The sequence below is a fragment of the Parambassis ranga genome, chromosome 13 (assembly GCF_900634625.1).
Source record: "Parambassis ranga chromosome 13, fParRan2.1, whole genome shotgun sequence".
Lineage (NCBI taxonomy): Eukaryota > Metazoa > Chordata > Actinopteri > Ambassidae > Parambassis > Parambassis ranga.
The window spans coordinates 13,954,855-14,099,033 of NC_041033.1; the positions used below are offsets into that span (position 1 = coordinate 13,954,855).

At 42.3% G+C, this 144,179-nt stretch overlaps 8 protein-coding genes and 1 long non-coding RNA gene across 13 annotated transcripts in view; 4 read left to right on the forward strand and 5 right to left on the reverse strand.

Annotated features, from left to right (window-relative positions):
* Positions 1-12,067: 12,067 nt before the first annotated feature.
* On the reverse strand, positions 12,068-67,235 carry arhgap35a (Rho GTPase activating protein 35a). Its single transcript, XM_028418728.1, has 7 exons — positions 66,555-67,235; positions 28,899-32,748; positions 24,719-24,860; positions 20,214-20,291; positions 18,394-18,525; positions 16,930-17,035; positions 12,068-16,009 (listed from the first exon to the last, which is right to left on the reverse strand). Exons 2-7 carry the CDS (start codon positions 32,634-32,636, stop codon positions 15,535-15,537), a joined length of 4,671 nt encoding a protein of 1,556 aa, XP_028274529.1. The 5' UTR covers positions 32,637-32,748; positions 66,555-67,235; the 3' UTR covers positions 12,068-15,534.
* A 2,759-nt stretch (positions 67,236-69,994) lies between these two features.
* Positions 69,995-74,918, forward strand: ap2s1 (adaptor related protein complex 2 subunit sigma 1). The gene is made up of 5 exons (XM_028420425.1): positions 69,995-70,144; positions 70,629-70,778; positions 71,195-71,308; positions 73,266-73,325; positions 74,252-74,918. The coding sequence occupies exons 1-5, from the start codon at positions 70,142-70,144 to the stop codon at positions 74,351-74,353; spliced, it is 429 nt and encodes a 142-aa protein (XP_028276226.1). The 5' UTR covers positions 69,995-70,141; the 3' UTR covers positions 74,354-74,918.
* Positions 74,919-76,347: 1,429 nt separating this feature from the next.
* rab4b (RAB4B, member RAS oncogene family) lies at positions 76,348-84,957 on the reverse strand. The gene is made up of 8 exons (XM_028420296.1): positions 84,780-84,957; positions 82,071-82,151; positions 80,905-81,019; positions 80,377-80,439; positions 79,229-79,383; positions 79,019-79,114; positions 78,731-78,906; positions 76,348-78,650 (listed from the first exon to the last, which is right to left on the reverse strand). The coding sequence occupies exons 1-7, from the start codon at positions 84,793-84,795 to the stop codon at positions 78,791-78,793; spliced, it is 642 nt and encodes a 213-aa protein (XP_028276097.1). The 5' UTR covers positions 84,796-84,957; the 3' UTR covers positions 76,348-78,650; positions 78,731-78,790.
* A 32,181-nt stretch (positions 84,958-117,138) lies between these two features.
* On the reverse strand, positions 117,139-121,352 carry rhoub (ras homolog family member Ub). The gene is made up of 3 exons (XM_028418819.1): positions 120,913-121,352; positions 119,115-119,173; positions 117,139-117,957 (listed from the first exon to the last, which is right to left on the reverse strand). Exons 1-3 carry the CDS (start codon positions 121,127-121,129, stop codon positions 117,502-117,504), a joined length of 732 nt encoding a protein of 243 aa, XP_028274620.1. The 5' UTR covers positions 121,130-121,352; the 3' UTR covers positions 117,139-117,501.
* On the forward strand, positions 119,930-121,608 carry LOC114444350 (uncharacterized). The gene is made up of 3 exons (XR_003671549.1): positions 119,930-120,237; positions 120,503-120,612; positions 121,573-121,608. It is a non-coding gene; the product is annotated as an uncharacterized LOC114444350 (long non-coding RNA).
* A 1,728-nt stretch (positions 121,609-123,336) lies between these two features.
* Positions 123,337-134,581, reverse strand: rtn2a (reticulon 2a). Of its 5 annotated transcripts, none has more exons than XM_028418815.1 (10): positions 134,456-134,581; positions 132,658-132,711; positions 131,807-132,355; positions 130,852-131,070; positions 126,608-126,815; positions 126,254-126,392; positions 124,950-125,019; positions 124,818-124,864; positions 124,657-124,715; positions 123,337-123,986 (listed from the first exon to the last, which is right to left on the reverse strand). In XM_028418815.1, the coding sequence occupies exons 1-10, from the start codon at positions 134,484-134,486 to the stop codon at positions 123,911-123,913; spliced, it is 1,452 nt and encodes a 483-aa protein (XP_028274616.1). In that variant the 5' UTR covers positions 134,487-134,581; the 3' UTR covers positions 123,337-123,910. The 5 variants fall into 5 exon arrangements, with proteins under 5 accessions (XP_028274616.1, XP_028274615.1, XP_028274618.1 ...); XM_028418814.1 differs by having other exon boundaries at positions 130,852-131,073; XM_028418817.1 differs by lacking the exons at positions 130,852-131,070; positions 131,807-132,355; positions 132,658-132,711; positions 134,456-134,581 and adding an exon at positions 128,931-129,032 and having other exon boundaries at positions 123,339-123,986.
* A 2,432-nt stretch (positions 134,582-137,013) lies between these two features.
* Positions 137,014-141,086, forward strand: ppm1na (protein phosphatase, Mg2+/Mn2+ dependent, 1Na (putative)). Its single transcript, XM_028420222.1, has 6 exons — positions 137,014-137,419; positions 138,115-138,686; positions 140,179-140,296; positions 140,376-140,490; positions 140,574-140,637; positions 141,054-141,086. The coding sequence occupies exons 1-6, from the start codon at positions 137,014-137,016 to the stop codon at positions 141,084-141,086; spliced, it is 1,308 nt and encodes a 435-aa protein (XP_028276023.1).
* Positions 141,087-141,386: 300 nt separating this feature from the next.
* The window catches only part of ptgir (prostaglandin I2 receptor), a 24,020-nt gene continuing 21,227 nt past the window's right edge, over positions 141,387-144,179 (reverse strand). Inside the window, exon 4 of the transcript XR_003671617.1 lies at positions 141,387-141,397. The gene's annotated coding sequence lies outside the window, so the exon portion shown is untranslated. The remainder of the gene's footprint in view (positions 141,398-144,179) is intronic.
* Positions 143,312-144,179, forward strand: part of LOC114445110 (4F2 cell-surface antigen heavy chain) — a 2,401-nt gene continuing 1,533 nt past the window's right edge. The window contains exons 1-3 of the mRNA XM_028420070.1: positions 143,312-143,344; positions 143,436-143,784; positions 143,971-144,135. Coding sequence (XP_028275871.1) covers positions 143,312-143,344; positions 143,436-143,784; positions 143,971-144,135 — 547 coding nt within the window. The remainder of the gene's footprint in view (positions 143,345-143,435; positions 143,785-143,970; positions 144,136-144,179) is intronic.

The window sequence follows — 144,179 nt, forward strand, 5'->3', positions numbered from 1 at the left end:
GATCTCTCCTGAATATTGGGATCACACTAATTGAAGAATTAACTTCTAGAGACTTGGACCTGTAAAAGGGAAGCAGGAGAGAGGCAAAGACAGACAAAATGCTTCAGCTTAAAGAAATACAATAATGTACACAGGGGTGCATCCAGGCGCATGCATGGGGGCTCAGTTACGAAGTGAGGTAAAAACAATGCAAGCAAAAGGAACTCCTTTAAAGATAAATAGCTGAAGACATTCTGTCACGTGGTAAAAATTTTACACTGATTGTTATTATCCGAGTTACTTTAATTAGTGAAGCTTCCTTAACCAAAACAGAAATTAGGGAAAATTCTACAACAAAGAGGAAGAGCCTTAACTACAGGCCAGTCCTTATAAGCCAACAAATACATACAGTCTCTTTTTTCACTCCTCTCTTATACACAATCCATACACACACATCCACTAAACATCAATCATGGATCCCAGACCATAACCCCAAAAGCAGAGTGCTGCTTTGAGTCATTCTAAAATCATGATGGATGACAACTTCCCAAAGCAATCCCTCTGTGTGCCAGCATCATTTAACTAAAGGCATCAACCTGCCCCAGCCAATACTACTCCTCTGTTTCCCCAGCCTGAGAGTGCCGGACTCCTCCTTTCTGACATCATCCTGAAAAAAATGGTCCTGAGGAGACATATGAAGGCTGCCACAGAAGAAGGAGCATCACCCAAGTTTCTGATCATGAATCTGTATTGTCCCCTCCCACCCTGCTTTCTTTCCTCCCCTTCATGAGTTGTAAAGACAACGAGAGACGAGACCACGAGGAGGTTAAGCTGACCTCAGGCTCATGCTTTGGTGCAGCTTACCCTAGAGTGTGAGATGACAAAACATTTAGCCCGATCTCACTTGCAGCTCACTGACAGGCTGAAACAAAAGAACAGCCTCAGAGGAATTTAAAATCATTGAATGAATGTCAATTAATTTCACAGGACGGAGTTGAATTGATTAGAATATAAAACAATCTTTCTTGAAAGCAAAAGGGAATTGATGTCCAAGGCCTTCAAACAGCGAGAGTGGGAAGACAGAGAAACGACAAAATGAAAGAAAGACGGATGATTTTTTGTGTGTAGAAGTGTGTGAGCGTGTGTGTGTTGAGGTGCATGTGTTTGTGTGTACATGTGAGCTCAGCAGTTGTGTTGCACGCTTGGCTGGCAGGGTGTGTGTAAAGTAATTAACATGATAGCCTCACTCTCAGCCTGATAGCCTGTTCCCTGCAGCGAGGTCGTTCAACAGACACCAACAGACACCTGAGCTGCGTCTCAGACACAACCCTGCAATGCATCTTTAATGCAAACACAGACACACACAAACATGTCCAACCCACATGTGCCTGATACCAACAAATACTGAGCACATACAACTATCAGCAGAGATGACAAGGTACATGTATACCTGTCAGCTGCATATTGCATGATAGCTGACAAACAGACATTTATTAATTCACACTGACAATCATATAGAGACAAAACAAAAGCTATATTAAGAGACAGAGAGGAAGCATAAATAGCTCGAAATGTGGGAAAATAAAAGCACATTTTGTTATGGAGAGTAGTGAATTTCTATATGTGTTTGCAATAATATTAAAGGTCTATAAGTTTGGCAAACTAGATGTGTGATCTCTGCATTATGGTGGATTAAAAGTTAGGTTTTTCTTTTGTGATAGCATTTAATTATTATTGATTGTTTTAAGTTAAGATGTTAACTTTATTCAAAGGTGGCTGGAACAGCATGTACAGTTTTGGGCAGATTTATTTAGCAATGCACTTTACTACAGATTAAAGAATACATGCTCTTAAATATCATTTGTCACCTATTCTAGCATATTACATAAAGAGAGTAATACATATTTTAAATTGCTTGAAGATGTCAATATTCACTTACTCTTGGCTCACACTGGGTTATGGATTAATATATAGTCATTGAGACTTCATTTTCTACAACATTTAGTAAAAGTGAAAGCTATAGACGTTATTATACTTTTAATTTATGTCACATATCTAAGTTTATATGTAACAATATTGTGTTGACATAAACATAATTATTATGCTGCATACATACAGTATCATGCCTGTATGTTTGTGTGCTACAGTGAAAAAACAATCTTCAGCCAATGTCACTAAAATCTATTGTGTACATTTTGATCCTGCTAACTAAAGAAAACAAACACAAGGTATCAGAAAACATTTCTGTTGAGGTAATGAGACCACAGGTGACCAACACAATACTGACAATATCCTCCCTTTTCCTCCACTACAATCTATTGTTTTCCTCTTCTTCATCCATCATAACCCCAGGACCTTCACTCTGGTCCTCTAATCCTAAAACTGTGGCTTGGCGCAGACCCCCAAACACCCCTTTCAGCCCCACACAGCCCTCATTTGCTAAAGGATTAGAGTGGGGGGCACCAAGGTCAAAGTTTGGCCACCACCAGAGACCCTGGAAAAGAAGAAATGCACACAACCCCAGCAACCACTGAGCCAGGGATAGACACAAACACACACCTATTAGCATTGTGTGAACTCTGCACACATGACACTGCTTTAAAAGCAGTCTGAGGAACAGAGCAGCATTATGCATTCACATACTGTAGGTGTGTAAGGAGGACCCTAACCTCCAGACACGTACTGAAACAGAGACACAAATTTGCATGAGCATGTGCAGAACTAAACAAATTGACCTTAACTCTCTGAATCAAAAAAATACAAATACATAATTTTACGACTTAATAACAACAGGGTCAACTTCAAGGAGGGAAGCTGTTGATACCAACACCAAGGTAGCATGAAACACACCTTGAAAAAAGTGGAAAAGAAAGATAGTGGAGAGTTAGCAAAAGACAAAAAGTGATTGTCAGGGAGAGAAGAAACATCACTCTGAAAACTTCTAAAGAAGGCCCTGCTCTGGGTTTTAAATGCTCTCCTCCCTCTATCACTCTCTCTCTCTTCCCACTTTCCTCTCATCCCTTTCATGAATTAAAAGCACGGCCGGTCTGTGGGGAGAAGCATAGTTAATTCCGATCAGATCTCCTCCTCCCCCCTCTCTGTCTCCCACCCCCCTCCTCCTCTCCTCCCTGGGCGACGGTTGCCGTGCAGTCTGACAGACGGAGATGGGATCTGACAGTAAACAGGCGTGTGGATGCCCGGCGCGTGATTGACACGTAGGCAGGTCGGCGGGGGCCCGCCCCCCTCCTAATCCTGCCCTGTCAGCTCTAATTGGGGAGGTGGAGCTCTATGTCACCAAGGTGACTGATTGACAGGACCTCAGCTTTGCATAGATATGAGGGAAAGGTGGTGAGGTTCACGCATGGCATAACACTGTTAACACTACTATACTGCTAATAGAGATGTGTATGTGTGTGTGTGTGTGTGTGTGTGTGTGTTTGCTGTGCGCTCAAGCACATTCACACACGCCCAGATGCAAGTGAATACACTCAAGAACATGGCTGAGCACACATATAAACTCACACCAATAACAGTGAACAAAATCGACATGCATACAAGACGTCTAAATGCAGACTTGCATCAACAAGCGCGTGCACACACACACACACAATCTTTTGACATGCTGTGATGAAGAGCAAGGGTTGCAAATGCTACAAGTGCTGAGATGTGGAATGCATGGAAGAGCAGTCCGAAGGTCTTCACTATGTCAATACCCTGAACGACAGGGCAGGGATTAGATGGTTTATTATAGGTCTAGCAAGTGCTAATTATAAGACTGTATGTGAGAATTACATATACACACAGAAGGGAGAGATTTGATTCTTTGGTTATTTTATTACTTTTAACAGACTTGTCTTTCATAACGTTCACCTGTGTAGGCAGCATGGAACTTCTGTAAGTTCACCATGCTTGCATCAGTTAGCATGCTAACATCTGCCTCAAAGACAAAGTACAGCTGTACAGATATACAGCAAAGACAAAAATATGTATATTTCTGCAGTACCAACAATATTGACAGAAAAATCAGAGTTTTCTTGTTTGTCATGATAGCAGACTAACGGCAAAGTTACGGAAATGTCTACATGTACATGAATGTTGGCATTTTGAAGCAGACATGCTGACCAGCGCCCTGAACAGCATGAACAACATGACCCAAATAGCACTAGCCCTACAGGTTCAGGTTGTCTTATCTGTAACACATGGCCCAGGACTGGCTAGTGAGAGTGTCCAGCAAAACGAAGCAGCAATGGTGAAATTCCTAGAATCAAAACAATTCCATTTGACATCAGAAAGCAATTTGTGCCGAGACACCTCTAAGCTGCTGTTTGTTCTGCAGTTTTAGGACGGTCCCCGCTGGGCTGTATCCTTTCTTATCTGCATTTCTTCAGCTGTGTACTCTAAGTCCAAGTCAGCTTCTTAAGAATCCTATTCACCGCTATTCCCAATTATTACTGTTAGCATGTAGAGCAACATTATGGCTAGTGTGAGAAAAACCCTTTGGATTCCTAAAGCAGTGACAACACATTAAATATGAAACATGTTCGTCTAAGAAGCAATGACATTATTGGTTCCTGAACAAGAGATTTTACAGCTGACACAGAGAACATAAACGAAACAGTAGATAAATTAAATGCAATCTTTTATCCAGTACTTAAATTGTTGACTGAGGGCCAAAAAAGACTCCTGACCTACAAAGAGGATATTGCCTCCTTTTATTGTGTAAACAAAAAAGGTTGGGAACCATGTTACATTCTATGGAAGTGTCAAACTATGTGCTCAAAGCATCTAAATTTGTAGGGGCTAATTACAGATAGTCAATTGTTGTACAACATAGGTGTTATTTTAAATTTTATTTGAGATAGCATGCATGAGTGCACGTGAATGTATGCGTGCACATGTGTTTTGATTGACAGCTGCCACTGACCTGTGCCAGTCAAAGTGCCATGCTGCAGGGCGGTGGGGTCGATCGCAACGGAGATGACCTTCGCCCTCATCTGCATCCTGCCTTCATTAGCAGTGCCAGGCAAGGAGAATAACAACCCAATAAATTAATAAAGAGAAAGAGGGTGAGCAGAGAGAGGAGGGGAGGGAGGGAGCGGACAAGAGGAGAGCAGGCAGAGCAAGGGTAAAATGGAAGGAAAGAGTGAGGCGAGGAAGGAAGCAGGCATGAGGAAAGGGCAAAGAAGGAAAGGAATGAGAGGAAAGAGCGAAGCACTGAAGTATAGAGGGCAGAGAGGGGGAAGATGGAGGAAAACACTGCAAAAAAAGTGGAAGGCTAAGGGTGTGTGGTCGGCCAAGGTAAAAAAACTAAAAAAACTAATGAACGATGAGTAAAGAGAGGCTGAAGAAGATGGGCGGAGAGGGTTGAGGAAGGTTTTAAATTTATTCCTATGACTAAAATGTGAATGCAGATAAAAAAGGTGCATCTGCTGCAGTAAACTGTAGTGTGATGTTTCACCAAGCCACAATTCAACTAAATGTATTTACCCAAGAATGACTGAAAACAGATATTGCCAAATTTATCTCCAGGGTTGATTTACAAATGTGGCACAGAGCCCTGTTTAAAGGAGTATTGATACATTACCATCTGTACTGGCTATTAAATGCCAGTAAAGCCAGAGATTCTCCAACTAGTCCATAGAGCTGCATGTTGAAGAGTCCAAATGCTCCAGATTTTCCCTCTCCCATTCATGTTCAGGGAAAAGTTAGCATGCCAACCACACAGAAAATGTGTTAATAAAGTATGAGGCTTAATCATCTACTATTTCACTGGGTGCATAGCCTTGTTGGTCTTGTTCACAAGCTAACAGAAACAGAAGAAAATACCTCTCGAAAAACCTTCACACTTGCAGTAAAAGACACACAGCAGGATCCAGGGGAAGCTTGCTGTGTAAATAAATTATGAACAAGTATGTTGCATGGGATAGACTGTTGGTTGGGAGCTTTCCCAGGAGGACTCTAGCAATGATGCCTTCACATCTTCCAGCAGAGTTGTATAGGATACACCAACTTCCATTACTCAGCATAATGGATGGAAAGGTAGCAGATCTTAATGTCAGAAAATCCAAGTTTGAGATTTATCAGAGCTGTTTTTAGAAGTGAGCATTTCAAACTTGGCAATGTACTAGCTAGCTGCTGTTTCATTTACTCGAAAACCTCTTCCATGGAAAAAAGCGGGCCGGTTTGGGCATGAAACTCCTGAGCCTAAAAAGTGGCCCACTCACCCCTGGTGCGAAGTACATTTTGTTAGCTGCAGCCAATGTTAAACTACTGAAAACATGTTTTTCTTTACCACTTGAGTGCTTGTACTGTGCACTATTGTTTTAGGGTGATAAAAATGTTATTTTTGGTTTGGTATGGTAGACATAAGTAGCTATTTGGCAATATTTTACAGTGAAACATCAAATGGTAAAAGAGTAGTGTGTACAGAGGGCAAGGCTGGACTTTAAAAAGGGTTGCCAATCATATCACTAGCAATTATATCAAAGCAATTGAAGATGCGATGAAAGAGGACATCAAGTTCACCGAGGCAAAGATGGGAGAAAAGAAAGAAGTGGAAAATTACAAAACACAAAATTACACAATGGAGTAAAATATATTATTGTTTTGGTATCTCAGTGGTACTCAGCATCTGCCAATACTCAAAGGTTCAATTAATGCAGTTGTATTATGAAGGAAACAATCACACTGCAACATCTCTAGAATTTATATTTAAATTATACTGAAGCTGAAATTAGCCACTATTTTCTACACTTTTCATGGCCTGTGTTCAGATTTGCCAAGTATGTATTTATACTAAAATAAGCTGCATTGGTACATTAATCTTCACTCTTTTCTTAAATGTATAGGCTTCCCCACTCTCTTTCATTTGTTTAAATTAGTCATTAGTTAATAAATACCTTCTGGCATATGGCTATCCCTGTTTAGAAATCACTGTTGTAGAGTGCAGTACAGTGAAAAGTGTTTTGTGACTGCAGCCTGTGTTGGAAAGAGACAGTATAGAAATCTCAGTTTGAAATATTGAGAGTTCATCGAGCCGATCACAGTGAAGTCCAACTGAATTTAGAGAGGCAGCAACAACAGCACTCTCAGGAGCAACGTGGAGCCTGCCATAACCATCTAATAACACACATCACATCAACAAGACCCTATCTGCTGAGAAGACACAGGTAATGTGCCTGGCACTATTTTCTATGTCTCTCTAACTGAGAAGTGCTGGCTGTTCAGGGTCGAGGAGTGTGAGTGTCGGGGAGCAGGGCCTGCTGTGCTGGGGAGAAAATTCTCAGGACGATCGATGCAGAGGATTAGGACCGGCTTTGGGGCTCAGAGGGCTGGATCTGAGCAGTATTCTCAGTGGGGCCCCTGGGAGAGCTGAAGAGGAAAGCTGGAGGGAACAGAAGAGGAGGGCCAGAAGAGAGAGGAAAGAGGGCTAACCTGGAACTGTCAGGAGGCTGAGAGCGGGTTGGCCAGCATGGGAATAGAAGAGCAGTCAGGATCCCAGTTGACAGATTATGAATGGCAGTGAAACCCAGCCACCCACTCAGATAAACACACACTGGCCAGTCTGATTGGATGAGCTAGAGGGGCACAGAGGAGCGAAGAGATTTAATTTAACAAGAGAGAGAGGAAAACAGATCGACAAACATGGATGAAGTTGGTTATTTTGTCTCCTTACACTCCATCTTTTAATTTTCTTCAGGCCAAATCGGTAGTTGTCTTCTAACTTGATGAGTGCTGTGCACAACAAAAGGCTCCCTCCGTCTGTGTGTCTGCCTCTGATGCTCATGATTGGTCAGCCCATTCGCCAGCTCGCCGCTCTCCCCCGGGTACAGACGGTTGGATCCATGATTCATTTTGCAATGAGGAAAAAAGGAGAGAGCGCATGTGAGAGAAGAAACAGCCAAGACCACTGGGAAATTATACGGTGGAGCGGCATGGTGGATCTGGAATTAAACGGCATAATTAATCAAGCAAAAAAACAAGCACGTTGCTCATACATTTATTATTTGCATTTTTTCCACTTCAGGAGATGTAATCAGCAGATATACATTGGGGCCCTTGATCCATGTCAAAAGGACCTGAAGGCCGAGCACCCATTTCAACCACTGACCCTAAAAGTGTAAAGAGCAGTTCAGTGCTTTATTTTTTTTTCCTCAGCGACTATCATCTCCACACAATGCCCTCTGCCTCCAAAGTAATCTCCACAACAAGCAGAACAAGTCCCACAGAATCATGTTGTTGTCTGCTTGTCCTTTAAATTAGGGTGTCTGTAAAATTGGGTTCACAACTCTGAGCTCTCTGCAGAGTTGCTCTGCATTATGCAGCATGTGCACTTGACCCAACGAAGAGAAAGTAGCCCCTTTTAGAAAGTTACCATCGGAAATATCATGAAAATATGATCATGCTATTAGCAAAGGCTGACAAATCCATGTAAACACGACACAAATAACAATTTGATATCAACCTCATCAATGCAAACGTGACCACCAAAGTCACATTAGACTGCAACGACAATTAGCTGCACTTACTGAACCCATGCAAACCACTTTATGCCTGTCATACTTTATCCTTGTGACCTGTTTGTGTTTTTTGTTCCCTCTAAAATTCTGCCATCTTAAAAGATGCACCTGCAAGCTGGGCAGAGATAATTTGGCTTATTTGAAGCTCCGTTAGCCATCTCATCTTGCTTTAAAAACTCATTTATCAAACTACTGATTGCTAGGTTTGTTTTGCACAGCCTTGTTTTGTAGCTGACAAATGATGCTGATTGACATTCAACCTAATATGACCTGATATTTGTAGGAGTTCAGAAATGTTATCAATTTGTTTAATTTCTTTAATGCCCCTTTTAATGTGGAATCCGTATAATTCTGCTTATTTTTATAAAGGTACATTATGGTAAACTAAGGTTTTTATCCCATTCTGTTTACAAGTGACAATTACGTGGTAAAGCAAACCCTTTCAGTTCTTTGTACCTTTATCATTTTGATTTAAAGGAAAATTTATATTCATTATATTCTACATAGAATTAATATTAATTCTATGTAGGCTTCCTTTCTAGTCTGTTGATTTGCCGCTATAATCTTTGATTAGTGATCAGTAAAGCTTTCACCTAACCTTATATTTAGCAATGTAACAATGCCATAAAAAATGTCATCTACTAAATCTGCTGCTCTAAAATACGGTTTAGGCAGTTTTAATAGTAATCATATCTACATTAATAGTGCAGGCACTAAGTGGATAACAGTTTGTTGTCATTGCTGGTATATAGCATTGATTAAACAACTGATGCATTGACTCATACAATAGGTTATATTTGCACACCATGGATGTCCCATTTCCACATACATGTTTATATAACCCTCATTATGCATAAATACATCCGCCAAACAGTTTGAAATGTATCACTTTCCAGCTGGTCAATATGGCTTGTTCCTGAAGCGCCGTCATCAATCGAGGCATCAATATGGAAATACCACTGTGACCCAGACATTAATCAATTGGGCTCCTTTGGGAGGAGAGGGAGGGCAGGGGCACCTAAAATCATCAATGAGACGGATCGGCCCGCAGTCAGGCTCGGACAGTCAGTATTGATAAGAGCATTTCCACCTGTAGCGGCCAGAGCAGAGAGACAGGGCGCATCTGAATTCAATACCCGCCGCCACAGCTGCGAGCTCGAAGCCCAGAAAGACATGGTTGAGCGGAGATACGTGCCTCGACTCATCATAAGAGCAGTCTCTTTTTCTCCATATATGTCCCCTTCCTTCTCCTCCCCCTCCTTTTTCCTGTCTACCTCAGAACTTTTAGGCCTTGCCTTGCACTGAAGCAGCATCATGCCTCAAATACTGAGCAACAATGACTTCAAATTAAGTTCTTTGTCTTTATTCCACGGCTTTACTTTGCTGAGCACCCCCCTTTACCCACAAAACCTCTGGAGATTAGTCAAACCCATTTCCTCCTCCAACTTCAAACTGTGAAGGGGGAAGTAAAGCTCGACATCAGTGAGAAAAAAATCTTCAGATGCTCATCTCTCGTATTCATTCTCACTGTGAGCACAGGATTAAAGCATCGTCTCACCGCTGACATCCAAATCTTGACCCAATCAATTAGTTTCATGCTCCATGTTTGCCTTCTTTACCCAGATACAGCAACAGTGAATAGGTAGCATGGGACAAGTCAGCCTCCTAGTGGTGTGTTTGCGTATGCACAAGAAAGAACAGGACAATGTCAGTAGAAAAACATAGAGAATGAGCCCACTGTGGCTATAATGGCTGTGTTTCACTTTTCTTCAACTTCTCATATTTGTGACTATAATCCTGGCATCCCTGACAACCATCATCCCCTCGCTGGCCTGTCAAGCAATGTTGACGATCCCGATATTTGACTTCCAATCAAATCACAGACCTCCTTCTCCCTCGTGATACTTCTTAAAGGTTAGAGTTCAAGGGTCGTGTGTCCTGTGTGCACACAGTCCTGCCCTTTTCATTCCCAATCAGCTGCTCTGTTTTTTTTTTCTTCCTGTGCCAGAATGGAGAGATGCACCACAAAGGTCATGGACATGGATTTCCTTTGGTTTGACTCAATGAAAAGGTCAGATGAGGGCACCATGAAATGGCAGTGAGGTCTTCACATCACCCTCACAGGGACCAGAGCTCTTACATCACCCTGAAATGGCACAGACTGAGCCCCTCTTGGGTCCTCTCACAGGATCCAGGAGGGTCCTGTGGGCTGCTGTGACCTCATTATGCCCCCCTGAGACATCAGTGTCCCTCATCAGTGAGCAGAAAGAGAAGGACTACAAACTGTCATACAAAGATCACCACATGTTGTGTGAAACAAAACTTTTTACACACAATGTGCAAAAAATTTCTGTTTACACTTGTTTCAATGCAGTATAGTTTACTGACAACTGTTAAGCTAACTTAGGTTATATGATGCTTTTTCTTTTTCAGCAGAAAATATACATTCTTATGTGTGTTTGTTATGATTGTAAATCACAATGCACCCAATGTGTCGACAACAGGGTTTGTATAGATAAATTCTTCAGCCTGATATCAAGCAAGCCAACTGAGAGTGTAAGTCATTTCATTTTTATGTCTAAAATATGTATTGTAAGTATGAAATCAAAGTATTATATATCAAGTGATGGCTTCTTTTGGGTATAAACAAGTAGGCAAAGCGAGCATTTAGGAGCAAACATATTTCTGTTAAAACGTTAACAGGTCAAAAACAAACCCAAGCTAGCGGGCCAATCTTAGCGGAGTGCTAACACCGAGTGCTGTAAGCTAGTTTATCAGGTAGTGTAATGTAACATATATTTTGTTGGGGCAAATAGTACAGGTACGATATGTTTATACTTTTATGTAGTATTTATAGTGACTATTTTTGGTTTTCCAACAACGAATATAAGCCACGAAATACACCATTGTTACTCACTGTTTGCAAGTTGTTGTTGCGTTCAACTGCTACGTGCAGGGATCACGTGACAATAACACGGCCATTATCACTGATTTCTGATTGGCTCAAATTTGGTGGCTTGATACGACCATGTGGCGCAAAGAGTCCTGGGAGGCTCTATTAAACTTACTACTAATAGACGCTTAATTCTCGTTAATTCATGTACATGTACTAATATAATATAATATAATATAATATAATATAATATAATATAATATAATATAATATAATATAATATAATATAATATAATATAATATAATATAATATAATATAATAGATAGCAAAATACGTATGTATGTTATGTTTTGTCTGGTCCAAAGGCTAATTCTTAATTGTCATGAATTCCTATTACATAACTGTCTCCACCAGTATGAAAGCTCTGCCTTTGCCTTCCCTATGTTTCCTGAGTAGTTATTAAATAAATACTCACTAAACAGCAACACCATACATACTGTACTTTAATTGAGGCATTGTCATGTGTGCCCCTTCTCAGCTTTTAGCTCTTTAATGCAACTGTTAAGCACCATGATCACCTTTGATGTTGCAAACATTTTCTTCTCCCATGTTACTCTTTGTTGTTCTAATTATCAGCAGCTAATAATCTATTACAAAGACACAAGAAACTCCAGGTTTTACAAGATTTGATTTATTAACTATGATACAGATCACATAAGGCCTTGCTGTATACACCATTCCCATTGAGACAAATTACCATACTCAGCAAATAATGACAGTTTTTTGTTTGATGTTATCTTTTCTGTTTACAGTACTTCATTTATTTCTTTTTTTAATTGTTTTCACCCCCTGCCCCACCCTATTATTTCTTAATATTTTTTTTATTTTTTTTTATCATCTTAAATAGTGAGAGTGGTGGAGCCCTCTTCCTTGGTTGGGAAGAAATCATGCACTATACTGGGCTGGTCTCTCAATCGTTCACAAAGAAATTGTTAAAAAAAAATGTTTTGTATTTTTTTTAATTATTAAAATAAAACATAAAAAGAAACTTTTTCTATCACCACTGACTAAAGGGCAAAGTGTTAGACCCCCTAACATACCAATAAACAACCATTTGAATATAGTTTTGCTTGTTTCTCAATTTAACTTAACAGACATCTGTCACCATTGTTGCAAAAAAGAAAGAAAAAAAAGAGAGAAAAGCAATGCAGCCACATATCTCTGAACCCAAGTCACATTTTTCATTCATCTGTTCTTCTAAATTGTCACTCTGCTTCCCGTCTCCCCCTCAACCCCTTTTTTTCCACACTCTTTGGCTGCCTCACAGTCAGTTCAGTATTAACACATTGATATACACAGGGAACGCCACTGGCCGGCGTTCACACACAAGTACCAGTGGTCACCCCTCCTTCCTCCCACCATCTCCCAAATAATGATCCCATTCACCCGTTTGCTGCCTGTCTTCCCTCCCTCTCGCCCCCCCGTTCCCCATCCCTCTCACATTTTCTCTGAGGATCAGTGTGTGTAATCTGGACCAGCTAACAGGGTAACACAGTGGGGTAATGACCGCAAGGAGAGCTGCATTCCACTGCTTCATGTTTGTTTGGATCACGCTGGTGTCTGGCCATCTGCCAACCACAGCTCGCTAGCATGGTAGCCCGAACACACACTCTTTAATTCCCCCCCTCCATCTCACACAGGCACACACACATACGGTACATAGGTAGTGTGAACTGATAAAAGCTAATGACAGAGTTCAGTGATTGGTTGAAAGGGTCTTCTTTTTGGGCAAGGGGGAGGAAATCTGGAGACACATGCAGAGATGCAATACAGTGTCCAACAGAGTTAAGTGACCTTGGTGAGCGCCTGCTTAACATTAACACGCATAAGTTCACATGCGCATGGTCTTACACAGGCTCACAAGACACAGAGACACACACACATGCGCACACAATTCAGAACCAGTTTCGATCAGAGCTCACCAATCCTACTCGAGCCCCATCTTGCTGCGTTTCTACGGTAACAGCAGGCTGGGCTCAGGAATTTTGTGATGCTCCCTTCCAGTCATGCAGACGGATGAATGGACTGTCTGTTCTGTCTGCTGTCTCTCCACAGACCCGACTGTCTCTCTTGGACAGGGCATGGAGATGTGGTGGCATGACAGGGACAGCAGGGGAGGGGTGTAGTGGTTACAAATTATACTTCCAAGTCCACCAAGATCGGGGTCTGAGTGTCCATTCTCGTGGCATGACTTCACATCCTAGAAGGACACCATGCCATGATCTGGAGCAGTATTTTCACAGATAAAAAGCCTCCCACCTGTCAAAGCCTGAGCCCTTTTTCTAGCACTTATTTCTGCCCTGTAATGCTACATTGTGACTCAGTTTTCATTTCCTGCTGCCACAAGTGTAATGAGTGCTGAGTCAGTGTCCACAGGGAGGTGGAAACTAACAGCAAAACACAGGGAGGCAATTTTACTCGCTGCATGTCAAACAAACAAATGTAATGTCTGGATCTATATAATCTCAGTTGATTTGTACCAGATTTAAAACTGCTATTATTTATGCTCCTACTGCTAACTGACATACAATGAAGATAAATCTGCACGATTGAACCTAATTCTATCAACAACAAAAAAAGGGAGAATGGTGCTACGCCCATGCATCAGGCGAAGTGAGGTTGCAATATCCATTTCTTCCTCTAGATGTCAGTGGTGTGCTCTCAGAGAGAGAGACAGACAGAGAGAGAGAGAGAGTGCAGGGTGAACTGACAATAAAGTGAATGGTGGTGGCTGTCATGTCATGGCAGCTCCAATTTAAAATGTGCCTTCAAAGTGCTCAGAGAAAGTGCTTTTTTCTTTTTTAAACAAGGTCCCTACTATGAAAACTGCAGCACCAGCTTGCTCATAAAACCACCATGGTGTGAAAGAAGCAACATGACAGGTGAAGGGCCAACACTGGAATTATTCCCACTATCTGTCTAATCCAGGGAGATTCAGGTAGAACAAAAAGGCATGGATACAGATGCACATGAGACTGACAGACTCTCAAATGAACACCATGATAAAAACACACACTGGGACAGAGGGAATGTAGAATCAAAATTTAAATCAATTTAACAAAAACACATTTTAGGCTGTTTTTATAAGTGTTTAGAAAGACAAAGAACAAACAGGAGCCTGGGAGGAGCCTTCCCAATGCCAAGGGTGTCACAGCACCTATAATCCTTTGCTCCAATTTACTGCCCAGCAGATCTAGTCGGTTTAGATTTTTTTTTTCTGTGCTTGGCATACTGCCTTGACTAAAACCGATTTTGTGCGTGTGTGTTTGTGAAAAGGCTTGACAGATAGGAATTTGTGAGGACAGAACATCCTGTTGGGTGAGTAGTAACACGTGTTTCTTGCTTAAGTCCTCTGTACAGTGGTGAAATAAACAAATATGTTCAGTACTCGCTGTCTGCTCCATTTTGTCCCAGCCACAGCCTCCAGGTAGCTACAGCAGGTGGGCGGCTTTGAAAAAAAAAAGAACGAGAGGAAAAAAAGAAAAAAAAGCTGAAAAAAAGAAAAACATGTGCGCTGGCCACCGCATTTCCCAGCACAACACATGGCTGTTGAGGCACACTGGCCGCTCACTGGGTGTCTGTGTTGTGTGTGTGGTTGTATGTACGCTGAAGCACTCCTAATTTAACAGAGTTCACATTCCTCCTTGCACTTTACATCATAATCCCTCCCTGAGTCCCTTTAACAATTACTGGCAACATCTTGCTCTTCATAACTGTGTGTGTGTGTATTCTCTATAAGGCAAGGAGGGCAGGTCTACAGGAAGTGAGACTGAGAGACAAAGGGATAAAGTGGTGGGGAAGATCATAGTGCCAGTTCAGAGGCTCTTCCTCTTTCCTGGCTTTTGTGTGTCCCAACTTTCTAAATGCAACGGAGGCTCAAATTCCCCCTTCTTCTCCCAAACATGTAGGTTTCTCCCTGTACATACTGCATCTCACTCAATCTCTCCAAACGTCACATCCTACCTCCTGTTCTTGTCTCAATTTATCGTCTTCAGTTCCTTTCCAAAATTCTAAATCTCTTATTCTGACCCTTAAATCACTCTGAATCTGGTTATCCTCTCATCTTTCCCTTGATCCCTGGTTCACAGCGTGTGTTGTTCCGTCGGGGGGTGGTGGGGATGCAGGGAGGGCGGCAGCAGGGCTGGCAACGGGGACTGAGGTGTAGGAGGTGGGGAATGGGGTGGGGACTGGTGTTGATGATGGTGGTGATGGTGGATAGGAGGGCCGTAGTGAGGAATGACTGGAGGGGTAGCGGGGAAGACATAGGGAGCCGGGGACGGAGTCGGAGAGGATGAATAGCCCCCAGCCATGCAGGAGTAGGCTGAGGTCCCTCCACTGGAGAGCATAGAGGTCGGAGAACCGGGAAGGCCGTCGGCCAGAGGCTGATTGTAGAAGAAGTATGCGCACTGGTCAATGAAGCTCTCGATGATTGTCTGGTAGGTGCGAGTGGCAGTCAGGGCGTCCATGGTGGTGAAATCTGGTCTCATGAGTGTGGGCCAGAAACAGATGGACAGGTTCTCGCTTGTCATCAGGTTCAGCTTGTTGTTCTGGCTCACCCTGTACAAGAGAGAAGCCAAACATTCAGAAAAAGACATCCCTCGCATGATCTGCTACAAATCAAAAACCTCTTTCACACTAGACAAAACACCCACAAACAAAAGTTGGCAGAATTCAAGGAGCAAAAGTGTTTAGACACACTTCTGTTAATAACTTTTGCAAGAGTTTAATCACAAATTCACTCCATCCATCTCCCATAAAGCAACATCAATCAGTGCTGAATTTGAAAGATATAACAAAATTAGCTGCTCTAACAGTCGTGACACAAGGCAATAAGCCGCTTGTTACATGGCAACTTCCACAAGAAAGGAACAATTTTACACAAAATTTTGATGCAAAATCACATTTCCTTGGGTAGATTGAACATGATTTTCCCCAGTGATCAGAAAAACATCCACAGCAACAGTCAGTTTTGTATGCCAGATCCAATTGACTGCAGCATTTAATTCATTTGAGTTGTTTCTTCAGGCACATTCATCATTCAGCTGGAATAGTTTTTCATGGTATATTTCCAAGATAATTATAGTTTTCCACATTTGTCATCACAGTAAGCATTTTTATAGCTTTATGTCACCCCTAACAAAAGTCATAGTGTGCACTGTTACAACAACTAAACTTAAAGTATCAGACAGACTCTCTCTCTAAAATTCCTTTAATCATACTCAGATTTATCTTGTCCCCGAGCTCCAGTAATTTCTAGGGCACGGCAGTCGATTTGTCAAACCTAAACGATAGAAAATACTGCCTCTGCCATGAATAGACAAGCAGCCGCCGCATTAACATTGATCATGACTCAACCTCTGTTCTATTCACTTATATGCTTGTTTGGGTGATGTCATCCCTGGGTCACTTGACTGTGTGACCGGTGGTGTAGTCAGCACAGCTGCCAGAGGCCATCTCTGACCCCGTCACTCACTCACTTGTTCAAGTGGCTGATGACATATTTGAAGACCTCGTAATTCTCCTTGGGGAAGCGGCGCAGAACATCCTTCATCGTCTGTAAGCGCTGCTCCCTATCGTTGATCTCTGAATGGTGGCAGACAGAGAGAGAGACGGGGAGGTTAGAGGAGACATGGCTGAAAGAAAAGATTAGAGGATTCTGAGGAAAATATGTCAGGGAAAAGATGAGGAGAGTGCAATCGAAAAAAGGAGAGTCTGAAGAGTACACAGAAAGTCATCTGTGCAGGATTGCACTGTGCTGTGATTTCATCCAATGACAGTACATGTTTCACATACCTCGCACACTCAAAACTTACAGTTCTCAGACAAAGACCACACACATTCCAGAAGAGAAACACAGCATGCATACACCCATTATAATGTCCTGCAGATTACAGCAGCTCGCACACACAGGGTGTGTTAAAGCCTGATGGCAGTGAGGAGTGAGTCAGAAAAAACTGACGTCACCAGCTAACACAGTCCATCCTGTGTGTATGTGAGCGAGGCAGTGAGGAGAGCAGATGTTCTCCTCCACATCACAAACATGATTTGCAGGCAGAGAATTGAAGTTTTTATTCCCACAATCAGGTCAGCGTGGATCAAAAACAGATTTTTTGGCAGAATGACTTTACACAGCATACTGCACATCCATCATCAGCAATCAAACCTTAACCAGCGTTCTACAGCTTTATTCAAAAGAATACCACCGTGACAGTATCCACTAAAATCCACCCTGAATCTTCATTTTTCTCCACCTCTCTGCATGGTAACACCAAAACAGCTCCAATTCTGAGAAATGCAAAGCTATTTTTTCTTGCCTCCAACTCAACCTCACTTCTTTTTTCCAGTCTTCCTCTATTGTGGCACAGTCTGCAGGAGCTTTATCAGGTCTCTGTCATGGCAGAAAGGTCTCGCTGGGGCCGTTAAAAACACACAGACGCACGCCTACAGAGCTCGGTGAGTGACAGCAGCCTCACAGCCCGCGGGTAAATCTCTCTGGTGCGATGCAAGACTAAGCTATGCCTTAAATCTCCATTCTGACAGATTACAGGACACAAAGAAAAAGAAGGGCCATGGAGAGGGGCAGGAGGGCCCTCGTTTATCTAACATATGACTGTTTTCTCATGACTTCATCCAGACCCCAGTGCTCCTGCATCCCTCCATCACCAAGTGCAATCATCCCCACATCCTTCGTTCCTGAAGCCTTAAATATTCTCTCCTTCTCCTTCCCACAGCTCCTCCCTACCAAGTGGCAAATCCAATTCTCCCCATGGATGGATTTGGATTGCAGGAGTTTTGCTTGTTAAGTTAAAGAAAAGTTACAATGAAGGGAAAAGGATTTCAGGCAAAATCCAATACAGCTCGGGTTTTAGCGAAGAATTCTCCACACATTGCTGTAACCTGCTTGCCTCCAGCCCATCCCACCAGAGCCCCACTTTACTTACTGAAGGCCTCCACCAGATCTCCCTGCATGCTGTAGGGAACCAGAGGATCGGGTAGCTCGGAGAAGAAGGCCTTCATCGCTCCTGCTACCGTGTTGATGGTGAAGTCTTTCTCCACCAGGTCCAGGTTATGGTCTGTTCAAAAAAAGTTAGGAAAGACATTTTAAGTACAAGACAGTGTGCCACAATTATACATGCACTCATCTTATTAGTGCATGTATCATCACTCAACTTATAAAAACTGACAACTGTAAAAGGATAGTCGTTATACTACTATTCACATTCAGTTCAGTCACACGAGGAGAGCGTGATGAAGAAGTGGGATGCTGAATTCTAACATGGCAGAGAGAGACTGGGAGGCCATCAGTAAATCAATGACATCAATCCGACAGACGGACCAACAGCATAATGGTACACAGCCACAGAGCTGGATATCTCCCAGAAATGTGTGTGTCCATACATTTATCCACAACTCCTGAAACTCCTCAGACCTGATGAGCAGTGGATTTGGCACATGTCAATGGACACTCAGCCATGTTTGATGGGAATCCAGAGACTGTTCTGAAGTTATTTACAATCACATTGGAGACTTGGTCCACCACTTCCAACTAGACCCAAATAAACAGAAGAAGTTGACAGACTTAAACTTTATTGATCCCTTTGGGGTGACTGCCTCAGGGAAATTAAGTTTCCAGCAGCTTATACAGACAGTAAAGAAAGCAATTTTTGAAGAGTTTCTGGCTTCAAAGGAATAAAACTTGGTGATAATATTTAGCATTAGCATCAGTCCACAACTTCACAGTAGTGAGAGCTGGCATCAAGGACTGTTACAGATCTGAACTCATCCAAAACTGCACTATTCACTGGATCTGACACCTTCAAAGGACCAAACATGAAGAAGATTACTCTAAATAAATGAAAAAAAATCCCTTATGATGTACCATTACAGAATCTTTTTGGTTGACAAACTTTCTTATATAAATGTAGAATGAAAGACGATTATAAAGTTAATTTGATTGAGAGAAAGCCCACACAGCCAAACCACTGGAGCACCACTTGAGCAGACAGAGCGTGTGTGTCTGTGTGTGGCAGCAAAAGACTTAATTAAAAAAGCCATTTTCTGATAACTTTTTACTTCACAAAGGTAGTATGTGTAGAAAGAAGAGAGACAAGAGCAAAGTACTACAGCTGTGGTCAGAAAGGTCTTCTGAGGAGAGCTCCCAGTTTGAGAGTCTCCAAGTGCAGCTCTTCTGATGCTGCTTTCTCCTGTAATGAGTTATCTGAATCTTCAAGGAGCCAATGAAGTGCCATCTTCCATACAGCTATGAGACACCTGCGCTGTCGTGTCACCTGTAATTGTCTTGTCCCTCTGGCCTGAGGCTCAGGAAGTTCCAACACAGGGTTTCAGCTCTGATTACCCGAGCTGGATTTAACCTCAGCTAGGTGTGGACACATGCATACGCCCACATGTACACAGGCCATCTTGCTCTTGCTATCCATCTCAGCAAAATGCTTCATTAACCAAACCAATCTAGTTGCAATTAACTGCCCACACCAGACGGACATACGCATGGAGACACACAATGAGAGCTTGTGTGAGGATGCACACAGGAGCAGGTAGACGATTGAGGAGGAGGCTCTTCAGTCTAAGAGGAAGTGAAGGCCAGTTCTCTCAGTAGACTTAATGCTCTATGGTTAATTAAAGGGACTCAGGATTGTTATAGATAGAAGCAGACATATCTTTATGGCCTTTTTTTCTTTACAGTCTGCAGTCAGCCTATAAAATGTACAGCTGTGAGTACTGTAAGTGCATAGTAACACACCTTGGTCGAACTGCCTCTGCATGCTCTCCATCTCTGCTTTGTTCCCGCTGACCCTGTAGATACCCTCGGTGCTCAAGCCTAGTGGGAAGAAAGAGGGAAAAAAATGTAATTAGTACCAGGTTCTTTTCATATGTTTAAATTACAACAAGTATTTATAGTAGCTGGTCAATCAGTTCCAAGAATCCTTCCATTGTGCGGCACACAAATGCACTCTGAAGGGCAGAAAAAGTACAGCTACTGCAGGCTGTGATTATAGCCTTTCCCTGTGTCCCCTTCTATCTAAACACACTATTAGCACAATTTATTAAACCCATAAAGCACTCCTGCAGGCACACTAAGAGCCCACCGGCTACCTTAGTGCCACAACACTATTAAATGACTCAAGGTGCACTAACTCTAATCGTGTACTTTTTCCTCTCACACTTAAATTCATTCTTAATGGGATATTTCAAGAGTTGCTGGAGTTTTTTTTTAAACAGTCAAATTACAGTAAGCCCATGTTAGCTAAAGGGCTGCTACTGTAATACATACTCAGGTACTTTACCACATTTAATTCAGAAGTGCACACATGTAAGCCACTGTATGAGAGATGCTGAAAAATGTACAGACATCCATGGTCTATCTATTATACCAGACACTGTAGACACTTTAATAAAGAACACGGCAGCATTTTTTGATTTAGGGGGACTTAGCAAGAGCTCTTCATTCATCACAAAAATAGACAAAACAAGAGAATGCCATTTATCATACAATTTTACATTTCTGTTTCCTCCTCCTGTCTTTTAATGACTCCCAGCAGGTGCAGCCTAGAACAATATGACTGAGGCCAGGCAATAAAGTACTTATTAAAAGGGAAGCTTGTTGGATTTTATTGTCTGTTTACACCAATAATCAAGCTTGGTATATATGATTGTAAAGTTTTACTAACATATTTTTCCAACATTTGTATTTTGTCTAGATCTTTTTTAATGATAATATTCTATTTAATTTTATAGGACAAAAACAAGCCTCTGAAGTGTGACAGTGACAGGAAGGATATTCACACGAGTTGGCGTGAAGTGAAGCACACTTCATTTTGGCTCATTGATATTTTTTTTTCAATTTGCAGAAAAGATAACGCTCCACCTTTCACCCTTGAAATTCTCTCTTCGTTCACACTTTGGTAGTGATCCAGGGAGACAAAAAGCAATCCAAAGGGACTGAGAGAGATAGGGAGTGGCAGAAAAAGAAAAAAAAGGCGAGATAGGGAGAGGCAGGGAGGAAATGAGAGAGCTCTCAGTCAAGGCATACAACATCGATCTGCTCCTTCTACCAATCAATTATCCACAAAAGCTTTTCCAGCCAGACACTAGGAAAACAGGGATGGGAGGAGAGATAGGGGAGAGGGAGTAGTGTTGCAGTGGTGGGGTGAGAGAGTGAGAGATAGGGGCAAAATAGGACAAGCACCAAAGGATGAGAGAGATAGCAAGAGAGAGTGTGAGGATGCATAGGAGTGAGAGTTACACCGATGAAAGAGAGAAAGGGGAAAAATAAAAAGGATTAAGATAAGGGAGGGATACAACAAAGATGGAGGTTACAGGAAAATTAAACAGGAGGAGGTACATACAATAATAACTGAATGACAACTGCATCCTCTTCCTCAATGGTCAAACAACTTCCTGAGGTCAATGTAAATAATAACACTTCCTGTGCAAACAAACAATGTCTTCTAATAACTTTCCATTCTATACAGTTCTATATTAGGACACACAAATCATTACTTTTATCAGCTCTAACTCTATACGCTACCTCACAATACACCCATCTATCAAGAGACCAAACAAAAAAACAAAAAACACGCCTGCATGGACGTGCAATCACGCAAACTCCCAGGGAGCGATAAATGCTCCCGCAGTTAGCAGCAGCATGTTACTGTCTGACACTGCTCCAGCTGATCCCACATCAGCCCAGACCTCTCCAGTCTCTCTCTCTCTCCCTGGGTTCAGCAGCCCAGAGGCTGATTTCATAGTTCACCATGGAGACAGGCAGTCGCTGGGTGCTGCCCTTTTCGTCACTATGGAGGCTCCTACGGCCGGCAGATATGCCTGTACACGCTAAAACACATTCATCACCTCGGTACCCATGAGCAGAGCACACTGCAACGACCACGCTGAGAGAAAAGCCGGGGCTGAGAGGAGATAACAGCAGTCACTACGGATTGATTTTATATAGCTGCTTTTCTACGGGCTCAGAATGCATGAAAATAACTGAAAATACCACATCTAGTCCTATTATTCTCAAGGACAAAGAGAGTGAGCTATGAAGTGAAGCAAAGTGAAGTAAAGGGGAGAGAAAGACTTTGGAAAAACAAGTATAAAAAGACATTTTATACACTCTGCAAGATATGATGTATATATACATTTAAAAATGTAGATTATCACAGACATTTACACTGGGTTTAAAGTTAGTTGTGCGTATTTTTGTTTAGGCTGAATGTAAAAGGGAAGGATGTAGGTCAGAGTAGCAGGACCAAGGTCAGTTTGACAACGTCACTCATTATCAGCTCTCTCTGTTCTGACATAGTGTCAGCGCTGCATAGTAATTTCCTGCAAGTGCCATTACACCCACAGATCATACACACAGATATGGGGTGACTAAAGACTGACCCACAATCACAATTAAATAGCACATTGTAACTCACTTCCCCTTCCAGTGGCAGAAATCCTGTGTGGGTGCACTATTCTGTCCCACGTGTGTTAGGATGTAAATAGTTCTTTATCAGTGTGCACTCCTTACAGAACATACACAGAAAAACAGCTGAGACCAAACATTCCTCCAATTTCCTTCTTATTTCCTTCCTATTGATCGCACAGAAGGAGCTATGGGCCAGAACATTACCTGGCAACACCCCCACCCTCTCTCTCCCCAGGTTAAACAGACCCATGCACAAGAAAAGGAGAGGATAGAAGAAAGAAAAATACACAGTAGAGAATTGAAAGAGGCGACAACAGGACAGGGGAAGAAACAGACACAGCAGGAAGATGAAAGAAATCAAATCTGACGAGTGTAGGTACTAGGAGAGATGGAGGGAGAAACGAAAAGTAGAAAAAAGGGCACAGAGAGAGGAGGGGAGAGGAAACAGAAGATTAGGAGACTCAGTAAAAGTAGCGAGTGAGGATAAGAGGTGGAAAATACCTCTGGAGGAGTCTCATGTGTGTACACAGTATGTATGTAAACGCACATTCAACCAGTTTTTCCTCCTTCATCCAGAACTAAATGCTGTGACTGCTCCAGTTAACATCTGAACAGGGTGAGGTGAAATCTAACGTGATGCCTTGTTATCTAGAGCTTTGCCCCCTACACAGAGGAAGGAGGTGGATGTTTTGTAAGGCCACAGTAATCCACAAATACAGAGTCCTTTAATCAGGACAGAGATTACAGTGGAATGCACTGGCATGTCTGTCTGCAGCAGTGAAGGTTCAACAAATTCTCCCAAAAGAAGCTCATGTAGTGGAGTAAAAAAATAGAGGGGGTATTTTTTAAAAGTTACCTAGAGGACAAACATGAAAACATATGTCATGTCTTAACTTGTTCTGGAAATTTTGACTTCAGTATTTAAAACCCTGGTTATGACCCAGCCAAGAACAGAGAGAGCTGTGCAAATATCTTTACACAAGCATCGACCCTGCACTAAGTCGCCTCTGGTCTTAGTGTAACAGCTGGTGACAGGGTGAGAGGCAAGCCGACAGTCCCGGGGCAGCGGGCCACCAGAATAGCCTGGCAGAGGCGTGGGTTGGCATCTGGGCAACGGGGTAGCAAGGTTAGAAGAGGCTATCAAACCACATCTGTGTTCCCGGAGAGGAAGAGGAGTAAGGGAAGAGGAAGATGGAGAGGAGAGAAGAGGAGGCTTTTGGCAAGAGACTAAAGACCTGTTCGCTAAACACAGTTGTGCACAGACACTGAAACACAACATTAATCTAAGTGGATGAGAGTGGTTCAGTTACAGTGCAGTGCTAACATTACACACAATCTTTACCTTGGCTTTTCTATGTGTCACATTGATCTGAATGTGGCTCTAAAGTTAGCACAAAACACTTTTAACTAGTGGAACAGAAGCTATCATAACCAATTATGCCACACAAATCTATGGTAACAATAGCATGTAATATGCAAACACAATGAATGACTCTGCTTTATCAATATATCTCACGGTGAAATTTGGCATCCTTTATTTACACTTTATTAGTTTTTTTGCATGTTCAGTATTTAATGTTGGACTCAAGACTTTTGGGCCTCTTGACATTTAAGCGCAGCCTGTGCAGAGGCATGTAGGAAGAAGAGCCACAGACGAGATGTGGTGCAGAGCTCTCTTGTACTGCACAAGCATTGGAAACAGTTTGTGCACATATGGACGAGGGAGTAAAAGATGATTCCCAAAAAGAAACGTGTCAAACTATCGCATGTAGAAACAACAGCTTCCGATACCATTAAGCACCCGCTTTTTGTCTAGTCAATCCGGTTCTTACCTGTCGTTTCAATGAAGCGGATACACTTCTCGATGAAGACTGGGATGGGTCTCTCAGGAGTGACCAGGGTAGCCAGTGGCATGCCAAAGTAGTTGCTTTCGATTGGTTTTGAGATGGAATGCCTGGGTTTGGATCGTGGTTTCTGGAGGGGGGGGGGGAGAAAAAACAGATTGGTGGAAGCAAGCATTTGAGACTGATTGACAGTGACACTGCTGACATAGGCAAATATTTCTAAAAATGAAACTGAGCCTATAAGGAGGCACTGTTGTTGAAATGGTGAAAAACCAGGACCTTATATATTTAAAATTGACTGTGTTTTTATGCTAGACACAGCAAAAGACAAGCACACATCCCGCACATTCCTTTAAACTGATAAGTAATCTCACATTCCTGTCTTGAGCTCTGTTCTGTGCATCTGTGTTATACATCAGTTCGTTCGTCATTCTGATCTTGTCTTTTTTTACCCTCCTTTCTTTGGCATTCTATCCATCTCTTTCTCTCTCCCTCTACTGGGGTGCAGCTCTCACATAATCAAACTCTCTTATTCATTGTTTAATTACTTTCCAGCTTCAGTTATTCTCCCGTTAAGAGACCTCCAATACACTCCCACAACATTCTCCTCCTGCCTCTCTCTGTAAGGCCGAGGCATCAGCAGTAATTGTACTGTGCCTTAATGGTGTTCAGTGGGACTGTTTTCAAGGCCCCTAAGGCCTGGATCTCTAGTAAGTCTGTCAGCCCCCTGAGGCCCTGCCCTGCCAGGCTGGGTGGTGAGGCAGAGATGCATGGTTGGCTGGACACATAGACTGTGGGTGCAGTGTAGTCCTGACAGACAGACACAGGAAGAGGAGCAGAGGAGTGCTCATTAGAGAGAAGAAGCCTGGCGTGCCCTCTGCTCCAGATACTGGCCTCACTGCACTCCAGCAAACATTTTCGCATATATACACACATTCACTCACAGTGGTACTCAATAAAACAAGCAGGGAAACATTCGTTAAGGCTGGGCAGATCAAGAGAGGCTCACCTGGACTTTTTCCTGCACTGCCTGTTGTTTAAATGCAGGGGTATGGGGATATTTACAGATTAATCATTGTGAATGATTATTAGTTTTATGGGCAACATTCCTGTGCATATTTCTTACTGTGTTGTTTTTTATAGATAGACAAATTTACTTATTTTACATTAAGAGTGATATTAAGAATGCAAAATATTAGATCTTAAAGACCTGGTCTTATTTCCATCTCAGATGCTTTTAGCTGTACAAAAAGAAATGCTCTCATCGAGCAACAATAACAGTAAATGTCAGAGATAAAAGTGTCACATTCACTGGCTTACTGGAAGAGTCTGCACTTCATTTAATGCAGCTGATGGGACCTGTGCTGAATCACACACAGTAGGTTGAGTAATTGCAGACTTTCCCAGCCAGCCACTCACTTACTGTCGCCCAGTTATCTTCCTATCATAACCCCACATGAGCAGATTCCAAACTGGAATTCCATCTCTAATCACTCCAATGGCGGCCAAGCCTGGTCCCTCCGTGACACATGGCTATACTTGAAGCCTATTGTTGCACGTGTATGTGTGAGAAGTGTGTATTCAAATCCCTATAAGGTCTTAAGATAATAGTAATAATAATAGATCTGTGTTGTAACACAATAACTCAATACCACTTTTTGGGTATAAGCTCCAAGTAGCCGCACATATTTTGTTGTATTGTGTTGTATATCTGCATCTCCGTGACTGTTTCTATACTGCCCCTCCTCCTCCTCTCCTGCATCTACTTTTTTCTCTCACTGTCTTCTTCCCCTGCAGTTTTGCCTTCTGGCCACTCCTTTCAGATGCTGACTGAGACAGGATATGTTGCCAGCACTGAGAAGACAAAACAGACTTCTACCACAGAAGAAAAACAAAACACATCCTTTATCATAACGTACATGCACCGTAGCAAGGGTTTACATGCACTGCACGACGTCATATGCTGAAACACATCTCATCTCATCTTTATTTTCACCTTTTCCTGTGACTGTTTCCCTCCCTCTTTACTTCTTGCATGAGGACACAGGACAGACTAGGTGAATGAGGAATTTGAAACATTCCTCTTGCTTGGCTGAGGAGGTTTAAAAAAAAAAAAAAAAAAAAAAAAAAAGCTACAGGAGGGAGAGAAAGGAAATGTTTCCGGCCTCTCGCTGAGGGAGGGTGACCAGGACAGACACAGTTGGTCACTGCCTGAGGTAAAACAGGGTCTCAAAATGAGCTCTGAGTCTAGTTTCAATTATTTGTTCCCTTCTCATTGTTGATACGAGTGGTAGACAATACCCTAAGGCTCTATTCGGGGAAATGTTTACACTGCATAAACCCAAACCTTCACCTTTCACACAACTGAAAAATCAGACTTTGGCTGATAAGTCACTAACAGAACTGAGTCCACTGCTTCGACATATCTCCCTGAGATGACCAAATAACTCAATAAAACATCAACCTGAGGGGATTTCAGACTGCAGCAGATTGAAAATGGACTCTTATCTGTGAGACAGCTGCTTAGAAAATAGGTGATGGAACTTGATCACTTTGTTACAACCGCAATTAAGCCATAATGGCCTGTAATGTGGATATCCAGATCCCAGAGCTGCTGTAGGGTACAAATCAGAAGCACTAATTAGACTAATGATGACGACACTGATCTATACTTTGCTGGCTTCAATTTTCTTGGGGATTTGTTTTGAACATTTATAATGTGTCATGTGATACTTTATTGATCCCCTTTTGACCTCCTACGGGGAATGGGTCAGACACAAAGTGAGAGCTGCTGGAACTTTAAACTGGTCTGCCCACTTCACTGTAAGATGGACAAACTATCCTCCCTCGAACAAGTGACATCACACATTAGAGAATGCAGTCTAGGCAGCTAAACAATGTGAGAAGACAGCCTCTATGCAGGTATTTGGACATCACAGCTGAGTGTGTGAAAACATTAATCATCCTCCTCCTGTTCCACCTTACTGACAGCCATGGTAATTATCACGGACGCACAAGCACAACATACACAGCTGTAAACTCCTGTTCAGCTGGCACTCCAGTACTACACCATGAGTGTGTAAATGAACAGCATACCAGGCTGATAAGACTCACGGTGTAAGGTCAAATGTATCACCAGAACATAGAGGACAGACAAGCACAGAAAGGAACAGGACACGGGTAAAATGAAAGAAGTTAACTGATGAGGCAGATACCTGTGTCCTCTAGCAGGGGGGGTATAAGAAGTACATAATGGGGAGACAGGAAAAAAAGAGTGTGACAGGAATGTCAGAAGCAGAGAGTATGAATCAGCAATAACAGACAAACACTGTGAATAAAAGGAAGGAAGCCAAGAAAGCCAACCTGGCAGGGAGAGCCAGGAGTCTAGGGAGGATGTGGATTAGCCTCAGTACATACTTCAAACAACACTGATGACACTGTCACTAGACCACTAATGGCACAAGTCACTTTACTGCACATAAGCCTCCACACAAGACAACTGCATAATCACATTTTTCAGTTAATTCATAATTAAATAAAAATTCTGATGTTGGACAAAAGACTATTTCTTCTTGCTTGTTAGTGTTATTGTTTCCTGAGCAGCAGGGACAGCTAATTTGCTGGGAAAAAGCATTTAATTTCTTTCATGTACCGCTTCTGAAAGAACAGTAAGACGGAGGCTGATGTTTTCAGAACACTATTACTGCTGCGCTCATGTAATGGGAAACCTGATGCAACTACGCATGTCCATGTACACAAACAGAACTGTGGCTCTGTCTCATACTCATTAAGGGAGTCTGCTTTCTCATATAGAAGTTTACTGACTGGAGTTTGTCTCTTTTTCATCTGATGATCTGGCTAGTTTAGAGGGCTCCCACAGAGCAGTGAAGGAAAAAAATATGGCAGAAAGGGTTTCTGAGGAAACCCTACAGTGTGTCATGTTTTCTCTGGGCTAGGCTTCAGAGAAGAGTGATAGCAGATAAACAGACTGAAGCCACTTGTTATTGCTTGACTATGACTAACCATTAAATTAATTTTACTGCGAATTATCCATTCATCTATACAAATAAATCGGTTTATGTATCCCACATCATCTGCTGCCGAGTTCGATAAATGCTGTAATTTTCAGATGTTTTAAAATCTGTATTCACTTTATACAAACACTAACCTTTGTGTTTCTGCGCAGGCTCTTGAGGATATTTCTCCTTTTAGGATCCTCACTCTCCTCAATAGAGTTGTCCTTTTGGGCTCCTCCTTCATCGTGGCTCGACTTAGGTGGACCCCCCATCTCATCGTCACTGCCAATAGAGAAGCTCGTCCTAAAACTGCTGAACTTTCCTAGTCGCTTGGATCTGTCTCTGTAAAGCTTAGGCTTTACCCCGATGGCAGACAACTTTCTCCTGCGCTCCAGTGAGCTGCTGTCAGCTTCGCTGTCTGACCCGTTCCCCCCAGTACTCCCGTTGGAGTGACCTTTGTTGGCATTGCGGATGGTGATGATCTTCCCCTGTGTACTGTCGTGAGGGACAGAGTAGATATTTTCCTCTTCTGTGGGTCGAGGTTTGCTCACAGCATCCATCGGCTCAGCATAATCTGAGGGATCGTAGCCCCCGTCACTACCGGGAGCCCAGGTGACAGCTTGGGGCAAGGAGCGTTTGTTGGTGCCCCCCTGTTGGTCCATGTAGGGGCCAAGGTTTACTTTACGGACAGGCTTGGGCTTCACTTGGGGAGGAACCTTGTTGTTCAACTTGCTTTCAAAAGTACTGATATCAGAAATGATAGAGAAGTTATCCCCTGAATCCAATTCTGGGAGCTTAAAGGTTCCCAGATGAGAACTGAGACTGCCCTCCTCTCTCAAGGGAGGGTAAGGTGGTGATGGGTCAATATCGTCCTCTGAGTCCAAAAGAATGTTGACTGGACTGGGAGAGCCACAGCGAGGGCTGATGCTCTCATTGGTACACGCCTCTGCCACATTGTCGTACATGTGTGTAGCCTCAACAATAGTACGCTTTTCAATTACCTCTTTTAAGAAGGGCTGGAAAAGGTCTATCTTATGAAGCCCCCCAACGACCCCACCATGTCCACATATTACTGTGTTGAACCTGGCCTCTATTTCATGGGCCAGTTCCTCACCCTGACTGACTTGCTCCTTGGCTGATTCTGAGTCTGACAGCTCCATCTGGTTCTCCCCTACTGCTAGCAACTGGACTGGTATGATGTCCTGGACCTCACACAGGAAAGCACATAATGTCTCCATGGAGGCCTTACGACGAGCGGAGTAAACGGCAATGTAGCCGTGGACCAACCCAGTCTTGCGTAGGGAGAATGAAGAATGAAAGGAGAGCAGTGACAGCTCCATGTTACATCTCTGACTTCCTATACTGAGATCCAGTAGAACAGAGGTGCCACTGCTGAGGCTGGAGGCAGGACGACAGTGCTGGGGCAAAAGGAACGGAGCAAGTAGTTGGTCTAGGTCATATGTGTCACCACACATTAAACACATCACTATTCTCACATCTGCCTCGAGCACTGGCTGGGACTGAGAGTCTCTGAAGGCGGAGGATGGAGGAGGCAATGGAGGAGAGCTGCTCCCTATGCTTCTCCGTGATTCTAAGAGGCCTTTTAGCATCTGGCTGAGCTGCTTGTCACTGACATTGCGGCCATAACCCATGCCTGGAGAGGCAGGGTCAAGGTAGGCACACTGCAATTTCCCAGCTACCTGCTGCCCTTGCTGTATAAGAGTTTGAGCTGTCTCCCCTCCAATATCCCCTATGGACCCCACCCCCCTCTTGGTGACCAGAAGGAGGGACAGCGGGAGTTGAGCTAAGCTGTTTTCCCTTTCTCTTCGACTAATAGTTGACTCTCTGAGCTTCTCTATACTCTCCACAACATAGGACAGGGATTCCTTTGAGTTGTACAAACATAGGCAACCATGGGGTGTAAAGGTTGGTGTGTGGAAGGAGTTGACTGGCAGACGTACATTGCCCTCTATGGGACGAAGGGTTAACTCATACATCCTGCCATCTAACACGTACCGGTCATCACTGGTGCACAAGGCCCTTATCTCATTTGCCATCTCTCTGGCTAGCCCATCTTTCCCTAAGATGACAAGGTTTATCCTCTCAGCCCTCCCCCCTTCTAGTCTTGCACTGTCTGATGATGGGTAGCGGGTGGGGAATGTGGAGGCCAGTATCTGCTCTATCTTACTGTCCACACAGTGGGGGCTGTTGGGACAGGTGTCTTTTGTGGGGTGGTAGACAAAATGGATATGTTTCAATACTAGAGCATCCCTTTCTGCCTGCAGCTTCTGCAGGGCTTTAAATCTCTGCTCCTCACCCAACACCTCCTGAATGGCTCCCATTTTCTCTTTACTCGGTTTTGCGTCTACTTCCAGCTCATAAAAGAGCTCAGAGTATTCAAGAAGCAGTTCCTGAAAGTCCTCTTTGGCCCGGTCAATGATCTCTTTCTGGTGTTTGTTGTAGATGTCTAGATATTCAGCTTCCTCCAGCCACTGGTAGAAATCTTCATTCATGATGAAACTTCGGGCCTCTTCCCATGGCTTCCCTGGTGTGATGAAAGGAGAGACACTGAGCTTCTCCTTAAACTCCCACCTCATCTCAGCCCGTTTACGGTCATTCCTTAGCTGTTCAAGGTGGGCCTCATAGATAGTTTCTGCTGCTGGCGTCTCCAGAAGGTCCTGGGGAATTCGATCATCCTCCATGTTGTCAATGTGTGGTGTTGTCTCCCAAGGGGTATCATCTAGCACTACAAACCACTGAGAGAAATCTCTCTTTGTCTCCAGGACCTTTTGAACACCAGACCAGCTCAGGTGGTCAATCTCATCCAACTCTGGTAACAGCACAGACAGAGCTTGTGGCAGAGTGCTGAGATAAGCCTTCCTACGTTTCTCTATATGCTCTTGTTTCAGTCTGTGCACATGCTGCTGGAAGAGCTTCTTGGCTTTAGCTGTCCCTTCAAGGAAAACATAGTCCTTGTACTCAGGGGCCGACAGCATGCGGCGGTTGACACTGGGCCATGTGTCATTGTGGTTCTTCACAATGCGGTTGACCAGCCACTCATAACGGTCTTTGGCAGAGGCAATCTGTTGACTCTGCTGTTTTAATGCCTCGAAATAGGGGATAATCTTGGGCTTTCCCCTACTTTTGTCTATTAGCTGAACCAGTGTAAGAAAAGCAAGGTCAACATTGACATTAGAGCGTGCTGATGTTTCTACCACCTGGAGGTTCTTCTTGGCTAGGGCAAAGGTGTGCGAGTCTTTAATGTAGCGCTCAACTCCTTCATCACATTTGGTGAGAACCAGTACCACGGGCTTCTTCGTTTTGGCTAGCTGGTTATACAGGTTGGTGACAAACTTCATCTGGTCCTCAAAGCTACGGTTCATACCCCTGCTAACGTCCACAGAGAGTAAGAAGCCATCTACCATAAGCTTGCCTTCAGGCATCTGTTTCTGCTCAAAGTCCTGCTCCAGCCCCAGCTGATCTGTGCAAAAGTACATCAGCTTCTCAGCGGAAGCCAGCTTGGTGGAAGCAGCTCTCTTGATGTAAGGCTGAAGTGCCGTGCTACGGTGTGGCTGGAATGTCTGATCATCGATGAACTCTGTCTGCTCCACCACATTGATTCGGCATTCTGGCCCCTCCTCCATCATCCTCCCAGCCTCTCCCCAGAACAGGAAGTGGTCATTGTTCACCACACGGCCTCCAAAGTCACTGGTGCTGAGAACAGATGTGTGGTCTAGGTAGAAGTCATCTGCACTTGGCCGAACAAAGCGGTTGCAAAGGCAGGACTTGCCTACACCACATTGGCCTTTCTCCTTCTCCGTGCCGGACAGCCCAACCACGACAAGGTTGTAGGTGGGTGCCCGGCCATCTTGCTTTTTGGCCATCATCATCGCTGGCAGAGGCTCATCCTGCCATGCTGGCCACTTGCTCTACGGAGAGGAGAAGGCTGCCAAGGAAGCAGGGTTTCCATGCAAAAGGAGCTCACTGGGCTGGGGTCTGGCCCTGCAGGAGAGAGAGAGAATAGGAAACTATAATTAATGGAGAGAAATACAGAAAAAACAGTTATTGTGATCCACATCTAAATTCCTACTATGTGCTTATGTTCTGTTAATAATGTTCAATCTGTGATCCTATTTCTCCACTGAATGTTTCCTGAAAAGATTGAGGTCAGTGCTAAAGCTGCTGGAATGCTGCGCATTTCTTAACCCAGCTGTAGCCCGGTTGAATGCAAATTTTCACAGTTTAACTCATTTTAATTTTAATGCTGCCAGGACAGCAGTGCTAACAGTGGTGCCTTCCACACTTGATTTTCATGATCATTGAGACTCGATGTGTGTTTTGGCTTATTATCCGACATCTAACAGTATGGTCTGCCATCTCACTGCCAGCAGCACTTGCAGTAACGTTATGTGGGGTTTTCACAGGCAACAGACGCACGAACGTGCGCGCAAGCACCACCACACACTAAGTTCCCTACACCCCAAATGAAAGACACACACAAGAAGATGAAAGCAGATAAGTGTTCCAGAGCTAAAGTTACTAATTGGCCAACTAGGGAAAGCCATCTGCATTTTAAAAGCCTACATTGCCTGTTGGCTGACTTGTCTCCATCAAAAACATGTTTTCTCACCAGACAGATCAGAGTTGGATGATGTACCATCATTAATGTCACACATATTTACCTAATGTACACACAACAAATGGGTGCAGTGCTGGCAAGAAAGAAAAATACCCACACACCTTGGAACTTATAGAGTGGCAAATCTAAGTATGATTTATTCCATTGGTGGATCGGGCCTAAACAAATGAGAGACGGAGGATGAGGGATGGGGGATGCTCTTTATGGAATGGCCCTCTTTGACAGCAAGATTTGTAAGAAACAAAATTTGTTCCTTCCAGCACACACAGGCACAAAGAATGAATCCACCCCCTCCATGTCATAACTGAGGCGTTAATGTAGTAAAACAGACATTAAAACCACCATTAATCATGAATGGTTCTTTTGACGGAGAGCACAAAAGAAAACAAAGCCTTCATTGCTGCTGAATTGAGTTTGTCAGACTGCAGAGAAGTGTGGATTCGCAAAGATGAACTTCAAAGTCCAACACGGCTCCACCAGAGGGGTAGACAATAAAAACGAAGGAAGAAACTCACTACAGGGGATAAAAAAAAAACCTGAGATATATTGGCCGTTGCATATTCTGTATTTGAAAAGCTGAGTGCCCCTAATCGAAACTCAAAGCTGTCGGTTAATGCTAAGCATTGAAAGGCTGGATTTCTCTAAAGCAAATTCCAATCAGGCTGTGAATTAACATTACAGAGGCAAAACCTCCACTGTGCTGTGGCAGGTGTGCAGCCCAGTGCCAGCAGAAAGGGGAATCAATATCAAAAAGAATGTCTCGTGTTTTGATATTTGCAGAGGAAACATGCATGAAAAATGCATCAAGGCACCCAGAGGTAAACCAAATCCCTGTAATAATGACTTGAGCAGCTTCACGATCGATAATAAACATATGACCTGGGAATCATGGTTATATCGTAGTCTTTTCTTTTCACCCTCTCTTCTAAGTATGAGCATACATGTTCCTATTTGCTTGTTTATAGATGAGTTACACTGTTAAAAACTACATTAAACACAGCTATGACTAGATGGGAAGCATGGTATCTACAGAGCTTAGAGTCTGCTGGTTAAAGGTGCACCTGTGTCCTGACCTAGTCATGTTCACATAACCGAGGAGACTGCTTCAACTGCAATCAGCAACAAAGAAAACATGACCTGCTGCCCCCCTCTGGATAAGGTCCACTGGCTTAACAGAACATGCATCCAGCCTGCTAATCATCTTTTTTTTAATATACTGTGTCTACATGAGCTCCTGCTGTGCTGCCCACTGGCCAGCTTCACAGATATGAAAACCAACAGAAATCTATTAAATGCTCTGAACCTCAAGCAATGTCTGGGCTTTTATTCACTCCTGTCACACAGTGTGGGCTCATCTTTTACCACAATATCGATACCATACGGGTAAAGAAACAGTGTAATCACACATCACTACATATATTCAACTAGTTGCATATCAACTCTTTTTAAAATCACTGGCTGTAATGAGAAGTGTCATTTTAGTTTTTGTCAGTTTTTCAGCAGGTTAATATGTTGCCAAGTTATCAGCGGTCCCTTAGCTACTAGTTTCATTTTAATCTATCACAGATATGTGCAGCAAATATCATTACTCATTAGGCTAAAGGGATTTTAAGTGTTGCATCTCTGTAAAGTAAACTGCTGTGACATGCTTGATGTAGCTACTGTATGTATGAGCTGACAGAGGGTATTACCATAACAGAACAGAGTAAGGAAGCCCTGGTGCAGAAACACAAATGCCCACACAGACTATCCAAATTCAATCCTACGTTGTCAACGTCCCAACCATGTCGTGTGTGAAATAGGTCATGTCTGTGACCAGCTGTGAGAGTGTCTGGATTAAATACAGTCAAGCACTTCGAAAGTCTATACAGACCTGGAGGCTGGCCAGGCTCAACAACACTCTCACAGCTCACATCTGCTTTGACCCCGCCTATGTTTGTGTGTGTGTGTGTGTGTGTGTTTTTTCTAATAATATGCCTGTGTCTGCAGTGTTCGGGTAAATCTTCAAATGCACACTTTTTTTGTGTGTGTGTGCGACAAAGCGCTGTGCCATTTTTCAATGACATCAAAAGGAACGGCAAACAAAAGAGACCTAATGCAGTTTTTCTTTCGCCAGCCGGAGAACTAAACTGACAGCTTTCAGGACAAAATCCAGTTTCAAGTGATGTGAGGGATGCAATGTTTTAGAACGCAGCAGCAGCAAATAATGGAAGAAAAATAAAAATGCCTTGCTGTCGTGACTGCTGCACCCAAACCGTACTGACAGAAACATTGAATATATATGACACCACAACTGCACAACTCAACTTGTTTCAACAGCATGTCTGCTGGCAGTCTAAAGTGCAGCATTTCATACACGATAGATCAAGTCATTTAGGGAATATATTTCCTCTTTCCTATAAAGACTGCCACTGCCTGTGCTCAACTACTGCAATCTCAGTGCAGCAGTCCAGTCCAGTTGCAGAGAGTAGTCAGGCAAACAGTCTCCCAAGTTCACCCTGAGGCCTGGTGTCTGGTGCGCATGTTCAGACACATACCACTGTCTCTAGGCTGCAGAGATAGGTTAGGGCCTGCGTTTGCATCTGCCTCTGACCCTGAAATGTGATGGTAAGCACAGGAGGAGGAGGAGATGCAGGAAGGAGTGGAAGGCATTTTGAGGAGGGAAGTTGACGGCACACAAAGAGGATGAGGGGGTATGGAGAAGAATGGATACGAGAGGAAGAGGATAGAGTCATAGGTCAGCAGCCTGGGTCATGTGAGCTGCACATCGGAATCCCCCGAGGGAAGAGGGCAGGGTGTGGTGAGGCCTGGACGAGTTAAGGGTCGAGGTCTGACCCATTACATCATTCACCCCCACTGTCTAATCACCCAAACCACCAATTCCATGTTGATTTTTACTCCCCTGGTCACTCAAAAGTATTTATTAATCTCTTGGTTTAAAACAGAGTAATCTCACTTTGATTGAACCAACCCTCTTCTAGGTCACTGACTATCTGGAGGACAAGGGAAGCCAAGTAGGATAGGATGCATCTGTAGGGTATTGGGAGTGCAGCCTGAAGCTAATGGTGGGGCGGCAGGGCGTGAAGTTCATCATAACACGTGCTTACAAAAGGGCAGCAAGGGGAGAAGCTGTGTTCACTGCCCATGAGGAAGGAGACCACGCAGCCTTCATGGGGTGGCTGCATTCCTTTCTATACAGATTTACAAGAGGAGCACAGGAGCATCAGCGAGGAGTAGTTGTCAGTAAAGTCTGTGTTGATACGCCGAGGCCTTACGTGTGATAAGGTTCAAGTGACAGCTCACCACAAAATCATATGCTCATATTCTCCAGTAGTTTAACAGAACATATGGATGCTTAGGTTGAAAATATTTCACACATGAAGTTGCTTACAACAAAGCCTGTGGATTCCCTAACAGGATCATCTGTTCTAGGACAAGACAATGATTTTTTTGAGACATCATGCGCCACAAGCCAAGAGGCAGACACGTTACAATCCAAAACTATCCCTTTAAATATGTTGCAGCTTATATAAATGTCATCTGCATGGATGGCAATTAGGAAATATACCTCAGATATAAGCAGGAGTGTTAACCTATTGCCACCAATATATGATACTTCTTACCGACTGAAACAAGTATAAGTGAGAAAGCACTGTTTCCCAGCAAGCCCTCTGGTTGTACAGTATAATACACTCAGGAAGACTGGGAGTTGACAGAAACAAAGGTCATGAAATAGTCATGAAGCAGTGTGTGATGATGACGAGAGAGAGAGAGAGAGAGAGAGAGAGAGAGAGAGAGCGAGAGACAGCAGGGAAAAGCTCTCGCTCTCTTTCTCCCTTATTTTCTTTAATACAACTGCGGCCGGCCCTCCCTTTGTTTCCATCCAAAAAATTTTTTTTCCTCACTCCGTCTGCATGATGTAAGTCTGCAGCTAAGTTGTATTTCCGCCCGCCTCTCCCTTATTACTCCTCTGCTGCCTCTCATCTCACCCGAAACATTACCATCAACATATAGATTTACCATCCCCATCTGTCAAGATGCTTTTTTCATTCCTCCTCTTCTCTATCACACCCCTCCTTTTTTCCTCTCCCTCTCTTGAGACTTGTTGTCCATTAGTAAGACACTACTAGGGTCATGGCCAAGAAACTGGGGCTGTGGATGCTGCTTCCTGCTCAGGCTGTGCTCCCTAACTAAGATAAGACAAGAGTTCCTTTTTAAAAAAACTGTTCTTTTCCCAACGTTTTTGTAGATTGTCAGAGCGTAAGTAGAGTCTAACTACAAACAGGCAGATGCTTCTTTGAGCAAATAAATGTAAAAATTAATTTTCACAGTGTTTTATTAGCTGTATCTATGGAAACAATGATGAACACTGCTATAAAAATAGTCTTCTTTTCTGATAATTTCATCATTATGGCTTTACTTCAGATTTTTAGTCACTTGTGACTCTATGCATGAATTCAATTCAAAGGCATTGTTGCATTTTCTTTCACACCAATTTAGTCGTGAATGTTAGGATTTGGTACAGTTATAAGGCACGTTAAGCTCTGGCTCACGCTCTCACACACATTTTGGCTATGCTAACTGCCTGCTCCAACAATGATGAAAAAGGAAATCCCATTCTTTAACATGCTGCATGCATACCCTGGATGAATGTACAGGAAGAAGGCAGAGGATGATAAATACGATGTAAATGCTGATGAGCAGACTATAAATCAGTAATGCACACACTGACGTGTGTTAAACAGTTACTCAAACAAATGTGTAAATGGCTCCACACACACACCGCACTCACTGCTCTTTACATGAAGTGCTCTGTGGTGCAAAGTCATTTTTCTTTTCAACAAATGCAGCACCGTCCATCTATCACTCACCAAAACAGGAAATGCAAATTTCCTCAGTCTTTCCATCTACTGCGAGCATGCATCCACACACAAACACCACCACCATACCACTGCTAAAGCATTTCACATGTGACCAGGCCGACAAAACACACATAGAAAACCACACATAAGCGACCATGATAAATTATTCCTATAGAAGAAAACACTTTACTAACCACAAACGCTCAACATGGTCTGAATCAATTACTCTAAAAGTCTCATCTCATCTTTACAACGCACACAAAACATATGTAGAGAGAGAAATACTAATGCAGTCATCGCATCCTGATCCAGGAGAGCCGGTCAGTCGTGACTGGGATTATGGACGCTCTGTGGATTAGCTATGGCTAGCTTCCATTTGCAGGATCACATTTGATGCTGTTTGTGCATTAGCATGATCCGATGGCACGGTGATATAACTGCATGAAAAAACAGACTGGAGATGCAAATGATAACTCCCTCTATGGATGCTGCATCACACCACACATTTGCATTCTGACACAGAAGGGCCCTTATGGGCATATAATGTGAAATAAATGATCAGGAGCAGAGCACATGTTCTCAGAAGACTCCCGTTGAGCTTTTAGTAATCTACTATTGTGGAGATTGCACCAACGATACCCTCTTCCACCTACTCCCTTGGTCTGGGCACTGCTGATCTAGAAGGCCAGTTACTGATGGACCCCCTGAGGAAAGAAGTAGACTAACAGGAGGAGGAAGGATGCTGGATGAGAGCAGAAAAACACGTACAAGGAGGACAAAACAAAAACTCTAAAGAGGATCTATAGTAAAGAGAAGGAAGACAGCAGAGAGGGCTCACAATCTAATCTGAAATTCAAGGTTGTACGTGGATGTTTGAAGAAGCCGTGATGGAGGAAACTAAGAGCAAAGTTCAAGTCTGATAAAATAAGGGTCTTGAAAGAATGGGCAGCCTATTTAGAGAGCAGAAGCAGAGAAGAGAGATAGGTGAAGATGGAGGAATGCAGTTTAACCTCTTCAACTGCTGCAGAAGGCCTCACTGATAGCACAGCTAAATATAATGTGCTGGAAACTGTGCTGGACAATGACCGAAATGAATTCAAACTTAATTCACTCTTACACACACACAAACACACGCTCGGGTAAATGCGCAGGTACTCACTGTATAGTACTTTCTGCTGATTAATTCTTGGTCAATTCTTTCCAAACTGACATAAGGCAAAGTGAAAAGAGTGTTTCTGTGGCTAAAGCTAAGCTAACTGTGACACCAGCTCCCTGACTCTGACAGCTGATTGGCCGGCTACATTTCTGAGGATTTGATGTTTTATTCCAATGTAATGTAAATATCTTTACTTGGACTGGTCTTTAGACAAAATACAAGATAAGAAGTAAAACTGTACATAAAATATACCAACAGTCTGTCCTTGTGTGTGCCCTTAATTGATTAAAGCAACTGAAATATCTTTGAAATTTACATCTCTCCTTGTAGATATTCACAGAAGTGCACACAAGGTGTATCACCTTAGCGACTGCAGAAATGGAGAAGCTTGTTTTATTTGATTTAGATGATGCATATGTGAATAACTAAGAAATAATAACCTTTAAAAAAACATAGAAAAGCTTGTTTGTGGAAGAAATTAATTCTATCTACCACATGTGTTTTAAAGCATTTGTTTATGAATCAAGTTCAGCTGCACTCTCAAGAAGACAGACGGTATCTGATCTCACCTCTATAGTGTAACATTTTGTTTATTTTATGGTTTTATGGTCAGTTATAAAGTGTGAATAGTTGTAGATGTTTTAAAAACTTTAAGGGAGCTTTTCAGGGCCAAACACTGAAAGCTGCACACTGTGCCACACGGAAACGTTTGCCCTAGAATCTCCCTCTTCAACAGGCGTTGCAACATAAACAACAACAACAACTGTTGCTTTGCATGCAAGGTCAGATACACAGACAGGCCTGTGTTTTCCTTTGGCACAAAAGCGTATCTGTGGAGCTCCTCTCTCTCTATCCCCCTGGCTTCTTAATTCCCCCTCTACCAAAATGAACTGCCTCACTCCTCATTTCTTTCAATGCCCCTGGCCTTTGTGTAATTCCACCGATATTCACTCTCCCTCCGTCATGGCATGCCTCTGCTGAGCTCCATCCTCCATCTCTCTCTCTCTCTCTCTCTCATTGCTCCGTCTTCTCCTGCAGTAACCTTGCAGCCCAGCCCCTGTCAGACTAGCAGACTGTCTGCTTGCTGATATTAGCATACATCTGATCCCTGCTCCCCCCATGCTAGAAGGCTCGTCAGCATCAGCACAACTGTATACACACATTCAGACATCCAATACAGCTGTCCCGTCCTCCCAGCCAAACTCGATGCAACAGCACAAACAAACAGCAACAGCACAGACGGATACAGGCCGTATGCAAATATGTCCAATACGCTCAACAGGACAGGGTATTAAAGGGTGTGTTACGCTTGCATACTGTACACACACACAGACACACAAAGCAGTTGTGTGTTTGGATGTGGCGGGGTTTTGCTGAGGGCGTGTTGGCAGGTGGGTTTTCAAACTCAGCTGGTAATCTTCCACCTGAATGAGCCTCCAGTTCTAATTGCTAGTGTAATTGGTTTGACAGCACTGGTGTGGGTGGGGTGTGTGCGTGTGTGTGTGTGTGTGTGTGTGTGTGTGTGTGTGTGTCTCATTTCAGCACTGGGGACGCCTCCCATCTTTTATTACAGAGCGATGGCTGTACTGTGGATATCATATGCCAGTTTTCAAACAAAAAATCTGTGTTAATATATGTTCTTGTCTTGGTGTATTAGTGTTAACAGAAATTGCTTCTAGCATATTGTCTGCTTACAAATAATATCAGAGTGTGCATAATAGATTTTCTCAATAAAAAGCCAATAAAGCAGGAAAGGAGGTTGTGTTCTCAACATTCTCCCCTGTATTTCCAGCTCATCAGCTCTCTGACCTCTGGGTGTCTTTATGCAGTGAGAAAATGTCTTCATAAAACAAATGTTTCAATTCTACATTTTGCAGATTTTCACTCAGCGGCTTCACTTATTTAAAACCACGACTGCACTCCTGCACACAAAAAGCCATCCACATAAAACCCTGATGATCTGTGTGCAGCAGATCAACTGCTGACACTACCTTCAATTTAATTGTCATTATTAACCCATTTTCAGTGAAGCACTCATCCTTAGCTAGAGTGAGTGCCTAATAGATGTGCGGGTGTGTTTTCCAGATGGCGAACATGACAGGAAAGCTGTGCACGCTCACAGAGTGATGCCGCTGCCACAAGAGTTTAATTTTTATCACTTTATCTGCTGCTGCTGCGAAGATTGTGACGGCCAGACTAAACTCAGGGCAGAGTCTTGATTGCGGCAGTTGGTTGATTGCAGCCACAGAGGCTCCATTGTTTCGTCTTTCTATGAAATGTGCAGCATTACAGAGTGTGCACACCTGTGGGTGCTTTGCAAAAGAGAGAGAGAGGGGGGCAGGGCAAAGTGACTGCTGGGAGATTTGACTTGGAAAAACCAGTCACCAAATTATACACAAACACATTTCATTTACATTCCCTGGTACTGTAGGAATGAGTTCTCTATATGACCCATGGCCTCAAGTAAATAATTTAAAGGACAATTCCAATAATTTTGTTAAATTCCAATTCCTATTAATCATTTTAACTCAAATGAAACAGGGATTATAATTTCAGCACCATTAGCCTCTATGCCAATATATGGATAATAGAGAGCCATTAATAAAAGTCTCTCATCAGCCTGGACACTGCATTAAATAGACAGTACTCTGAAGTATGTAACTGCCAAGACCTTTGCATTTGAATCTAGAATATAAGGATAATGCTGCTAAACTCTCCATCTGGATTTGTAACCTGCAGGCTTTGTATATAATTACGTGCTATGATCCCAGCTGGGAGATCTTACATCAACCAGAGATCACCCAAACAGTTACTAGGTGACAGATGGTCTTCACACACACACACACACACAAACAGCCACCTAACACCTACACCATATGCTCCAGCATAGACATGGCACGTTCACATCTTATAATATACACACGCCCTCTAAACTCATATGTTCTCTGGTTAAATAGAAAAAAGTTTAAATAAACTGTGTTTTTTCCCTCTCTAGTCCTCTCCACCCAGAGAAAATGTTCATGCACCACTGAATCTTGAGACCAATTAAAATGGAAAATGACAGAAATGAAGAACAAGGATGGGCTGGCAGAGGAAAACGGAAGACGGTAAAAACCAATTTTAACAGAATGCTAAGATTGTGGAAGCTCGGAGACAAAGTGTGAAACCGGCGAATGCCAGCAGCCACGGCACATCACCGTGAGACTGCGTGTGAATGCCACACAGTCTGCAGTCTGTTCTTGTCATGTTCTCATGTGCCGACTCTAGGTGCTAATGGGCTAGCCCAGGCAGCCGTAGCATCATCACACCCTGCCAGCAGCAAAAGTAGACAAATTACTCAATAGGTGTCACCTTCACTCGCATCTCCAGTCAATCCTCTGAACCCACCCCTCCTCTATGGTCGGCTAATAAAGCAGACAGCAGTAATAAAAAGGTACGCCCGGACAATGCGCCACCAACTGCTTCTGACAGGCTCTATAGCAATTAAAGGCACAATGCAGATTCAAACAATGGCTGCAGACAGAACATACCGTTGCTTACTTTTGTTTGTACAATTACTCTTTTCATTGAATTGGACTGTTTTTGTACATACAAACTGATTGACTGAGCCAACGATGGTGAGAAACAGCTCATTGTGAAAGAAATGGATGTGAAAACTAAAAACGGTGTTTGAGAGCTTGTTTTGTTCATTTCGAGGGATTCAAAGAAAAAAAAAACGATTTTCTTAAGCGTTCAGCACTCTAACAAAAAGAGAGACGAAATGAGCCAAAAAAAAAAAATAGAAAGTTTGTTTGAGGCGGATGGACTGTGAAGGGTAGGGAGTGTGAGACATCATAAATGAGGCAATGAAAAATATTATTGGGAGAAGAGTTTCCAACAAAATGAGGTAAGAAGAGGAGAAAGGGAGAGTTGGCATCGAGGAGAGGAGGGGTGGAAGTTAACACAAGGAGCTTCTGGTAAGTGCTTAGCACTTGTGGTTGGCTAATGGTACACAGACAGGGCTACTTTACGATCGCTCATCTGTACTTCTTGCTGCCCTAACAAGCCTCAACATGAAAGAAAGTAACCCCAGTTACAGACAACTGAGTTCTATGCTTCTGTGCAGCGCCGTCTCCACTGTATTTCACTTTTTTATGTTATTCATTCATCAATACTCTTCGGCATCTAAAAGCAGCATTACAACACTGTGTGTGCTGCATGTCCCAGTTCACAAAGAGAGACTGCAGATACTCACACACCCTAACACAAAGGTGCAGAGCACGCTGAAAGAATGGATGACACACACAGTGAGAGAAAAAAAAAAAAAAGAAGAGACCCAGAATGAAAGTGGAAGACTGCTGCCAAAGACGGGTGAGTCACTGAAGACAGAGGAAAAAAGCTAATGATACAATTGAAAACACCTGAACCTGCCACAGTGTCAATTAAAGATAATGACTTTTAACTGGTTGCCACAGTAACCAACAGTTGGCACAAAGGCAGATGGTTCAGAGTTTTTATTTTTTTACCCCTCTAACATTTTTGTCTTTCCTCTCTCTTCATCTATTGCCCCCCCCCTCCTCCTCCTCCTCCTCAAAGCGCTTCCCTCTTGTTTTTTTCACCCTCCTCCACCAAAGTGCAGCTCATGCAGGGGCAACAGGATAACAAACACATTTCCATGCCCTACAGCTAAAATAGCCTCTGCTTTGTGTTTTCTGGAAATAAACCAGATTAAGCTGCAGAAATGGAATGACCTAGATGAAAAACAAATTGGTGTATGTATCCACCTCTGTAGTTTTAACAGTGTATGCGTATGTAAATGCATCACCTTTTAGAACCCCTTCCAGCAGCGCTGGTGTGCACACATGTGGGTGTGCCACCTCTGAGCTTCTCCGGCAGTCTGAGGTGCAGGAAGCTGGCAGGCTCTGGGGCTGCTAGTCTAGAGGTTACGGGGGTTGTGCTCGGTCATCCATTTTAAATCGGTCCACGCAGACAGACACTAGTGCGCCATTACAGCTCAAGACTTCACTGCTCTGTACTGATCTGCCTGCAGCTGTAGCAGCATTAAGGCCCAAGGCCGAGCTCTGCCTGCAGACGCTTGCTTCAGTTGTGTCCGCAGCACAGTCAGTCCTGTCAGCACTTCTCAGGGTGAAGGCCCTTTTCTAACACTGAATACATAATGCTGGATGTTTGTGTGTCTAATCCCAATAATATTCTCATACATACAGGATGACAGTGATCTGGGCTCAGCTTGGATGGCAGATTAAAGCCAGAGAGGTTTGAAGCTCTACTCTTCAATGCTGTTGTAAAGCTTGATAACTATAATGGCAGACCAGAAACACAGATGTACCCATACATAATCAATCACGACCCCTGTTGACCTCTTCTGCTTCCTCCTCCTCCTCCGCACTTGTAAAAGTTACATGTGCACTATATTATTTATTCCTCTTTTCAAACTAGTTTCTGTGCAGTCTCTGCTGCTCCCTCTCCAGGCCTTGAGGAAGAAAAAGATCTCAGGAAAAGGCAGGGGGTGAAAATTAGACCGTTCTCTCCGCCGAAACAGGAAAAGAACCAGGTTGCATTTTACAGGAGTTCTCTTGGACTTTATCCAAGTGTTAACCCCGTACCTCCCACCTCATGAACACACACACCATCAAATTCCTGTACTTAGCCATGATGCCAAGACTCCTTTTACTATCCTCGCCTTTCTCCACCCATCCTGTCTCTTTCCTCTGATTGGCAGCGCAGCTTCACACTACCTCATATCCCAGGGTTCTCGTATGAACCCACGGGCCAATCACAGAAGCTGATACGCTTCCAAATTCTAGTTTGCCATCCTGCAGGCTGTATTTTCTTCAGATAACCCTTCTCTCCACACTTCATTTTAACAATAAATAAATATATCTTGGGACTTACAAGAAAGTATTTAGGTAATTGCTTAACTTTGATATGTAAATTACCAGGAAAGTAGTGCAGAATAATCAGAATTCTATCAGAGTTGTTTTTAGGTGAATGTGGGTCATTTAAATCCACGTACACAAAGTAAAAAATAATATGTAAATAAAAAGACTTACATTCATCTACTGATGAAAGAGGCAGCTGAAAGTTAAAGTTAATGTGTCACTAGCCGAAAGTTGTGTTGACCTGATATGAGGCCATTGTGACTTGCAAAAATGAAACCACAGATTATGTTCCTGGCTTTATAACTTCCCCTCATGGTGGTATTGTTGTAAACTCTGCACTTGACAAATGTTTCCAATGCGACACCACTCTCTTTTAGTGCTGACGTCGTCTTAGATAACACTCACCTCCCAAAGACACACACAAGTGCACACACCCGGCTCAGCATAGCGCCTTTAAGCCTTTCTGATCCTTGATGTTCGAGTGGCCCCCTCCTCTCAGACAAAGCAGGGGGTGTTCTTACACACACACACACACACAGACACTGCACCTGTCTTCCCCTGAAGTATGTGTATTGATGAGCACAAGCTTAGGTCATTAGTGTGATTGTCGTGTGAAGGTAAGGGGGGATTATTTTGCCTCTGTCCACTCAACACACATCAAGGGACTTGAGGTTGTGTCCTTTTTTGTCTTTATCTCCCTCTTTCTCTTACAATCTCTCCAGTTCACTTCTTTTTCTTGTCTCCATGGGGATTTGGGCAGAGAAAGCGAGAGAGAGAGAAGGCGAGGAAGGAGAATGAAGGAGGGCAGAAGTTGTGAGCTAGCCAACAAGTTTCATTTTTTTTTCTCCATATCAAGAGATAAAAGAAACATGTGTGAGCTGCGCATGCAAAGCCTCGACAGGCACAGTGACCAAATGACCTTCAGTGGGCTCATTCACAAAGCCAATCTACACAGCAAGGGGCCACAACCAAACTTCCAAAAGTGATAACAATCTACTGGGAGAGAGGGTGGAGAGAAAGAGTGCCGGAAAGAAAGGAATAAACGAATTAAGCCAGATAAAGCCTTGTTTCTATTGCACTCTGGGGACTTGGAGGCTGCCATGGTGGAAGAAAAGGGAAGTGAAAGAAAGGGAGAGTGCAGAGCTGAGTCACACACACTGAAACCCAGTCATTCATTGAAAAGGGTAATTTTAGATTAGACTTTACAGTAACCATATTTTCAATTTATAAACTACAGTGATTTAAAATTTAACTATGCCTGTTAGCTCCTGTGTCCAATAACCTTTAAAATCCTTCAGTGGCTGTGGCGGCGGCAGCAGCAGCAGCAGCTGACTGCTCCTGGCTCTGATCCCACCATCCACTCTGATGTTTAGGTTTTCAAGTGAGACTCTCGCCTCAGTAAAAACATCCTACGAGAGAAGCTAAATCAAACTCTTGGCACAATCAGGGGTGTATGATAACGAATGAGCAGAATTAAATAAGAAGAATTTAAAAGGCAAATGATGCGGCAAGGAGCAGCACGGCCAATTTAAACACAATCTGACATTGTCCAGATTAGTAAATATTGCCCCGTTTAAATAAATCTACCATTACTTCTACAGCGCTTATTAAAGCCTATCCCTTCATCTCCCCATTAACTGGTCTGTCAGGCTGCCTGTTTGCCTGGCTGCTCTACACAATGACATGTTTACCTCAAGTCAGATTCCCATTTAGATCCCTGAAGGAACAGAGGGAGGTGAGAGTGTTTGTCTAACAACAACATAAAGCCCTGGCAGTAATTTTGTTATTATCACCTGTAACGCTAAACGCTTTTTAGAATAAACAGGTGAGTGACAGAACATTTTAAATATAAAAAACGACAAGTATCCTATATTGTGCCGTGTATGTGTCTATATTCTTTGTCTAAGCTAACTACATGTGGAGCAGTTAGGGTGGAAGGTGTCTGTCACAGTCAGGCATCTCTGCATCTAAGTCCACACAACTCAGTAATGTCTCTATCACAGAAAGATGGGGGAAAAATGTCTGAAAACTCTATAAGCCAACCTCTGCTGGACATGAATCTACAGCGATAAGGAAGCGAACAGGATGAGACAGCTTGACTACACAGTAACGATATACCCACCATCACACACTCAAAGGCGATGCTGTCCAAATTGTAAACCCGACTATTTATGCACAGTCACATTACACACTCACCGACTTTCCCAGGGCACAGTTTCCTACGGAACTGGATCAGGAAGTGTTGTCAGCGGTGCTCTTGAGAACTGGTCATAAACAGAATGTAAGGAAACAGCAGCAAGACATCTACGATTTCTGATGTCAACGCTCCAACAGCTAGCACCAGCTCCTAGTGTCTAGAGGAAGCAGCAAGCCATTTTTCTTTTAATTCTAACATCTCTTGTTGATGGACAGATAGTCAGTGCATAAAATACTGCATGCAAAGATGGCTGAAGCAACAACATAGAGGGCAGGATTAATGTGCCCTTGTGCCCACAGCAACACAGGACTGATTAACTTAATCATGCAGGCTGGTTGATAGATAGCTTCCACAGCCCCAGTCACACTGCCTGTTTGTTGCAGCTCTGTTGGGCTCACAGTGCTTTGTGGAACCTCTAAGCCGTCATCACAGGTAGTAACAGAGGCAAATTGACTGTTGTTGTAAGTGACCCAGGATGACGAACTTTCAACAACCACAAACACACACTGCAGATTGCACAATGCTGGCATATCCTTTGAACTAGCTAAAGTGAGTGTGACTTTGTATCACAATCTGTGCGAAAGCTCTTTATGTTAGTGGTTAGCAGTGTCTGGTGATACGTCAGTGTCACAAAAATGACAGATATTCAGGCTAATAAACACCAGGCCCCATGTCCAGAATGTGGACAAATAAAGCAAGAATGTCTACTGACACACCCACATCTATTCTTTTGCAGTTTTCAAATATACTTTTGTTAATTTTAGACTCTCTTTAAAATTAGGGCATCACATTCTGGGGGAGGAAATGTAAAAACTAATCATAAATTGGACCACAAATCTTATACAAACTACTCAACATCGTCTTCTTATGTCCCAGAACTGCTTCTACTGAACACATTTAACCACAGTCTGATTCATCTGCATACAGCACAGAAAAAAGGAATAAATTATCTGCAACAACTCCACTTACAAGTGTGTCTGATACGGTGTGTGCAGAGTGTTCTACTCTTCTTGTCTTCTAAGAGGAATCCCAGTGGGACCAATATCGGTGTATAGACCAGCAGGGGGGGAAAGGAAAAAAAAAATCTCCGCAGTGAACTATGGGTTTTCTGATATCACACACACACTCTGTAAACCACACAGCCTGTCTACTGGAAGGCAAATTTATGCACGCACACACACATCACGGCATCATGAATATGTCTTCGTTTCTGCTTTGACAGCATTTTCTCAGAGACCACTACTCACACAGTAATGCCTACACGCTGGCACAGGAGACACCCCTCTTATGGCTGAAACACACATAATTATCCATGCAAATGAAGAGAGCTATTTCATCTGATGCTGAGGATGTGTGTGCAGGTGCATGTATTTTGCACGTAGCTGAAAAGCATCCCACAAATGTTGTAACACTGCATACACACACACACAATCTCATATAACAACTGTTTCATTTAAGCTACATTAACACAAACCCCGCCCACGGAGCAGACACACCAAACATGCGTGCGGTATAATAGGAGAACATGCAGTATAAAGACAGCACAAAGGCAGCTGGACCTGACTACTGACAACACTCCCATTCATCACCATGCCCCTGGAGACTCCACGTCCCTTCACAGTGACAGCAGTCAGCCGAGCACACTCACACGTGCGCAGTTGTGTTACAAAGAACGCAAACCCACACCATACAACGGCCCATGTCAGCATCACGACCAATCCAATAGGGCTACTTGTGCGGATGTGTGTATGCGCTTGTGTCCACATATATTATTCATCTGCATGCGAGCACATGAAAGTGTCTCTGGTAGGAGAGATAAGGGGCTTCTTTATTTCAGCTTGTGTGTGAATGAATGCATGGATGTTTGTGTGTGTGTGTGTGTGTGTTTTCCAGCCATCTATTAAACAGACCATTTGTAAAAAAGGGAGGAGTGGAAACATCCAGAGATACTGAGAAAGGAAGCAAAAGGGGTTTCCAGGACATAGAAAAACAAGAGAAGGCAATAAAGGAAGAATCACTTATCGGACGGAGGAATAAGAGAAAGTGAGAACAGAAAGAGGAAGTGAGGCTCGGTGGTGGCAAGAAGAAGCTCAACAGGGGCTTACGTTGTCATATTTTCATTTCATAGTACACAACCTTGAATTTATCCAGGAGAGATTTGCAGTATTCAGACACATCTAGTGCAAAAAAAAAACACAGTAGATCTGCCTTCCTGTTCAAGCTCACAGTACTCAGCATTCATCCACCCCATCAGCACTAACAAGCCAATACTGTCAACACTCACAGTGGGCTTTATTCCATCTACAACGCAGTCTGCTTCCACAACACGCTGGCACAGGAGCACAGTATTACACATTCGGGAAAGAAAGGCCCATGAAAGGATAAAAAAAACATGTCTTCATAATAAAATGGAAAAATAACCAAAATTTCCTGAGTTCTCTCATCATCCTCCATCTGTCTACATCCAGATAAACATGCGGTTGATGTTTAGGCGTGCAGCAGACGGAGAATGAGATGAGGCAGGTTATAAATGCAGGTGCAGATTTGTTTTTAAAGCAAGTCGCTGAGGAGCATCCTGGACTCATGATTACAAGTGTTTGTAGCTGTGGTGGCCCGTCATCAAGGGACCCATTCAGCTGAATAATTAATAGATTTTATATTGCAATTGTGAGCCAAAATTACTTCCTAACTTACAGAGTGTGTAAACAAGCTGTAGGAAGTAAGGTTTGTGCCAACAACTGTGATTTCACTGGTTGTATTTACAATGACAATGATAGTAGTGGTGTTATTTATTTCTATAGCTAATTAAAGTTAATGGTGTGAGCTGACCAACAACAGGGAGCTGTCTCCACACATTCCTACGCCTGGACTGCAGCATTTCCACTCATGTCCAGTGTGTTAGAACCGCGCACAATCACCATGGTTGTCCCTGAACAGCAAAATATCCACTGTTGATTACCGTCAAGCTTCATGTAAACACATTTAGACTGTGATGGAAATACAAATAAAAATGTGCATGGGAATAAAAACACTTATAAGGAAAGATTTAACATTCATTAGTCAAGTTGTGACAAGAAATGTAATTTGTTATCATCACAGTGAAAACAGATTTGTCCTTGGAAACAACCACTGTGTACCTATCTGCCACCTGCATGTCATTTGTGTTTTTAACAGTAGAACCATAGTAGCTTTAAACAGCGGCAGCAGAGGGGAACGTTTGACCCCCAACCTCCTTACGTGGTCTTCGGTGGCTATATTGGTCCTGTGAGCTGATAACCTCAGCCGACACGTCCATATGATTCATTCTGGTCATCCAGCATAAAAGAAACCACATGTCATTTCCAGGACATGTAATTATCAACCAAATGTGTCATTTATTCATGAGGATGTGTTGTCACCTATCTCCACCAAGTTCTGATCTGCTCAGGACTAACCTGATAACACACCTGCTAACATGCAGTCTGACATAATATCGTCTGTATATATCCAAATATGAATCATGAGAATTCAATGTTGATCCTTTCTTTGTTCCTCTTCAGTGACCACACCCATGACCAAACATTACTACGATCACATCATTCACTCAGGCTTCTAAAAGAACTCCTGCTGCCACAGGTTTAAAGAAACCCTATACGACGCACAAGGCACAACTACTGCACATTCCGTATTTTACAAGAGAATCTTTTCAAATCCACCATGCATGTATTAAAGTGGAGCAGTGGAGGGACTCGGGGATTTGTCGTGTCTGAGTATTAACATGCTTCAGCAAAAAAGGAGAAAATCTCAGTCTCCGAATGGGCAAAAGGCTGTAAGCACCCTGGGTTAAGATGAGGTGGGAAGAAGGGCTAAAGGGAAAGGCAGAGAGATAATGGGGTGAAGAAAATTCTCTGACAGGCCGTCAACAGTTAGGCAGCGCATTCATGACGATGATGAAACCCAACAATGGTCAGCTGCAATCTCCACCCGGACGCACGACGAGCCATGTTTACAAGCTAGCATGCCAGCCGCTCCTCTGTGAAGAAGAAAATAAACCCTGTGCAGCTTCAGGGAAAACTTAAAAAAAACATGATGAAAAGATAGGAGAGATATGTAAACATGCCACAGCAACAACAAGAGGGCACATCAAGGGTAATGAACAAAGCACACTGTCAGCCTGTATTCAGATACACGGCCAGGGCTACAAATTGAGGGAAAGAGCAACTGTTACTGACATTAAAACATCCTCCTAGCACTGGAAGAGGAAGAGGGGAGAGGAAAGAATGGCTACAGAGATGTGCCAGAGGATAGTATCATCTGCCAATGTCAGAGCCCTCACCACATTGCCCATTTTTTAAAATTTTGGTCCCAGAAATTGCGACAGAATCATGTCAGAAAGCCCTCATTGTATTATTTACCGGTACACACTCTCACACATGCACCAGAGTCCAAACATTTTCAGCACATCACCTGGAGGAGCTGCATGTGAGTCAGTCACACTGAGCATTAACCAGACACGGAGCCCTATTTGTGCACAAAGGAGGTAATTGTAGAAAATTCACAGACATCAAGTGTGCACCTTGACTAAATGTTTCTCTTGTCATTTCAAGTACATGCAAAAATGCATCCTCCCTCCTCCTCCTGCATGCTTTACTGAGGTGCCACATCTCATCTAAACCAAATGAAGTATTTACAGTGAGAGACTCTGGCAGTCCTGCTGTGTGCTAAACACAACAACAGAACTGGGCCCAGAGCAAAAGGTATTAACATTTTCTGAATGGCCTTCAAACATGCATTTTCTTCAGCACCAGAACATCCAGCTGTATGTGCTTTGTCCTACGGTGGGTGGTTGGAGGTTACCCCAGCTGGGCAAGAGGAAGGGTACACTGTAAGTTTGCCAGCTTCTCCACAGAGCTGCTGTAACCATACTGTTTCTTGGTGCATTCATTACCATAACATTCAATCTAATTAAAGTTTCTTGACTGTCTTGCTGTCTGTCTCCCATCAAGGGTATTCTGTCCCACAAAGGTCCAACAAGGCTAACACTGTAACCAGCTTACACAGCATATAATACAATAAAATCAGCTATATAAATGAAATATGCAGCTTCCTTTGTAGATAAGAAGATTGCTACCTACTTGAAAAGATATATAAAAAATATTGGCTTTACAAGGTGTTAGGTGCTAGATGAAGGCCTTCATGCAATAATGTCTTCATTGTGAGGTTACCAGGCAACCAGCAGAGGCTTCAAGAAAATCCCCAATCAAGAAAGAGCATTAACAAGTGCTGTCTTAACCCCTGTAAATTAACAAACACTCGTATTTACAGTTCAGCAAGTTCAGTGTTTCTACAGACTAAACTAACTCAGGGTAACATATTAATTAGGGAGCTTGACTTGTTTATTCTTTTACTTATTTTAAGCCAGGTTAGTGGATTCCATCCGTTTCCTGCCTCGATGCTATAAGCTTAGCTAATTCACCACTGTAAGTCAAAATAACAAATTAGACAAGATGTCAAATTATTTATTTACTTTTTGAATAAATTGCACTTTGAATTCTCTGCTGCTCAAACGATGTGCAGCTAAATGTTTAACAGACAATAGCTTTGCTTAAAGTAACAAGTATATTAATCATTGATGTTCTGATGACAAAAAAAGCTTTTTACAAGAAAAAGAATTCATTCACCAGAATTGCAGATACTGCTGGGCTTGGGATATTTCTGTCTGGGGTTTCAAGGCCGTCATGTAGGCAGGACAGCATGTTTGAGTGTGATGGAAGACATTAATGGTGTTAAAAGGAAAAGAGCAGGACAGCAAGGAGGGAAGACGGGGCAGGGAGTGCTGTGAGCAGGAGGGAGTGCGATGGCAGGCAGCAGGGAGGACAGCGCAGTGATGAGACGGAGAGGAGAGTGATGGTGTGGAGTAGAGGAGAGTGTGATGGTAGGATGGGATTTGAGTCTTTTAACTTCATTAGTTCCGCCTCAGTCTGGGGTCTGTAGATTATGTCTAATTAAGCAGCTTAACATGGCTTAAAAAGCACCACACAGAAAGCACAAGAGCCTTATCTGTCAACCTGCTCAAACGATTCTCCACTTCTCCTTTCATTCCCGTGGCAGGCTAACATAAATTCCCTTTGCATGGCCTTTATGCTAGAGAGATTAGAGGCTCCGACATCGGTGCGAGCTGGATAGCTAGCAGCCGCAGCGATAGCAGCGTGGGCCGTGAAGGGAGAGGGCGAGAGCATGTGTGGCGAGCGGTGGGGATGCTGAGGGGCAGGCAGATGCTTCCTTTTAGACTGCAGGGGGAAAGACTTGATAAAGAAGGGTGGGGTTCAACAAACCGAAGTCCTCCTGAGTGCTGTTGTTCTAATCACTGTGTGTACACCAGCAAGAAACAGGCCATACAGCCTGCTCACTGTCAGAGAGCTTCAGCTCAGGCAACATTATTATTATGCAAGTGCTTGATATTAAGTACTTTGACATGCACAGGTGTCATTACAATCAGTTTCATGTTACAAATTATCCTGGCTTTAAGAGACCTGGATCTACTGTATGAGGAGAAATCCCCTGTTACAGAAAAATAATTACATTCTGGAAATAATTAGTAGTTAGCATGCTGAAGACACTGAACTCTATAACATGTCAGGTATTACTGCTTTAATGTTTGATTCAACTGGTGATCCAGCAGGATGGCTAGAACGGCAGCTGTCTACGGAGTGAAAATGGGATTATCCTCAAATACAGAAGAAACAACTGGTGAAATATCAACGACAAACTGTCACATTCATGACTAGGAGCACACGTAATCTGGATATTAAGGCTGTACGGGTACTATCCGTTCCAAATATTCATTTATCCTTTCTCTGAAACGCCTAATCTGTCAGGGTCACGGTATAGCAACAGGGGGAGCAGGAACGCCGCTCCGTCTCCAACAATGTCCTCCTGAAGGATCCCCAGCTGCTCCCAGGCAACTCATGAGATATAATCCCTCAAGCGCGTCCTGGGTTGGCGTTGTGGTCTCGGTCCAGATGGCTTTGCCTGGTTCACCTCCAAACAGAGTGGCCACGAGGCATCCTAAACAGCTACCCAAACCACCTTCTCTACATGATGAGGAGTGCCCCTCTGCTTTGTGCCCCTCCCAGATCTAAGTATAAATGCAAAAAAATATCCAATGAGACTCATCTTTTGTTCCAGGCAGTCATGTTGTAGAGATGGTCACTGGTTAACATGGAGATGGGGGGATTAACTGTCTTTTGGAGGCAGCCTTTAGTGGCCATTAGATCCCTTTAGAGGTTTGCTCCCTGCTTGCTTTGCATGCAAACGTGGCCATTATTAAACTACTACAAAAACAGCTACAACTGCTCCCAAACAGGTCTTAATGTTAGGTTTGGTTATCATAAATCTTGTTTAGTGAAAGACTTCCTCACAACAGCAGCGCAATAAAAACACACCATCAATGAAAAAAATGTGTGTGGCCTCTCCACCTCTCCCTATACACCACCTGTTAATTATCCAGCCAGAGTATCGTCACAGCTACAGCAGCATTGTGTCACATCAGATGTGCCTGGCTGCCATATGTCAGCACAGAGTGACAGTGCTGGCAGGTTTATACCACTGAGGTGGAGTTAGACGGTGCTGTAACAAAGCACAGGAGGTCACTGGGAGTTTGGCTCTTCTTAGCTTTCAATGCCAAATAACATTCCCCCACCTCAGGCAAGAGTGCAGTCACACAGTGAGCTACAGGTAGACAAAAACATTTTATTCTTTTCCCAATACGTCTCTACTTCCCTAATCTTCTTTATTGTGTTATCTCTCTGTGGCACAGGAATACAAAACTAAACACGTTTGCATAAAACAATTCTCTGTAATCCACAAACACCCTCTTCCAGGTATTACAGCAGGACAGGCAGTATTATCTCCTGTGTGGTATCAGACTGTGCAAAGGCAAGATGGCCGCCCTCAAAACTGGTCCATCTTGTTAACATGCATAAACACACCAGGGTATAGGGGAAACTGCTCAGCACAAACACAGTAATGCGCTGATGTTAATGAGCAGCCTTGAAGCAAAATTCACAGAGCGTCTATTCCTGACACCGCCTCATCTAATTCACTCCAGGTGTGAGGCCCACAGGCAGGTATAACGGTGCAGACACGCAGACAGGTACACAACATGACGTGTTTAAATTACCAAAAGCAAAAACAAAAAGTAAGAGAAGCAGCAGCAAAGGCTAACTCCTAGGCAGAGGAGGAGAGCGAGGTAGTGATAAAAAGATAAAGTCAGAGCCTGACTGATGTAGTGAAGAGAAAGAGAGTGTGAGACTTTGAATGGAGGAGAGATGAAGAGAGAGCTGCTATCTGATAGAAGGGATTTGGCCTTCCCTGGAACAGTAATTTACTAAAGCCATTCTACAGAGGCCCATCAGTGGCGATCTGCTGGAAGATTAGATGACAAAACCTCATCCCTCCCTTTCCCTCCAGCCAATCAGCAGCAGGCAGCGAGCACAGGGTAGAGGATGAAGGGAGGACACTAGAGGGGAGGGGCAAAAAAAATTCCTGTCTCTGTTGAATTTGGTGAGGCCACATACACAAAGGTACTCAGAACACATACAGGGGATTGAATTGGAGTCAGAGCTGTTGCATTTTCCTACCCTCAGGATATAGCAGCTAACATTGTTTGGTTGGGGATGGGGATTTGTCATTTATAATCAGTTTTCTGCCCCTGTTTTCCCTGCACTTGCTTGTCCTTTTTTGCAGTTTTGTATCCTGCCCCCAAAGACTCACACAGCATTCCCCTGCTGTATTGGTCCAGACCCTCTCTGCCCCCCCCCCCCCCTTCTCTGTCTGCCTGCCCCCCACCCCTCTTTTCTCCATCTCCACATGCACTGCAGTGCCCCCATCAAGTGTGCCCTAGCTGTGCAAGCAGTGGGAGCTGTTTACTATAGTACATCATCAGGGAGCCCCAGGAGCAAAACACCCCACACATTCACAGAGCTGCACAACTGTTTACCACATGATGTTGAATGCTATGTGCCCTGTGAGCAAGTCAACGACCCAGCGTGCACTAAAGCAACCTTTTGTTTGTAAAGTGAGAGAAATGCAAAGCTTAACATATGAAACTCTGGGAAACAAAATGCAGCAGAATCACACTTTTACTTCACTGTGGTGTGCCAATAGCTTGTACTGTAGATGCACACACACACACACACACACACACACACACACACTCTCTTGGCAACAGAGGCCTAACCATCAACATCCTGTGTCTCCCTCTTTAGCACAGACGTGAAAAAACAAACAGCGAGCTGTTCCTTCCCTCCCTTTGCCATCACTGCTTCCCGTCTTCCCATTTGGAGCTGTTGCCCAACTTCATGAGACCCCTGAGGACCTCTGTGTCCCCGAAGGAGAGGGCTGACATCACCCAGCCATGTCTCCTGTCAACTATGACCCCTGGAGGAGCAGGCAGAGGGTAAAGGGAGAGAGGAAAAGGCAAGGCCTTAGATGGAAGCTCTTGCTCTGCGGTCTAAAAACTGTACTCGAATACTCTCAGTGTTGCACAATTTCCTAGAACCTAATCCACCATCGTCAAACACTGCAAGGCTATGGATGGAGAAAGGATATATTTACATAGTTGTGAAGGGAAAAAATAAAATATTGTGGGCTGGAGTCACTGTAATGTATTTTGAAACACAGTTGCTTAAGGTCTGACAGTAAGCATGCTCATGAGTAATAACTCCAGTCTTGGTTCAGGGGCAGGTTAAACTAGTCTCAGGCACATGTCTGCTTCATCCTATTGAACAGCACACAAACAAGATCTGCAATCAAAACAGACACAACACAAATGATCCAACAAGGAGTGTCAGCACCTACACTGATGGAGCACATTCACTTTTAGTTCTTTTTCTCTTAAAAGTAGTTTCTTTCATGAAGTCTTCCTATTCCATATCACTTTTTTCTGTCTCTTGATCTCTCTCACACACACACATCCTTTCATGATACAAGCACAGGAGGTGGTAGAAATAATAGAAGCATCATCATCCATGTTCTGTTTCCAAAAAAACTCATAAAGGTCAGGTAATTGCCAATTTCTGCCATCGCAGTGTGTTTGAGATAATACATCATTTCAATCACATGTTCTGCATGTGAACAGAACCGTGCCTGGCTTTCTTTGAATGACTCTTCGAAGGGCTATATTAGTTTCACAGAGAGCTTCGAACATTCCATCAACATTGGTTTCCTTTGTAACCTCGGAAATAAGAACCAACTTGAGGAATGAGACACGATTACAATGAATATGTATGCAAGAACGTGTGAGCGCTGGTCATGCTGAAACTATGCGGTTAGAGCAGAACTGAACTCAAATGGTGGTTGAAGCACGAATGGTTCAAATGTGCTGTAAAAAAAACTAAGGTAGGGAATTCTTATGACTATATTTCACTAGAAAAACAGACGGATATATTTATACACCGAGATTTGTGTGCATGTCAGGTCTTTTAGGGCAAATTCATCACACAACACCATTGCTGAATTTAGATACAGAGCTGACAATTGCATCAACACATTACGTTGGAAAAGGAGCAAAAATTGTTGACTCCACCCAGGTGTCACATTCACTGCTGTGACTACTGTTGCCATTACACCTGGGAACGGATGCTAATGTTTGTACCCTTACCCACAAAACACAAAAGCCAGATGTTAGTGGGTTAGTTCAATGTAAACACATTTATTCTCTATTAAATCCATACTGCATAGTGTATGCTAAATTTCTTGTCAGAAAATAAAGCCAAATATTCATAATGTACTTCTCTGAGCTTCTCGATTGTACCAAGATATCAGTGAATTAATGTCTTCTCAATGATCAAATATGACAACTGACAACAAGTGACAGTTATAAATAGCCAACCATCACTAGAGGATGAACACCACATGAATTATTCTGATTCTTTAGTGATAAACTAGTTTGCTTTGTAGAGTGACAGCACAACTGGAAACATGACAACCAGCATGACCGAGGCGACAGGTTTTATGACATAAAGGAGCAGGCAGCTCCCCTATTGGCAGGAATCCACCTTTGAATAATGACCAAAAAAAAAAAACGTGTCAATCTGGCTTGTAGATACAGTTGCGTAATATAAAATGGAGGATCCATCCTGACAAATTCTACTCACAAAAAAATTAATTACTAAAGTGCCGATAGTTGCTTTCTGATTGTTCGAAATTTTTAAATGATCACATCCACCTGCACAGACAGCAAAATTTCCTATTTTCAATTGAATTATTTTCTCTCTCGCGCACACACTGTACACACATAATCTGTCTGCCACTGTCTAAGAACAGCTGAGATTCACCTCTCTTCATCTCCTCTTATTTTTGGCAGTCACATGAACGGACCTGGTTCATCCTGACCTGACAAACTGCATTCACAGCGACCTTTTCCCTCATTGGGCAAACAGGTCTGCATTCTCAGCTCTCCGACAACTGTGACTAATACGAGCCGTGGTGTGGTGAGGCCGTCTTTTCTGCCTATCCCTCTCTCTCTCTCTCTCTCTCTCTCCCTTTCTCTCTCTCTCTCTCTGAACAACCTTCAAGCCAAAAACAACTCCCAGAAGTGTTTACATTCTTCAACCATGTTATGTTCCCCTTACTTTTATCTTCACAACTTAAGACATACATGGAAGTCAGCAAAGCAACAAAGGAAGAGGGCAGAAGTTGTGCAGACTCAGGTTTGTGGTTTGTGGTGATTCACAACCAGCGATGATGTATCCAAAGTATTATTAGAAAGAAAAACATCAGCAAAACCATTAGGAAACTGTCTCCATTCAGAAGTATTTAACAGAACAGCAGCTCTGATTGACTTAGCTTACTGGATTCACAGTTTTCTGCACTGTGTGACCAAAGCCACACTTACAGTGGATTCGCTGTAGAAATGGCTGCAACATGAGTGAATTGTGGGAAATTCTCTCACTTATTTTTTCACTGGTTGTTGAGTCAGCTGATCCTAAATGATTGTTATCTTAAAGAGTTAAAATTCCACACTTGCAAATAATAGGTGGGAGATATGAGACGTATTTCTCCAGCGCTTATCAGGAATGTTACAAAATGGTGGATCCTCAGGAGCTGCAGGAGCACTGCAACAGGAAATGAACTCTGACATAAGAGCTGTGGACCTTAGGGCCCCTACTGCATCCTGGGAAATTATGGCACTGAGAAGAGAAATGACCCATGTCACCCCCATGAAAACCAAACTCAGAGGAAAATCCATTTACAATCCACTAAAGTGGCACGGTGGATATAAAATACAGTAGTGAGCAAAAGTTTCAGGCACTAAAAACATATGAGTGAGGATGCATTTACAAACTTAAACACAAGGTGATCGGGATGAAATATTTGTACAACACATATCGTTGTAGCGTCTTCCTCGCTTTAGTTTGTCACAGGCAGATGCACGTTGCCTCCGGCACAGGTGCGGTTCGGTAGAAAATAGTTCCTACACGATATTGCTTTTATAACTTATAAGCAGGTCATGATTAAAAGGTTGTTTTAGTTGGTTCGAGCACCACAAACGGACTGTGATATTGTTAAATGGAAAAAGTTTAAAAATCTCCATGGCCAATAGCTGCAGGCCATCGGGAAATATGAATATTTGACTGTCCTCTCCTCCATGATTTTGCAATCAAAGGCTGCACCATCTGCTCTTCTTGTTGCTATAAATAGTCCATTGTGGCTTTGCATGTGGAGTTATAGTCTAATTCTACAGAATCCATTTGGGAGTTCTTCATAATGGTATTCCATGATGGATGGATCCGAGGAGATAAAGAACTTTTGCACAGTACTGCACTGCATTTTCTAATTGCCTCTAGATTCGAGCGTTCCAGGTGATTCATCACGAGGAGCATTTATGTAGCACAAACAAATGTTCTGTTTGCCCAAAAACAATAATAATCGAAGTAACAAGTTCAAAACCAGGCCAACGCGGCGACTGGCAGACTGTTAGAAAATCGTGATCTGTCTTTCTTTCGTGCAGATGGACCCACTGGCACCACAATGAATGCAGCCAACAATGGAAAGAAAAAGGAGGAAGAGAGACTAGCAGGGATGACAAAGCCACCGTCCCAGCGTAGCACAACACTGTGCTACTTGGCCTCTTTAGGTGTGTCTCCTGCATCATTAAAAACCACCTTTTTTTTCCTCCGACACCAACGCTCTTTGTTTTCTGGCTTTTTTCCAAGCCGTGAGACAATAGTATGGACATCATTAGCTAAGTGGTGGCTGGATGACAGGCTGTGGCACTGCGATCGATAAAGGCAGGCCTAGCCTTCCACGAGCTGAGCAGTGCTTACTCATCAGCCCTGGGCTTGTATGAGCCCTAGCCTGGGCCTAGAAACTGGGACAAAGCCAGATAAGGGATGTGGAGGTGTCAGGGTCTCGCTGCCTGAGATAACAAACGGCTATGAACAGCCACCTTATCTTCTCACCTTAAAGAGGATATGATGTCCACTATCAAGCAGCTGCTGAACGACCAGAGCCTCTCTGACAAGTTATGTTATGAGGGTGACAAAGGGTCAGCCATGGCTGTGTGTGCACATATGTCTCCAGAGCATTTAAGTGCCCACAAATGTTTCCAATACCATTTTTTAAACATTCAAAGTGAGTTGAATACTAAACACTAAAAGCCAGGTAATGATTTGCACATGTTAAAAATGCCTGGGGCAAACTACAACGTACGAATACCTAATCACAACACTGCAGAACGTGTCCCTTGTCCAAATATAGTGGTGTTGTGCGTCTGCGTGTGTGCAGGAGAGAGGCCGTGTCAGCACATGTTCACTGGGGAAATGCCAAAGGCCACCACAGCATCGGACAGATTCCCCTGAAGTGGCATCTGAGGCAAACGTCTAGTGACAAGGTGGTGCCCTTCCTGTGTCCTTAACCACAGCTCGCAATAACACAGCACTGCTCACCAAGGACAGAAAAGAAGCAGAGTGACGGAGGGAGTCATGGGAACCGAAATAAACAAAAATATTCTGTGACAAGAAAGAAAGAAAAAAAAAGCGGGCTGGTAACAACAGTGATTGTTGCAGCTTAGGGAAAGTTTGGGAACAAGTTAGAAAAACTTCCAGAAGGCCCTTTCCCCCTCGCTCTCTGCTGTCTCCTTTTTCTCTGCCTGTGATTAAAGCTGCCAACATTAATTAGAATACGTTTGAAGCTGAACACCTCTCTGCCTCCCACTCTCCACCTCTCTGCTGCAGGTGTATGAAGAGGCATCCAATAAAGTTGTCAGAAGTCCAAGCTGAAGCACCAAAAGAAAGACGACACGATGCCAAAAAACTACACATCATGTTTTAGCAGCATCAATACGCAGGAGCACTGACAGGGCACATATCTAAACCCAGAGAAAGACAGCGACGACCTACAACTGGAGACGTTCAGAGACTGCACTAATGCCAAATCGTCCCTGCACCCTATTTCACAAGACATCTAATCCTATTATGGCTAATAATGTGTAAAAATGAAATGAAAAAGCAAATAACCGCAGTTAGTCACACACCCAGTCGTTACAGTGTTTACAGAGCAGTGTGAGCTGAGGTGAGGATTCTCGTTTCTGCTTAATGTTTTTAGTTGCAATATTACACCTGACAGAAACAGATTACAGACAAGTCCTCATAGATAACTAGCTCAAAGTGGCTCTGACACACACACACAAGCCGCCATCACAGGAGTCTCTATTTTTCCCAAAGAATTTCTTCCAACTGAGGAGAACCAAGGACAAAAACCACTGCACACTGGCACTTAACACACACAGAAAATGGGCAGAAACGCACATAAACCTGCACACTCCTTCTCTCTCTATGCAATTGTTGTATGTTATGTTGTTGTTATTTGTTACAGATAGAATAAACAGACTCCATTGTTGCCCCTTCCCCTCACCTTTGACCCTCCTCTGCTGTCCTCTTAGCCACTTCCACTTATTTTTTTTTTTTTGCTCCTCTGTCCACACCAGCAGACATCGTAGGTGGACTTCCTGCAGGAAACCCAGGGGCGCCACCAGGGAGAATCTCCCGAGAGAGAAAGTCAAACAATGACACACAGGGACGTCTCCTCCTCACTTCAGCCCAATTTAGGCAATGAGGCGAGATGACGTTTAGGTCAGCACGACAGGTTATGGCAAAAAAAAAGAGCCGGGTTAAGTGTGGGAAATGAGTGCACCGATGACAAACCTGTTTGGAGTTATCCTTTTAATACGTGTGTAGGTGGATTTTGTGGCAGTCACTTTGTTTGCGCGGGTGAGAGGTTTCCACTGTCTGCAGCCTTTCAATATCTCAAGTGCTGTCAGCATAAACACTGACTCATCCGAAAATAATCAAGACTATTACACCCTTAACATGATAACGTAATGGAGCATTTATTTATGCCGGACAAGGCTGTCTTTTTAGTAGAGGACATTAATGGCGCTACATGTAGGTTGGTGCAAACACTGCATAATTACAGCAGCAGAAGTTCAACCTATTGAACTCTGGGCAGTGGCCTCATTTCACTGGCAGGGACTCAATCATAACATCTTATCTGCAGACATGCTGAGTCATGGAATTCAGCTGTGGCCAATAGCCAAGCAGCAGGGTTACTTATGGCTGTCATTGATTGGTTGATCCCTGAGCACAAAGCTGAAAGGGCACATACCAGGAACACAGCCTGAAGCAGAAACTGGCAGCTCACGCTTTACTTTACTCTCACATTCTTGAAGCCTGTTTTTTTTTCCTCCCTTTCCCCCAACTGACAACCTACTTTGTTGTGTCACTCTTTTGCTTTTTTTCCCTTCATGTTCCCCTCTCCAAATTACCATAGCCCATTACCCCTTGTCTCTCTGTTGTGTAATTGGATCTGGAATAGCAAAACAGGGCTGCTCACATCCAGAGGTCACCATTCCTCTGTGGTTTACATCCTGGTGCTTCATCTCCATGGTCACTCGCACTCCAAACACTGTCACTGTGGGGTTTTTTTTTTGTTTTTTACTCTCAACAAGCCTACCATTCTCCATTAATCATATCTAAAGCTCCTATTTTTCACCAGAAATATCCATTAATAATGCATTTGTATTGAAAAAGTGATGCCATAAACAAGGTAGATCAGGAAAAAGAGCAATACTTGTAACTGATTTCAATAAATTCTTCAATAGCTGTGCAGTGATTCTTTCTAAGAACTCTGAAACGTACAATACATTTACAGTCCTTATACATAAAATTGGCCATTCAGGGAACAGAGTTCAACTGGCAGAACGGGGGCTCACTACAGAGGCCTTTATATCAGTCTGTCCCCATCTGCAAATCTGTAATGAGCGAGGGAGCTGAAACAGCAGGGAGAGAAGAGAACCTCAGTTCAACTGAGGCAGGCACACTTTCTAATGGAAATTCAGATACAATCATCCCAGAATGCACTTCTCTCTGCCTAATAATCGGCCACTAGAACAAGGCAGCCATTGAGAGGAGAGTGACTGTAATCTGGTCCACCAAACTCCAAAGCTGCCCGCTATAATTAGCTCCTTTCTCCATCAAACACAGACTTACACTGACTCACAAGCAAACCTCCCCTGTAATACAAGAGAGGATTTAGTGAATGGCACATTTTTAGATGAGTGGAGAAATTTTCCTGTGCTTGGCATATGGCAAGTCAGCCCATCGCTCAGTGACAGTTATGCTAGCTGTGAAATCTGGAAAATCTGCAAATGAGCAGGTGAGAGGCTGTCGTGTCATTCAGCAGCAGAGTGGTTTGAAATAAAAACTTGACTTGACGTGGAAATAATATGGTACGAGGTAAGTTTTGAAATGAAGCGCGCGCACTTTGTTCCTTCTATACTGAGGAACTCATAGTGAGGCACACAAATTTCAACGTGTTTCACACTCCCAGGCTCAATTACCTCTCTCAATTGATTAATGTAACGTTGAGAAATCAAGAGGGGCGGTAACTTATGCAAGTGTTTGGATTATAGGAATTACCAGAACATTTGGGGTGGCCCTCAGTTGTATGTGTTTCCATGGCTGTTTTAGATTGGGCCTGATTAATAAGGACCTTGAGAGTAACTAAATAGCTAAATAAGGCTCATCTATTCACACCAATTCTAGTTTGCAATGAGCATGTGCAGCATGCTGGTAGACTTGACTCACAGGAACAACATGGAGAGAGCCAAAGAGTCATGCGACACCAACAGGTTTGACAGCTACTAAAACATATCTGCATAGGAAAGATTATCAGACCATAATCAGGCATCGGCCCCTGTGCAGCACCCGGGTTTCAGTATCATTACTAAGTCTGAAAAAAGGTGCAGCAACACACAAACAAACACAAGCACAGACTCTAAACTGGCCGAGTCGGGGCTCTTCCTATAGAAAACCAAGCCACCTCATGCTAGCCACTCATATAAAGTTTACAAATCCATGAGAATGCAAAGGTCAATATGACTTATATTTGTCATCAGACACACAAGAGTGCATGCATGGACATTTTCATATCCTCCAATTAGTGTTTGTCGATCTGTCTATAGCTACAACAATACCAACTGTACATGATGGACACTGAATTTAAAGAAAAATACAAAGACCACCCTGCTGTCTGTACCCAAAAGCTGTGATATAAGGAATAGCTGTCCCTCCATTGTTTCTGTTGCAAAACCCCATGTTTATCTGTCAAAAGGATCTATCTGGATCTCTGGCCTACATCCTGATGAGCAAAGCCAGCCCTCCCCTAATCTCATAGAACATGTTCAAGCCCAGGGACTCACAATACGATCCGCAGCCCATGCAGGCGGCTATTCTGGTAGGTTAGTCTGCTGCCTGGGCAAATGGCATGGCTATTAGGGAAGGAAGAGGCTTCCTGGAGAGGTGTGACTGCACTGCAAAGGGCCCAATCAAGCAGAGAACAGAAGTGCTGACAGCTGCTAATGCATTTACCTGAGAGCAGAGAGACTGCCTTACAGACACACAAACTTTCCTTGGTGTGTGTGTGTGTGTTTAGCCATGCTATGGTTCCTGCATATCATGGCCTTCCCAATAAGGCTGATTAAGATCAAAGACAAAAAACTCATCAAAAAGCACTCAGTCAAAGCACGGCCAGCTAACACAGGGTCAACTTATGAGTCAACTTATTTGCTGGAAAAAAAAAGGATGTACAACTCACAACATCACAGCAGCATATGTCCATTATCAAATGACAAAGTTCCTGTTTTTATCTTTTAGGTGACAGTGACACAGCAAATACAGACCATAAGCTCTCTCCAAAGCACTCACTCAGTTATCGCACTCTTTCAGAATCAATCGCAAATCAATATTTAGAAGGATCACTTTTAAAATGAAAACACCTAAGTCCGGTGAAAGAACCAAAAGACAAAAAGGGAGCGGCTGTCGGGGCAATGATCACTTTGCAGTGAGATTAAGCCGTGACACAGCGGTGACTCGTTCTGGCACAGAAATAGATTAATTGTTGTCATTCAGTCACCCTGATCAGCCTTATCTCAGGGCACAAGGCGGTATACTGTAGCCTACACGCTGTACTTTGAATGCTGCCTGGCACTTTGTGTGACAGCTAAGCTGAGTGTGGAACTATAGCTACATTAATGGGACATTTCAGCATTTCTTATGTTTGGAATTTTATGACCTAAATCTGATGTTTAAAGCTGCTAACACACAAAATAAATGCAGAAAATCTCATTTAAATGGGCCTAGACATCTCACTTGTTCTATTTCCAGATATTTAAGGCACAGATAGAAGTTTGTGCAGGCCTGACACTACCAATGAATTCCAGGTGTTGTACAAACATCCTTAAGGTTTGAACAGGACCTCTATGTAAACTTTCCCCTTTAAACACAACCTTTCATTTGTGATGCACGATTAGAATAATAATAATAATTATTATTATTATTATTATTATTATTAAAGGCTTCAATTCAAGCAAGCCCTCAGGGGGTGGGGGACTCGGGTTGACTCCCTGTTTCTTGTTATTCGCAGCACTTTCAATGCAGCAACGCCTTTAAAGAAAAAAGCCTGTTTTTTGCTCCACAAACTGTCCATTCACATGTATTACTGAGCAGAAAGGAAGAGTATATATTCCACATACCATATCATTCCCGTGTGTGTGTCCGGGCTCTTGTCCACTCCTTTCTTCCTCTCTCTCTTCCTCTCTCTGCGCCCCACACAGCCTTTAAGGGAAAGACTTTAAAAACCAGACAAAAACACTCCCTGCGAGCACTCACATCGATTATTTTCTCCTTCTCAGTGAACACGCTGTCTGTCCATCGCTTCACACATTAAGTACTCATTTTCTCATCAGTCTGAAGTTTTCACGACATGCATTTCCCTGTCCAAGAACAACAAACAACAACAAAAAAACAACTCAAATGTCTGGTTAACAGAGAGGCAGGGGGAAAACTCCAGTCCTTTTTCTGTGCCGCTGAACACCAGGAGGAAAAGAAGAGCAGAGGGAGGCGGTGAAAGCGCTGTTTCTGTTTCGGTGTGTTTTCCCTTCTTGCTTCACCACCACGTTGTTTTGACCAATTATTATTTCCTTTGTTGTGTCAAAAAATTAACCAAGAAAAAAAAGAGGAGTCCGTAGAAAACGCGATCACAAAGCTTCTGCCCTCATTTACCAAAGCGCTGTTTCCAGCCGCTCGGCGTGTTTTCCTTTCTGATGTTAAGCTCCGAGCTGGATAAATGTGTGACGTTGTGTATAAGTCTATTTTTTTCAGCTTCCCAATAATGGCGGCGGACCTTCTCCCGAATTCAGCATCTCCCCTCCTATTCACACACACAGAGTGAGAGAGAGAGAGAGAGAGAGAGAGAGAGAGAGAGAGTTTCGCCCAGCGGTTCATGGACACAATTACAACACATGCGCGCTGTTCGTCAAACGCATTAAGACGTAAATTGTTGCTATTTTAAAACAATGACAACAAAAAAATGATGAAATGACATCAGCCAAAAAAGTATCTAATATTTTTTTACTATAAAAATACTAAAAACTAACAAAAAAATATTCCCAATAGTGATATAAGTACATTGAAAATACACAAAAGGTGCTTGTGTATTTCCATTATGTGTTTTTTTTTAATTACACTTTTTATGTCTAATCTTTGTTTTGATTGACTATTTGGCAGCATTAGTTACTTTGATTTAAATTTATAAATAAAATAAACACTGTTAGATTACATCTGAGATGCAATAATGAAATATATAATGCATTAGATATAATGACAGACACTATAATATCAAAAACAGTTTAATGTTCTGTACTATATTTCATTTCATCTTCACACATTTGCTGACATTTGATTACATGATACACCTTAAAAAGTATGTCTTGTTCTTTTAGAATCAAACTTCTTAAGTAAAATTATGATCACTTCCTGCATGATAATGATGAATAGTACAGTGTTTAAGGTCTTTTATCATAAATTGCAACCTTTACATAACCTTTACATAAAATTGCAACCTTTACATTAACATGCAGTTCAAGCCAACGTTGCTTCCTGATGATGAGCCTCACATCAGTCCATTTGCTTTCTATGTGCTATTATGTGACGTCTGAATCATCTGCTGTTTTCAAACCTGTTCTGTTGCACCACTATTTCTGAACTAATGCTACTAAAAAAAAACAAGGAATGTGTTCCTGTCATCATGATTGTAATTAATTGACTTTATTTTTGGTCCAGTCTTGGCCCCCTTTGCTCACACGCCACTTCCTTTCACAGCTGATCCCCATTTCCCTTCACAAATTTAAACATCACTCATCTCTAAACAGATTTTATTGTTCAATAGCTGCGTCACATGTAATTGATTTGTTTGCGTGTGCATTCACCTCCTGCCTAAAATCTTATCGAGCAACAGAGTGGGAAAATATTTCATACCTTTCCTGAGAAAAATCAATCGTCTCAAAGGTTAGTCCTAATTACATATGCTGTGCACAGTGTCTTATACAATGATGACTTCAGCCACTCAGTGATAAAAAATTTAAGCTTCTATAAAAGACTGAAACGTCTGCAGTGTTGTACAAGACGACGGCCTGTACTAACAGCTCAAACAGATGTTTAGTGTCTTGCAGTGGGACCCTCTCTTGAAATTGTTCTCATTCTCCCTGTTAGTCTGTCTCTACTTGAACTTAACATGAATCTCTAATCTGGCAATCAAAACTCAAAACAAATGTTTTATGCGCCTGTAAAACTCCATTTATTTACATATTTTTGCACCGGGTTACACTCAAGGTAAATGTTGTTGCAATATATAACCTCAAATTGCCATACTTCAAAGAAAATCCATGTAGTATTCTCATGTAAATTGTGCTCCAAGTACACACGTCAATATAACCTGACACCGAATAGGGAGGGTTCAAGGTGCAGTGTCCTCCCTTTGACTAAGACCACAAATTTCTGCACAGCCACATTAGTCAGTAGGTTCCCAGCAATATTTGCACGATCCTGATCACACAGAGCAAGATTAACAGGGGTCAAAGTTTCTGTAGAATAATCTGCCTCTGTTTTACATCCCTACTTTTCCTACATCTGCTTTTGCAGCATAAGCCTGAGTCGTTCACAAAAGTTTTGTTCCTTTTTGTGTTTTTTAGCCATGTATGCTAGTTAATTACTACACAAACATTATGTCAAAAAACAGCTGCAAGCATGGAAGAAAAACACACATTATACACAAACAATACACATTTTTGTTTACTCACTTGTGGGTTTTTTTTTGCTGTCATTTTCCCCACCTCAAACCCTTTTTGCATTTTGCAGCTGAAATATTTCTGGGTCCCAAGGGCAAGCACACATTCCTCCACTCACAGTTGTGCAATCCCTGACAATCACTGTTCCCCCATCCCTCCCCACCCCCTCTCTGACTCCCTAAACGCCCAGAACGCTCAGAGGCAAGCTGTCCAAGCTGTCTGGGCAATGTTCTGCGGTGAGGCGACTGCCCAGCCAGACCAGTAAACAAACTCTGAGGTCTGACGCTGCAGAAAACAACCACAAATAATGTAACCTCAAGCGGGGTGCAAAAAATAGATTGCTACCTTTTCATTTTGTAATTGGTATGGAAATAATTTTGAGGCATGTCACAAATATAGAACACATAACCACACACATAGTAAAATACCATGCGGCTTCATGCATGAAGTGTGGAAAAAATGGCTTATTTCACATATAGGCTGCATTTGGTGTGGCAACATTACACATGTTAATGTGTTGTCATGTTTATATGTTCATATAAAAATCTTTATGGTAATTGACGAAAATTAGGCCCATTTAAAATGCGTTTATTTAAATATTTATTTTAATCATGACATCATCTATACTTGTTGTTTGTTATAAATACCTAAAATGTGAGGGAAACTAAAAAAAACTGCCCAAAAGCCAGTAACATCATCAGTACCGGCCCCTTAGCCTCTCATGTGATCCTAAGCACGTTAGAACGTTAGACATCGCAGAGAGACTCTGGTTCTTGTAGTTTCTTAATACTTTTCTCACGTTCTAAAAGGAGCGAGAAAAACTACATTCTCCATCGTGCACTGTAAGTCAGCGTAGCCGGTCACTTCCTGTTAGCTTAGAGAAGATAGCGGACGAGCGGTCGAAAAAATATCGATGTATTAATGTAGAATATCTCACTTATTATCTAGGAACGTGTTATTGTGGAGTCAATAAGGTCTTTATACAGGAGGCGAAAATGGTAAATATGTCATAAACAATATTTTCTTCTTGTGCTAGCAGCTTACTATCTCTCGTTTGATAGCTTTAGCAGATAACTTCATTCAGTCAATCGGTAATGTTAGCTAGTTGTAAGGCCAAAAAATTTGAGGTCACGATTTTTTATTTGTTAACACGTAATGATGATCGCACGGCACTCATTTAGGACATGTCATGTCATGTTCTCGAAGCATTATGTTATCAAAATCGATGGGTGTGGTTTAGCTAACATCGTTCTCGTCAGCTAAGCTAACGGTTCTAGCTACCATACATCTTCAATGTTAACAAATACTGTAATATTAAGTTATTACTATGGCATCTATGGTTGGAATATGAGCTTAAGGCAAGTAACAGATAACCCAATAACGTTAATTATAGTGTACAGCGAATTTGTGAATTCACCCGTGTTTCAAGTTCTGTCAGAGCTTTCTGTTGCACATAACTTAATTTCTGTGTTTGTCGCACAGATCCGCTTTATCCTCATCCAGAACCGAGCAGGGAAGACACGGTTGGCCAAATGGTACATGCAGTTTGATGATGATGAAAAACAGAAGTTGATTGAGGAAGTCCATGCTGTGGTTACTGTCAGGGATGCCAAGCACACCAACTTTGTGGAGGTATGGGATTTCATAGTGCATTCTGTATGTGTACATGCATGTATGCATTAGTGTTGTTCGTTGTTTGTGGGGTTCTGACATACCCATAACATCTAAAATCCTATAATAACTGAAAACACACTGGTCTAATACACATGTGATGTATACGTCAATTTAAACATTACAAGTATTCCCCAAGTAAATAAACATGACAGATATCTTCCCCATTTTAAGGCAAATTAAGAAAAAACACATCTTTTAAAAAAATCCTGATCTGATGATCACTTTAAGTGTGCATTTCATTTCAGAGGTATTAGAAATATTCTGGGCGGTTTTACCTTTAAGCTTGGGAGGTTCAGTCCGCAGTAAGCTACTGTTGTTGTCATAACATGACTGAGAAAGTTAAATTGTTAAGAGGATTTATCTTGTTCTCACAGTTCAGGAACTTCAAGATCATCTACCGGCGTTATGCTGGTCTGTACTTCTGCATCTGTGTGGACGTGACTGATAATAACCTGGCATACCTTGAAGGAATCCACAACTTTGTAGAGGTAATTGAAATGCACAACACATGATATATAGACTTAGTAAATGAACTATGATGATTTAGTTGTCATGGTCTGATTGTTTTCAGGAATGTGTCATAATGATTTTGTTCTGCTCTCTGGCAGCTCCCTAGATTTAGACCTGCAGCTTTCTTGGAAGTTGTGGTTAGACATTTAGTGGAAGAAATAAATTAAAAAGTATAGACTGATCATATTATGAGACATAAGAGCCCACATTAACAGTTGAGTTCAGAGTGAGATGTAATTGCCAAAATATATTTTGTCCTGAGCAGAGTATGGATTATTGCATTGTTGCAGGGACAACAAATGAGTCACAGTGTGTTATTTGGCATGACACATACTCTCAGTGCAAATTCCAAAACACACCAGATCCAGTTTCTATACTGTCCCATTTATTTATCTTGGGTGTGTCATTGTTTACTGAAATGAGTGTTAGATCACGCTGGGTCACATTTAGTTGGAAATAAGCCATCAGCAATAAAGCAATAGAACTGATCACTAATTACAAACTGGGATTGCAGCTGACTGCACCAATGCTGCAGAAACGTGGGAATGGCAAAAAGCAGTCTGGTAAAAAGAACATAGTAGTAATAATAATAATAATAATACAAACAACAGGGGAGCATTAATTTGTGGTTTGGTCAGATGAAAATAATGCCATTCGTCTTTTTTCTGTTCCTTTAGCATTGCTGCATAGTTACCATAGTTGCCTTGAAACACTACATTTCAGTGGTTGATTAAGATCTACCATAATTTAAAAGAATTCTAGGTGCTTTTTGTTTTTTTTTGCAAATAGTAGATATTGCCTAATTGATCATCACAGTATGGTTTAAAACAAGAGCAAGTTATTGTGTATTTAATTGGTAAAGCTTAATTATTTCAGTTCATAGATTAAATGTTTTCTTTAAACATTAATCTACTCGAAGGAGAGTAAGTAGAACTCTGTGAAGCAAATCAGGTAAGCTAATTAGTATTTGCTTATTATTACTAACGAATATTATTAGGAGAAAAGTGATTATTGTTATAAGGAAAGTGATTTGTGGACAAATTAATTCTGGATGGTACAAGACCAGAGGAAGCTTATATGGTTGTTTTTGATGAAGAATGTGTGAGCTGGAACACCAGGACACATGAGCCTGTAGTGGTCACAGCTGCTCCAGTATTTTATTGTCATTATGCACATATTGTTTGCATGTTATGAGTTGTGTCTGTGGAAAAGTCACAGCATAAGTCAGTGACAGAAATGGCACACTTGCACAACATGTTTCCAAGAAGAAGCTAGAAAACCTGATTAGATTTTGGAGCGCCTTACTGCATCCAATTGTGTTCACCAAATAGACAAGCACATTGAGACAAAAATGTCAAAGGACAGGTTCAAAATGTACAATCAGTTTACAGCTTATCATTTCTCAAATCAAATTCTACTTTAAAACCAAACAGTGGTCACCGTAGTTAGCTCAAGGTAGTATTTGTTACTGGCCAGACAAACGGTAAATCATTTTCTATCCAGAGTGCTCAGGACTGAAGGTCATTTCATTAATGTTTGACTATTAAGGAATGCATGCTGGTTCATTTCTAAAATGTGCTTATGCAGTTTAATTTGTAGCTTGTAAGGCTTGTATTCAACATGTCCACATTCACAAAAACACACACACATGCACATCAACTCTCAGCCTGGTAGTTCTTAATGTACCTTACATGCTAAAAATGATCAATTGTGGAAACTACATTTATTTTAATAGGTGTATTTGTATTAGATGTCCTTGTAGTTGAAATAAGCTCATTACATAGGTGTTACGTTGATTCTTTTGCTGTTACAGTATCACTTTAATTCATCAAATTAGGACTCCACAAATGCTGAATTGTCTTAGTGAAAATATTGATATCTATCTGCTAATGTTATTGAATTAAAACATTTTTCTGTTTCTCGCTTCCCTGCAAGGTGCTGAACGAGTACTTTCACAATGTGTGTGAATTGGACCTTGTGTTCAACTTCTACAAGGTAAGGACATTTTTTTAGATGCTCTTTAGAAAATACCTTAAACACACAGCTAAAACAGAGGTGGACAAAAGGCAGATAATAACAGGTTTCTTTCATTACAGTGCCATGGCAACTGATAAAGTTCTCACTACCAGTGCAACTAATCAGTTAAATTCTTCTTATTCACTTGAGTGGGGGATGGATTTTTATTTTTAATGGCAAAGACAGTCTAAGAAACAAACACCTCCCTTCCCCCACCTGCTGCTAATGTTGTTGCTAATTACCTAAAGGCAGCTGAACACCCGCCCACATGCTTAACTTAAACCCTGCATCGCTCACGTTTGACATCTCATAACCCGAAACTGATAAATAAGAAATCAGTTGTTTTGAATAAGGTTTGTTGCAAGGAAAAATGACTCATCCCAACGTATTTGTCAGGTTAATTCAGGTGCGCTTTAATCCATCCACAGGTTATTTTTGTGTTTTGATGACACAAAGTGGGCGTTAAGTAATGCTGACTGCAAAAGAGGACTGTATATAAAGATGGGCAGAGGCTCTGTGAGGTCACCCATAGGTTTTCTGATGAATGGCTTTAAAGCTCAGCATGGAGACATATCATGACATCTGATTCCAACCAATCAGGGGAATTCTGTAAACTTCCTGTTTCATAAGGAGCAGACGTGAACTAGCCGAGAATCAACAGAGTACTAGGAAGTTGGTAGGTAAAGAGCCAGACCACTTTGACTGCGCTGTCACACCTCAATTGTGCATATAGTAGCTGTATTAATACTTAAATAAGTGGATTACAAACATCTATCTGATTTCAATTTTAACATTATAATATGGAGATTGACTCTTTTTTTTGGAGCCATCCTCAATTGGTCAACAATCCTAGTCCTGTCATTTATTTTTACAGTGTGATAAACTGTCTGTGTCTATGTTTGAAGGTGTACACGGTGGTCGATGAGATGTTCCTGGCAGGAGAGATCAGGGAGACCAGTCAGACCAAGGTCCTCAAGCAGCTCCTCATGCTCCAGTCGCTTGAGTAGAACATTATCCTTCCTGCCTATAAGTCTGCTGCCCTGGCACCCCAACCAACCTACTCCTTATTTCTATCACTATGGGAAGGACCCCTCCTTCTACTTCCTGCCTCTGTGGAGCCAACAATTAACACAACCTGAAGAGAGGGGGGAAACACAGAATATTGTTTACATATATGTTCAACTAATCCGTTTTGTCCATATGTTGCAATATTCTCTACTTGCTGTACTGGTAAGGCTGTCATCTAATACAAAGGCTGTATACATTTCAACACGTAAACATTTGCATACCGCTTAAGTTACAGTTTCTTCATTGCCAGAGGCTGCAGAAGTTAGATATTTCTTGTTGTAACCAGTTAGCCCATGCATTTATCTCTGCACAGTGTGGAAAGCACTGCTCTCCTGCCCTCCTCCTCCTCCTCTTCTCATTAACCTAAACATTTATTAAATGGCACTACTGTAACTAACAAGCACCATAGAGAGACCGCCTATAATGAGCCATGCGCAGTGAGAACTTACAACAGCCTTGCAGCCACTTCTATAAATCCACATAAAGAACAGGTCTCACACATTTGCCATGGCTACTGTGTGTTTTATATCTGAATCACAGCTACAAGCAGAAAGTCCTGTAGAGAGCAATTGACCCATCACAGCAAGTTCATCATTGAATGGAGTGTACTCAGAATGAGTGCCATTTTGACAGCTGGGCCGTGCCTGATGATGGTAAACAGTGTAGGTTAGGTTTGATCAGATGATGTCGTAATGATTTTCATTGCATTTTTAAATGATCATTCGATGCTCATCATTAAAACAAATGGCGCTTGTTGGTCACACTTAAAACACTTAACTCAGACGGAACACAGACCCGAACGTAGAAATTATATTTTACATAAAGCAGTACTGTGAAGTTTGATTTGTATGGTGTGTACATACAGTGTATCTTGTGATGAATAATTAATAACACATTACAGTAATAGAAGAGGGCGGTTCATGCTCACAGTATTTCCATTCCTTTTTTGCATCACATTAAATACATTTTAAATTCCATTTAAAAAAAAATCTGCATTTGCTGGACATTTATGATATTGTCATTTTAACCATATCCAGTCATAAAAAATTCAAATGTTGTTGATGAACTTTTTTGTATTTTTTTTTAATGATTAGCCAATGGTGAAATATGTACTGCTTCCCTTGTCGTCCACCTGTGAGTTTGTTGATGGAAGATGCGTATGTTACTGTCTCCAGCTACCTACATCAGCACGTCCCATTTTGTGTATATAATAAACAGATGAAGTGATAAACAATGTTTCCACCTTGGTCTGTTTCCTGTTTGTAAATTATTTACACATTATGTGCTTAAAAAAATATACTTCAAATATCTACATGTATTGGCTGTATTAGGTATGAATTTTTCTGCCTGGTGTTTTAGCACCATCTAGTGGTACAGCAGTCACTTGTACAGTAAATTATGCAGCGTGGTTATGAGGTCATCCTGACAGCCTGTGTAGAATCAATAAATCAGTCAATATATCCACTTCAGCTACATTAAACCACTCTCGCTGTTACTCCATCGACCCAAGAGCATAAATCCAGACAAGTGGACACAGAGGGCATTTACTCTTCATCATACCAGTTCCTCTGATATACCTAACCTCAACCTGATTGCATCTGAGAGCAATGGTCTGACTGATAGAGAAGGCGAATGAATCACGTAAGTAGATCCCATTGTTAAATTTCAAGGTCCGTTAAGTCAGCTGGCTATAAACCTGACCTCTAAATCCAGCTCATACTTGTGCACACAAGACATTGCTCAGAATATTTAACCCCTTCAAGCCACAACTGACAACTCCACCTGATCTACCACTAATAGTTTTCCAGCAATTGTCAATCTGTATTATTGAGAAGAAAAGAAGGATTTTCAAAACTGCAGCTCACATCATAAACAATCTTATGGGTGAACAGTCACTTTAACCGTGACGACACACAGAGACAAGAAAAAGCTATTAACTGAAAAACAAGCAGTTTACTGGGAATTGCATATTCATTACAATCAATGAGCAACACTCACCCTCTATAGACAATAGACAAATCTTATTTACAGGATAGGTTACTTGAGATGTACAGTAGTATTTAGGTGGATTTTATATAACATTAGTTACTAAGCAACAACTGAGTCGGATTGTGTACATCACTCGATTGAACATCAAAGAAAATAATGCTCATATGGCTATATTGATGATTGCTTATTATGAACTGTACAATAAATACATACAAATGAAGGCAGGCTAACCCTAAATTTTAGATGAGGACCTGTGAATATGAGCGATCAGAGCCACCTGCAGCCCCCAAAATCAACACCCTTTCATCATTATCTGCACGTGGTGAGCAATAAAAGTCAGAACTCACAGACAGCAGGAGCTCGCAGCATCGCAACATTCAGGAAATCAAAAGAAGAATCTCAGTTGTTATTTAGTAAAAAATGATAACGTCTACAATTAAAATCTTTATTACAGTATACAGTTCAAGTAAAATAAAATATACAATTCTATAGTTACAGCATATAAACAAACAAGAAAAAGAAAATGTAAAAGTAAAAGTGCACTTGCAGAAGGAGACAAACTATCACACAATGCAAATATTTGATGCAAGCAACTTGTTTTGACCATCTGTCATCTAATATCCAACACGGTCTCATGTTTGCACAGCTTTCTCCCTTCAGTGCGCTGGCTCACTCGAGCTTAAAACAGATGTGGTTTGCTGGGGAGGAAATGTGCTAACAGTCGAGGACAGAGACATGAGGAATAATTTTGTTTTCATCTCCTGTCAGTGGGTCAGTGCGACCTGCTCTCAGTAATTCATACAGAATCAGTGGCTTTGACTCAACAGCAAGGGCAGGAGATTGGGGTGTTTTTTTTTTTAAGTCTTTAGCCTACAACCTCAGCAGCAGCACTGCGGGTCTTGTAACCACGCTGTTGGTGTTACAAGGAAAGAGGAAACCATGTTTCAGTGGAAATTCCCTGTTTCTCTCTGGAGGGATACAGGGTCTGTTCTAAGGAGAAAACATCTGGGTCGGTTCAGCAAAACACGCTGTGACATTTTGAAGGAGGGGAGAGCCATTTCTTTACTGAACAAAAAAGACTGCTTCTGTGCATGGTTAGAAACAGAAATCCTGACTTTCATAAGGGAAATAAAACAATCTGAAACCTCTATAAAGGAACTGAGTGGGCGGCACGAAAGTTTTCTCAAACCGGCACAGAGGCAAAACCAACTGTGGTTTCCTGTGACGTCCCTTCTACACTATGTGCATGCAGAGAATCAAAAAGAGGTCATGGAGGAAAAGCCCAGCAGGACGAGTCAGAAACATTGTTTGTTTTGCAAAGACTGATTTTTGAGACTCAAACTTAGTTTGAGTCTGATTGGTGTCCTCGTACAGACTGCAGGGCCTTTGGATGAAATAAAGAGCAGATATTTCTCTTGTTTGTGCTTTCAACATGTCCTGCAGGCGTAGGTGTGGGTGTAGAGGGGAGTGATAGGACCATTCCCTTTACAACTTTAGAGAACAATATACTGTAGATCCACAATGGCAGGTATATCACTAGGACCTATACTCTACAGGAATAATGCATTTCTATGCAATCAGAGTCACTCCTCTACATCCAATGATCTTAATCCACCAATTAGCAGCTTCAGTACCAGATCTCATGACACATGAATTACTTGACAATAACGGCAGGAACCTTTATAAGTAAGTATCTGAGTTGCATCTGGTATAAATTTCTATACAGTGACTCAAACCAAAATCTGTACAGGTTGACTTGTTCACGGTGAATGAGAGGCTAAATGGAAACCTTAAAGAACCAACCTTTATGCATTTTGGGTCTGGATGATAAATATATGCTGAAATTATTTTATAATAATAATTTACAAACAATGTTGTGCAAACGCAGAAAGCATTTTGGGGTTACTAAAACCAGAATGAAAAAAAGCACAAGGTAAAACAACAGTAGGGCAGCCCACACACACACACACACACACACAACACCAACAACAACCCTTGACTTGTCCTTGTCTGGTAAGTAGCTTAAGATGAGGATTTCTCTTCTTTCTGATCCCACCATGGTCAAACTGAGGGGTCACACTGTCCAAATGCCAGGGCCAAACCTGCCTCCCCCTCACCTAGGATATGAAGGGGAGACTTTTACCAGAGGTCAGGGGTCAGGGGTTGCAGTGATCTTCATGCCCACTCTTTAGGGTGATCCAAGGTGTGTGAGACGGCAGGGTCACACACACCAAAAACCACCAGGAGCTGTGATGTGGGAAAAGAGGGAGGGTGATCACTGACATGCCCTTTGTCAGGCAGTCTTTTTTTACTGAAACGTTACTGACCTGTAGGGGGCGTTCTGTCTGCATGGGCCCGTGGGCTGAGCTGCGGGTCTGCCCCGATTCCTAGCAATTACACTGCTGCTTATTCTGTGTCGTGGTGCCTCTGGGCTGTCGCAGCTGCCTCAATGATGCATCTCCATACTGGATACCTGAACCCATCCTCTCCGGGTCCAACTCACCTGTGAAGTGGTTCACAATGAATTCATCATACTGCATGATACTTAAAAAAAAAAAAAAAGAAGCAAACCCCCAGATCAGACACACCCCTTCAACAAACAAAACAAAATGTACCTGAATCTATCTTGTTGAGGATGGTGCGAGCACATTTAAGGAACCCCTCCTCGACATTTTCACCTGTTAGAGCACTAGTCTCCAGAAACATCAACTCTGTGCAAGTTAAGCAAACAAAAATGATAAGAAGACAACATAATAAAAAGCAATCATATAAACACAATACAAGAGGCAAATAAATGTAGGGAGAATATCGTCAACTTCAGTCACCGTTCTCCTGAGCGAAGCGCGAGGCCTCCAGAAAGGTCACTTCTCTGTCTGCATCCAGGTCTTTCTTGTTGCCACAAAGGATAATAACAATGTTGGGACTTGCCAGTGTCCGTGCATCGGTCAGCCAGTTGGTCAAGGCGTTATATGTCTCTCGGCTGTAAGGTGGGAGAGCACAGTTTTAGTGTTGGTCTGTCAAACTCAAATGCCTGGACAGGTCTGTGATAACACACGTGTTTATGGCTAACTGTAACGTAGTAGACCAACAGCTGAGGGTGAAAAAAAACAAGCAGACGTCAAATCCTGCAGTCTCTCAAATGGCCACCAGAGGATCACAAAAACATGTCAGTCTCAATGTTGACGATGTCCACCTCTATAACTTTTATTGGAACTTCATTTCTATTTAAGGAGTTATGTATTCAAGTAACTTTTGTTGGGTGAAGCTACTGGTTACCATGGAAACAAGTCCTGGCGTCTGTGAAAACATGAGTCCAGCGAGGTGAGCAGAAGGGTGTTGGTCTGCACAGTGATGTTTAACAGCTGCTTTCACAAACAGCCAAAGGATGATGCAAGTCCTTGCACACTGACAGATTCACAAACCCTCTCATTCCTTTGAGGTATCGTCTCCCTCACAAGCTTCCCTCCACCCACCTTCCTCTTGCTTTCATGTCAGGTGACACTTTCTGTGATCGACTTCTGCTTTCCTGCCTGCCAGAAGAAGCCACCATATTACAGCTCCTGCCACTCCACAAAATCTCACACGTTCTCACAAGCACAAACTGTATTATACTCCTGTCTCTCTGCATTACTGCATTCACTCCATCCTGATTTCACAACCCCTCAAGTGCAACCCAGAGCTTATAAAATGCATGCCTGGGATTCAAATCTCACTGTATGGCTCCAAATGCTTAGTCATTAAATTTGTGGAGGTGGTATGGACACTATATAACTCTTATAGGTAGTTATACCACACAGGCCACAAACAATATAAAAAGAAGTCTGGTGAAACAGTATTTACAGTTGTATGTGCAAGTACATTTTTTAATTCAGTTCAAAACATCAATGCAATACACTCATAAGCCACAATATATATATATACATAAATCATTCTGATAGACAAAAGGCATAATTCAAGACGGCAGTTGCTTTACCTGGTAATATCATAGACGAGGAGGGCTCCAGCTGCTCCTCTGTAGTAGCTGCGTGTAACAGAACTATGGAGAGAACATGAGAGCTTGTTTCAAATGATGCATTCAAAATGTCAGATGGTGAAGCTTAAAGAAAAAAGTGTCCCTGGCTTCATCAGTCAGGCCCCTCATCACACCTGTGAAGCTGTTTAAAGTTACTGAATGTTGTCCACAGAGGAGTTTTAGACATGAGATGGGTAGTGATGACTGATTATCGACTGACTAACAATGAGAGAAAATGAACTTCCTCACTGCACCTGATTGGACAAACGGTTTGTCTGCTTCTGTTATTTTTTCAACAAGAAACACGGCTGTGCAGTAGCAGAATCTATCCTCTTCTTAGAAAGACAACATAATGCTACCAGATTGCATTGCATGGCTGAATGCATAAGAATGTAAAGCACAGAAATAAAAGATGCAGTGGACACATGACACAAGCCTGTGATGGTGATTGTTTGCTCAGTAATATTAGGATATGCTGTATATCATTACCGGAATCGCTCCTGACCAGCAGTGTCCCAGATCTGCAGTTTGACCGTCTTTCCACCAACATTGACAACCCTGGAACCAAACTCCACACCGATGGTGTGGTTGGAGTCCTGTTTAACTGCAACATGAACACAGGGAAGAGAGTGAAAAACTGGAGACTAAAGTATGACAGCAGAGAACTACTGTATCTGTAACAGTCTTAGGGTAATCCTTTAAATGTATTCATTCATTGACAAACTGGGCTGCGTGCGCTGCCGTGGTGGAGACAACACTTTCAACTCTGCTCCCAGAATCTAAGCTCTGATCTATAATAAGTTTGTGTGTTGTGCTGTTATCTTCACACGCCTCATATCCACATTAGAGACTATAGGGAGTCAGAGGAGATTAACAGTGTCAGCTTGCCCTCCCTTTCTCACCCTGCTGACAGCACAGGGACCTAACACGTCTTTAATCAAATTAATACAAGTGTGTGTGCGTGTGTAGAATGTGCTTTCCCATGTTTTTACATTATTCACAGAAACAAAGCGCTATGAGCCATCCTGAGGCATGTTTACCTACTTACCAGCTTACTTATTAACACTTTTACAGGTTTGTTTAAAGCTCAAATAATGCGTTATAAATTGCACACTGAATTATAGGTTTGTTAGATATAATTCTTCCATACAGCAATACACCTGATTGTGAGATTTTATTCATATAGGAATGTGGAACTTTAACTCAGTATTAGATGTGCAGGTAGTCTGTTGTACTGAAATGTCACAGAGATAAAAGTTATTTAACCAATAACCATGAAGAATTATAACTCAATTAAGTGATAAATTACTAAAGAAGTACTGATGCATTTTCTTTTTTCTTGTTGTGGAGGAAAGTCAAAGCCAGAGAACTGTGGTGTTGTGTTACATTTGGCTTGGTTGATATTTACCTACTGTAAATGTAAGGAATCTGGACAGGCACACAATTCGTCTCGTCACTGCAGTTTCATTCCACACTGTAGTCAATGAATAACTTTCTCAGGAAGAACTGACAGCCGACTGACTGTTCCATTTCATGTGTGTGGCATGAAACAACTCGTGAAATCAGCAGCACTAATTTCAGGAGCCGTATCAATTGATGCGTGTCTGTGTAATAATACACTTAGGAATTCACTCTCCTGCGACCCTGAGACTTACACTTGTTCTCTATGAACTGGTGGAGGAGGCAGGATTTGCCTGTCCCAGCACTGCCGATCACCAGGAACTTAAACAGGAAGTCTGGAAGCAAAGGAGAGGAGGTAGAGATCAACACATATGCCAACATCAAGCAAGCAAATCTGTAGCTCTTTGCTCTCACAGAGAGAATCCTAAGAGTTCCTCTTAATCGCATTGAGCTCCTTTTTTCAGTGTCCACCAAACACAAAATTAGCCTTCTAATCACCCAGCCTTGTATGTAAGCTAGCTGTATAACACTCACCTACATTCTAATTTAACATGCTTGTTTGTCTGAGGTGTAAAATAACTTGTGCTCACGAAGCTTAAAAAACACTTAACACTTGTCATTTAGAGTAGAGACAAAGCTTTGGAGTTATTAATCATGTCTTAGTGTGACAGACAGGGATTGAACGTCAACAGCCAGCTGGTTGTACAGATGTTGTTGTTGTGGAAAGTGTCCTCTCGCACTGGAGAGTAGAGGCCAACCCACACATATGATCCAGAACGGCTTGGGCCCCTTACATGCAAGGACATCCACAGTACAGACAGCTTTTGTGTGCTGTAGCCAAAGACAGTGTGAAGGGAATTTACATACACTATGATGCAGTTCCGATCTCTTCATGAGATATGAAAGCGACAGAGGATATGAAAGCTGTGTGAGGTAGGTAGTGTTTGGAACAAAACCAAACATACACCAAAAATGTACAAGTTAAGGAAAATTATAGAATAAACTTGAGAGTGAGGGCGTCTTTCCAAGTCTGTGAGAGCAAATAATAACTGCCACTACACCCTTTCCTCCTGAGAATCTGCCTCTGTTGGAATTTGAAGACAGTGTGAAATTTTGATTTAAGCTTAACTGCAGGCTCTGCAGGAAAGAAGTGCTGGCCTGGCAAATGATTAGAAAGTGCTATTGGTATTACAAGCCAGGTGAACATCCTGTGAATATTCAGCTCCACACACAAGGTCACCAAAAACAGCCATTTATAAAAGAAAAGGGTAAAATAAGATGGATCTTTATTCCTGTGTGACATTTAAACTCATTATGCTAGTGCTCTTGGAGCCACCTTCATCGGCTGACACACACCACTGCCAGCTCAGTTTATGCTGCACCTTTGTTTGTTGAAGCGGGTGTTTTCTGAAGCAACACAAGTTAGAGGTCAAATTCTTGGTAACAGCAACAGCAACAGCAAAGAGACTACAGTCAGCCTTACATCTCAGACCCACATTGTCAGTGGTCATGACAGCAGCACTGACAGAATCAAAGGCTAACCATCCTGCTTTAAAAACTTGCCTCAGCTTTTCAGCATCTTCACAGACATCATATATTCCCTTGCCACATCTGCATACAACAATCAAGCTGTCAATATGTCAACGCAAGAGGAAGAAAGGAATGCAACGCTGCTCTCTCAACAGCAGCCTTTCAGGCTATTGCAATGTGTATGCATCAATATTAAATTACCCTTGAGGGAACTGAATAGCACTCACATTCACTTACACCATGACAAAACATAACGCACTCAGGTCCCAATCTACCCAAGGTTTATGTCCAATCAGTTGTCCCATCTACTGACAACATGCACAGTGACTGTACACTGAGAAGTTTGGTTTATTCAATTTTTGTAGGCACCAAAATTATACCTCTATTTCATTTTATATTCTACTCTTTATGTAGTCCCCATTCCCCATCCCCATTAACAAACATGTTGAGCAAACACATGATTTTTTATGAATGCCATCTATGTCAATTTAACATGTACTCATTCATTGTGTTCATAATGCCATTTGCCCTCCAGAGGAGACAGCACAGGAGACTGAGACTGAGACTGAGACTGGATAAAGTTTCATACAAAGAATGAGGGAGACAGGACACAAGCAGAAACAGATGGCAGTGTGTCTAAGAGTGCAACAAGAGAGCATGATGGTGTGACATTTCAAAACAACTAAGTCTACAGTGTCAAGCCTATTGTGCTGTTAGTACTATCAGACACAGTCCTGCCAAATGAAATCATACAGAATAGTAAGAAAGATATTTCTGTCTGTACAATGCACGTCACTTATAATGTACTGCCACCACTCCTCTGCCAACATTAGTTTGTGATGTAGACGGTGTGAAACACCTGACGTCTGCTGCTCCACAGATACAAGAGTCACAATCCGCTACAGATGTATAACTTCCTCTTAAAGGCCTTGTAGCTAAAAGCTACCTCTTAAGTTAAAATACACCGCATCTACTAAGTTAATACATTCTTCAGCTCGCAAGGTCAACCATTTTGCTTGAACTTCTGCACACCCAGGTGTGTTCAGCGTCTGCACACACAAAAGTAGAGCAGATAATGCATGTTATCTAAAGTTTGGCCAACTTTTACCTGTAAATATCTCGCTATCTAGTTGGTTATCTTGGTTATGTCTGACTATTTAACGAAGTAGTGTTCTCCGTCTCAGTATTACAAAGATGTCAATGAATACCCATCAAACACCCAAGCTACAGCACCTCCTGTGAATAAAATATCAGCGCTGAATGTTAATCATCACTACTAAAAACCCACAGGATCGATGAGGTGGCAAGTTAGCCAGCAGCTAAACCAGGCGGGCTAACTAGCAACGATGCTAAGAGCCAATCTGTCACATTATACCACAGAGCAGCGTACATGTAACAGCTAGCCAGTACGAGATGACAAGCTGTAAACATACCGTATGTCTCAGACATGTTGACCCTCGCTGTGTGAAGAACTCGGGCGGACCTTTTTACAGTTCTTTCGGTATTGTGACAGCTGTGTGCACACCTCTTTAGGGTGTTTATCTACGATGCTAGAGGTTTCCTTGATCCCTTCCTAGCTTCCTTTTCACACAGACACAACCAAACGCTGCAGCTGCGTAATACGTCATACGCCGTTTACTGGTGTTGTGTTCAAGTGTCATCCGCCTTGTAGGAGTTTTGACAGAAAAACGGCAGGATCGATCCTGCTATTAAAATTCTACATACGTTTTAATGGTCAAATGGTCAGTATGTATATGTTTGTTTTTAAACTAAATACAAAATAACAAATAGTTTGTTAATAAAACCATGTCTTCTGTACTTTTCCCCCTGTACTACCTAAATTAGTAACGGGTTTTAAACTACTGACAAGAAAGTGCAAACTGACCTGAAAGGCAGCATTATATTAGTGGTCATCGCCGGTGTCCCCATGTTTGACTGTTCTAAAAAGCAAAGCACATTTTATCCATTAAATGAGATGATATTAATGAATTATGTATTATTATTATTATTATGATTATAATTAGGATTATTTTAAAATAAAACATTAACAACGCCATATGTTGTTAAATATGTCTGTAGGTGCAACAGCAGGCCACAAGGTGGCAGGCAAAGGTCAAGGAAGTTAGATGCTGCATTTTCTAAAGAAACGTCCACAAAGAGGACCTAGTTAACCTAGTTAGATCTCTCTGCAGGCACTACATGACCTAAGATGACATGGCATTATTATTATTATTTTGTGTGGAAATTCTACTTTTTATTTAGTTGTTTATTCCTCTCTTTTAAACTGTTTTTTGTTACACCATTACCTCAGTGATTACCTCAGTGAATGCAATTTCCCCATTGTGGGACTAATAAAGGTTTCTTAATCTTTCTTAATCTGCGATGTAAACTGATATGTTGCCCATTCTGTCACTGTAGCTGACCCAATATCTTGCAAAAGGAGTCACCACATAAATATGCTTTGTAAAAATCTGTCCATGTTGAAGGAAGTTGTGCAGAAGTGTGGTGCCGTTGGCAAGCAGAGATTTTGTAATGGAAATAATTACTCAAAATAATGACTTTTGATGCTTTAGAGGAATGAGGGATATCTGCTTTCTTGTTCTTTGTTTAATCATTCATCACTGTACTGCATGCACAGCATATACATATGCACACAAACCCACAAAGAGCCCAGGGTGTGGAGTGCAGGGCCGCCCAAGGGCAGCAGGTGATAAATTACAGAGCCTTCCACTCTGCTACTATCTCTCAAAGTTCCTCCCTCCCTTTGTTCTTCTTTGGCATATCCACTCATCCTCCCCAGCCTTGTTAAAAGCTCTTTTCACCAAGATTAAAGACAGAAGGAAACACAAGGCTCAGCGTCGTGTGGGGGCACGGATGTTTTCCTAAGGTGGGCTGCAAGAAAGGCCTCAAAGGTGTGCAGCAGGCTGAAAGAAAAGAGGGAGGGTTTCACTTCCGTTAGGTGCTCTGCTTGTCTTTGTGAGTGTCTCATTGTGACTATTGACTCTCTTGTCCTATTTCTTGTCCTCTTGTCCATCACAGGTGTCGTCATCAGAGCAGATATTTGAGCAGACTGCAGGGCAAACAAGGAGCGTGTGTGTGGGTTGTTTGGTGATTTTAACCTTGGACTCTTCAGACTGACAGCAATGCCTTCAGTGAGAAAAAAACTATGAAAGAAAGGCGACAAAGAAATAAGACTTTTTGATGCTTCATCCAGACAGTGTTAGTCCAGGATCAAAACAAATGTGTTCACAATGAGCACATCAGGGAAGCCCCGCATAAACCACACAGCATTTACGATGTTTACAGCAAACAATGAGTCATTTTCCAGCACATAGGTTGAGTGAACTACTTCTTGGGACAGGTGAGCTTTGTGGTTAATATATATGGATGTTTGTCACATCATGACTCACGGCCTACAAAGAAGAACAGAGGGAATCCTGCTGTTTTATGTACAGAAACAAAAACGTGGAGGCTATGAAGTAATGGCTGTTAAAACACAAGGTGGTGTAAACAGATGTAAGGTGTGAAGCTTAGGAGCTGCACGAAACTTCTGCACTGTCAGACGTCACCAATGAGGGCACTGTGATGTGAAGTTTGAAAAATCACAGGTCTGAAAACCAGCAGTTAAATCTGCTGGAGAGGGGTTCTCAGACAGAGAGTTATGTGTGTTGAAGTAGAAAATGAACAGTGGCTATGATTGAGACTGAGGGGGTGTATTTATGTGCATACCGAGTTTGCACAGTGGTGCTTATGCGACTACGTACTATTTGTTTGCACACCATGGCATTCACTCCAGTTTCTATCTCACCTCACCGTGCTGCCTGCAAGTAAGGTTGAGAGCAGCAGCACATTGACACTCTTTCTCTGTACTTTCAGACATATGAATAAAATATATAAAAAAGATTATATATTATCTTTAACAGTGATTTCAGGCACTTTCATTCATTCAAAAGTAACTGGAAATTTGGTAGGTAGGTTCTGAAAGATTATAAATCGAATATAGTTTAATGAAGAAATAAGATTTTTGTCCAGACTCATATATCATATACTAAAGACTCTAAAGGGCACGGTTTTGCAGAACATTGTGATGTCACAGTGAAGTTGACTTTTGACCTCCAAGATATAAAATGTCATCACATCATAATTTTTAGGGGATTTGTGTGAAATTCTGTCAAAAGTAGCATTTGAATTTCTTTAGTAGTTACCAGGTGATTCAGGACAAACTAGCCTAAAATTTCACATTATGATAAATGGCCATTGCTGAAGTTAAATTTGAGCATCCTGATGAGGAACAAACACATTTCTGTGAAAATATTCATTTCTGGGTTTAAATTAAGTGGAAAAAAATTACCCATTTTCTATTGACTAAAATGACCAAAAACACTTCTTTGACATTGATGCTCATATCAGCAATTTGCAGTGCCTTTTTACACAGAATGTTGCTGAAGACACCAATATTTAAATGACCAGCAATAGACAGGAGCAATTCCAGCTACCAATGTGTATGGTACTTCAAGCCATCTTCTTCTTCATCATCCTCACTTCACCTCCTGTATGATCACTCTGTAGGTGGCCATGAAGAGGATGGTTCCAAAAGAGAAGAAGAATGTTGATGCGTTTAAGGGTCCAAGCAAACCCAAAACACCAACAACCTCAGCATGTTAAAACCTCCCAGTCTTTGTTGGCTGCACCATCTACAATTGTGTTGTGAGGCATAAATAAAAACAGAATTTCTGTCTGTGTTACTGACAGCTCGTAATAATGTGTCTTCTAAAAAAACACTATGATTTCAACAAGCTCAGATTTCATTACTTGGACTGACGTGGATATTGTAAGTGGAGCTGTTGGCTGCCGTTGTTGCTGTGCTTGACCATATTACTGATCATCATTCCTCTAAACATCCCACTGAGTTTGTTGTATTTCTTTGGGGAAATGACGAGGTTAGAACCCGAATATCAACTGTGTACACATTGAGTGTTTGTAGAGTACACAAAATCCATTCCACATGAGCTGGCTGACTGAACTAAGGATTTATGGGCCCTTTAAAGGAGAGTTAAAGAATACTGCAGCAAATTAAAACATGAAGAGCAGTTTCCAGGAGTTTATTGTACTCAAAGTCATTTAAGGATAGCTGTCTTTTCTCAGAAGTGAAGCAAACTCTTTCTGACTGCATGTGAGGCTAGTTAAAGAAGAGATGTGGTCATGAGGGGTCAGAGGTTAAGAGCATGGACAGTTATGGCTATGTTAGTGGAAAGAATTCTGCTGACCTCTCCAGTGGCAGATGACTATCTAAACCCCAGCGGCTTCCTCCATACGTCTTCTTGTTATCAGTGCACCAGCTCTCTTCACCTCCACACCACTAATCCTGCTTTCCTTCCACTTTCCTCACAGTCACACCACAGCCTGGAGGAAGAGGAGCCAAATGTTGTTTGTAGTTCAGGGAAGAAGAGTTCATGTTTTGTGTTTTCTTCACTTGGCTGTAAAAAAAAAAACAACAGTAGAGATGAAATTTAAAAGAACAGGTCAACTGTTCTGACATGTCAAGGAACAGGTGTATTCATTGACAGTGGTGATGTCTAATCACTCAATCAATAAATCATTGTTATGGTTTGATGGGACTCTGAAATACAAGCACTGGTGCATCACCTACTATTAATGCTGTAGAAAAAACAAAAAGGCAACCTACCATGCTACTTTACTGCACAGTCCCCTTTGTGATTGCTCTCTGTTTGGAATCCAGATGTTATCTATGGTTACAAACTTCTGCAAAAGTCTCACACAGTCCACCACAGATAAGGCAGATTGTCTGTTTCTGTGCCCAGCAACCTGCCACCTTGCTCGTTTGATATGTCACAATGTGCCATGGGTCTTGTCAGTGGACTCATATGTGGTGTGACAGGGGTCATCTACCAGGCTCTGTCTTTGACTCCTTCACCATGCTATAAAAGGGAATACCCTGCAGTGCTGCCATCATGTCTTCCTGTTTGCCTCCTGAGGTGGTAAGCCCTTGAGACTGGGGTGGTGGATAGCTTTCTCACTTTCTCATCCTCTTCAACTTATCAAACTCTTGTGGTATATATTTATTTATTCATTATCATTTTCACAACCTTTTAATGTGGTTTAAGAATGCCTTATCTCCTCGTTTCTTACGGTGTCAATTGATGGGGTTATTTGCTGGGGGAGAGAAAGGGAACAATGAAGGACAGTGAATGCAGAATGCATCCTGACAGAAGACAATACATCACTGTTCAGCTCAGCGTGTTTCTGCTGTAGGTTTCCTGTTTTTCTAAACATGCATTCTCCACTTGGAGGTTTGCTCCAATTTGATCTAATGTCACATGGTTATTTTTGCTTGTTTGCTGCAGCCAAAGCCTATTGCTGAAATCATTGGGGGAAAAACATTACCACATGATATTTCAATTAGCAACATGCCCTGATGTGTTTCTGTCTTCTACTTGGCCCCATTAAAATAATCAATCACAGTCACAGAGAACATGTATGCTGGATGTAACTTGTTAAGGAATTTTTACATGATGTCATTCGCAGCGTGTGGAATTCATACAGGTCTGCTGTGAAGATCATCTTGCAGGTCCCTGGGGGTGAAAAAAAAAAAGAGTAAGGGTAGCTAGAGGTGGCACATCTTCTGGAGCTGACTGTCAGCGCTTGTTCGCTTTTCAGCTACAAATAACAAGAACTCATATTTCTTCATTTAGAGGCTGTTGTGCAGATGTGATTGTCAGGCCGTCTTTCATCAAACACTTAGCTGAAAAGACCCTTTCCTGAAAACATCAAGCTTTTTCACGGACATGCCAGACTGCACGTACACAAAGGCTTGCAGCTTTCTGGGAAAAAAAGCCTCCTTTACATTGTATCTAAGGGAGGGAGGAAATCTCCGCTACCCACAAAGCCTGCATGTCTACCTTCCATCCTTCACTTTGAGATACATTTATAGTGTCTTTGTAGAACAAAAACAAACTCAGAAACGTTAAAGTCTAATTATTAGTTACCCAATCTGTGTTTTTGATGTTATCATTTCCTTCCCCTCAAGTGCCTTCTTAGCCACTAGCTTTATATCTGAGGTTATCTCTCAAGTTCTCACACTCGGCTCGGCAGTCTCATATACTTCCCTCAGGCGCAAACATTCGCCAAACGCCTCTCTATCTTTCACCCTTCCACTCACACACCTGTCAACATACCCAATAATTTATCCTCTCTATACAATATAATCCAATAATTATCCAATTCTCACACTTTGTTATGTAAAGACAACTTTACAGCCTATATGGTTTGATGCGAGTAAACACAGGTGTCATGTAAATCCCTACATGAAGGGGTAGATCTAAAATGATCATACATACAAATGATGGCAAGGAAAACTGCAGTAAATAGAAGCACAGGATAGAAAACACAATGTAGTTTATCGGTAATGAAATCCATACATGTGAACAGGAGCCCTGTGTCCCAGTCACGGTCTTCATTTGTGTGTTCTTGCAAGTTTGTGCAAGCCCTTGGCCTTTTCTGCAGAAATGTGTCAGTGAGGGAAAACAGGATCACCAAAAGGATGATGTCAGGGACCATGATGGATGACATCGCTGACCATAACACCCAACCAGTGTCCACAAATCAAAGCAATGCCTGCACACATTCTTATAGTTTCTCCAGAGGTTAGGATACTCTCACTTGAAAATCGACACACCACAATGTGGTCTCATAATAAGTCAGAATTATAATTATTACACAGAATGAAGATTTATCAGAATGATTATCAGATTTTTTAGTGTGAAATGTTTCATTTTAGAACTTTGCATTGAGACATTAAATGTGAGTTTGTGTTAGGTTTTTAGTTAGGTTAGGACCCAAACGCAGACAGCAACACTCAGGGGTTCAAACCTGAACAAAGCCAAAGCATGAACACCAAGGACACGAAGTACAAACCAAACTAGGGTACAGGTAATCCAAAGGAGGTCGGGGAACACGAATGACATCAGGAGGGTGGATAAATAACAGACTGACAAAGACAAAGGCAAATACAGGACAAATACAAGAGGATAACAAGACACAGGTGAGACACATTAAGGCGGGGCAAGCAATCCTAAAGCAGGGAAAACACTAGGAAGTAACACTTTCCCAATAAAACTGAGAATCTAACAGAAAACAGATCATAGGATCACAGAATCATAACACTTTGTCCACAATTTCACAATAAACAGTAAAAAATAAACAATAAAAACTGTATAAAATTAACCAAAATGTAGTAAATAATCAAATATTATTAAAATATAAATAATAAAAGTGTCAACCTGTTAATGTGCCTAATTCCACCTCACATAATCCCCTCCTTACTCGTAACAAGAGAGAGGGTCATTGACCTCAGGAGGTGGGTTAATCTATAGCTATGGGGACTCCCAAAGGCACACCTGGGCCTTTGGTCGGACCGCTCATGCAGGTGAGTGTGTGGCTCACCCTCATCTTCCTCACCCCGCCCTCACTCCCCTCCTTTAAGCCGCTCTAATTGTCCTCTCATCCCACATCCAGTCCAAAAGCTCCAGACACAAATTGAGCCCCGCCTCAGCCTGCTGTTCTCCATTATTCCACTCTTTTCTTCACATGCAGAGGAATTTGTCAGTCTGAGATAAACCTAACCTGCTAACTGACCGATCAGAATGAATCAGAATGAAAGTGCAACAAAGTAGTATTTCTGAAACATGAACAGAAACAGAAAAAAAATCACAATACAGCACTTTAAATTCTGACATGGCCCTGTCCATATATGAGAGTGATAACAACTGATATTGTAGGATAACATCTGAATCAGGTGATAAATAAGCATGTTAGAATATCTTTATTGTCATTATACATAATGTACAATAAGATAGGAGGATATGTGTTCTGTTGTGGTTGTGAGAATACATCTTCTGGCTGGGTTAGAGAAGCTCATGGCTGATGGAAGGAATTTGTTTTTATACTGTGTTTAATCTTGAGAAAGCAGCTGTTTTAAGCCAAGTGATATTTTCCTAATCCTAACCAAGACATTTTGGTACTTAATCTGCTGCTCCTGATTGCACAGGATTTTTAAATGGAGATTCACTCTTGAACAGTTTCAAGGCTTTACGCATTTGTTTGTGTATTCTGTAAATTTTAGATTTCGTCTTTTGTCAATGTGTTCCTTACCAAGCTGTAAATAAGGTCTCAGTCTAAACAAAGTGATATACACAATAGCACAACATCAACTTTCCAAGGCCAGCTAAAGATAAAAACAGTTTACTGTGGTGAGGTGCTGATGAGAAGTTTGAAGGAACCCAGCTGCAGCTCTGTCCTTACTTCCTCTCACTTGTCATTGCTCCTCACCTCAAATCATGGGGTATATGCAAACAAAAGTCTCTCATTTCCAGTAGGAGTGTGCCTCTGTGTGTGTTTGCTTTAACCACCTTTTCATCATCTCTCCTGCTCAGCCTCATGCCCCCACTGCAAACATTAGCCACACACTTGTCACCTTAGCTTAATTAAAAGGGTAAACTTGGCTAAACCTGTTTCCTTTCTCTGTCACCAGTTATGAAGCCTTGTTTCTTTGAAGGGTCATGGCTGACTTGTGTGCCTGAAAGGACTCACAATTAATAAAGTTAAACCCTGGTCCAACAATGACCTTTTTAAGTTTAGATTAGCCAACCGCGCTGCTCTAAGTGGAACGCCTCCAGGGACCTGAATGGTGGCTGAACAGGACACAATGCTGCAGAGGGATTATATATTGTAGAAGTGACACGTTTGGAGGGAGGTCAGCAGTTCTTTTGAGCTTACCTGGGAAAGTGGCAATTTAGCCGATCCTTTTCTTTAGTTACTATGACAACAATGTCTCTCTCTCTCTCTCTCTCTCTCTCTCTCACACACACACACACACAGGCGTAAACATGCATTGCGTTATAATCCACTCAATCCCATGCCTATGATTTTGCCACTTTCAGCCACTTCTCTCACAGAGTTTCACATGCTTCACACTTCTGATTAACCTGCTCATCTCTGGAGACAAAAGCAGGCCTTTAGGCTATGACAGCTCCTCCACAGGGACCCCCACCTCTTTCTCCACCCCCCCACCCCCCACCCCTACCCCTCGGGGTAGAAACAAACAACCTCTACTGGGATTTCTCAGCAGGGAGCTTCGGCAGGGCAGAGCTGCTGATCACGTTCCCGTGTCCAACAGCTGACGGGATGAGTTTATCTGCTCAAAGTGTGACTTTGCCTTACAGTAAACAATATGAGAACATATGGAGGACATGTGGGGCGCACCTCACAGGATGCACTCATGCAAAATTTGATAAAAAACACAAACATGGCGTTGATTAGACACTAAGCCAACTCTGTGATTCTAGCGGGAAGTGTTTACTCTTTGATCACCACAATAGCAAAAATACACACCATGTGAAGGTAGTTAGTCTTCATATGGTGGTGCTCGAGTGTAAAATGTGAGGTGTGGGTGGCACTTTCAGGTGAAAATCTAACTGTCAAGGCTGAAAAATTAAATGAAAATCTTACGAAAGTCAGGTGAAGACAGCATCCTCACCGATGTGTGGATGAATGGATGTAGGAGGCCTATTTGTGGTTTGTTTGCTGGTAGCCATGCTGAATCAGCTCCCTCCATTGTTGACTCAGACCTGCAAGTGGCAGCTAGCCAGTACTGGCAACCATGGTGACCAAACTTGCTTCACCTTTCAGACTCATACTGACTCATACACACATAGAAACACACACATCTTCTAAGACTTTCTAGACATCCATACACACTAAATTTTGGGTAAGTTATTGCATATACACAGGGGTATGTGTGTGTTTGTGTGTGTGTGTTTGAAGCCCTTTCATTTCCTCTGTAATCTCTCTTAATCATAGAGCCCACCTGGGGGGCTGCAGCCTCTGTTTGCACAGCAGTCACTTTCCATGATGTCACTTCCCCCTGCTCAGATGCACGCACGCACACACACACACACACACACACACAAAACTCATACACACACAAAACTCATGCCCAGTTTACACATGATCATACACAACTATAAATCTTGAAAAAGGTCAATGCATGGAGTAATGTAGAGGAAAGTTGCTGATTAAAAAACACATGCTAATTGAATAAAGTTCAAACCACACAGCACGTGAGTGTGAGGAGCTGCCAAGAGTTTCACATAACATCTTTCTATTTTTAACTGTTTGATGTTGTGGGCTTCAGTGGAGACAAAGAGAATAGTAAGAGAAACTCAGGAAGTTTACTCCGGGCTTCCACCGATTGTCTTCGTCTCTAAGGTCTTGTACAGCCATTCAACTCACCAGGACAATTGGTCAGCTGCAGAAGAGTTAAAGGGTGGAGGATGGTGGGTGTACACAACCAGAGGTGAAAAAAATCAGTAAAAAGAGCAATATGCTGATCCATTTAAAGACTCTTCTCAACACAGTGCCTCTAAATGAATGGCTTTCCTGCAGGGTTATGTACTGTAAATAAAGAGACCTCCTCTACCTCCATGAAAGCTCCTTTTAAAGTCATATGTGAAACAAAGCACAAATCCATGAGCACTATGGATCTAAAGAGAACTGTCATAAGTATGTGTACTGGTAAAGGAGCAACCTTTGTGTGCGAGTGTGTTATTGAGAAACAGTCTACACACACCCTCGTGAGGAGACAGTGATCCGATGTTTCACAAGGGCTGGAGGGCAGAATGTACACTCTCACACACAATAGTACACTAGATTTACAATGGCAGCATATCATGTTTTTTATAGGTGGAGTGGTGATTAACAGCTAGCCCAATGCTGCTTGTTTCTCAACGTTTGTGTCTCTGTCGGTGGGAAAAAGGAGTCCGTTTGGTCTTCTCACAGGAAATGAGTTCCTCATAGGTTTATCCACATTGACAAAAATGCATATGGAGATAATCAGTCATATCCTGTAGGTATCGGAGGGTTTTTGGTCATTCACTACCTAATGATGAACTGAGGGTAAACGACACCTCTTCTTCACCTTCAGGTATCTAAATTTGACCTGTTTTGTGCCAGAACTCAGGATTGACTTGAGAACTGAGCCTTTGTGCTAAGATCCGCTGCTCGTAGTTTTATATCATTTTGTCCCAACTGTAACTAAAATGGGCTCGAAGACACGAAACAGTGTACAGTTGGATTAAAGAAACATTACAGAAGATCTTTTCTGGACTATCACTGAAATGTAAGCAAAAATGACCTTTTTTTTCCTTTGTTGTTGAAGTTGTTGACAGTTATTTTTTTATTATACATTCAACTACATAAAATAAAACCTCTGGTAGACATTTAAATATCTTAATAAAACAATCCTTTCAGACTTTATTCACAGATTTTCCAGCACAGACCTGGCGTTGCCAGCCGGTCAGGATTGTTATCCTCTGCTGGACCGAATCAAGGCCATCATTTCTAAAATACACAGCAATTTGCCTGTAAAATAACCGGCTTCTACTAGCCCTTCAAATAAATCACTATAAGCTCCTTTGACACTGTACTGGCTAGACAGTCCTTAATAAATGCCTCAAGTTAACAGACACTCAGCAAAGGATCTGAGTTGCCACACACATATACAGACATCAGACACATTTATACACATAAGAGACAAGTACACACACAATCTCCCCTCATCATCCTGTACGGCGTCTCACTTGATCCCCTCAGCCTAAGCCAGTCTGCTCTGCCTCCTTCTCAACCCAAACAAGCTCACGTTTGGAGAAGAAATTGGTCCAATAAATCAAAACTGTAACCGACACCAGCACCACGCCTGTGTTTCTCTGTCCCACTGACCCCAGAGCCCCATTAGCTAGGAAACAGGGCTGCCTGAACTCTTTCCTCTTTCCCTATGTAGCCCAGCGCAGCACACGGCGCAGCACGTTTCCCACACACTGTTGGGGTTCACCTCTGACTTCTGACCCTAAAGAAAGGGGGGCTGGATTGGGCTGGGTAAGGGTGGGGAATGGGGGGTGGGGACCACCCACTCAGGCTCTTAGTGGGCCCCCTGGAGATGGGACAGTCATGGGGTGTGGGGCTAAGTCTTCAGGGAACAGCATTATAGGGGGCTATGGAAGGAGATCAGAGACATGTATTTGTTGGTGGTTGAGTTGAGCGGAGGATGGGAAAAACCCTGTGCATGAGAGGTGAAAGGAGCTTTAAACTTTGTGAATGGGTGTTGAGGGACAGTGGGTGCTTCACTAAACAGCCAGAGGACAGACAGAGAAACAGTAAACAGTGACATCTGGGAAAATGCTCGTCCCCAAGCTTGTATCTCTCTCAGCACACCTGAGGGTCTGGACTTACTTGATTTGTGTGATTCTGCCAACCTGTATGTGACAGATAAAGAACCACGCTGACTGAAGTCAATTACAGCCTGTGCTAGAGGGTGAAGTGATAACATTAGTGAAGGAGTGAGTATGACTGATGGAGTGGGGATAGACTGATTCTGTCTCTGGGCTGTAAATCTCCCTTTATCTCCACTAAATAATGATCCTGGGGCATTCACTCAGGAAGAAACACCAATAAAGCTGCCAGAATGTGCCAACACATCATCTGGCTCGTAAGGCTGGCGTTAAAGATTACTCTAACATCTGAGAGGCATCAGTGTTTTGGCACTGTGTCCTTGGATTTCTGACCAGTTCTTTTCCCCTGGCAGACACTTGATAGATCATTGGCACATCAGTGAGAGACATAACGGTTAGGGTTATGATTTACTGTTCAGCTTAATGCATGAGAAGGGAAACAAAACTGACAAAACCAAACAATCATTTAAATCTAATCAATTAATTTGAAAATGGGTAGCTAGCTGGTGGTTTATTTGCATTTTTTCATGTCTGGGATCCAGATTTGGAAAAACAAATACAGACAAACTCTCAACTGCTGGTATAGAGCCTTTGCCTTTCGTGCTGCCGTGCAACAAGCACATGCTAGGTAGGTGTTGGTTGAAGTTTCTGAGGTGTGCAGCTTTTTTTAGCATGGACACAGGTAACCTGAGGTGATGCCTGTGTCACAGCTGCTGTTTGTTGTTGTTATGGCATTGTTAGACCTTAAAGCAGCACAATGTGTAGTCAGTGGGCAAAATGCATTTCTATCATGCTACAGTTTTCTTATTATTAGCCTAATCATGTGGTTCCATAAAAGTTGTTTTGTTTGTTGGGGATTATTTTTGTTTGTGGACATTGTACACATTGAGCAATTCAGTGTTTATTCAGTGAATGTAGTATTGGCTTAAAATAGACTGCGGCGACCAAGTTTGTAAGTCACTGAAACGTTGTGTCACTTTGTGCAATGGCATGACTCATACGTATACACATGCACATAGTGAAGGAGGGGATCTTTGCCTACACAGACACGTGTTGATAATAAAATCAACTCCTATGTTGGTTTAGGTATTTTTTGTGACATTTGTATGAAGCTGTAGAAAGCAGTGCTGACTGACTGGATGATGATTCTCTGCTCTCCTCCTGTATGATCGGTGTCTGCATGCCTTGTTGTCCTGACCGCATGTCATGTTGTGTTTGGTAGCAGCGCAGCAGGTCAGCCGTGGACTGAGCACAACAGATAACACACAAGAAACACAGGGGAAGAGAGGACCAGGCAAACAAGGTAATAAAGACAGAGTGACAGTGGAAGCAGGGCAACAAAGAGTGCAAACACAAAAAGGTTTGACAGGGCCGAGCCAGGAATGTGCCGGCAGGTAGTGCTGGGGCCCAGGAAGCAGAGACATGGGAAAACATGGAGGGGGGAGGCTTTGTGTGTCTGTGATTGCCCTATGTGGTGGGGTGCAGCAGAGCCCAGGGGGAGATCAGTTTACCCACCACCACTTACCTGCTCAGCACAACACTCACGCTGGAAGCAGACCTCAAAGGGAGACGACGCATCAATGCCTGCTATTCATATCAGCACAGGAATGTATATATATATGTGTGTGTGTGTGTCTGCAAAAGACGTGAGTGCTTGATTAATTGATGCAAAGATAAGGTGCAGAGGAAAATCTTTTAGACTTATGTCACATTTTTTTAAAAAATAGTGACATTTGAACTAACCGTGTTGCTTTTTAAGGTGTTTGTAACACTTTGTACATAAAATTAGAGTTCTTCACCACACACAAACATCCTATGTATCACACAGCTAATGATGATTATGTGCAAGGCTAAATGGTCGATATCATATGAGCCACTGTTATCAAAACATTTGGTTTCAAGTGGGGAGTGAGAGCTCCTTTCATAAATCAACACAATGGGAATTTTCCTAAAGAAACAAGGGGGATTTTGGTGAAGAGTCTGACAGCAGAGAGATATTATGTTTCCATTATTATGTTATATTATGTTTCTAGGCCAAAGGGCCAAAACAAATATTTAAGCCCCTTGTTTCTTATTGTAACAAAGTCAGTGTAAATGTGTTTGTTAGATTTAAACAAGTTCACATAGTGGGGATTAATGGTGTCCACATCAAATGAATCTGGTAGCACCGTATTTTAACCAGCGACGCCGAAAAAGGGGAGCACCTTTGGAGCAGGGTGGAGCCTCTGAAACCCCAGGGGGGCTTCCACATAAAAAGAGACTTTGTGTTCAATGAAAGGATTACAGTCTAAAAAATGTAACCAGCAGTGAGGACATAACGCAGCTGCTAAATCCTGTGCTCATGTAAAGTAACACTACGTAGTTACAAAAACACTACATGTTTATAAAAATACAGAGCGCTGGGCTGTGTTCATCATTGTGAGAAGCTCTCTTAGATGATTCAAAAAATATAATCAACAATGGACCCATGACCAATTCTTCTCCATCACTGTCATCTCTGGCATCTTATTGGTGGCGTGGTGGTTCATTGGTTGGTCACCTGGCCATGCATGTTACTCACACACGTTACAGTAAATTGGCTGTATGTGTGTGTGTGTGTGTGTGTGTGCAAGTGTTGTGTGTCTGTCTTAGCAGCCTGGTCAGAGTATACCCCACCTATCACCCACCGACAGATGGGATAGGTTCCATGCAGTGATGTCAACCTTCTCTTGTTATTTTTGAATGATCTTCTATATAATAAATAATTCAGTCATTTAGGAGTTTATATAATGATGTTTTACACTGTAGTCCCCTTTAACTTGGTGGTAACAGTTTAGTAAAGGCTGTGTTCTTGTTTCAACATAACAATAGTTATGAGCATGAGGCCAGGTCCATAATGAAGTGGTTTTCCCAGTTTGGTGTGGTGAACCTTGACCTCAGCCTTAGCCAACACCTTTGGGATGAACCGTGAACCAGCGGCTGACCTCAGGGTCATACATTCTTGTGGAGTTCCATCCCATAAAGGTTAAAAAACGGTTGTAGTTTTCCTTGATAAAGGAGGAGAACACACCAATCGAGACACTGATTGGGACAAATTGAGTGTTTGTGTGTCGGAGAGAGAAAAAGGCTGGAAGGGAAATATGTGCGTGACAGATGTTTGTGAGTAACCTGAGACAGGCTCTGCTTTTCTCTGCAGCGACAGAAGACATGGGTCGCATTGACAAAAACAAGTGACCCGTGGCAGCTGGGGGAGCATGGTATGTGTGTGTTTTGTCATATATGTGTATATGTTATGCGTGTTGCGTACATGCCGTGACATATGATAGTACACAGGGCAGATTCCTGACACGGTGATAGCCAGTTGTCAGAGGTTTCCCACGCTACGTCGTCACAGGAGGAGTAAGGATCGATCGCTTAAACCATTCCGAACAGCAGCTTCGCAAATGGAGTCAGCACACCTGTCTCCTCACGAGCACGTGTGAAACTTGAACTGATGTTAGATGATAATGAATGATGAGGAGACAAACTGTATTACACTTGGTTGTAGGTGGTCTCCAATCACACCCACACAATAATGCTGATTCATGCCATTCTTACAACTACACACACAAAATTACAGCCCTGCATCGGCCTCTCCCTGTTTTCCTGTTTGTGTGTGCGGCCGTCAGCACGTGCTCATGTTTGTGTGCTTCGAAAGTCTGTGAAAGGAGGTCACGTTGCAAACAGGAAGGTGCTGACGAAATCCTTATTTTCCAAACAGTGCAGTCGTAGAGCAAATAATTGGTTGACGGAGCATTATTTGTTTTAAAGGGGTTGATGATGATGATGATGGGGGACAGAGAGAGGAAGAGCTCAAAAGTTTTCTCTTGGGACAGAAACCTTTTTTTTATTGTTTTGTGTTGTTTTTGAACAGAGACACTTCTTTTGGCTGACATCAGGCACGTGTCTCTGTTTAAGCCAAACGTACTGACATGTGCCAGGTTGTCAGGCTATTGTTTAGTCAACAACAAAAATGGAAACTCACACATTTTTTCCCTAGTTTGACCTATTAACACTTAACGTAGAGACAAAAATAAACATTTCCAAAGAAACATTAAGTATTGATCTGACTTCACTCAGTTAAGCCTTTAAAAAGCACCCAGCCAAAAATATTAAAAAATACACTCAGTGCCCTATATAGCCTTAAATCTGGTATTTGGCATGATGACTTATATGTGGTTTAAAGCGCTGAGCTATGGGATAAACCTTTCAGATTGGGCTTAAAGGGGCTCTGCTCTCAGCAGTGTAACATGCCCCTTATTTGGCCTAATGGCCCAGCAGGAGTGTGTAATCTCTCTCCTCTCTCCAGTGCCTTCTGTAGAGTGGCAGGACAAGCGTGAAGTACATATTTTATATAAAACAGTGTTTCCCACAAACAGATGTTCAATATTTGAACACATTAGACAGCCTGGCATCAGTTTAGACTGCGTGTGGATTCATGTGACACACAGCAGCACGCTCACTGATAGCACACGGTGATATGGAAGATGTGCAGCCATGACATAGTACAGGTCAAAGTGACAATCAGTTATGCGATACCGCCGGTGTTATCTGCCTTTAGATGTGTGCCAGCAACACACCATATGATCCAGTTGTTTGAAGCATACTGAGCTGTTAAGCCGCCTGCTGCGGCAGTTTGAGCGTGAAAACAGAAGGAGTTACAACACTGTTTTCATAAAATCCCCACAGAAATTCCGAAACACAAAGAAAATCTTTTCCTGTCTCTGTTTTGGTGGAAAATAACAAAGTCACGCTTTATGACCAGCCTTTGTTTTTTTTTTTCCTGTTGTCAGGCAACTGAATGAGCAGAAAACAGTGATAGGTGAGCAGGAAGTCAAAGTGATCAAAGCTGTCTCTTAGAGGACATTAAAGGTAGGGTAGGAGATTTCATTCTGATGCACTTTTTGTTAAATTAGTGTAACATCTCTTTACAATCCGATAGCAACCAATTAGTTCGGCAGTTTTACATTAAAGCGAAGAATATTATTTATCTGTGGAAGCTATAAAACAACATCAGCCAATCCTCCGAAGCAACCTTGCGTGGAGTATTGGCTGGTTATCACTCTCTTCCTGCTCTGCGCGCACCAGAGAGGTACATGCATGATGGCCAAAGTCACAGGTCACAGTCGTCTTCAGGTAATGCTTGTCCATGTGATTGGAGGCGTGGTTTTGGGGTGAGCTCCAAGAGAAAGGGGCGTGTGTTTACTTTCGAAATCTGGCTGACTCTCACTGAGTTTTCAGAATCTCCTACCCTACCTTTAATATGTAATATGTTATTCCAGCACCTCTAAAATCATTTTAAGTTCTTCATGATTTGATTTTGTGATAATGCATGACCAATGAATGCTGGTGTTCAATCAAATAGTACAGAAAATGATCAATAAACTGTTTTTGTGATACAACTCATAGGTTTCCGAACAGGTTTGAGTCTGTGTGGAAGACCACAGCTTGAGGTGTCTCTATTTGTCTCTATTTGGCCTCAACACTTAGAGCCAAACCAACTGCCGCTGTGGGAAGGAGCTTGCACGCACCAGACTTGACACCAATGCTACATCTTACGTCTGATCATATAAAGGCTGCATAAAGGGAGGATATTCTGGATGGAATGGATATGGACACACAGCACACAACTATTTTTTAAGTGTCAAAGTCAGGTGTGTCCACCAGTCAGGTCATTTTGAATTGTGTCACCATCACCCCAGCTCTCAGGTGTGCAGTGTGTGTGTGTGTGCGAGAGAGAGAGTGTGTGGGTTTAATAAACAAACAAAGACCTACAGGCATTCCTGAGCTGTTTTTATTACATGGTTGCATGATCACACTGACACACAGGCCTCTCTGCTCTTATCTATACTGCTGGAAGGGGCTCCCTCTGTTCCATAGGAGAACAAAGTCCAGTAGTTTCAGCATAATAACTCTTCAAAGAGAGAGAGAGTGTGTGTGTGTGTGTGCGCCTGACTTTCCAGTAAATGGCCTTTTCGCAGCAGCAGCAGCCGGGGTTAGCAGGTGTCCTTTGTTAGGCCTAATCCTCACAAACCTTTTTTTCAAAGCTGGCCTGATATTTACTGTTCTCCCTCTCACTGAGAGCCTCTGACGTCAAAGCTGCAGAGATACCGACCCGGCTGAAGCATATATTTCACAGCTATTAATTCTAGGACAGCTTTTACAGAGCGTCTGTTCCACTAACAGAAGATTTATGTCCCTCCTCCTCTTTTTCTCAACACTCTAAACCCAACTTTCCACAGTTTTTTTTTTTACTTTCTTACGTGCTATCTCACCTCCCACCTCCTTATCTCTTCCCTCTGTCCCATCTTGTCTGCTTCCCTCCCACATGTGTCCTTCTCTGTCTCCTTTCCTTAACCCCCCCCCCCCCCATTTTCCCCCTACGGAGACTTGCCTTTAGTTGCACTACTCTGCTCATCATTACACCCCCCCCCCCAGTTATGTCATCCCCTCTGTCTGCAGCCTCAGGGCTTCTGTCAATCAACAAGGCCATAAAACAGCACTCATCCCACCCTGCCCACTTTCAATCAGCTCTCTCTCTCTCTCTCTCTCACACACACACACACACACACACACACACCCTAACACAGTGCCCACTTTACTGCTGTGACCTCGTTTCTATATTTTTTTTGGTAGTAAGTTGCCGTGGCTGCACGTCTAATTTCAGGTTAAAGAGATGAGGCATTTGAGTTACACACTGTGTCTTAAATAGGCCATCGGCTTAATATATATATATATAACCCCACAGCCTGATCCAGCAGCCCATCAGGTCTGTTTATATTACTATATTTATGTGACAGGGTGTCTGATCCAGTCTGTGGGGTCTGCAGAAGCGGTGAGGGCTGTGATAAATGTGTACAGTAAGTACAAAAGTTGTCAGTGAGTCCATTGTTTACTGGAGTGAGTGGATGAACGGTGCATTACAGTGAGGTTTGGGGTGGGTTATGTAATGTTGAGGTGGGGGGTGGGAGTTGATGGAAGGACAGAGTAATGCATAAGGGCGGACATACAGCACACTGTCTCACCATGCTGTGACATGCTGGGATAAGAGAATGCCGCCCTTTGTTTATCTGTTCCACAACTCATCAATAAGACTCTTTGACAGAGACGCAGATGCACTATAAGTCATTCGTCAACCTGCTGCTCACTCCCACCATCTGCATTCCACCTCCATTTTACAAAACAAAATGCTCATTCAAAAATCCAGCTGTAAGTGTATAACATTTATGCAAACAGCATGGTTGTTAAATGTCTTATTTTCTTTGGTTTCTTTCAGATTCTGTTCTGTACTCAAAGCCTTCGGTGTTCAAGATTAACAATTGTGATTTGGTAGAGACTCATTGTTATTCATGTAAATCCAGGTGGAAAAAAGCAGACAGACGCTTTGATGACAACACTGTTTACACAGATGTCAGGTGTCACACGGATTCAGGTTTTCCATGGAAGAGCGGCAACGTGATACTAATGACGACAGTCAGGTTATACGGCATCTGAGATGCGGTGGAAAACCTGATTTTATGCATCACTCTGCTATACGAGTTATAAAACATCAAGTGTCAGCACTATCACAAGTGTATGTGTGTGTGTGTGTGTATGTATGCTCATAGTGAGACACTGATTCCCAGTCTGGACAGTGGCCTGCCAGTCTGGAGTGACTCTATCTATAGGTCCCTATGAGACATCTGCAGCAGCTGGCAAATGTAGTCACCAGGCAAACATTCATTTTCTGCAGGAGCAGCAGACTGGTCGCTGTAATGAGAGAGAAGGAACGGACAGAATAAGAAAACTGGGAATTGAGTATGTAATGAGATAGAGATTAAACACATAATTATTGCAATCAAGGAAACAAAAGGCTGAGCACCATGACAGAAGGTCTGTTAATTTCTCTGTTAAACATGCAGTGCAATAAATAGTGCATTTAAATTACAGAAAATTCTAATGCTGCAGCGGACACACACAATAATTAACCCCTGAAAATACTTTAATATGATTCAGTTTGCAAACAAAAAAAAGCAGGCATAAAAATTAAAAAGACAACTTAGAAAAAAAATGCTTCTAATGGCCACTTGAGGCTGACTTAAAAAACGAGTCCATCCCCAAGCTATTATTGGGAGTTTACAGCAATCCAATGGCAATAAAGCTTATTATAATTAAAAGGCATTAGTGTGGAAACAGGAAACAGTAAATAGTGTGTTTTCATTCATGTTCATCTCTGATCTGATCTCATCAAGAGTGAAGATCGAGAAAGATGGATGTAAGTTGTAATGTAGAAGAATGTGAACGATGTGCGATCACAGAGCTGTTGTTCATACAAAGTTGGAAAGTTGTGTATGAGTTGGAACGTCCACTAGCCTGAGGGCTTTTTCCTTGCTCTTCACTCAAGCAAGTGACGAGTATCCATTGTGTGTGACAGCAGGGAAAAAACACAAGCACAGAGATCCTGTTTCAACTGTTGCAATGAAAACAATATGTGGGGTGTGCATTATGTATAGCAGCAGACATCAATATATGTATATAGTTTTATTCACTTTTAAACTCTGAGGTGCCCTTAAATAAACACATTATGTTGTCTCACATGTCTTCACTCATGCACAGTGGCACACACGGGTTGACAGAGAAAGCGCTTGTTCCTTCAAGTCCTCCTTTGGCCCGCAGCTCTGAGACGCCATGGATCTATATTTCAAAGGCCAAGGTCAAAGCAGCCTGCATTCACCAGGAAGTTACACAGTAATGAGACCAATTAGGAGGCTGCCGCAAGGAGGTATTCAATCTCTCTCTTTCTGAGTCTCCCCCCTCTCTAAGTCTCCATCCCTTTCTACAATCCCACCAGGAATAAAGCCTCACTTTGTCCTCGAAAATGAGCCACGATTTTACAAAAAAAAACCTTAAAAACAATAAATACAGCTTCTCCTTGGATTTGGCTGCTGCTTGCCTACAGCTGTCATATGACTCTTTTCCCACAGCCGGGCAAAATGGCACCACTTTCCATTCAGCCTTTCATTTTTACTCCCATCAAACTCCTTCACTGTCTCCTCTGCTCTGACTCCCCCTCCCCTCCTTCTTTCCCAGACCTTGTGCAACTCATTCAGTCCTTCCCTCCCTCCGTCCCTCACTCCCTGCGCCCCTGTAGTTCACTCCCATCAGCCCAGTGTCTCATATGAGAGATCACACACACACACACACACACACAAAGTTTGATTCCCATGGTGGTCAGCATGTGTTCATTGACCATGTGAGCTGTTCAACCTTGACTGAGACAATGAACATCTGTCTACTCACTTCATCAGCGAAGGTTCAAACTGTGTTTTAACATACACATAATGGTTGGTATATTATTATCCAGTGCTCCTCGAAAGTTTGTGAAGCCTCTATTGTTTTATATTTCAGCACAAATATGACACAAAAACATCAACAGATTTACACATAAGTGGAAAAGGGGGAGAACCCAATAATAATACACATGAGAACAGAAACATTTCACTTTGTCATTTATTTATTTATTCCAGAAAATGATTCAACATCATTTTCAATAGGGGGCTTCCACAACACCTTAGTCGGAATAAGGTCCGACCTTTGACTCGATCATTTCAGAACATTAACTTTAACCATTCTTCTGTAAAACAACTTGTGTGGTTGTTGTTGTTGTGTTGCTGCATGACCTGTTTTGTCTTGAGCTCAGTGGCAGATGTCTGAGATTTTCATCCTGGTTCAGATGCAGCAAAAACAGGCCCAAACCTAGGTTACTACTACCACCATGCTCATACACTGGACAGCGTCATTCTTTTTCTCAACATTAGACTTCCATGTAAACCAAAAGAAAGAAAAGGAGCTTAAGAAAGAAAAAAGTCAACCTCAACCCTTTTTGACCCTTTTTCTGTATCTTGGGGTTTATAGGCTGAGAGCGTCAGATCATATGGATCAGGTTCAGTTTAAATCCTCATTCCTGGACTACAGTCACTGTGGACTATGTTCTGGTGGAAGACTCCTCTTGTCCACTTGTTCCTCATTTTGCAACCCAACACAGGGTCAAACAGCAACTATAGGTCTGTCCAAAGGGATCAAAATATGCCTAAAAAAGTCTGCTAATTAAAATAAAACTTTAGCAGACTCAAACTTTGAATAAAACCCTACTCCAACACAGGCCAGTCATTCATTCTAATGACCAGTCATTTTTCATTTACCAGAACAACACGTCACTGTGGGTACTTAGTGAAATCCTGAAGCAGGTTTTTTGTCCTCATTCTTCTAAAGGGTGAAAGCAGCTTTACTGCTGACACACACCAGACGTCACGACCCCTTTCCTAACGTGTCCAAACTCTCTCCCCGTTCTTAACAACTCAGCGCTTCCTGATGTTTCATTGGCTGAAGCTCTGCAGGACCAACAAAGGAAAGAATCAGCCGTCCAAAGAGTGAAAAGGAATCGGACAAAAACGCCTCAATCAAAAGCATCAAAGCCATTTTTTTGTAGTGAATGGAGAAGCTTGGATGGTGGTTTGACTACCTTTTAGTGGTGCACTCTGAGAAAAGCCTTAACTAAATAGAGAAACAAAAGCAAATGGATGATGTGGATTCACGTCACCCTGTGGCATCAGAAAGGAAGTTTGTTCTTATAAACTTTACTGGCACTGACAGGATATGTTCATAATGCCCAGGGGAGGATGGGGAAAGGTGAAGAATGGGTAAAAAGAAAAGTGAACGCACAAAGAAGATGAATCTTTGCTCTTCCTCACACTTCTTCAATATCTCCACAGTTTCCATCTGCCATAAGTTTCACATGATTCCTGTAGAATAAGCTGGCAGCAATTTAAAACCTGCTTTAAATCAGTGATTCATTACAGGCAGGATGCTGTCTGTCTGCTGTCAAAGACACGTTATCACAGCTTTGTAGTTGCACATCAGTCATTTTCAGCTGCTCGACGCTACATGTGATCATGGAGTGGAGTAGCATGCCACTTTGGGCACATTTTGTGTGTCATGTTAACACATGTTAAGCTTTTTTTCTTTGGGCCTTAAATGGTACAAGATGGCCTAATACATCCCACAAAATGCACAGCCAAATAAATGCAGATGTGATGCTCAACCTGTGTGATGAGTGTGTTTGCGTGTTAGTGTAGAAGGGTTGGAGGGGAATATAAATAACACAAATTAGTTGCACATATAATAAACTGTATAAAATATTTAAGTTCTACCACAACAGTGATTGTTTCATTAACTCAAACATCTCACTGTCAGGTTCTGCCTTCAGTCTCAGATCCAGACACTTAGTCTGGACAGTGTCTGGGGTCAGCGCTCTCCTACGGAGCTCCTCTCACAGGTCACATCCTGTCCGAAGGGGGAGAGAAAAAGAGAGAGAGAAAGAGAGAGAGAGAGGGAGAGGGTTCCTCTTGTCGTGGGAGGTGGGAGCCCAGAGGTCACAGATCAGGTCTGCTTTCTCAGGTTTCAAAGCTTGCTGGGGGCTGAGGTCACAGGGTCACAGTGGGTAGTTTAGCACTAGTTAGGGCCGTTGTGTCTTTGTGGATCGCAGTAATGGCTTCCGCAATTAAACACTAAAAATGGAAGTGTTTATATCCTCTGCTGGAAAAGGGTGATCGCAGAGGTTATTGCTGTTTCAACCAATCATGCGATCCGTCTATGGGGGCTCCTTACCTGCTGTGGGGCACATGGTCAGACAGTTATTTTAGTGTTGTTGTATTGTTACTGTGGGATTACTCAGCAATCAATCATTTGAAGGCAGCTCTGCGTCTGACTTCAGAAGACAAACACGGCCTCAGTGTGAGCTCACTGCTCAGAATAAAAGAACTACCACTATGTCTGGCAGATTCAGGAGTGTGTGCATGTTAAGATGGATTTATAGTTCTGCGTCAAATCTACGCACAGCTCACACTGCAGGGTCAGATTTATGCCACAGCTGAATTTCTTTTTATTTACTTAACTCCTTCATTTAATGATGACCGAATTGATCTGTTTGGAAGTGCAGCCAATGAAAGCTGAACTTTTACTGGAAGTAAAGCAATGCAAAAACAAGAAGGGTAAATTTATGTGTGAGAAATTGACAAAGAAATACAGTTTATTGTGCAGTTTGGGGTTGTTCAAAGGTTAGAATGGGCGTTGTTGGTTGGTCACTCAGACACAGGACTGCCTTGTGATTTCTTGGAAGTTTCTTGGAACAGTAAGTTTCAGCATAGGCATTAATGCCTTTCTACTCTATAGAGTGTGACTGATATGTACAGGAGAACAGAGAGTAAAAAACTAGAAGATACAACTGGACAATTGGAAAAACGTATGATTGTGTTATGAGGTAGAGAATGAACAATGACGAGTGAGGGCAGAGAGAAGAGAAGGTAAAGGTCATTCTGCTGGAGTGAAGAATGAGGCATTGTTTTTCAATTGCAAAAATGAATGCAGATATTTAGAAGTGGGATAAAGGGCGACTCTGGAAAGAGAGCAGAGTGGGGGTGTGACAAGGGAGTGAGTGTGGGTGTGGAAGAACACAAAGGAGGACAAGAGAAAGTCTGCCAAAAGTAACGAGCATAATAAGGGTGCGAGGGGAACAAACTGAAAAACCTGTAACAAAATGTACAAAAGAAGGAACAGGGAAGGACAAATGCACATGTTCCATCCTGCTGTTTTCCACTGAGCTGTAAAATTGCTCCACTGTGCGGGGACAGAGAAGTGGAGTGCTTCTGCAGGTATTATCTCAGTTACTGATAAAGAGCTTTGTGCACAGTGTGACATGAGGCGAGGAGCCTGGACGCACAGGGAGAGAGAGGGACCTGCTTACATAACTGGCCCAGTAACTGCCAACAGCTGGCTTGGACTGGGCCTGCAGTGCTAAAGCCTCTGTAGGTCCAGACCCAGATTTCATGTGTCTATCAGTAGGTACATTAGAGGGGAGAGGGGAACAGAGCATCCCTGGTTATGTGAGGTTCTGTTTCCTGTCAAGACACATCTCTTCAGTCTGAGTAGCGAAGCATATGTGCTGATCGAGTGCCAAGAAATGAGACCGCTGCCACTTTAATGCACTGATCCACTTATTCATTTCAAACTGTTTAAAACAAATGATCAGGCAATGTAACACTCTCCAGCTTCAGGCCATGAGGGGACATTATAAGGTTTCAACATTCAGTAAACTGTTTATCTTTGATGCATCATAGTGAGATGAAGAAATGAAGGAAAACTGAATGAATGAACCACATGAGCGTTCTCAGAACTAAAGAAGTTACACATGGAAACAGAAGAACTTGCCTTGAACTGTGATTGTAACTGAAACTAAAACGTGATAGTACATGTCCCTTAGGCTCAGAAAACATGAGACGCCTTTTGAGGAAGTCTTTTCTAGTTATTCTAACGCTAACAATGATCCACTATTAACTCAGCAACAACCGAAAGTGACATTGTTATCAGAAGGTGGGCATCAATGTTGTCTGTGCAGAATGACAACCTGATCATGCACCACAAAAGTGTGTCAGCATCAAATATCTGATCCTCTGAACACCCCTGGAACCTGGAGTGTGTGGATGAACATATGTGAGACTGGGTTGGGTAGAGAGATGAAGGGGATCCTCTGGACTTCATGATAATCCATGTGATGGTTTAGTCTGAGTCAAAGTGTGGCAGATGTTTTGTTGACTCAAAAACAGTTGCTTAAACTGTCTTTTTTTCACAGTCTGAAGATTTCCTGTCTTTAGAATTGATGACCACAAACACTCACTATTGCATAGGTGGAACAAAATTATCTATGTTTACTCTGCCACAAAGGACACTTCGGTCCAAGAGTCCTGTTGAGCTGGTCAAGCCAGTAATGAGTCACAGGGGCGGGTAAATAATCAGCTTCCACCTCTGACATTATCAGTGACCACTAAACCTGTGGACTGACTTGTTTACTTTAGGAATAAAACTGCACTTTTCTTGATAATGTCAAATCTGTGCGGATGTTTGGAAAGATTCAGTCATGGCATGTGATCAATATGAATCAGTCACATGTTATCTGTGTGCTGTGTAAACCAGTCAAAGTGAAGGCTTCATGCAATGCAACATCAAGGCCGGGGAAAACAGAGCATAAAAGTGAGCATGTGGACACACACACACACACACACACACACACCCCCTTATCTGTCCCATATGAGAGTTCAAAGCACTGCAGGCTGTCAACAATCAAGCAGAGAATGAGGGAACGCCAACAAAATAAACTGATAAGTATGTGATAGTGGCAACAGAAACAAAGAGGAGAGATACAAACAAGAGCTAAGGAGAGAGAGAGTGAGAGAGAGAGAGAGAGAGAGAGAGACAGAAGGAAGAAAAAATATCCACATATGTCACAGAGTAAATTAGGTCAATACACCCCTGAGCCATTGCTTCACAGAGAACAATGTATGTCTCTGGGGGCCAATCAGATAACATCAGCCAAGTGGGCTGCAGCTGTGAACCAATCACAGCCTGTGTCAGTGACATCAGCCACTCCGTTTGATTCAAACCAGGAAATATGATCAAGTAAGGGGAAAAAAAGTCTTCTTGGAAATCAAAACCTTATTGAATTAGACGCCAAAGCCTGAACTCCTGTGCTCCAGTTTCATCAGTAATGTCACTTTCTTTGTAGGGGAAGAACAACTTCTTTTCTGCCTCAGATACAATTTGGCACTAAGCACCGAAACCAAGTATGGTGAAGGCAACTTGAGACTGTCGGCAAACAGCAGATGTTCTCCTTATCTAGAGGCACACAGCATCTGCTTAATGTCTGAACTCCAGAGAGTGTAAATCCAAAGCTGTGAGCCTCAAAGACATCATGAAAAGTTCTGACATAAGTCCAGCCAATTATTAACTGCAGGCCTGAGTGCAGAGGAGTTTGTATTGTGCGGCAGAGCTGCAGATAAGGAACGGATATGGAGCCACTTCTGTCATCTCATTCCATCTCAAGCAGGTTAATTATCTTTTCAGCTGTGTGCTCAGCCATAAACAGAGTAAAATTACACAACCCTCCTCTGTGTTTACCTCCTCAATATATTGTAAAGGCTGCATGTGACGGACGCACACATGCAAGTGGTTCCTGTGCTTTTATGTTTGAAGTCACAGCAGCCGTCCTAAGCCTTATATCAAAGCTTAATTCTATAATGGCTTTAATGATGAATATGTCACAGGAAGAAATATGTGTTTGGACTGCTGCAGCAGGTGGCCATTTTGGATTACACTCCATGATCCTCAAATTCAAAGTCTTCTACTCAATACTATGCATGAATTTATATTGATTCCCCTGCTCACCCTCTTTAGAGACTAAACACATTTAGCATGAAGAGTTAGCGACCTGTGATGGCAAATGCCTGACGCTCTAAATGCATATTTTTATATAAATTCAACCTCCATTCAGAAAAGGTTTATCTTAAGAGCTCAAACACAGGTGGACCCAAACACAGACACACTTTTTGGTGATATTTGTTCAAATAAAGCTGAGAAACCCCAGAAATAAATCCAAATAAATCCACCCAGACAAACAAAATCAGGGTTTAAACAAAAGATTCAATAACAGAACAGAAAGCAAAACTTTAGAAGAAAATGACTGGAAACAGTAGAGACACAGACTCAAACTCAGGAGCAAAACATGGAGCAGCGCCACAAACAAAGGACCTAAATACACAGGAGGGTAACAAGACACAGGTGAGAACAATCAGGGTGAAGCAGGCAATTAACAAGGAGGCAAAGGAAAGAACCAGAAATGAAACCAACTAAAACAGGAATCGTGACATTATTCGCTGAAACCACAGGTGTCTTTGTCTTTGTTTCATTTTAACATGGACTCTGTGGGTATTTTATTGCTTTAAGGCACAGACTCATTAGTGTTTTTGACTAAACTTTTCAAACAATTGATCAAAAATTAGTTTAAAATGATAAAGTCATGGTCTGACATCAGGGTTTTCAAGGCTAATACTATCCTTGTCATCCACATTTATCACTCCTGTGAATAAAGTTTATGCTAAAAGAAAATTATAATCTGTCAAATGTCACAGATTAGAGGCAGATTATATATAAGTGGACTTCACTGACTGAATTAATATCTCTACCAAATATACTGGCAATCCAAACCAACTGTTGGCGACATATTCAATGTGGCATTTCATGCTGAGAGCGTGTCTAAAAATAAGAATGAGGATTAAATATGAAAGTGTTCAGTTCAAAAACAAAGGCCGGGCTCCAAGAAAAGTATCGGAGAGGAGTCAAACAAGGACAGAAACCGCTGACAAGCTTTAAAATGACAGTTTAAACCGTGAAGTGACACAGTTTAAAGTTTCTTTTTTTTTACAGATGTCCTCAAGATGTGAACCTGAAGGCAACAGCTGAAGCACCTCTGTATACGTTTACACAGCGTACGTGCATCCAAACAGTTGGCCTGAGAGGAAGACACATGCTGTACAGACCACAGATGTTCTGGATGAGGAGACGGGCCTCTTTATAGCAAAACACTGAGCTGTTCAAAGAGGCCCCGCTGACCCCGGGACGGAGCGACTCAATTAGCTTCCCATAATGAGATGGCACCGTGGGGGGTGTTTATATAAGCTTATTAAAACATAATCCTGCTAGCTGCGCCATACTGTAACATGCCAGACAGGCCACTCCGGTAACCACAGTGTTAGCTAACAGTAGGTCCATAGATGGAGAGAGAGAGATTCAGTATTTTACTCATCAATCAATATTTTGCAACAACAAAATAACAAATTAAACCAACATAAAATCTCTCCAGTAATGTTTACTCACTTCTTCTTTACTCACTACTCACTACATATTTTGTAATAGTCCCCAGTCACTTAATATTAATGACAGTTTGACCCTAATATGTGCTGAGCCAGCGTTGGTTTGGTAACACACAATCTTCTATAATACATGGTGAGAACTGTGCAGCCCCTCATAAACCCTGATGTATCCTTCACGTTAAATATAATTATTTTATTGGCCCATCTCAACATCCTCCTATGGAGGGGGGATGGTCCCCAATCCACAAACAGATGAAAGCAGTGACTAATGATCTATGAAAAGAGATCAATTAAATATGGAGATACGAGGCATCCACCTCACTCTGGTTTTAGAAATTAAGTGACTGTTAAGACAAAATATTGATTAAAGCAGTTAAGGAGAGCCCTCTCCACTTCACTGCATGGATAGCTGCTTGGCACTGATTTCTAAGTGTTGCAACACCTACAGTGGAGCACGCAGCAGGAGTAATGACTGATGTTTGTAGTTCTGTGAACTCTTCACACTAAGTCAGTGTTACAGAAAGGTTAAAGAGAGGTCCTAAACACTCTTTAAAAGTAGGAGTAAATGAGCTAAACTCCACCTCCAATGTGTGGGTGTTTAATCTGGGCCCCAGACATATTGCATCGCATTACAAGAGCTTGAGCAAGACTTAATCCTAAAGACAGTGTACAATGTGGACCACAGTCCACTGGTTGGATTCCTTCCCAACCCACAGACCCGATCAGCAGCAGTTAATGTTCTTCAGTATAATCCCGCCCTCTTTGCTGAGCTCCAGTTATCTGAGGGGTCCCATAGAAATCCTTCACCAACTTCAAGATATCAGAACTGATTACAGAGCTGCTCTTTTATGTGGAGTCACAGGTCAGCTGTTACCTAAAGGATTCCCAGAAGTTATGTAAGAAAGTGGAACTGAAAGACTGAAGGAGGCTATAGCTGACTGGGCCACCCATTCACTCTAGCCACTGGTAATATGAAAGGAATCTGCAAGGAGCAAAGGTACCAGTAACACCAGGAGCAAAGATACTAATGCTGCAAGGTTTCTTAGAATTGTTAGTGTTTAATGGACTTGTTCTGATCTGTCTGTTAGCTGTAGCTGAACTACACCCAAAGAAAAATACCTGTATAAAAAATTGTGGTTTTACTGATAAGTCAAGAGTGGGTGTTTCTAGCAGCAGTCATTAAGATAACATGCTGAGATAAGATAAACTAAGCTGTGTTAAACAGACAGACATGAAAGAAGGAGTCACCCTTCTCATCTTATTTGAAATACTTTGGTAATTTCCTCTGTGGCTGAGAAATAAAGTTATTGTGAAAAAAGCTGCAGTTCCTCAGTTGGCCACTTGAGGCCATTCATTCAATGTCTCAGGTGAATTGATCCACTTAGACCTTTGTGTTAGAGCAGGTATAAACCTGCTGCAGCCTGGTAAAATGGATTAATTAGCCATTCATGATGACTGTATGGAGAGTGAATGCTATATAACTGCTGCCTCAGCTACACCCACGCACCACCTCAGTCTGCCAAGATGGTGATGGCCTGAGCTCAGCTCCACTTGGACAGAAACTGAACTGCTCCTTTGGACTGAGCCTAACTTGTGCCACAGTGGGAGCCATCTGACCCCATCCCAGTGCATACGGTCAGAGTCCCACTGAATGATAATATTTGGCTAGTTCCACATGGAACACATAGTGTAAAAGGATTTGGTGATGTTGGCGCATTGACATTTTGTTTTGTTTTGTTTACATTTACTCCCACATATGTTTGCTTTACACTAAGCTGTCACCATCTTTTATCACCAAGTCATTTTTGAATTAGAGAGGCTGAAAGATCAAATTTTTTTTGTTTGTTTTTTTCACAGCTCAGAAAGCAACCTGCACCTCTGGCAGACAGGTAGATGATCTAAATCACGTTTCACTGCCTCACTGACACACAATGGCTTATCTGCTAAAATACTGGTAGAAAGTGGAGCCATCGCAACATTCATAATTAGACCACGTGGCACCACTCCTACCTCAGTTTCACCCACTCAGAGACCGGACAGCGTACTCATCTGCAGTCTGCCAGACGACACAAACTCTCTTTTAGCCGTCTACCCTGTCATTAGCGCTTCTAAACAAGTACAAGATACCTAGTTGACTATCATTCTCTGCCCATTGTTTTATACTGCGGTGTAGACACGCAGCTATGAATAGGAGGAAAGGCCTATTTCAGGGCAATTATAATCATCTGATCCTGCATAGTTAGAAGTCTGGGTGCCGACAAAATCTCTGAGGTTGAATCTTTGAGGTCAAATTTAACTTTTTCCCAACCAATGTAGTCTGATGTTTTGTGTCATAGTGTGGACTATATGGTGAATGTTTGATCTTATTAGAGGACTATGGTGAAAATGTATTACTGCCATGATCATAAAAATACACCTAATAAACATACAGTTAATTTAGGTTAATTTACTAACTAGTATTTTCTTATTGATGTTTGGCTCATCCAAAACAACAGCAGCCATAATACCTGACAGTCAAAATAGCTTCATTTTTTTGTCCATTGAAGATTCACAAGCACACAGTGGTTAAATATATTTCACATTTTATTTTGTTCCACTCTTACAGCTCGACAAACTTCTCTCATGCTGGAATCAGACACCAACTGAAGCACTCATACTGTTATAAGTACCATTTAAAGTTGGACAGCACAGCCAATGACTGAGTCACCGATCTACATGTACACACAGATTGATCCTGATGACAGACATCATATAAAGGGTTGATTATGTAACATACATAATGACATTTTATCCATCTGCTGCACATTGCCTTTGATCGGGATAAATAAAAGATGAAGCTGAATGACAGGCTTCTGAAAAATAAGAAGCAAACACTGAGTCAGTTAGCTCATTTACTGTGTGTAAAAAGAGGAGAGAGCTCCAAAATACACCGACCAACACAGAGAGATGGTGAGGAGCCACTGAAGACTTTCACCTGCTTGGTTTTAAAGTTTCCACTCCAACACCGGTCCAAAGGCCATCGCATGGCCACACTTTAGTGATGTGTTTGGACTGTGTGTGATAAGTGCAATGTACAGTGTACATTATGTATTGCTGCAACATTTGGTATTTTATTTTAACTGCATGAACTACCAGGGGAGAAAAAGTTCTTAATGTAGGTTAGGTACTTCTGAGTGGGCTTGAAGTTAAACTTAACATCATAGTTCCCTTTAGAGGTAAACAAAAGACAGCATACAACCTTGCAGAAGTCTTGAAAAACACCGACTGTAACATTAAAATAAGGTTGAAGCCTCCCTGTTATTCAGTAAAACTGGATAAATGATATTCTATTAATATTTTGTGGCATCAATCTACGGTGAGGAACAAACCGTGGCACAGACCATGACCGTCTCTATAGCATAACATACAGGAGACGTCATTGATTTCATATAAATTTATACTCATATACATTTGATTGTAATCCAAAAACAAAAAGAAGGAGTTAACATAAATCTAACATAAGAAACAGTCATTTGACTTTCAGATGCGTCTGATTTACGAAACAAGGTGCACGACTGGCTTTGACAGTAGAATAATTGCATCGCATTGATTTGGGGTTTTCAGCTTTCAGTCTTTGGGTCTGAATTACAGTGTAGAACACATGAAAGAATAGAATTTTGCTTAACCAACAAAAGAGGAGTACACTTTTAGTACGTAACATCGACACATTAACGCTACCCCTCTGAGTCTGATCACATTTTCTTTGGACAGTCTGATATGCAGTCCATGTGAAGTAATGTTTTATTAGCGCCATGTTTTTTTTTTTTTGGTTGGATGCTGGTCACGGTCATGTTAAACAGTCCTGGCTCTGTGGAGCAGACAGTGGTTGCAGCCCCATGCTGTCTGTCTTTTAGGCATCAACAAAGGGCCTTTTCTGGTCAAAGTGAAACCACAACCACCACACAGCTCAGGCAGGCACACACTGCCTCTGAATTGAAGTCATTCAGACCAGCTCCTCTGGCATCGTCCATGTGAATGTAAAAAAAAAAAAAGAAGTCTTTATATCCAACTCAGCAGTTCCAGTTTCTGAAAGATCATGTCCTCTCTCTCTTTCTCTACTGGACGCACACGTACTTCTTCCACCAGGACTTGGACAGCATCTTCATCTTATCGGCCGTGCTGTGGACCTTCCTCTCCCGCCGTGCTCTCCTGTCAGAGTGTCGCAGCCCCACGGAGATGGCCGCGTCGAACACCTCTTTCAGATTCTTTTGCGTCAGCGCAGAGCACTCGATGTACGTCACCGCGCCAACTTTTTCCGCCAGTGCTCTGGCGTCTTCCTCCAGCACCGGCCTCTCCCTCCGCCTTGCCAGCTCGATCAGCACTTTGACGTCCTGCCGCAGGTCGCACTGCGTTCCCACGAGGAGGATGGGCGTGAGAGGGCAGCGGCGCCTGATTTCAGGGACCCACTTCTCCCACACATTTTGGAAAGAGGCGGGGCTGACCACGCTGAAGCAGAGCAACAAGGCGTCGGTCCGACTGTAGCAGAAGTGGCGGAGTTTGTCGAACTCATCCTGAAGGAGGGAGAGAGAAAGATACAGAGCAATGTTTTAATGGAATGGAAACGAATCTGCCAGGTTTCTAATCTTTGTGATAAATTATTTTCCTCCTCTGACCACACACAAGAAAGGGAGCTGAGCCAATATCTGTCTAAATCCTGTTTATGTTGCCCTATTATACAGAACAGACGAACCCTGCCCACCCATTTATATCATCAGCAGTAAGTCTCTTAAATTAACACTTAGGAGTCACGCTGCTTTGACTTATAAAGGCCCTACACACCCTTGAGTACACAGATTAAGGTTGGCAGAAACCTTTAACCCTCTCCTAACTACCACACATCTTCTAATACTCATTTCTCATTTATATAATTATGCCGACTCCCTCAAAACACACAAATCTGCAGGAACCATCACTAACACATGGACCTGAAGCCCCACTTCACTTCACACACAAGCTCTGGCTGTGTTGTGTGATTCAATGACGTAGGTTCCATCTGCAGAATATACAGACGTATCAACATCCCTGAGTGAGGAGCCACTGTGTTTATCAGCTCCTGGCGGCAGCCGTTATCGCCTTTCTCCAGACTTTCTCTGTCTCTCTCCCTCTCATCTCCACCCTGACCTGTTTCTGGCACAGGCTCCAATTTTTTTTTTATAAAATTGCATCAGTAGAGCACGTGTCTGAATTTTATCCAGCAATATTTGCCCCAGCTTGTCTGTGTCTCTCTCTCTCTCTCTCTGTGTATGCAGGTTGAACAACATGTACAGCTTGAAACATGCTGTGAGGTTTTACACGTATTAGGGGTATGTTCAAATACCTCATTCCACTTTTATTGCCAAACTGTCTTTGATTCTGTGTGGAACTGGCAGTGCCCTCGCAGCAGTTGCGAATGTCAAATATGCTGCTCCCGGGGCAGGCTTGTATTAGGGTGGATTATGAAATAACCACCCATGACCCAGAGAAACAAAAAAACACTGTTTCAAAACCCGCTCCCTACAAAAGTTCTGCCCTCCCAGCACATTGATGAGTCAATAAATTCAGCAGGAGGTAACTAATAAAGAGTTTACAAACAAATATTTTAAGATAGTAAAAATGAGCCTAAAGTATATACACGATGATACATTTGTATGCTTATGGTGGGATCAACCAACTAATAACCAGTACTCACCTGTCCCGCTGTGTCACACAACTGTAGTCTCACTGGGCTTCCATCCACCTGCACCACAGCTGTAGACACAGAAACAGACAGAGAAAATAAGTCACAGCTGTCAACATGACTATAAAGCCTGTGCATCAGCCCCCACCTGACACACACATACACACAGCTAACCGCCAGTATATTGTGTGGAATAAACAAAAGCCTGCCAGTTGAAAACACAAAGACCCCCTGCTCTGCTCTTCCAGCTCACAGACGGCCTGCTCCGTCTCGCCCACCCACCCTGCCAGTTACTGTTGAGGCTGTAACACTTTACTGTCGCTCTGACCACTCAGTGAGCTCGGTTTTGTTCTGTGTTTTGGCAGAGGCCACTCTGAGGCTGTCGTAATAGGAGAAGAGGGGGTGTATATATAAAAAACAAAAACAAAGCGGATCTTGTTTATTCAGTGACTCTCTTCCAATAGGCCTGATTTCCAGATTGGAAAGTGGATGAGTCATTTTACAGCGAGTTTCATTTACAGGGCCATTTATTCTTTTCAGAAGGCTGAGCACAGGCACATGGAAACAATACGCCTCGAGTGTGTGGTCGGTCATGCCACCTGATCAAAGCGTTTGCTGGAAATATTCATGTAGTAGGACAGCTCTCATCAGCAGCACCCTGAGAGGCAAAGAGCGGGAAGACATAAAGAAAGGAAAATGAGAGAAAGAGAGATCTGCCATTGTGTAATCATTTCCTAATCCCCGACATTTGATACTCCTTTGATTTTCTGGACCAAAACTCCCCCCTTATCGTCCCCTCTCTCCAGCCTCTCACTCCACGGCGTCTCTGCCACCTGTGGCATTGCGTAACTGCTCAGAAGTTGGCTTTCAAGGGAACACTGTGATTCCGGGCACTGAGAAATGACATCACTATTAAGGGCCCCAACTGCACAATCACTCTCTGTCAGGCCAGGGCGAAAGACAATCTCTGCCTCAGAGCCACTGCAACAGATGTGCCCATTCCAGTATAGAGGAGAGGGCTCGCAGGTCAAGGCTGACAACAATAGGCAGAGTTGTGCAATTCAAAACCCCTGAGCCTGCAACACTCTGTGTTCGGTGTGGCTGAGCTACACACTGAGGGCGGCGTGTGTTCTCAGTGAGTGTTTTACGGGCCAACTTTTATTGCTAATAAGTCAAATGTCATAGAATTGATGACAGAAGTTTACAAGTTAGTGTCTGAGAAACAGCCTCAAATATAGGCTAATTTAAAATACCTTTGAATCAGTTTCTACTTTGCATTCTGCAAGACAAACTGTAAAAAAAACTTTGATCATGAATGAATAAAGCTAGCAAAGTCAGCAAACATGTATTTTTTTTTTAAATGACAACCATGATCCCAGTTTTCTTGTCTTATTTTGCAGAAGCTGAGCTTGTTGGGACAAGTGAGAGTTTATAAAGTGGAACAGTGCCAAATGGAAACCTGGCTGCATCAGAGGGGAGGATACCTCACGTACATTAACAGTGATGGAAGGTAGATAACAGGAAACACAAACACATCTATCATAACAGTGTGATAATAGGAGGAAATAGGAGAATTTGGGAGGGGTGCTCTCAAAACATGAAGAGGTAAAGTCACTGATTTATCTCTAAAGGGGACATTTCTATATTTACAATAACTTTCTGAATAACTTTTGAATTCACCTCAAGCATAAGATCCAAAACGCATAATAACTACACTGTGTTTGTTTAGTTATGATGCCACATTTCTTGGACAAACCTGCACAATTCATACAAAATCTACAGTATATGGCAGCTTATTGACTTTGCTCACCGGAGAAGTCATCAAACGCAGTGGGGACATATTTTGTCGGGTAGCCATTCGTTGTGTAGCTGACCACCAGACTGGTTTTGCCCACCGCTCCGTCGCCGAGCAGGACGCACTTCAGCAGCCGCTCCTGCCCCAGCCCTGACCGGGCGGGTTTGGGGTTGTGCGGCGGCACCGGAGGGGCCATGGTCCTTCCGTAATCCATGGTGTCTGGAGGTGACATTCAAATCAGCCAACACTTCACCGCGTTCTCCTCGACACGCAGGACGAAGCGCCCACCATCAGAACAGGGTCTCCTTCTCCTTTCACTAAAAGTTTAACAATGGTCGCCAGCAGAACTCGTGCGTAAAAGCTGTCCTCTCGCCCTGCGCGCTGTCAAATCCAGAGTGGTCGAGCACCATCCCGAACACAATGAACCAGTCTGCAGTTTTACGATGCGAGGGCGGGCCAGAGGCGTTATATGTTCAGATTAATTTGACTAATCCCACCCACTTTAACTCCCAGCTGCAGAGGGCTGGGCGGGTTAAAACTGTCAGGTCAGGGTCAACAAATATTCAGTTTTTAAGTACTGGTATGAAGCCTGTTTTGGAAGATTACACTGAAATATTTGTTTTCATCACTTCATTGTTGTCTAGGCTATTTTAAATTAATATTTTAATTTTGCAGGGGGATCCTTGTTGCTATGACCGCAGAGTGTGACAAGTCCAGACTTGTCCTCACCGGTAAGACGGAGAAAACCTTGATGTCCATTTTGAACATGACGCATAAAGTGCTGAAATTTCATACTCAGACCCTCTGACCTACATCACATCCAGAGAGCTGAGCCTAAAGTAGCAGCCAGTGGGGGACCTACAGTCACAACACCAGGAGCTTCAGTTCAGCCAGGAGATGTTTGTCCAGTAAAGTTGTGGTTGGTTAGTGTTTTAAATCAGGAGCTAATCTGATGTCATCACTTTATCTGTCAGACACGTAGAACACTTGAAGGAAATGACATGGATGTCGTGGCTTTTGTCGCCTCCTTCTGGTAGGCTGCAGTATGTAAGCGCATACATATAATATGTGGCTATATCTCAAGATTCTTTTACCATTTTCATGAATCATATCTAGAGGATCAAAAGTAAGAAAAAAAGCCGCAAATACTAAATAATACTAAAAATATATTAAATAATTGACAAAATGATGTGTTCAGTTGTTCGCATTCATTTCATTAATTCATTTTCTATTTAATTTTTAATCACATTTATTAAAGGATTCAAATGTACTCGTGGAGGTGTTTATCGATGCATATTTGTTTGCATTTTTAAGGGTCAGTTAATAAAAAAAAAGGTTTAAATAGGAAACAAATCCGGTAAATGCCAAAAAACAAACAATACAAAAAATAAATGAATAAATAAAAGGGGAAATTAAATAATGAATTAATGTTTATTTGGTGAATTTAATGGTGTAGTGATCGTTTAATCAGTGTCAGTTGTTTATTGTTAATTTAGGTAGTTTTGGTCCTCCAGAGGACATTGGTAATTTTTACATTTTTGTTATTTGTCTAAAAAGTGACTTTTTTTTTAAATAATCAGTGCTCCACTATAATGTGCATCACAGCTGAATTCAATTCAAGTTTAAATTTTTACACACACACAAAACCTGAACATCTGGTGCGGTGAATGTGACTAACATCAGTTTGGTTTAAATATCAGACTGAGTACTGTTCAGGCTGTGTGGCTCCATTCTTTGCTTTAGTTCATCACTAGAACAAATTCAAGACATTTACTTGGCAGCGCAACCAAACAGCCGACATGTTTGTGTTTCATGGATTTGTTAATGCTCTCTCTGTAGCAACCACAAGGCATAGGAACCAAAACATTTCGGTGCAAAGCATCTGTTGAAGGTCAAAGTGTGTATCCTGAATAATTTATTACTAAAATTCACCTACTTACAATTCTGTATAAGATGCCTACTACACAGGTAGTATCACACAAGTTTGTACACATACAAAACACCATTCTCAGGAAGGCAATGGTGGGGTTAGTATGAGAAGTGGTTTGTTATGGAAGCGGTTACTGTGACTCAGATCATGCGCTCATTAGAAAGGCACCTGCTGTATTTCACTTCTATCCCAGGATGGAGATGAATGTCTTAACACAACACTCAGCAAACACCTCTGATGGCTCTGTCAATGATGAACCTCCTGGAGTGCAATTTATGAGACTCAGATTGCGGTGAAGGGATCATTTATCTTTGTGAACATTAAATCGGTGCCATCAATGTGAAAAAAACTCAAACTGAATGAAAGTGGATGCTGGAGAGTGCGTGAAAAGAAACAGAATGTTTTGGAAAATAAAGACGAAATGTGACTTTAATTGTGGGTAACAATTTCATTTTGAGCAAGCTGTATGTCAGGAACTACACACACACACACACACACACACGCACACACACACACACACACACTCATATGTCCATACACACAGATAAACAGTCATGAGAATGAATATGCATTCAGAAATGTACATGTGCTGACACATGCATTCTTGATTGCCAGTTTTCTGCTGCCGTGATCAATAATGTGTTTGTCCTCTCACATAAATCACCTTAAACTTCCTCTTTTTCAGGCGAGAAGCTGTCCGTGAGCGAGAACCCCTCATTTATGTGTTATCATTTGGACTACAGCTCCATCTAAGACACTTCTTGAGTACATATTAAAAACAATATTTCCAAAGATGGTCACACATGTGACGAGTGGTGTTGTTGAACCTCTCCGTCTGACATTGGCAGCAGGAGTCTCCTATACCCTGCAGAAGAATTACATCTTGACGTCCTTTTAAACTCAATAACTTAGATACAGTATTAAAGTACCATGCGCAATCCTCATCATCGTTCATTTAAATAACTTCCCTTCCCTTCCCCGGGCTCTGGAGCTCCATTCTCTGGAGCTCTGAGCGCAGACTGCTGAATAAGACATCTGAGTGACAGTCTGGTAGCTTCTCTACAATTTGGTGTCCATGAGTGTCTACTGGGATTTGGGTTTGGCACCACCAGGAGTTGGATCAGGAGGAGGGCCACCACCTTGGGCAAGTCTCTGCAGACTGCAGGAGAAAGAGAGTTAATGAAAGAAAGTTAATGTTGGTTTCCAACCGTTTCTCCCCACTGCGTTTCATTTCAATCAATATGCAAATGATACATCTCAGTAATAATCACAAATCTAAGGAAAAGTCAGAACTTTGTTTATTCTTCTGTCCTTTTTCTTGAGGCCATTCAACTTCACCTGCAGCAGCTATAATTTTGTGTTCAGCACTACTGCTCGAAGCCTTGTAGTGACACTTAAAATAGCCTAAATTAGCTTTTTTTTTGCTGCGTTATCTGAGTGCTTTGTCTGGTTTAAAATTTTGTTACAAGGAGCGCTAACAGAGGATTAAAGCCTGACACAAGAGCTAATTCAAAATAAATCATTCACAATTCATCATTAGACTAATATACATCAGGTTAATGAGTTTACAAGGTGGAACCAGCATGTCTGAACCGAACAGCTGTGAAAAAGGTTGGTCAGACAGTAATCATTTAATATAATGTCAACACCATAATGTTCAGCGTTAATTAACTGAATCAAAAGGGCATTAAAGATAAGTTTTAGCTTATATTACAGTCTCGTTGATTGTACTTCACCAAATAGGCGAAGTACAGCGCTCCACTATGAGGAAAAATAGCCATGTGCTGCATTGATGGCTTCAGTGTGCCAGAAGGTGGCACCATACTCACATGTCCCTAAAGTTGTCAACATGGGCCTGAACCTTTGCAATAACACCGTCCACCTGCTCCTGTGGTGTTACAGAGAGGGCAGAAAATGTGTGTTTATGCATACACAAATAAAGGATCGGTAAAAATACTAAGATAAAACAACAAAAATTAAGTGCTGTCACCTGACGTTGTCTGTAGAAAAGTGGCAAAGAAAAGAAAGCGATCACACCTGGAGAAGACAGAAAAGCTGAGCAGTTAACAGGGCAGCCAGAACAGCATTAATAGACCCCACATGTGCAGTGAAGATTTCTTACTGATGATGAGCAGAGTAAGGCCGTTGCAAAGGTCTCCCAGGTATGTGACGAGGTACATCAGAAACAGGAGCTAAAAGAGAAAACAGATGCAGAGATTTCAAGTAATTTCCATTAATGCTCCATGCAGATGTTCACAAGCTGCACCAGGTTCTAATTTCAGTATTTTTACAAAGCAGTCACTCACACAGCAGTGATGCTCTATTGTGTTACATTGTGTATATCTGATGTAGAACCTCCCTACTGACATCACGCTCCCCAAATACAAAACTCCCAATATGGATTTTGGTGTTTCCGATTATATCACTCAGTGTCTTCGTCGCTGTGTATGGGACCCAGGGTTGGCCTGACATGGGACACCCCTGTCTCAGCTGTATCCTGGGTGTCTCTTGCATATGTGTATGTAATGTCACATACCAGCCAGGTCAGGGTTGAGACCAGGAGGTCCTGGGATTAAGGGGGCTCTTAAGGGGGCTCAACTCAACCGACTCAACTTTTACTGTAAACATGTTAACTCTGCTGTAAATGTCTGCTGTAATGACTAAATTATCCTAATGATTTTGTGGAGTTTACAACTGTGCAATGTTCTGCTGGGATTTCCTTTTTCAAATCTATGTTGTTGTTGTCAATGTTAATAAATTAATAAATTAAGATTGAGCTGCTCAGGGCCAATGCATCCAACTAACTACAGTCAGTGTTTCATTTCTTGTTTTTCCTTATGTCTAAAGTGGAGATATTTGTCTCTGCATACTCACCTCACAATATACTGAAAATACCATGAGTGTGTCTTATTTAAAGACACATTAACACATGGACCTAAACGTCCAAGTGTCAAACAGTCAATGCTACCATTCATGCAGCTTCCCTAGCCTATGCTGTTACGCTAAATATACATATATCATAATGATTTGCTTCTGTTAGCATGAGGGGGCAAATGTCCGAGATCAACAGCACAGATGAGAAAAGTGAGGCAGGCTGTCTCCTCTTTATCCTCTTCTAAATTCCAATTCAATTGAATTTATAAGGATTTCTCCTAAAGAGACTGACGAGAACCAAAAATATGTCATTCGGACTGACAGATGCCATCAGTGCTGCTGCCAGTTGGCGAAGCAATGCTGTTATTTGTGATGATGGACAAAGAAAGATGACAGACCGTGCGGCAAAAGTGAAAGAATGCAGAGACAGACTGGGTTAATAAGGAGAGGACAGGGTCTGGACATGAAGTCTCTGAGGTCAATAAGGCAGCGAACACAACACAGACTGTATGAGGGGATGAAAACAAACACTCATTTACAACTTTATCTTACCTTGAGGGAGTCGAAAAGGCTTCCAACAAAAATGAGTCTCTTTAGTGTGTCCACAGCAGACAGAGTCAGGACAATTGCTTTCTGCATATAGAGGTCAGCCTGCGCCCCACTGAAGGTAATGTCCAGGTCCAAGTATGACCTGAGAGAAAACGAAGAGGACATGAGATGTTTATTATAATGCTTTATAAATAACAGGAACACTGGAAAAATATTCCAACTGAATGAACTCGGGCTCTTATTTTGGAAAATGTATATGTGATGTGACTTAATGAGGTTAATCCAGCTGTGTTTTGCTATTTTCTCCTGCGTGGTCTCAACCACAAAAAGTAAAAGATTAAAATAAAGGCATCTCACTTGAAGGGATGTTCCCCATCACCCCAGCTGAGGATGTAGAGGATTTGGTAGTAGATGCGCACAGAGATGGTGAAGCACATGACAGCCAGGGAGACTGTGGAGACCACAGTGATGATGCTGAGCTGGAACAGGGACAGCAAGCCCACCACTATCCCTGTGAGCACCATACCGCTCCTCTCCGTGTCCTTCCAATAGATCAGGTCCATCACTGAGGACGAAGAGAGGTTAGAGAAGCAGGTGAAGAGAGACAATATAGACCAAAACTCATTAGCAATTTTGCAGCAGTTCATTAGAAACACATTTATGTTGGGGGTAAAGAGGGAAAACAAAGAGTCAAGAAGATACAGTCGTTCTGATGTGGGGATAGAAAGGAGAAGAAAAGTCAGGGAGCTGGAATGCATGAGGCAAAGAAGGACTTCCAGCCTCAAAAATGAGAGAGAGAGAGAACACACAACAGCAGCAGCAGCTACCAGGGACACGTCAGACTCAGGCCTTGGCTAAAATTAGCCCTCAGATGAAAGAGGGAAGCAGTGGTTGAGGAGAATTTAAATGCAGCCTTGCACAGCACCTGCTGTCAGACGTCAGGCCGTCAGCGGCCCCTTCTCCACGCCCGGTCAGTTTCCCTCTCTGTCACCCAGCAACAGCTGCCGTGGAGACTGGGGCGTCCATACAGTCATGCTTTACTAGAGTGACAACACTAATATATACAGTTGAATATTCATCGACCTTGACAAAAGTGATCACATGATCAAAACTCGTAGCTCATAGTTAAAGCAGCGCTCCTGTGCAGCGCTGCTCTGTCACTCCGTTCTTTGTGCTGCTGGTCATTCAGTGAATCGCTAAGCCTCAGCTCTGGAATAAAGGGAAGCCTCTTTGAATAGAGTGCACTGACAGCAGGTGGGTTATTTATAGACCTTACTGCACACAATTAATACCCATAATGCCCCTGTAAACACACCTGTCCGTGTGTCTGTCTGTTCTGCTGTCATTCTGGGACACATGGAGACAGACTGGATGCTATAACACTACAGCAAAAAGAAACCAACTGTGGGCTCCTGAAAGTATCTCATCTCAGGATGACGTCTAAGCAAGAAAAATCTGGACAGTCTTGCGTTAGACATTATTGTGTTCGAAGGCATAGGCGCTGCAGTGAACTATAGAACTACTCACACCCTTTATGTAACACATACTGTAAAAATACAGTATGACGAGGCAGCATCGCAGGAGGCATACAAGAGATGGTCCATCATTATATACTGCAAGTATACTGTAAACTCTGAAAGTTTATTTTGATGGACATTTTGTTAAAAATCTCTATTTGCTTTCTTGAGGATGATAGAACATGTAGCTACAGCAAGTAGCCTGTTAGCTTAGCTTAGCATAAAGGCAGGAGGGAAACAGTTAGCCTGGCAAGGGTAAAAATAAAGCTGCTAATGCATTTAAAGCTCAGTAATTAACACCTTATATTTAGCTAGATTAATCTGCACAAAAATGGAAGTGTTCCTGTCATAGTGGCTTTCTGGATCTATTTTAGATGTATTTTTGTAAAGATTAAACAAACAAAACAACAAGTAAGAACTATCTACCGGTATTTGAAGTAGATAAGCTGACTCCTTTAACAAATTATGTGGTAAAATGTCTGCACCGAGCAGTCGAACGTCTGTAACATCAGACTGTAAGAACAGTAAATGCACTTTTCACAGTCCACCAGAGAAAGATGCAGAATTTCAGCAAGCTATGTCATTAACAGAGCTACACAGTATTTTATTTTACATGAGGGAAGACGTGAATTATATTATCAAGCAATCAATGAACCATTCAATAAATTAACCAATAAGAACATGACTCTTATGAGTCTAATTTCATCAGACACAGCGCACATCAGCTTGATCTCTAAGAAATATCATCCTACTACAGAATGAAATTGCTCTGCTCTAGTACCAATTCCTCGAGCCTATTTCATGCTACAACTATCTGTAACAGAGCAACACGCTCAGGGCTGTTAATACACATTTGAATGGCAGGAGCTTCATTCAAATCAGGACTCCTGATAAAGTGAGTACCCAGCTATGCCAGCTCATAAAGCCAAACACACCTGCAGCGGATGGAAGCTGCTCTCTTCAGAGACTCAACTTGCAAACTGATCAGAGACAAGCGAGGAATCCACTCAATTCCCACCGTATGTCCCCTGACAGCCAAGCTTTCACTTCTAAACTGGCTCACACTTCCTCTCCAGCTTTCCTCTGCCGGTTTGGTTGGAACTGAAATCAAACACAAACTCTTTGCAGTAATCTCCTGTCAGCCCTGCACAGTAAGCAAATACCTCAGCGTGGTCTCCTTTGGTGTTTTCAACTGAATCCTGAAAGATCTCACCTTTACTGGCCATTTTAGTGTCCGATCCAGCGTTTTCCCCTCACACCCTCTGTCCCTCTCTCTCTTTGTGCTCCCCTCACCCCTCTGAGCTGTTTTTGGTCACCCCCTGCTCGCTCAGCACTCCAAAGGCCTGGCAGCCCAAAAATAATCTCAGTCACAGCACCGCCCACCACTCTTTAGGACTACAAGAGCTCCACAAAGAGATGATTCACAACTATGTCACAATATTTCAAACTCACTCAACATTCTCACTTTATTAAAAACCTGTCTCAATTTGAAGTATTCCTTTAAAGACAAATTTGGTTTTGTAGTACAGTTAGAGTTCTTATTTAGGTGTCACCAGGCACCTGAAACAGGAGAACCTGGGACTATTTTCTCTTATGTCACCAGGCCAAATTTTTCTGTGCCACTTGTGCTGACATGAAACTAGAGAATGATTGAAATGTTACATTCTTGACATTTTAGTGTAAAGAAATAACACATTCTGAAGGAAACGAAATATATTCCACTGAAAAACCTTGTAACATAGGTATAATCTGAACAATAAACAAAAAAAAGTTTTCTACAGACTGCATATTGCACAAAAGAGGCCACCATGTCATTTCATTCTGTGAGCTAAAGACTAACAAATACCTAAAAGCTGCTGTGATGTACTACCAGCTGGATAAATAGCAAAACATGTCAGCTACCAAACTGAAAAACAGAACATTTAAAAGATAATGCAGGGGGAAAAGACCTCAGACCTACGATCAGAAGGAAGATTGTAACTGTGGTTTAATGACACTCACTGATACTGTACTCTGGTACAAGTAGTATTAAAAGATATACTGCACTTATGTTCTAATTAAGATTGAAGGCGGGTGTGAAATAACTGATGCTTCTCATGTCTGATAATCAAACACCAACCAAGCTTTCAATCTGCGATGACTGTAGCAACATAAAAATGCTACACTATACACAAAGTGTTATTTTTAAGCTACACAGTTACATACTGCTATATTTTAAGAGTTTAGTTACAAGTCTCTTATCATTAAGTATAATAACGCAACAGCTAGCATTAGCTCACAAAATCATCTATAACTTAACACAAGCATTTAAATTAAGATACAGTTCTAGTTTGCAAGTTGGCCACAGCCAATCACAGTGCCTTGCAAGACATTGCTCAAATCAGCTGGAAAAGCAATTTCCCTCTGGGAATAGTAAAATATTTCGGATTCTGAAAACACACACAATGCTAAATTCCTGCAGTTTTTTTCTCCACTCTTAACATATTCAAAAAAACATGAGATATGCGACTTTCCAATCGATATATGCATGCTATTTATTCAGGACACCCTAAACTCTGTCATTAGCCTGACCACATATCCATCAACAGTCTGAGGCTTTACTGCTGGTCCACTAAAAATAAGACAGAGCTCCTCTCTGACTGACGGCCCACTTAAAGTGCCATCAAGCTGGAAGACAGGATGTTATCTCCTGCTCTGTCTTTTTCTGAGTCTCACTAACTCCCACAAATCTGCATATTAAGAAACTACGCACACACCTCTGTGTGTATGTGTAGTACACTCTGGCATCAACAGCATTGGTGTGTGAGTTCCAAAAGTCAGCCAATGCCAGGAATGCTTTCTCCACAATGAGCCAACCATTCCAGAAATCCCAAGAGAGGGTTACTATGGAGACACAATGAGCAGCCAGGACTTCCGGGGAGGGTAGGAGGGGGTCTATCGCAGTCTGCCTGCTCCTGGAGGTCCATGCAGAAATCTGATATTTTCTTTATTTAATGTATTGACTTATGAGGTTCTCGCTACAAACATAAAGACAAAGAGATAGGAGAGAGGTAGGGGACTTTCTGAGAGGGGATGGTCCTGTACCTGCTATGTGCATGCATACTGTCGGCTCCTCCATTAGGCTAAGTGCTGAAAACCAGTGACTGCTGATCAGTTCTTCCTGAGAGTTTGGGTCAATGGCAGCTGGCGACGTGGACGCTGCCCCTCGGGATCGCACAGATGTGAGCAGCTTGACTGAAATAGTTTCCCTGGTGATGGGAGACTCTGGCTCAGGGGTGGGTGAAGCTGCTTCTGCTGTTTCTGCTGCTGGGAAAGAGAGGCTGATGTCACAATGGTGACGCCAACACTACTGACCTCAGACTACAGCTTGAATCAAAGAAAAAGCTGTGTGGTATCATATTGGACAAAGTAAATAAAAATGTTTTATCATAACGTAATAATTATACAGATCTTTTTAGCCATATTCAAAAGCCTCTTTTGGAGTTAAATGATTTGGTTTAATAGTTAATTTTATCCTATAAAATGTGATAATGACTTGCCCACTGTAAGTAAGCTGATATTGTCCTGGGATTCTCATCACACTCGGAATGTTCATGGGTCGTATGTTTGATTTAGAGTCTCCTGTCATAATGTTATGGGCTGTTTTTCCTGGTGAGACACCACACGCTTCCTCAGCTGCAACACTGTGTGTTAATATGAAGCCTAAATATTTACTGCATTTCCATAAAGGAGGATCGTAAAATGCTTCTGGGGTAATCTTTAGAATCAAGGTCACCAAATAACTTGTGGCTTTTAATAATTTCTGCCACATCACATGAAGGTCATCATGGGGCAGACTGTATAATCAGCTTCTGGCATACAGAGGTTTGACGCTCATGCTTGCTGACAGGGAGCAGCAATGGAGGACTAACAGTGCCAAGAAGAAAGAGAAACGCTTGGTATAATACAGAGTGCACAGGTTATGTTCTCAAGGCATTGTCAGCATCTTTAGTGTTTTTTACACTGTGCAGAATAACCAACCTCGTCACCCATTTCTCACCCTGTGGTATCTGTGAGGAGCTCTGTAGATGGGGGGATGTAGATGGATGGGCAGGCTGGACAGTCTGGGTCAAAATCTCCTCTCCTAGATCTCTCCCTTGAGTTTCCAGGTTTTGGGGATAGGGCTGAATTGTAATAGTCTCTCCTTGCTCTCTTTCCCTCCTTTCTGCTGCTCTCACCTCCGCCATCTCATTCTCTCTCCTGTCTACCGTTTCTTCTTCTTCCTCTCCACCGAGGAAGCCTTGAGGGTCCCAGTCTACATCAGGGGAGTCTAACAGTGTTTCCAGGGTGTCTGTACGCATCAAAGGAGTGCGACTTCCCCGAGAGCCGCCCCTGCGCCGGTCACGGAGGTAACGTGAGGCTCCCACTGCTTCAGCCTCAGCGATAGCGATGTAAGAGAAAGTCAGCTCGAAGGAATTCTGACGTGGCGTGCCCCAGATGGACGGGGAGGATGCCAATCCCTCTTCGTCATCTGGGCCTTCCCCATCCTCATCATCAGACCACTCCCTGGCTGTCTGCAGCTCATACATCTCTGACTCCTCATTTCCGCCTGAATGAAACAAAAACAACACAAGAAATGGTCACCCCATGCACAAACTGACAGGGAGCTGAAATTGAAAACAGACAGCAGTTCAATTAAAAAGACTACAGTGTGCTTTAACAGACACATCAGATGAAAGCTCAAAGGCATGTCTGTGGATGTCAGGGAAAAAAGATTAAAGAAAAGCAAATACAAAACCCACACCTGTGGATCTCTTGCTTGTGTTAGAGGTGTGTGTTTGGGCATAGTATCAGTATTGTGACAACATATCTTCAAAGCGGATGGGTGGATGGAGAGTGTCTGTTTCTTACCATCAGTACATGGAGGCGTTGAGTCCGGAGTGGATGCCACAGAGCCATATTCCTCTGAAAGACAACAGTCAACACAGATGCACAAGTGAATGTGTCGAATTAAAACACAGTGACAGCATCTGATCTGTGCTGCTGTAAACACATTCCTGCATCAAAAGGATGTCACAGCACAAGAGAGCCACCTCCTCAGGATAGAATTCAGCAGTTCACCCACACCTTAAAGACAGCGGTCTCTCCTTTGAGGACAAGAATGTCCACATACTAGACAGAGAGGACAGATGGTTTAAAAGAGGAGTCAAAGAAGCCATCTATGTGAAATTTGAAAAACCCTCTCTAAACAGAGGAGGATTCTGAGGCATCAGCTCTCACCTGCCTACAACTCTGTCCTTTCATCTTCCCAGCAGGTTTCATCCCCATTCAAACCTAACAATGGCCTGTTAACTAGTCCTGCACAGGACCCTGGCACAGTTTCTGGTCATTAACTGACCAATAATCAACAAGAGGGATCATAGTCATGTGAGCTCCTCCAAGATTCACCCACAGAGGTCCTGGGCACAAAAAAACACAGATTCCCTACCAGAACAGCAGCAGAACTGAAGGAGATAATCAGAGGGGTGGCAAACCGTCCTTAAAAAAACAATCCTTGAGTCTAGTTGCCTTCGAGTTACACTTTTGGACATGACTATGACCTGGATGAATGAGATATATTCCTTCATCCATTTTACAATCTAACTTTTATTATTTTTAACTTTTATTTATGCCTCCATAAAGCAACCTGAAGAACCAAATGTAGCTCTTAGATGTTTACTCAGACTTGAGGATGAAGTGATCTGATTTGGTGACCTAAGGTCAAAGCTGAAGGTCATGGTCTAGGACTAGACATCTGTCTAATTCTGGTAAACAATATCTTCAGGGGATGGGTACAGGGAGTCTCCTTGAATTTGGCACAAATGCTTGTTTCAACTTCAAGATGAAATGATCCAAAATTTGGAGAACAGCGGTCAAAGGCGATGTTCAGTGTGAACTCTCAGCTTAGTTTATCATCTATGCTGTGACGACATAATATTCTCTACAAACACAGACACATTCTTATACACATTACAGCATCCGAGCAGACATGGATACAAATTACAACTTGACTCATTTATATTATTAAAAAAATCACCAGATGTGTTTACAGCACCTAATTGTTTTTATGCAATTACAGTTAGCTGTGTCTTCTTCAGACTATTGATAGATACATATTTGGTAGTTAACCTAATTGTCAAATATTAACCCCTATACAACATATACAAGCCGCTGAACCTAAAACTGTGTGCAATATCCATTACAGATGAGAGGAGCATGACACACATTGCATTGTGTAGGTCAGTGAATATTGATTCATTTCCTCACAAGGCAAAACAGCAGCAGTAAAGGCCTTCACTACATTAGCTAATAAATCAACGGGCAGTATGAGAACAGCACATTCAGAATAGGGAAAGTAAACTGTAATGAAAAGATAAAATAAGGTGTGTGAAAACACAGCATAGAGAATGCCTGCAAAACCTTCTTGTATACCACCAAAAAAACATCTGCAAATCGATGCAAGACAACTAGTCTGCTGCTGTGCTGCATCTATCCATTCAGCCATGTGTTTATTGAAGGTAGGAGAGAGGAGCAGAGGCAGAAAGGGTGAGCTAACACAGACGATGCCCTGAGCAGTTAGCCAGAAGACATGCTAAGCTAGAATATGTGTGATGAAGGTGTAGTGACATCAGCACAAGCAGATTAAAAGAGCAGAACAAAGCATACTTACGGCAGTGGGAGAATCCTAAAACCTGGCCCATACTCCATCAAGGCATCGCTGGGCCCATCCAGTTTGGAAGCCCCCCTCCCTCCTCCTCTGCTGCCGGCACTTACGTCCTGTAGATGTACACTCTCTCTCCTCCTCCTCCTCCCTCCTCCCTCCGATTCTTCTGTTGTTAAGCGGCTAACTCTCTCTCCTGCCTCTCACTCAGCCACTCAGCAGCCCCGCCCTGCCTTACTCCACCATCCTCCTCTCTTCCTCTCCTCTCACATCGCTATGACTGCAGCAGCAGTAGTAGTGTCTGCTACACTAAAGGGAGAGAACCATGAATGTCTGTCTGAGGCTGCCTGTTAGTTTCCATTCAAGGCTAATCTGTGCTTATCTGTACACTTCTCCGTTGTCATGTGATTTCATCGCAGCATCTTATAGGAGCAGGATGTCAGGGAGCAGTAAGGACTCATAAATAATGTAAAACATCTGCACATACAGAGAACCAAGCATTTCAGCTTCAAGCTATATCTACAAAAACATCAACGATATCTTAGTAATAAGCATTATTCCAGTTCCCTGCAAGGAATAGTAGTGTAAACAAAAACACTGCATTACAAATGGTGGAGGGCAAACCAAAATGGTTGTATGGTCTTACACTGTTTTAATTAAGTAAAGATCATGAGCAGTAGTGACAAGAAGGGGGCAGTAGTGTGTAGCTGTAATGATGCTACAGGATGCAAGAAAAAAACAACAACAGCAAGAGAAGAAGCTGCAGAGCCATGATTGTCTTTTTATGGTTATTTAACAACATATAACAGAAAAAAACAATATGGGAGTTTCAGACTGTTGTTGGGCTCTGGTTTGACTAATGTTCTTACTTACATCATACTGTCAGTTTACATCACTTGTAAGCAAGTCTTTTTGCATTGTGCGTTGGTTAAATGTGTGCTTTTTTAAAAAAAAAAATGCCCCAATGCCCCACAGATACCAGTATTATGAATGGGTCTTTAGCTTCTATGTTATGTTTTAAAACCTGCAGACGCAACAAGCCCAGATCAAAGAACTGGCTCAACACATTGCCTGTGTGAGACCAGAAAGACTGCAAACACTATGACACATACATACCTCTGCATCCCAGCAGGTGGCAGTACTCTGCACTGGACACTCAATGGATATTCAAGCTGAAACAAAGCAAAAACATATTTGAACCAAAGTGTGTTTTATAATGCACACAGTATTTTAATAATGGGCTGCAATTATAACTTTTTCAGTGATGCAAAACAAATGTAAATAATGACTTGAAGTGCTGTAATAGTCCATGTCTACCATGTGTGCATGCTCTGTCTTTACAAACACGGGTCATATGAGGAGCAACCTCCAGAGATCAACATCAGTTGATAAAAGGTTAAGACCCTTAAGGTTTGCTAAAAACAACATGCCACATATAGACTTAAATAGCATTAAAACCAGGTCAGAAACTGCAAATACACAAACACTAATAAGATTAAGGCACACGGGTGAGATGTAATGCAACTGCAAGTTACAAACAGTACAGGTTTACGTGCCAATGTGTGGCACAACTTTACTTTGTCAATCCACTCAATCCTTGATTTCATCTTATTTCATTTTTTTTATTATTTAAATTTGCTTTGAGTGTCCTCTGTATGTTGTGTTGCTGTTTCTGCAAAGTGCAGTAAAGCTCCCTATTGCTATATAGAAAAATTATATTGGAAAAGCAGTAAGACCGTAATTAGCCATCAATCACTCAACTGTACCTGACAGACTTATTGTAAGTAATTGCATTGATCTATATCGTAAAATACATCAGTGTTAATCGGACCTACTTCCAGAGGCTGCATAAAAATTTACTTAATTTTGTCAATAAACACTCTGCAGCAGGTTAATAATGCAGCACTACACGAGAGAAAGCTTTTTGGTAAACCTGAGACAAGCCCAAACATTATAGATAACAGAAGGCTGGACCCAGTGTGATGCTAGGCACAGTTATGGCTAAGTTGCTTGGATTCCACATGTCCTATATCAGATGTGTGCACATGGACTAATCATGGGATCCCTCTATGTACCGAGTAAAACGTCATGCTCATAATCCATGCATGGGTGCAGACGCAGGTTATTTGTGCTGACCAGGTGATTATCTAACAGTGTTACAGAGACAAGGAGAGAGGCAGGGGGAGGGAACAAGGCCCATTAGATAAATCAACTGAAATAGATGGGCCAATAGAAAAGAAGGGTTGACAGAAGAAGGGAAAAAGAAAAAGGAACAGAGAGAGACAGAGAGAAAGGACATCGTCTAGTTTGTCTATAAGACACGACATTTCTCTACTAGCCAGCTGAAGGATAAAAAGATGGCTGTGATATTTTGCATTCAATTTCTAAGTATATTGTTGATTTAACAGAACCTTTTGAAGTCACTTTTTGTTTACCTGCTTGTCGGCGACGGATTAACTGCTGCACTGGACCTGCTGAGGAAAACACAAGGCCGGAGGAGAGGCACCAGGAGGAGACGGGCTGCTGCCAGGTCAAGCAGGAAGCTTGAGCACAGGCTCCGTGGCGTGATGAGGACAGCCAGGCGTGCGAGCAATGTGGAGGTGCCCTCCTTCCTCCGCCAGCTTGTCAAAGAGACAGAGAAGATGGTCACCTTCTTCTTCAAAGGGGGACCAAGAGAAACGGGACCTGAAGAGGAGGATAGCTTTGATGAGGATGACACGATGCCAAGCCCGTACCTGGAGAGGCCCATTTTGGAGAAGAACGTATCAGAGGGAGGATCTCATTTGGGGATAAACTATGCTGTTGCAAGCATGCAGGGCTGGAGGGCTCAGATGGAGGATGCCCACACCTGCATGCCTCAGCTCAAAGGAGAGCTGAGAGACTGGGGATACTTTGCTGTTTTTGATGGACATGCAGGCTCCACAGTGGCACAGTACTGCTCCAAAAACCTGCTGGATCACATCCTGGCAACAGGTACATGACAGCTACTGACCATCAACCATCTATCTATCATTACCACACAGAGTTTAAATACACATACTGGGAGCTAATTTGGACCAAATACTCTTTCAAATACAATATCATCCAATGCAGATCCATATTAAAGTTGACATATATCAATGACAGCTAAAACTAAGTATAACACTGAATAACTGATAATAAATGTGTGCGGTAATCCTAACTGGTAAAAAGAGTTGTTCTAGGAACATCTGATTAAGGGCAGCTTAATTAGGTCTATAACGTTTCAGGCTTAAGAATGAGATTACCAAACCTGCTTGTATTGCATTAATAAAAGTACAACAAACAAAACACATAATAAAATTGATATCTGTGAAACTACATATAAGACACCTTTGGGTCATTCACCTTCAGCATTGCTCCAGTAACACAGATGATGTCCCTGTAGAGGAGAATTTTAATCTGCTGACCCACTAAGACCATCTAACATCCTAATGTGAACATTTAAGACAACAGCACAAAAAACGACAGGTTTACCTTTATCTACCAAATCCTGCAAAACAATGTGGGTTTCTGTTACCACTTCAATGGCATCACAACAATAACAATGACTTTAATGACTACAAGCTCAACTTGACCCTCATAAAGATGACAGCTTGTTGTTTATTTCAGACACCCAATTAATAATATTGCATCCTTGCTTCCAACAGGTGGAGTTAAAACAAGTGAGGACCCCGAACAGGTAAAGGAGGCGATACGCGAAGGCTTCCTAGACATTGATAGTCACATGCACAAACTAACTCGTCAGGACAACTGGGACAGAAGTGGCTCCACTGCAGCATCTGTCTTGATTTCACCACGCTACACTTACTTTATTAACTGCGGGGACTCGCGCACCCTACTCTGCCGCAACGGCCAGGTGGTCTTCTACACCGAGGACCACAAGCCATTCAACCCAAGAGAAAAGGAGCGAATCCAGAACGCTGGAGGTTCTGTGACCCTACAGAGAATCAATGGCTCGCTGGCTGTATCCAGAGCGCTGGGGGACTTTGACTTTAAGGAAGTGGACTGGAGGCCACAGACAGAACAGCTAGTGTCACCAGAGCCTGAAGTGTACGAGCTGGAGAGAGCGCCTGAAGACGAGTTTCTGATTCTAGCATGTGACGGTGTGTGGGACGCCATTGGTAATGAAGAACTGTGTGCCTTTGTGCGCAGCCGTCTGCAGGTCTGCGATGACCTGAGAGATATTTGTTCCCAGGTCATTGACCTCTGCCTCTACAAGGTGAGAATGTAGTCCAGAAAAATACCGGCCTACAAACAAAACTCAACAGGTAAAGCCTGGGTTTTACTTTAGGCTGCTTCCTGTGTAAATTGGCTGTGTTGTTATGTGCCTTTAAATATGCACCAGGTATATCTATGTTATTTTGCTGTTACCCCATCAAACTACCAGTCAACTAAGTTCCTATTTCAGTTTCTTTTTGTACATCAAACAACTGAAACTGAGTGGCCCATGTAGTGTCTGGAGGTTACTGAAAGAACAACAGTACAATACCTTTGTTACCAAGAGTAAGAGTAGACTTTCAGATACTAGACATTGCTTGTCTTATAGTTTAAAAAAAAGTCTATAAGAGAGCGTAACAATACTTGGTTGGGTTAAAACAGACCTTTTCACAAGGCAAACTTCTCACACCTGCAACAAGCTTCACCACCATTTTTGCAGCGAGTAAGGTGACTGGCTTTACATGCACCTATTTATACACTCTCAAAAGGGTGTGCAGCTACAGTGTTATAGTATACTAAGTATATTAAGTAAGGACACAAATACTTCTTATCCAAAAAGGATTATTTCCAAAATGTACTCACAAAAATGTGACTGGAACATTTTACATCAAGCTACTTAATTAACAGATATGCACAGGCAGCAGTATCACCCTGTGCTCTTAGCTCAGCAGAAGCACCTTAGACTTGTCTTTGTGTTAAGACGAGCAGCGTTACAGCAGAAGGGTTTATGAATGAGAGGCTTTACATTAAGGCTGCTACTTAGGTGCTAGGCAGGGTCCCTGTGTGAGGACTTATTACCCTGACGTTATGCAAGTAGATTTCTCCTTCCAGCCTCCTAAAGCTTTTCAGTAACCGTCAGTCTAAAGAGGGACGAGCCTTTTGCCTGCCCTATAAATAGCTGCATTAAGGCATCCTGCGACATGAGATAGGAGGAAAGAAAAGCCGCACATGGTTGGGATTAAGATTGAATGTGAGTGTTAATTAGAGCACACAGGCTCAGTGGTATTACCCTGACCAAGATGGGCGGCTATTTTTTTTCACCTAAAAAGACTTACTGTACCTGCTGACTGCCTGTTCCAGTACACACTGAGCCCCATGCCTCTGAGGTCAGAAGATGATGTTACAGGTGCATTTTCCCAAAGCCACACACACACACACACTAACATAATGTACAAATCAGGACGTCACTATGACATAATGTGATAGTAATATCTTGTCACAACACTGATTAGTGATTTTCCACCTAATCAATCAACATACTGTAAATCTGATCACACAGTATTGTATCATTATATGTTACATAACTGGAGGATAGTTGTCACAGCAGATATGTTTTTTCTGGCTGGTAGCACAAATTGAAACGATTTTGCATTCAAGATGTGCATTTATGTGACATAATAATGCCCTAAAGAAGTACAAACTGCACTTAAATGTATTCACCATCCATCTGCCTTATTATTTTTAACTGGTATCCAATGTGTCTCCCTCTGCAGGGCAGCTTGGATAACATCAGCATTATCATTGTCTGCTTCCCTGGCACCCCCCAGGTGTCACAGGAGGCACTGCAGCGGGAGGCAGAGCTGGAGCAACAGATTGATATGAAAGTGGAAGGTCTGTCACTTCAAACTAAAGATTAAACACCAGCTTTCTCCCTCTTTTATATAACCATAGAGTTTAACTATTTTCACAGAGATTATCCAGATGATGAGGTCAAGAGATGAGGACCCTGACCTTCTGTATGTGATCAAATTCCTGGCAGCAGAAGACATGCCAGGGCTTCCACCAGGAGGAGGCATCACCAGCAAGTGAGTAAAAACAAACACAGAGCAGTTTACAGTGGGATCGAAGAAATCCTGTTAAAGTAGAAACACTGTTTCTCTCTTTACAGGCGAGACTGTATCATCTCTGCTTATCAGAAGCACATCATGAGTCTCAGAGCTCAGGAGCCGATGGTAAGACACGTTTCATTAGATCAGTGAGTTAATAGTAAACACTAAGCAAGTAGTTTAATACAGATTCTTGGCAAGGCCTTTAAACCAATTACACAGAAGTAGGCTTGCAAAGCAGTAAGTTAATCTAACAGATGATGAAGAAAGCTGCTTCTAAGGCCAGTGTATACAGCAGCACAGACACTGTGCACAAATACTGTGTGTCAACGTTCTATGTGCACATTTTTTTATGACGTCTTTTATGACGTAAATAAACCCTTTGTTAAAACCCAGACATATAAACATATCAATGAAAAGAGGAGCTACTTTATAGATATTCATATTTTATTGTTCGATGCTGTAATTGTTGATCAGCTGTAAAATAAAAAGTAACGGTAGTTTTGCTAGAGCCTGATGATCTATATCTTGTGACTCTTTAGGACACTGAGGGATCAGAGGAGGACTCCAACTAAAGCCATTACCCAAGAAACAGGATCAACACCAACTCCATGCAGATTAATATGCTTAAATGAGAGTGAGACTGCATTTTAGATGAGCCCTAAAGCTGATTGATTATGCAATATATATTTAAGCAATTCAAATTTAAAAAAAAAATGTTGTTTGACAGGGAGTATTTGCCTGGTGAGGTTTGTGTCTGAGGCAGTTAATCAATATGACTTTGAGATACTGTATACACACTGTATATACGGATAACAAATGATCTGACAGTTCTTTTTTTGGAATAAATACATCATACAAAACTGAAATCACTCTTTGGTTGAATCTGCACACCACACGTGCACTGCACATGCATCACAGAGTCCCGTGACGGAGAGCAGTTTCCTCTCAGTAAATAAGTAGCTTGCACAATGCCGTCAGGAAACCAAGGTGACATGGATAGCAAAGACTTGTTATAGCAACATAAACGTATGCCATAAGAGGAGAAAGCCAGAGGAGGAGACACAAAAGAGTAAAGAATGCACAGGGAAGGTTGCAGGAAGAGATGGAGGAGGGTAGAGGGCCATACTAGGGGGGGGGGCAAGGATGAGACTTTACCAAGAATTAGCACGCATACCTTATTAACCGTGTACCCTCGGGCACTTTAGAGGGAAAGTGTGATGTGTTAAATCAACATGTGGTTTAGTTGTTGTTGTGTAGGAGGGAATTGTATACATCTGTGCAACCTAAAATTAGAGATATGACCACTACCTTATGTTTTAATATACATGAAATAAGAGAAGGCTAAAGGATAAATATAAATATTTAATTTGAACATGAAGGTTCAAAATATTCAATGAATGATTATATATGCATTAAAGGTTTTGTAATGTCTCGTGTGAGCATATAAAGCATCCTGTCTCATGTTTTAGAGCCTAATGTGACACCTTGGCTGAAGTGGTGTAAAAGACACAGCACACAGACAGAAGAAGAAAGCCGCTCAGTTTTAATTCTAAAAAAACAAGTTTTCTGAATTGAAGACAAGTGTAACAGCTACAGGACTTCAGCAGTCTGTGTCTTCGGCAGTCATGAGTTCTTCATAATAAGTTGCGAGGGTGTGGTGAGGCTCAGCACCTCTGTATGAATTGTCTGAGAAGAGCTTGTATTGGACAGGGCCCGTTTCTCACCTCGTCCCTCTTGACAAGTCAGATCACTCAAATACTAAACTCAGGACTGCACTGCTCAGCTGGAAACACTTTGTGGGCAAAGATAAGAAGGAAAGGAACCTGAGGGGAAGACTAAGAGGAAAAAAACTGAGACGGAAAATGTGAGTAACGATGTTTGAGTGCTTTTGTTTAGATAATGATGTTGGTACAAAGTGGTTGCCTCTCAGCAGGAAGGTTGTGGATTTAATCCTGAACTATGCAGTTGAAACCTTTCTGTGGCGTGTTTTCTGGTGGGATTCCTCACCTGGTTCATAAGCAGCTGTGTTTAGTCAAACAGCCACTAAAGGGCGTCTGAAAGCTTACAGACATCAACCATCCGACCTAAGTGAATTGTAATGTTTTTTGTTTTTGAATTTACAAATATTACCTTTTACACAAGGGTGTGCTTGATCAAAATACAATAAATATTAATGTAAGCATGGAGTGATAAACCTATAAAAATCAAATCTCATTCAGCTGTTACATTTTGAGATAATAAAAAAAACAAAAAAACAAAAACAAGTCACAAACCTACAGAGATATTATAAAAATCCATCCTTATGCTTCCAGAATAGCCGAGTTTTGGTTTTATAGTTTTCCCACTGAACCTGCTGAAGCCTCAATGTAATGTTTGAATAACTGCATTTAAGAGAGAGAATAACCTGTTTAGAGCAGAGGGAGTATAACCATGCACACATCCTTTTCCAGACTCTGAATGGGCCTTTGGGGTGTGATACCTTATCTGAAAAAAATGCAATGCAAAACTAATTAAATCTGGACTGCATATTTTTACAAGATATTTTCAGTTTTTATCATCTCTGTATGATCTAAGAGAAAAAAGTCACCACATGGCCTGCTGCCCTTCATTGTGGACAGAAGGGACTTATTGTGTCCACAATGAAGGGCAGCAGGCCATGACTCTGTGGGTAAACAGGTTAGTCACATGACCTGCAGCTTCTATAATTACAGCACACAGGTAGGGATAGAGTGAGGTGGTGGAGACCGGGTCATGACGCTGGAACCTGCAGGGTCTGTGCACCTTTAAGTATAATAGTATGGAGCGAACTGATCAGGAGATAAACGGCACGGTATGAAAACAGTCCAAACAACAACAAACAGTTGGGCAGCTCTTTTCTTGCTGCACCCTCACAGCCTCCATAACTGACTCCTTACCTGCAGATGCCGCTGAACTCTGGAGGAACCGGGTACGGTAGCGTGCGTGACTCCGAGGCGGCCCCGCTGCTCATCCCGGGGCCAGACCCGGAGCCGGTGCAGACGTGGAAGCCCATGAGTAGAGAGGAGCTGGAGGTCGCCGCTGGAGGCCCGGGCTGGAGGAAGGTGCGTTGTTACCTGGTGCTGATGTTTTGGCTAGCCTGGGTGGCCATACTCGCCACCTCAGTAGCCATCATAGTAATGAGCCCCAGGCCGGTGGTGATACCGCTCAAATGGTGGCAGAAGACCCTGTTCTATCAACTGCAGCCCGGCCTGGCGACGGAGGCGCAGGCCGAGGAGTCAGAAGGTGTCAACGGTAAGAACCAAAGATATAACACTGAACTTCAAACTGTAAGCTGCCGAACTTTTTTCAGCTTGTGATTAACTCTCTGCCCCCTGGTGGTTGGGAGGTGCACAGACCTGCTATAGATCATGTATTTATGAAAGCTTTTCTCTGTTTTAACTGTTTAACCAATAGTGTTAACATTTATTTTCTCTCTAGCTGTGTGTGAGCAGCTCCCCTACTACAGGTCTTTGGGTATCGGGGCTCTTATTGTGGAGGGTCTATTTGATACAAAGTCATCTCCTCTAAACCTCACTGCCACTGCTAAAGACCTGGCTACACAGGCTCAGATCCAACATCTGCTGATGGAATGCAACAAAGCAGGCGAGTAATGTGTGGAGGATTTTTTCTTTTTCTTTTTTATTGTT

What these genes read in the sequence shown, in the direction of transcription:
- arhgap35a (XM_028418728.1), bottom strand. Translation starts at nt 32,636, where the DNA reads ATGATGATGGCCAAAAAGCAAGATGGCCGGGCACCCACCTACAACCTT. An exon ending in CCGCTTCATTGAAACGACAG is followed by an intron (nt 20,292 to 24,718) that starts GTAAGAACCGGA and finishes TCTTCCCACTAG; the next exon opens with GCTTGAGCACCGAGGGTATC. An exon ending in AGATCTGGTGGAGGCCTTCA is followed by an intron (nt 17,036 to 18,393) that starts GTAAGTAAAGTG and finishes GCCACCATTCAG; the next exon opens with AGATCAACGATAGGGAGCAG.
- ap2s1 (XM_028420425.1), top strand. An exon ending in GAATCCACAACTTTGTAGAG is followed by an intron (nt 71,309 to 73,265) that starts GTAATTGAAATG and finishes CTTCCCTGCAAG; the next exon opens with GTGCTGAACGAGTACTTTCA. An exon ending in TTGTGTTCAACTTCTACAAG is followed by an intron (nt 73,326 to 74,251) that starts GTAAGGACATTT and finishes CTATGTTTGAAG; the next exon opens with GTGTACACGGTGGTCGATGA.
- rab4b (XM_028420296.1), bottom strand. An exon ending in CTCGTCTATGATATTACCAG is followed by an intron (nt 79,384 to 80,376) that starts GTAAAGCAACTG and finishes CCCACCTTACAG; the next exon opens with CCGAGAGACATATAACGCCT. An exon ending in GCGCTTCGCTCAGGAGAACG is followed by an intron (nt 79,115 to 79,228) that starts GTGACTGAAGTT and finishes TAACTTGCACAG; the next exon opens with AGTTGATGTTTCTGGAGACT.
- rhoub (XM_028418819.1), bottom strand. Translation starts at nt 121,129, where the DNA reads ATGTCACCTCCAGACACCATGGATTACGGAAGGACCATGGCCCCTCCG. An exon ending in TGCGTTTGATGACTTCTCCG is followed by an intron (nt 119,174 to 120,912) that starts GTGAGCAAAGTC and finishes CTGTGTCTACAG; the next exon opens with CTGTGGTGCAGGTGGATGGA. An exon ending in TGTGTGACACAGCGGGACAG is followed by an intron (nt 117,958 to 119,114) that starts GTGAGTACTGGT and finishes TCCCTCCTTCAG; the next exon opens with GATGAGTTCGACAAACTCCG.
- rtn2a (XM_028418814.1), bottom strand. Translation starts at nt 134,486, where the DNA reads ATGGGCCAGGTTTTAGGATTCTCCCACTGCC. An exon ending in CTCCTCACAGATACCACAGG is followed by an intron (nt 131,074 to 131,806) that starts GTGAGAAATGGG and finishes TCTCTTTCCCAG; the next exon opens with CAGCAGAAACAGCAGAAGCA. An exon ending in GTTGACAACTTTAGGGACAT is followed by an intron (nt 123,987 to 124,656) that starts GTGAGTATGGTG and finishes TTTCTCCTGCAG; the next exon opens with TCTGCAGAGACTTGCCCAAG.
- ppm1na (XM_028420222.1), top strand. Translation starts at nt 137,014, where the DNA reads ATGAGGACAGCCAGGCGTGCGAGCAATGTGGAGGTGCCCTCCTTCCTC. An exon ending in TTGACCTCTGCCTCTACAAG is followed by an intron (nt 138,687 to 140,178) that starts GTGAGAATGTAG and finishes CTCCCTCTGCAG; the next exon opens with GGCAGCTTGGATAACATCAG. An exon ending in GGAGGAGGCATCACCAGCAA is followed by an intron (nt 140,491 to 140,573) that starts GTGAGTAAAAAC and finishes CTCTCTTTACAG; the next exon opens with GCGAGACTGTATCATCTCTG.